The following is a 144,179-nucleotide window of genomic DNA, read 5'->3' as shown; positions in this document are numbered from 1 at the left end:
AGATGGGAGACGTGGAAGGTGTGTGTAGGATATTTACAGAAGAAATATGTGCAGCATGTGATGTGGTGTGTGGAAGGAAGAGAAGATGGAGGGGGGTGCAAGGAACAGCGTGGTGGACTGAAGAGGTGAGACAGGCTGTGGCACAAAAGAAGAAAGCATACAATGAATGGATGAGAAATAGGGGTGTGGAAGAAGTCGAGAGGCGGAAGAGAGAGTTATATGTAGAAAGAAAGAGAGGTGAAAAGATTAGTAAGAGAGAGTAAGAAGAGAGTGGATGAGGAATTTGGAAGGAATTTGAGTGTAAAGTAGAGGGACTGTAAGAAAATGTTCTGGAAAGAGGTGAAAAAAGTAAGACAGGGTGGAAGTGAAGTTAGCAGGGGAGTGAAAGATAAAAATGGTAGATTACTAGTGGAGAAGGGAGAAAAAGTGAGCAGATGGAGAGAACACTTTAAGGAATTGTTGAACATAGAGGATGGAAATAATGCGAGTATAAGTGGCTGAGGAATGGCTGGGAGAAGGAGGGAGGTGAGAAGACAGGAAGAAATCAGTAGGATACAAGTTGTGGAAGCAATGAAGAAAGTTAAATCGGGGAAAGCCCCAGGAATTGATGGAGTGTGTGGTGAAATGCTGAAGCATGGGGGAGAGATAGTAGCAGAATGGATGTGGAAGATGTGCAGATTGGCCTGGGAGGAAGGTAGAGTCCTGGAGGATTGGAAGTCAGGTATAATTATTCCCTTGTACAAAGGAAAAGGGGAAAAAGAAGTGTGTGGTAATCATAGGGGCATTTGTCTTCTTAGTATAATAGGAAAAGTGTATGGTAGGATACTTATTGACAGAGTTAGACAAAGAACAGAGAAATTAGTTGGAGAAGAACAAGGAGGCATTAGGAAGGGAAGAGGTTGTGTAGATCAGATATTCATTCTTAAATCTTTAGTGGAAAAGTTTCTAGAGAAGGGAAAGAAGTGATATGCGGCTTTCATGGATTTGGAGAAAGCATATGACAGGGTGGATAGACAAGGATTGTGGAAAGTGTTAAGAATATATGGAGTAGATGGGAAGTTGTTGTATGCTGTGAAGAGTATGTACGATGGTGCGAAGGCTGCAGTGCGTGTGGATGGTGAACTAAGTGAATTTTTCTCTTTGAAAGTTGGGTTGAAACAGGGATGTGTCATGTCTCCATGGTTTTTCAATCTGTACATGGATGGGGTAATAAAAGAGGTACAAGGTAGGGTAGAGGATGTTGGAGTGACCCTGGTGAGAGAGGATAGTGTTTGGAAATTCCCTGTACTGTTGTTTGCAAATGATACTGTGTTGTTGAGTGAAGAGGAAGGCGAGCTGCAAGGCTTGGTGGATGAGTTTGGGAGAGTGTCTAAAAAACGGAATCTAAAGGTGAATGTAGGGAAGAGTAAAGTGATGGTCTTTGAGAAAGGCGAAGTCAGTGAATGTACAGCGAGGGTGGATGGTGAGGAATTGGAAAATGTGAGTACGTGTAAGTACTTGGGTAGTGTGATGAGTAAGGATGGAGGTTTGGAGGGTGAAGTGCTTGAAAGGGTACAGCAGGGAAGAAAGGTTGCTGGTTCTTTGAAAGCAGTGATAAGAAACAGGGAAGTGAGCATGGAAGGGAAAATGTTTCTACATGACAGTATTGTGATACCAGCTCTAACGTATGGAAGTGAAGCTTGGACGTTGTTGGAAGGACACAAGTCAAGAGTGAGAGCAGTGGAAATGAGTTATCTAAGAGGAGCCTGTAGAGTCACATGGAGAGACAGGCTGACGAATAAGGATATAAAGGAGCGTTGTGGCGTGGATGTGGAGGTGATAGGAAGCGTTATGAGGAACACGCTGAGGTGGTTTGGCCTTGTGAAGAGGACGGAGGGTGAAAGACTGACGAAGAGAGTGTATGTGAGTGAGGTGGAGGGAGGAAGAGAGAGGGGGAGGCCGAGGATGAGATGGAGGGATGGGGTGGAGAGGTATATGAGAGAGGGGGGTGAGTTGGGAGCAGGGCAGTGAAATGGCGGGGGACAGGACGACTTGGAGGCGATTTGTTTGTGGCCACCCCAAACGGGATTGAGGCGTCTGGCAATAGATAGATAGATAGATAGTCTTCTACTCACAAGAATACAGATTGTGGGATGGGAATGTGTACGGTATTTACTTTTGTGAAAAAACTGGAGGGGAGAGAGGGCTGGGGAAGAAAAAACAAGTGAAGTTGTATTAGAGAGGAAGAACAGGATGTGGGGGGAGAGAGAGAAAAAAGAGGGCGAAGGGAAGGGAAATGAGGAGGTAGAGGGAAATAAAGAGGAGGAGGAGAGAGGTAGAAAGGGAAGTAAAGGGGCAGAGTAAGGGAAAGGTGAATAGAAAGGAAGAAGAGGTGTAGGAAAATGCAGAGGAAGAGACAGAAATGGAAGGAAAAAGAAAGAAATGAGTGTGGGAAAAGAGGGGAAAAGAAGATGTAGGATGAGTAAGATAAAAATATGGGGACAGAGGGAGAGGAGAAGTTGGAGTGTGAAAAAGAATTTGTGGAGGGTGAGAGAAAATTGGAGACGGAAGAGAAGGGAGAGCGGATGCAGGAGGACAGAGAAAGAATCTTTATGACAAGTATGAGAATGGTGGGCTATAGGTAAACGTTCCTGTAAGTTGAAAATCAATATATATATATATATATATATATATATATATATATATATATATATATATATAAAGATGGACAGATATATAGATAGGTGTAGATTGATAGATAGGTAGATAGATAGATTCAATAGGGTGGATAGGAAAAACACAGATGACAGCCTGGAGTTTATTGTCTAACGTTTCAACTAGAGGCCTTTATCAAAGAGAATGCTACAGTCGGACTGACGTGAGCTGCATAAGTACCCGCTGGATCAGCTCCTCTTGCTGGTTGTCCCCTTCTCCCATGACCTAACCTGACTTCGCCCTCTCTCCTGATTGTTCTTTCCGTGCTTGGCCTCGCTCAGCACAGAAGGCTGTCACAAAGGTTTGTTGTGCTACCTTTGTTTGCACAAATTTGAGCTGCTTCCATTGCACAGCTTACACATCTATTTAAACCCTTGTGTATTATTTGTGCTTCCTTCCAAATGGGCAAGTGATTTTACTCATCAATGTGAACAACTAAAGATTTTGATGTTCTGTGACACCTTACAACGTTCTCATGTTCGTATAACCTATTAAGGCCCCAGGAGAATTCACCATAATATACTGAAGAACAGATTCTACAAGGTATTGTATAGACCCCAATCTTGTTGATGTTATTCTACTCCTTGTGTCTCATCTTCACGACATCACTTATTTTCTTTCCTGATGCTGTTGGGATGCATATCCCAGTTCCTCTGAAGAATTTCTCCAAACTTGCTGACTCTGCCGAATTTGGGACCACTACTGTATGTATCTTGTCTTTTCCAACTTGCTATTCTTGCATCTGTTCTTTATGTTTATAGCTTTCTTTTTAAACTTCATTAACAACCCCACTGGATAATTTAATACTGTGAATAATTCAAAGGTATATTGAAATTCCTCTTCCAGAAACTCACTGCTGCATATTCTTAATGCCCTAAGAAAAAATCCGATGACAACACCTGACTTTGTTCTCAAACTGTGTGCCAATAGAATATGGATGAAACCATCCTTGTTTGTGGCTTGCAGTATACTGAGAACCTTGCTCCATGTACTTTCCTCCACATCAGTGTATCCAGAAATGGAGAAATGGTAATCTCCCGTTCATTTCCTCTTCCATTGTAAACTGTATGTGAGTACTTACATTATTTAACATTCTCAGTTTATTCTCGGTCATTGTTTTCTCGGGGACCATTATTACCAGGTCATCATCCACATACTCATACCATTCACAGTTCCTGCCAGTAATTCTCTTGTAGCGGTCTTGCTCCATGCTTTCAATGTACAGAAACACCATGACTGCAATGAGGGGTGAGTCCATGACTAGCCCTGTATGTGGCATATACTCCTCCCTGTTGAAAACTAACGAGCTGAACCCTTCATACACGATGAAGTGTTTGTTGTCATTAGGGTATGGCTGCCACAATACATTGACGCTTTTTGTGTCATTAAAGCATAAAAACTTTTGTCAAAGGATAAGTTTTCAGCCAATCGACGTCAATTTTGGAGGCGTCATAGCTTCCCTGCTCCTCATCAAAAGTAATGAGTTGGCAACTGTGGGTCCCGATACCAGCAAGAGAGCGGACAGGTTATTCAGTACCAAATGAGCTGTGAGGGTATTGTGTGGTTCTGTCCCTTTAAATTTCCACTCTTACTCCTGCCCTGACCATGCAACATATTTCACTATACCAGTAGTGCTTGTGTATGGTGCTTGGGCACTGCTGTGATTAGATTTGGTGTTTGCAATAGGAAATTTGGTGTTTGTGAAGCATTCCTGGTCATCCATTGGCCCAACAAAGATTGTGCTACTGTTTCTAATCAACTACACTGCCTCTACCTTGCACCAAATGTGAGTATTCAACTATACAAAATAGTGACAGTGAATCATGTGAATATAGTGTGCATATCTAGTGTACAAAGAGTTGGTGAAATACGTGCAGTAGCTTAGTGGAAGGCAGGAAACCGCCCTACAGTCACAACACCGTGCGGATACACCGTAGTTTTTTGCATTTTTCTCGAAAACTATGAGGCCTAGGATCACAGTTTGGGCTCAAAAGAAAGCTAATGAAATTCTGCATAGGACGGTAAAATAAAAACATAACAGTGGCAAGAAAAGTTTTTCGTTAGAGCTCCCCGAATAAAAAAAATCTGTTGTCTGTCAAAAATGGGTTTTACTTTTTCGCTTATTACTCGAACACCATACCTCGTATCAAAGTGGGACCTCCTCGAAAGCTAATATAATTCCCTTTTCAATCGTGGAATAACATGTAGAGATTGATTAGTAAACATTCTACTTATGATGCTGGGAAGTGAAATGTATGCTCCTGAACATTTATTCACATGGCCCTAATGTACGTATAGTGTACTTTTTTTGTGTATTCTTTTCTTTGCTTAACGTGTAGAACAAACATTGACAAATAGGAATATGTGGGTTTTGTGGCAAAATAAATATGTTTGGGTGGTGAAAATAAGCCGAGAATACACAGTTTGGCCGGGGGGGGAGGGGAGAAAAGCTGACGCATCATATCCTAGAAAACTTATTAACTTATCCGCATGCAAAAGGGTTAATACGCAAAGATACGAGTTTCAGGAAATCACTTTTGGGGACTAGTAGCTCCTCATCACCGACTCCTTCCAATGCTCTGCTGATAGCATGTATGGCTCCTTCCACTGGAACATTGGTAAATAGAGCGTTGACATCGAAGGTCGCTAGTTTCTTTCCTTTCATATCCACGTTTTTCACTCTTTCTATCAAATCTGAAGAATTCTGCAGAGAAATATCACTTGTAGAGCCTAAAGAGAGCAGAAAGTGGTATGGCCAGATGCTTAGTCAGTCAGTGTGGGACACTGTCTATCCCTGATGCTATAGGACGCATGAGTATGCCCTGTTTTTGCACCTTATGTAGTCCTTTCGTTCGTGGTGGGCATGGGGCTTCTTCTAATAGACTGAACAACTTCTTTCTCCTCTCGAATTTTCTTAGTATTTTTCTCACTGCCTTTTCAAATCTGTTTGCCTCACTATTTGCATACCCGTCACTCTTGTTTTCATTTGTCGTTGCATCATTCAGAAAGTCCATCATCTTACCAATGTAGTCTGTCTTATTGTGATCGCTCCTCCACCTTTGTCTGCCGATGTTATCACTATTATTCTATCTTTATGCAAGCTGTCCAGATCTTTTCTGTGCCTTCTTAGGATTGTTTCCGGTCGCTCATTAGACAGTGCACTGAAACAAGTTAATAAAACTTCGTTAAAACCTTTGTGCATTTCAATTTCATCCCTTCTGTAGTTCCTGGTTATGTATTCCACATAGTCCCTGTTGTCTTCATCGATATCGAAGTATAGACCCAATGACAAAACCTCTAATTCCATACATGTCATACGTCAGTCTGAGTGGTTGGTCACCAGATTTGATCTGCCGACCTTATTCCATTCGCTGTTTTTGCATAAGTTTTCTAGTTTATGTTGAAGGCGATATTTCTGCCCGCTTTTTTCCTCTTCGAGTGTACTAATCACGTTGTGGTAGCATCCTCTCTCAATGTCCATTGGTTCATAGTACTTATATGTCAGATTCTCACATGCCTCTTGTAGATATTTCCTTGCAGTAACACTGAATGATTTACCACTAGTCCTAAGCTGCGCATGTGCCGATTTTGGGAGCTCTTGTTCAGCCAAGCACTCCTGCAGAAATCTCCTTCGGTGTAAACAGCTGTTGATCTTCCGTCTCCTGTAGTACTCCTGGTCTACAACACCTGTGTTTCTACTATCCCCTGACAAATGTGAATGTTCCATACTGACAAGTGGATCCTGTAGGGTGGTTGGGGAAAACACAGTTGAGAGGCTGGATTTTGTTCTCTAACGTTTCGAACAGAGGCCATTATCAAAGAGAATGCTACATTCGGACTCACGTGAGCTGCTTAAGTATCTGCTGGATCACCCCCTCCTGCTGGCTGTCCACTTCCCCCATGACCTGACCTGACTTCTCCCTCCCTCCTGATTGCTACGCTTAGCCTCGCCCAGCACAGAAAACTGTCACGATGGTTAGTTTTGCCACCCTTGTTTGCACAAATGTGAGCTGCATTCATTGCCCTCATTACACATCAATTTAAACCCTTCTATATTATTTGTGCCTCGTCCAGCGTTCAATAACATCGCAACATCATCAGGAAAGAAAATAGGTGATGCTGTGAAGATGAGGAACAAGGAGATGAATAACACTGGCAAGAGTGGGGTCTATACAATACCTTGCAGAAACTGTTCTTCTGTATATTATGGCAAATCCTCCCTGACCTTAATAGAAAGTTATATGAACATGAAAACATTAAAAGGTGTCACAGTAAAACAGTTACGTTAATAATGGCCATCCCAGGCCGGATGCATGGGGTGCACTGTTTTAACCACACGCACGCACGCACGCACACACACACACACACACACACACACACACACACACACACACACACACACACACACACACACACACACACACACACACACACACACACACACACACACACACATACTCACTTTTGTTTAACTGTCAACATTATAATACAATAATTTTTGCTGAAGCGTGTTTATAGTTACAGGGGAACATTAAACACGCTATTCCCCTGTATAAAGGAAAATGGCAAAAAGAAGTGTGTGGTAATCATAGGGGCATTTGTCTTCTTGGTGTAATAAGAAAAGTGTATGGTAGGCTACTTATTGACAAAGGTAGGGCAATAACAGAGGAAGTACTTGGAGAAGGACAGGGACGCTTTAGGAAGGGAAGAGGTTGTGTAGATCAGATATTCATTCTTAGATCTTTAGTGGAAAAGTTTCTAGAGAAGGGAAAGAAGTTGTGTATGGTTTTCATGGATTTGGAGGAAACATATGACAGGGTGGATAGACAAGGATTGTGGAAAGTATTAAGAATATATGGAGTAGATGGGAAGTTGTTGAAGGACGTGAGGAGTATGTATGAGGGTGCTAAGGATGCAATGAATGTGGATAGTGAACCAAGTGAATATTTCTGTTTGAAGGTTGGATTGAAACAAGGATTTGTCATGTCTCCATGGTTGTTCAGTCTGTATATGGATGGAGGTAATAAAAGAGATACAAGGTAGGGTAGTGGATGTTGGAGCGGACCTAATGAGTTTTTTTTTTTTTTTTTATGTGCTCGACTCTGGGCATAGGCTTCTCAGCCTGCTCCCAAGGCCCAGTAGTCCTCCTACAATTCGTACACCTCTGCATGTCACCACTTCGGCGCTAACACCCACCGTCCATATTGAATACATGCTAGGGCTGTCTCATACATGACTAGTGTATTGGTATTAGGGGGGGTATTTTTTTTTTTACAAAATGTCGGCTGGTCCTCTGGTAGATCGGTAAAGTCTGCCGTAATGAAATTCAAATTTTTAAACTGTTCCCTGCCCCAGTGGGGATTTGAACCTGGGTCCGGTAGGACCGCAAGCCACCTCTCTACAGATGAGGGCAGTGTTTGGAAACTCCCTGTACTATTGTTTGCAGATGATACTGTGTTGTTAAGTGAAGACGAAGGGGAGCTGCAAGGCTTTATGGATGGATCTGGAAGAGTGTGCAAGAAACGGAATCTAAAGGTGAATGTAGGAAGGAGTAAAGTTGGTGTTCGAGAGAAGTGAAGTCAGTGAATGTACAGTGAGGTTGGATGAGGAAGAAATGGAAAATGTGAGTGCATTTAAGTACTTGGGTAGTGTGATGAGTAAGGGTGGAAGTTTAGAGGGTGAAGTGCTTGAAAGGGTACAACAAGGAAGGAAAGTTGCTGGTTCCTTGAAGGCAGTGATAAGAAACTGGGAAGTGTGCATGGAAGTGAAAAAGCTACTACATGACAGTATTGTGATACCAACTCTAACGTATGGAAGTGAAGCTTGGACCTTGTTGGAGGGACAGAAGTCAAGAATGAGAGCAGTGGAAATTAGTTATTTGAGAGGAGCATGTGGAGTCACATGGGGAGACAGACTAACAAATGAGGGAGTGAAGGAGCTTTGTGATGTGGATGTGGATGTGATAGGAAGCGTTAGGAGAAACACACTGAGGTGGTTTGGCCATGTGGACAGGATGGAGAGTGAGAGACTGACGAGGAAAGTGTATGTGAGTGAGGTGGGGGGGGAGGGAGGGGGAGGGCAAGGATGAGATGGAGTGATGGAGTGGAGAGGTATATGAGAGATGGGGGTGTGAGCTGGGAGCAGGGTAGTGAAAGGGTGGGGTACAGGGCGACATGGAGGCGATTTGTTTGTGATCACCTCTTACGGGATTAAGGCGTCAGGCAATAGACAGATGATATAGTGTTTATAGTTACATTTTATACTTTTTACATATCCCAGTGTTTTATACTTGTGTAATAGTAGTGTGACCAAACGTGTTAAAGTATGAGGTCAGCTTGAGATATTAAGATTCACGGGTGGGAGGGGGGGTAGGAGTGTAGGCGAGAGTTGGGCTCTGGGGTAGAGGCGGGTGGAGCTCTTTTCGTCCCTCTTTCCCCTCTTCCCAGGGTATATAAGGGTAAGGTATATAGTCGTATTTTGGACTGCATTTCTTGCATCCGTGAGACTGTTTACTCTGCCTAAGAGACGCTGTTTGAAATGATGAGGTTATATAGTACCTTTATTCAGCCCTTCCTTACACGACGTCTTTCCCGTGCTGAGTAAAGCACTCTTTAAATGGTAAAACCAGAATAAAACAAGAAGCAGAGCCAAGGCACAGGGAACCCGTCCCCGGCAGTCATTTTAGTGCTGACGTATAAACACAACAGGATAATCAGAGATGTCACATATAAAATTTGGAGTAAATCGAGTGAAAATTGACGATTTTATGTCCATTTGATATATTAGGCCTAACCCACCTGACAGTGACCCCCCTACCGCTAACTAGGGGGTGACCCCCCCTTATGTAATGAGCCATGTTATAGGACGCAGATTTGAAAGATGCACCTTTAGGTTTTAGGTTGATGTCGATATGACGAACTTGAAAGTTATGGTGAAAAAACTTTTTTTTTTTTTTACATTTTTTGGGCCTACGGCCTGGGCCTTAGCCCAGTTTGGCCCAATATTTAACCAAGCTATCAGAATGACATACCCGATCATCTCTGTAACTTTAGTCAAACTCACACCAGTAATATCACGTAAAGTTAATAACAAACAGACAGACAGACAGACGAACCAAGTGAAAACAATACCCGTCCCCACTTCGGAGATAGGCCATCTGACTGGAGAGAGAGAGAGAGAGAGAGAGAGAGAGAGAGAGAGAGAGAGAGAGAGAGAGAGCAGTGATGATATTGACTATGGGCTCTATACATAGCATGAAAGTTTTAGGCTGGTTGTATTAAACTACCCCTTCCCACGAGCAAGCTCTTCGTCGCTCCAGCCGTAGTTTTAAAGTGAAGAGGTTCCTTGTACGGCACGCGAAGAGGTCTCTCGGGGTTAAAAGTACTAGAATATGAAACAGGATCATCACCCGCCTCTTCCCAAACATCTTCGTAACTTTTTTTATACTGCTATAGTACCTTAACATTCACAAAATGCATTTGCAATTTTTTAAAACGTTTGTTTTCATTTCTTTTGTGTGATACTATCTTCATTTATAGATTTTTAGGAGACTGGTGCTACCCGTTTATCAAACTACTGCTACATGCACACAGCCCAGTCGCTGACTTCCACCATTCCCAAGGTACCTGTGTCTCATACAGTGGTGATCTAGGCAACTTCACCACTTATTTCCACGAGCGCTGTACCTAACAGACTTGTACGCCATTCCACTTTTCATTACTGTCTTCAGAAAGGCAAGCACGTGGTATAATTTAAGGCCATGGTTAGATTACTGCCATCGCCACTAAATTCTAGCTGCCGTAATCCTAATCACTTTCTTTTTACGGTAGCCATAACTTAACCTAAATAACCTAACTAATTTCTAAAATAAGTGAAAAAAAAATGACCACTAAATTCTAACAGTTTAAGTTGAACTGTAGCAGAATTAACCTAACCTAACCAAAACTGACGACCTAACCTAACCTATTTCTAACCTAACGTATCCACCAAACAAAACAGCTAAATTCTAGCTGCTGTAATCCTAACCGTGGTTAGAAGTACGGAAGTCGCCGCTAAATTATAACTGCCGTAATCCTAATCACGGCCTTTAATTAGGCCACGTGCTTACCATTCTGAAGACAGTAATGAAAGCGGAATGGTGTACAAGTCTGTTAGATAAGCTGACCTAACCTAACCTATTTCTAACCTAACTGAACCACCAAATAAAACTGCTAAATTCTAGTTGCCGTAATCCTAAACAATATTGGACCCCTTCTCAAGTGTTAAAGTATCAAGTATTAAATCTGTTTCCTACCATTGGACTGATTCGGAGACGTTATTTATCAGATTTAGCATATTATTTTTGCACTGTATCACACGAGACAGTAAAAAAAAAAAAAACGGCAAACTGGCGCTCCTCCGGCGTACCAATCTCACGGTTGCTCTCCCAGAGAGCACACCCGCGCATACCAACCTTTCCGTAGTCTCCTTCTGGGAAGAGGCTGTTCAGTCGGGGTTTAAAGGTACCAAACTGGGAAGAGCCTCTTCACAAAGATGCTTCATGAGAAGAGGAAGAGGTTGTTTAATAATACCAGCCTTAGCATCGAGGACCATGAGCATTCTCGCAGTGTTTTGATCTGAAGTGTGGTGGAACAATCAGCTTATGTCAGTAAAAAGCAAATATAGTTAAATCACACAAAAGCTATCTTTCCTCCTTTCCTCACACTTACCCCCAGGATACATACATACATAATGCATACATCCATTCCACAGGCAAGCATAGACAATACATATGTCTATACCGGTATACATATTCGTATATAAAAACATCCATATATCTGTACAGTTTAATATGTATACAAAAAATGCCAAAAGTACATATGTTATTAATTTTATATATACATACATACATACGCCATTAATAATACTATTCGAACCCAGTACATATTTAAATAAAAATTACAAAATGAATAAATGTCAATGACGCATGGCAGCAGGGAACCAAATATTAACCTTGATGGACAGCAGTCAGTGTATCCCTCTGTCCTACAATTATTTTATGTATGACCTTTACTTCGAACTCTAAATATAATTATGATGACTGACAGTGATATTGAAAACATTATTTGATATTTAGTCAATGGGGGTAAATATAAACAATTTATCTTAACTTTGCTTCATTGATCCTGTTTCAGAGCAAATGGGCAGACTGGATATAACATGGCAATGGGTACATAACAACCTAAAACATGACATATGAATGAAAGTTCTACAACCAGTCAGTGCTGAGATTTTATAGAGTATGTGGATTTTTCTTACCCCAGTGAACGGGGATAATGATAACCGCTCTTGGGGTAAATATCTATCTATCTATCTATCGCCAGACGCCTCAATCCCGTTTGGGGTGGCCACAAACAAATCGCCTCCAAGTCGCCCTGTCCCCCGCCATTTCACTACCCTGCTCCCAACTCACACCCCCCTCTCTCATATACCTCTCCACCCCATCCCTCCATCTCATCCTCGGTCTCCCCCTCCCTCTTCCACCCTCCACCTCGCTCACATACACTCTCTTCGTCAGTCTTTCACCCTCCATCCTCTCCACATGGCCAAACCACCTCAGTGTGTTCCTCACACACACATATATATATATATATATATATATATATATATATATATATATATATATATATATATAACCGCTCTTGGGGTAAATATGTATATATATATATATATATATATATATATATATATATATATATATATATATATATATATATATATATATATATATATATATATATATATAACAAAAACTCCGAAACTAATGGAAATACAGCTTTCAGAAACTCATGAATTTTCCTTGTTTATGAGTACAACACATTTATCCATAACCTATAATTAAAGAAATTACAGCATACATTCTGAATATAGATACATGGTTTCACTTATGAACCAAGTCTTTACCTCCGCCAACGAAGTTGGAGGTTATGTATTCACCTGTGTTTGTGTGTTGCTTGTTTGTTTGTCTACACAATGTCTCCAAAAGTTCTTGATGAATTTCAATAAAATTTTGTGGAAGAGTGGGCCATGGGCCAAAAAAAGAAATGATTAAATTTGGGGGTAGATCCGGATCCGGATCAGGATCCTGCAATTGCACGGGCAGAGGTATGCGCTCTCTGCGTGCCTTCTTGTCTTTTATATATACTGGTATCTCACTTGTTTGGACTGAGCCAAGCAAACTTCACATTCTTCTAATGTTTTGCCTTTTTAGGAGAAGGAAATCCAAATTTAACTACATTTTTGAAGCATTCATGAACTTCTGCTTCTTCAGAAAAATAATTGTATTGCTTTCCATGAAGTTTATCTTCAATGTGAAGCTTTGTTGCACTTCACACTGTTGTTTTGTTGTATTTACTGCCTTGTTGATATTTAGATGCAATAAGACACATTTTTTTTTAACCCCTTTGGGGGGGGTCTGTACCCGGGGTTAAAAAAAAAAAAAAAAAAACATATTTACAGTATACTGGAGTTACAAAAGGAGGCAGGTCCTGTCTCTTGGTTTGGTTCTTAAGGGCAAGTATCACTGATCACCTGAGGGCAGGATGAATTCAGTGCATTCAAAGCACCTGAAATGGCATTACTTAAAGAAAGAATGCTCATAAAAGTTAAATGAGTAGAAGATAAAACAAAAATTCTTCGTTTGATGATAACCTGCCACCAAATCGTTGTTGGGCAAATCTACAGACACATAATATGGAGTACAGGTAGGTCTATCACCACACCAAACACTAGAAATACTAGGCAACATATAAAGATTGGCAGGGCTGTGTTACTTTTTACCCCAGCTTGCCCTATGTTTTTATTTACCCCGGTTGGCTTATTCCTGTAAAAATAGAAAAAAGTTTTCTTTTTTTTTTTAATATTTATCTACCCATCTATCTCTTTATTCATCTCCCTCTCTCTCTCTCTCTCTCTCTCTCTCTCTCTCTCTCTCTCTCTCTCTCTCTCTCTCTCTCTCTCTCTCTCTATCCATCATCCAATCCTACGTTGCCCCATGTGGAGCGTAGGAGCCCGGTGCTAGGCAGTTGGTCCCAACATTTAAGATGAGGGTGACCAGCGTCACTCATCCCTGAGTGGCATTACATGAGTAATCAACCCCAACCACCCCTTGGATATAAACCTTCACTGGCTCAATCCGATTGGAGCGCAGTAATTACCCGCTAAACCACCAGGCGCCAAAATCTTGTTATATGGTTACAACCCAGCTTAGTAAATGGTTTCCTGGTGTACAGCAAACCATTTGGCTTGTCACTCAATGTAGAGTCACCCACAGGCAGAAGAAAGAGGAAAGAATGAAGGAAAGAAAGACAGACGAGGGAGTGTAAGGTTACCCATAGGCAGAAGGACAAGGAAAGAATGAAGAAAAGAAAGACAGAAGAGGATGGAAGGACAGAACGATGGAGGAGAGGAAAGGGAAGATACCCGACAGCAGCACTACATCGAGTGAGTGGATGGTGAGCACCCCCACGTACCCACTATATATATATATATATATATATATATATATATATATATATATATATATATATATATATATATATATATATATTGTTACGGAACAGAGAAAGATAACGTACACTTTAAGTGAGAATACTAAGAGTCACTACTGTCCCGTAAAGTTCCAGGTTCAAGACAAAAGAGTTAGGTAAAATTACAAGTTAAAGTTTAATGCTCAAACTAACAACAAAACATTCAGGACTCATAAGGATAATGTAATGGCAAATAAACAGGTTAAATATATGGTTAACTGCAATAGCCTCTATTAACACGAAGTTAGCAAGAGTAAATTTATCTAAGTCAGCCCTGATAAAATGAGATACCAGATAATACTCAGTGAATGCCAGATAAATTATTACAGATACAAACTATTATCAAAAATGACTGACATAAAGATCCATACATGAATTACAAAAACTTCACTAAGCCTACAAATTAAACTTATGCTATACAGTACAAGAAAAAAATGCAACAGTTATACTCAAATTACACACAGCTGCTAGATGGTTGGAGACTTCTTGAGCACTCACAATAATAATATCTGTACAGGGGAGGACAGAGATGTGAACAAAGTGAGGAGCAGATCTAAGTGGCAATGATGCAGAGACTGAGCTCATTATATAGGGGCCAGGAGAGCTTGATACAACTTGTAATAAGGACGCGCAAATGAAGCCATGGGGACAAAGAGATGACAATCCCGCAAAGTATAACAGAGATGTCGACTTACTCTACTATAACGGTAGAAGGGGGGAACTGAGGCAGAACACGCTCGTGATCAAACATGCAGCAACTGTGCGTTAAAATTACACAAAGGATGATGAAATCATAGGCTATGTAACACCTCCCCACAAAGAAAAAAGAAATTTACAAAGGAAATTTCTTATTACTCTAAAACAATCTTTATATGGCATTACAGACCATCCAAAGGTCTTTCCTAATGTTACAAAAAATGAGATCTCCCTAGCACGTTCAGTCATAGGTACTTGCCAGTATCCCTTTAACAAATCAAACTTACTTATGTACCTAGCCTTTCCGATCTTGTCTATGCAATCTTCCACGCGAGGGAGAGGGTAAGTGTCTGTTTTGGTTATCTGATTAACACGTCTGTAGTCGATGCAAAGCCTCTGTGACCCACCTGGCTTAGGGACTAGAGTGACAGGAGAACTCCACTCGCTCTGACAGGGCTCAATCATCTTGTGGTCCAACAGGTAGCCAAGCTCCTTCTGGATGAGAGGAACTTTCACTGGGTTCACACGGTAAGGAGGCAATTTAATTGGCTTTGCGTCTCCAACATCGACATCATGCATCAACACAGTGGTTCTTCCTGGAGTGGCACGGAACACTTGCGGGTACTCCTGCAGTAATGCCGAAAACTCCTGCCTTTCCCTGGGTGGTAGATGAGAAAGCTTAGTGTGGAGATCATTCATGATATCAGGATTCTTCCCCAAACTATCACTCAGGCTCATGCTGCATGGGAGAACTTCACTTGTAGACTCGGGTAGAACAGCTACAGTGCAGACTGGATTATTTTCGTCCCGCCTGTGATATAACTTTAGCATGTTGATGTGACATAGTTGCTTGCTCTTTCTACGATCTGGTGTGGCGATGACATAGCTGACATCACTGAGTTTCTTCTCCACGAAATAAGGGCCACTAAACTTGGCTTGAAGAGGTTGCCCATGAACTGGTAGCAGAATCAAAACCTGATCTCCTGGCTGAAAGTGGCGTAACCTGGACTTCTTGTCATACCAAGTCTTCATCTTCTCCTGAGCAGCTCCTAAATTCTCTCTCGCCAGCTGTAAAGCAGTGGACAGCCGTTCTTTGAACTTCATCACATACTCCAGCAGGTTGACGTCATCTTCCTCCGACAGCCAGCATTCCTTGAGTAGCTTAAGGGGTCCTCTTACTTCATGGCCAAACAGTAGTTCAAAAGGTGAGAAGCCCAGTGATTCATTTGGAGATTCTCTTGCAGCAAATACAACAAATGGAAGACCTTTATCCCAGTCTTTCTGATGTTCCAAACAGTATTTCTTGAGCATCGATTTGAGTGTTTGATGATATCTCTCCAACGCTCCTTGGGTCTGGGGATGGTAAGCTGAAGACGTGATCTGGGAGATGCCCAACTCTTTCAGAGACTGCTTGAAAACATTTGACATGAAATTACTTCCTCGGTCTGACTGTACCTCCTTGGGCAGACCAAACTTTGTGAAGAACCCTAGCATTTCCTTAACCACGTTCTTTGCTGAGATATTTCTAAGTGGAATGGCTTCAGGATAACGAGTAGCCATATCAATCATGGTCAACACATAAGAAAATCCTGAAGAAGTCTTAGGAAGAGGGCCCACAATATCCACCAACACACGGGTGAAAGGCGCCTCAAAAGGAGGAATGGGAACTAGAGGTGCAACCTTTTCGGTCTGATTACACTTCCCCACAACTTGACAGGTGTGACAAGACTTACAATACCAGGAAACATCCCTGAAGATACCTGGCCAGTAGAAGTGTTTCAAAATGCGTGCCACAGTCTTCCTCACTCCAAGGTGTCCTGCCAAACTGGAATCATGAGCCACTCTAATGATATCCTGCCTACAAACACGAGGGATGACAACTTGATGTACAACCTCCCATTCACAGTCGGCTGATGCTGTTGGGGGTCTCCACTTCCTCATAAGTACTCCTGACTTTACATAATAACAAGTAGAAGCACCGGCTGACTCTTCTTCACTGTAAGCAGAGTTAGCTAGACCTTTCAACTCAGGGTCAGCAACCTGCAACTCAACCAACTCTTGACGAGACAAATTATCAACACTACGGGGTACTGCCTCATCTGGTGAGTGGTCCAAATTAGCAAGAAAAGTGTCAGCTAGGATAACATCATCATCATCATTATCCTCTAAATCACCAGTAACTTTAGACTTAGCCCTAGTGACAGCACATGCAGGGAACACATCAGGGACATCACAGTCCTGGGACACAGCCACTGGCTCACTAGACAACTGAGGAGCTGGACACACTTGACTTCCACCAATATCATTTCCAAGTAAGAAAGTTACACCTGACATTGGGAGTGTCTCAACCAACCCAACCATAACAGAACCATTAACAAAACCAGACTCTAAATTCACTCTGCACAGAGGAACAGAGAAGTAATTATTCCCTACACCTTGTAAGATTACAGTTTCATCAGAGGAATTAAAATTAGAGCCTAGAACACTGGTCAGCATAAGGGATTGGCAAGCACCTGTATCACGATATATTTTAACTGATTTCCTGTCATTACTGTCCAGAGGACTGACAAAACCATCAGACAGGAAATTAACACATGAACTCTTGAGAGTGTCACCCACGTTACTGCTCAAAAGAGGAGCTCCATCATGAGAATTTAAGTTACCCCTCAAAGCAGGTTCAGTTAACTCAGTTAAAGAATTCTGGGAACTCTCAAGAGTGGACACTAGACCAATTGACTGAATATTTAAAGACTCCTTTTTGTTCACATCACGCTGTCTCCTGAAACATCTCTCCGTAGTATGACCAAGCTTACTACAATAAGTACATTTATTTTTCTGAAATCTAGAGGTGAAGCCGGTATTTACTTCCTGAGAAACATCATCCTTATTCTCTTTCCTGTTACCTGTACTCTGAGTAGAGGCAACGTACTTACTCTCAGCTTTCCCTTTTTCTCTAGAATATCTCTTGTGAGTGAGAACATACTCATCAGCTAAAACTGCAGCATCAGACAAATTATCTATCCTTCTCTCATCAAGATATAGGCTTACATCTTTACTAATACACCTTTTGAAGTCCTCCAGCAAAATCATCTGCTTAAATTTGTCAAAATCAGAATCCACATTCTTAGAATTTAACCACTGCTCTAACAGATCTTCTTTGATTTTTGCATACTCAACATGGGATTGCTTATCTTGCTTGTAAGTTGTCCTAAATTTTACTCTATAAGCTTCAGGAACAAGCTCATAGGCCTTAAGAATCAAGCTCTTAACTACATCATAATTATCAGACTGATCCTGAGGCAAAGATGCATAAGTTACTTGAGCTTTACCGGTGAGAACAGTTTGAAGGAGTACTGTCCAATACTCCTTAGGCCAATTAAAACCTGTAACTACCCTCTCAAACAACTGAAAATACTTTGTTAAATCAGATTCATTAAAAGGAGGGACAAGTTTAACATTTTTAGCCACATCAAAATCATCAGAGCTAGATGATCCAGTTCCACCTTGTTTCATGCGATACTCATGGTCTGCCTGAATCCTGGCAAGTTCAACTTGTGCCTGAGCCTGTATCTGTGCCTCCTGAATCCGAACCTGAGATTCCGCCTCCTTAGCCTGAGACTCAGCCTCCTTGGCACGTGCTTGAAATTCAGCCTCCTTAATACGAGCCTGAGACTCCGCCTGCTTAGCATTTGCCTGAAATTCAGCTTCTTTAGCACGAGCCTCCTGCAGAGCTAGCTGTAACTTAGCTAATTCAATCTGCGTTTGCTCATTTGGAGGAGTTACATTAAACAAGCTTTATTAATCATGCCAACAATTTGATCTTTAGAATGATGAGAGTGAACTGCAATTCCCAATTGTTGAGCAACAAGCTTAAGTTCATTCTTTGTTCTGTTTTCTATATCACACACTGTTTGCACATTTGACAAAAAATCTTTGGCTTCATCAAGTGTAGTAATAGTAGCCATCATGAATATATCACAGTCACAAAATATCAAACAATATCCTTATGATAATATCCTGAATATCCTGATATGAGGTCGCCAAATTTATGTTACGGAACAGAGAAAGATAACGTACACTTTAAGTGAGAATACTAAGAGTCACTACTGTCCCGTAAAGTTCCAGGTTCAAAACAAAAGAGTTAGGTAAAATTACAAGTTAAAGTTTAATGCTCAAACTAACAACAAAACATTCAGGACTCATAAGGATAATGTAATGGCAAATAAACAGGTTAAATATATGGTTAACTGCAATAGCCTCTATTAACACGAAGTTAGCAAGAGTAAATTTATCTAAGTCAGCCCTGATAAAATGAGATACCAGATAATACTCAGTGAATGCCAGATAAATTATTACAGATACAAACTATTATCAAAAATGACTGACATAAAGATCCATACATGAATTACAAAAACTTCACTAAGCCTACAAATTAAACTTATGCTATACAGTACAAGAAAAAAATGCAACAGTTATACTCAAATTACACACAGCTGCTAGATGGTTGGAGACTTCTTGAGCACTCACAATAATAATATCTGTACAGGGGAGGACAGAGATGTGAACAAAGTGAGGAGCAGATCTAAGTGGCAATGATGCAGAGACTGAGCTCATTATATAGGGGCCAGGAGAGCTTGATACAACTTGTAATAAGGACGCGCAAATGAAGCCATGGGGACAAAGAGATGACAATCCCGCAAAGTATAACAGAGATGTCGACTTACTCTACTACAACGGTAGAAGGGGGAACTGAGGCAGAACAAGCTCGTTATCAAACATGCAGCAACTGTGCGTTAAAATTACACAAAATATTTTTATATCATAGGCTATGTAACAATATATATATATATATATATATATATATATATATATATATATATATATATATATATATATTATATATATATATATATATATATCTGTGTGTGTGTGTGTGTTTCAGAAATCGCCAAGGTTTTACAGTACTGTTTGTCGCTGGTAAAGATAATGATCAAGGCTTTGCACACAAAACAACAAAGTTGAAATTAATGTTTTAACAAGGACAAGCTAAACGTGTCAGATGATGCACTTCGAAGTCCTCAAAATTTATCAGTTCAGGCTTCAGGGGTTACATGCCCAGTAGAAGAAAAATACAAGAAATGGAAAATCGAATCAGGACTATTGCACTGCCCTTCAGATTTAAAGTGAAAATAATAGCTCCCTATACAGTATTTAAAAACTACAAGCCAGAACTAATTCCATTAAAAAATTTTAAGTTAGATCGTTAACACAGAGAATAAACCAATATCTTTGTACTATTAGCCCTTTCAGTGCAAGGATTTCTTACTCACTACCACGAGACATCTTAATTAATGTTTGGAAGGGCCTTTCACAACGACGGGGTTAATGAAGGCTGTATCTAACCTTCCGACTCGAAAATTCTCTCGTACACTACATACAATATTCTGGAGGTGGCAGGAATATATCATCAAAGGGAATCTCCTGTTCATTGAGTTAAGCAAGTTAGATTCAAAGAGTTAATTGGAATAGATAGTTATAACTGCTTAATAACAAAAACTTACAAAAACAACAACATACTCATTTACAGTACATGCTTAATTTCTTACAAAAAACAACAGACAATACACAGCCCTAATGATACAAAAATACAACGCACACCGGGACTACAATATCAGTACTAACACACACACACACACACACACACACACACCTTGATCAGAAACATAACACTAGCTCTCGTTCGCGAGCAGGGTAAAAAGGATGACTGAATGAATGACTGAAAGTAAAATACAAGTCGGTGCAACAACTTGATCATATGCTGCTGGAGGAATATACAATTATGAAAATACATAAAAACATTAAATCAAATAGAAGAATAAAACCAAGCATAGATAAAAGATTTAAAACTAAAACATACAACTTAAAAATCACAACTAACGAAGGACTCCTGCCTCCTCCACAAAGGAGAGGGTAACCCCCCCCCCACACACACTACACATCCTTCCCAAGTACTGAGGATAGTTAGACCCATCACTGCTCTGATGCTCGGAGAGATACCTGCGCCGCAGTACCCCTAGATTGGGGCACTCCACGAGCAGGTGTCGCACAGTCAAGGGCACCAAACAACCGTTACAGTAAGGAGGGGGAGGGCCCCTCCATTAAAAACGCAGGAGTCAAACGAGTGTGCCCCATCTGGAGGAGTACCAAAGACATCTTCCACCGCCGAGTAAGACCACTGTAGGCTCATTCTCCAATATGAAACCGGACAGTGCGAAGTCTATTGGGCCCTACCGCCTCCCATAACCCCTGCCACATGGAATAATGGCATTCTGGATGTCAGGGAGCATATTGGAATAGGGGGCCGGGAAATGAGGCAAGGATGGGCGAGTAGCAACAGCCTTTGCCAAAGCATCAGCCCATTTCTTACTGTCAATCCTCACATGCCCAGGAACTCAACAGAGCCAGACGTTTTGGCCCCTCTTCTGGAGCAAAACCAACAGTTTCAATATGCCTACCACCAAAGAGTGGCAGGATATAAAAAAAAGGAAGAAATGGCTTGCAGGGCACACATCGAATCACTAAAAATGATAAAAGGTGTGGGAGGGAGAGTAAATATAAGCTTGATAACCACGAGTATCACTGTAATGTCAGCCGTAAAAACTGGAAAATAAAATGTGGGACTTTCGCCTATCTGCAAACCGGGAAAGATAACCAAATCTCATCCTATCATCAGACTTGGACCCATCTGTAAAGACAGGGACCAAGCCACAGTGACTAGCTGCATGGTCCAAGAAATAGGAGCATGCAACCTGAGGGGGAAATGACGTTTTCTTTCCCGGCAGATTGTCACAAACATGGACCTATGGGAGGGACCAAGGAGCTATGCAAGGAAGATGGACCGGGCAGACTGGCATGGCCACCAGGTTGAGGTCCTCCACTGTAGCCCCAACCTTAAACCCAAAGTGATGAGGAAGGCAGGGGTGGGAGGCAAACAAAGGAAATAAAAAATCTGTCACAACTCTAGAGCACACAGAATCAAGGAATCATTGTAGGCGGTGCCAACACTGCACTAGGAAGGACTGGTGACGAAGATGTAGTGGTGGCTGATCTACATCCACCAATAGGCTGGGATTGGGGAAGTGCAGAAAGCACCACTTGCAAGATGCACCCCATTATGGTGGGATGAATCCAAAACAAGTAGACAAGATTCAGTGGCAAGGAGTAGACCTCACAGCCACATTCCAATTCTGAGCGAACTAGATTTCCGTATAGGTGGAGAAGAGTGGTAAAAGCCTTAGGGCACGAAGACACGTTAAGTTGCCTCATGTGGGGAACCCAGGTCAGGTGTGAGTCAAAGGTTAGCCCCCAGATTTGGCATTGTCAACACAACTCAGCCTATGACCATACAAATACAGATCTGGGTCCGAATGCACCCCTCTGATTCGACAAAAATGCATGGTCACACACTTCGTGCTGGAGAAACTACAGTAAATGGCATTTGAACTTCCTCAAACAGATACCCTGTCAAGAGTCAGCTGCAGTGTCGCTCTGTGACAGACATGCAAGATGCTGCAAACCAGAATGCCTAGTCATCAACAAAGAGGGAGTGAGACATCCTCAGGCAGGTGAGAGACAGAATTAATAGCCTTGCCTAAGAGGCTGACACTCAGCACACACTCTTAAGGAACACCATCCCCCTGTAACACAAGAGCAGAGTAAGCAGTGCCAATGCAGACTCTAAAGGTTGGGTGAGGCAGAAAGCCCTGAACATACTATGGCAAACAACCCAGCAAACCTATAGGATGCAACTCTCGCTGGATGCTGAGCCTCCACGTTGTGTCATAAGCCTTTTCCATTAAAAAAAATATATATATATATGAATAAAAAACACAAAGAAGGTGCTGATGTTGAGCAAAAGCTCCGCAAGCAGCTGATTCCAACCAAAGCTGGGACTTGGTGGTAGAGCACGTCTTTTGAAACCCTGACTGTGTTGGAATGATGACCTCTCTGCACAAGATAGTCCAGCAATCTGTCACTGACCATCTTCTCCAACAACTTCCAGAGGCATAAGGTTAGTGCGATCAGGCAGTACTTATAGGGAAATGATAGTCCTTGCCAGGCTTCGCAAAGGGACTGCACAACTGGCACTTTCCGACTAGAGGGCATGACACCTTCATGTCAGACCCTATTGTCCATGGCTGGCAAATACATCATAACCTCCTCATCCAGATGATAAACGACAACATAAGGGATATTGTCCGCACCCGGGGAAGTATCAGTACAGGAGGATAGACCCTACCTCAAGTCCCAAAGGGTGAATGGGACATTTTAATCCTCCCCACCTGCAGAACTGAAATCCAAATACCTGGCCTCTTCCTTCCTACGATGATGGGCAAACTGTGGGGAGTATGTAGTCGTGCAAGGAGCTCCTGCAAAGGCAGAAGCCAACACATTTGCTATCACCCTTTGTTCAGAAATGGGGGTCCCATCCACCTCACGGACCGGAGGAATACTGAGAGAAAACTTCCCCGAGACTTTACATACATTGTACTACACATGAGAGAAAGGAGTGCAAGGGGAAACAGATGACACATATTGTTACCAGGAAGAACTACAAGCCACCAATAAAACTTGATGTCCCTGTTCCCTATCATGTTTAAACTCTGTCTTACGGAATTCCATCCTGTGGCGCCGATAATGACCATGTGCACGTCTATGAGCAACAACAGCCTTTTTGCACTCCTCAGACTACCTTTGAATAGGTCCCTTAGGAAAGTTGCCACTGGTCTTGGAAACTGACTGCAACCACGCCAAGTATAGGCTATAACATTTGTAAAATGCTCCACAGCCTTATCAGTCAACCGGAAAGAAGTAACTGTGCTAGAAATGGACACCAGGTCCAAAAACAATGCCCAATCAGCCCAATGGAGACACCATTTAGGGAGATGAGAAGCAGGAAAAGGAGCCACAGACGACAAGACAATGGGAAAAGATCACTGCCATGATGAGAAGACACCCTCCACATCATGTCCAACAAAATGCTGGGTAAGCTTAATGAATGGTCTGCTGCAGTTGAAACGCCAGTTTGAACATGGAAATGAGTGCACTCCCTAGTGGTCAAAAGACATAGACTTTCACCCTTGATAAAGAAGGCCAACATCTCCTCATGGGGATTAATACCTGAGCCGCCCCAGAGCTGGTGACACCCATTATAATCCAAAAGCAGGAGGATCAGCTCCAGAATCTGGTGGAGAAGGCCCTGAAGGTCGGAAAGCAGAACCAGAAAAGAAGAAGGCAAGTAAATATTGCAGATCACACAGGATTTGCCTAGGCGCACTGCGATCTGGAGGGGAGAGGCAATATCCACCACCTTGAAGGGAACCTATCCATGGGCAATAGTGGCACTCCCTCCACCATGCCTCCGATCTGGTAAAGAGTCAGAATAATAAATACGATGCCCAGGAGGAGTGGGAGGAGTGCCAAAACCAACCATAATTTCCTCCAGACATATACATGTGGGAGATGTCCCAAGGATGAGACAAATCTCTTCCCAACTGGCTTGTAGACCACGAGAATTCCACTGAAGGATAGACATTGGAGCTATGGTGAGGAAGATTAATATTATGACCCAGCATGCTTAGGGATGGCCCGTGAAGCAGCTTTTGATGCAGTAGATTCACGCTCCTTGAAATTAGTATCAAAGGAGGTAGCCGCACAAGAAGAGCTGGGAGGCCCAAGTATAGGTTTCCGCTACATTGTTGGGTTCGAAGTGGAAGAGGGATCCTTTGCTAGTTTTTTCTGCTTGGAAGGTACAGTAAGATGGAAGCACTGATATCCTGCTTCTTCTTCGTCACCCCTCTGACAGTGTGCCACTCACCGTCTTTGGGAGAGGAAGTAGAAGGCAGAGGTGGCTCCGAAGCAGGTGCTTCAGCCTTACCATGCAGAGTAGCAGAGGCAGCTTTTGATGCAGTAGATTCAAGCTCCTTGAAATTAGTACCATTGGAGGTAGCTGCACAAGAAGAGCTGGGTGGCCAACTACAGGCAAATAAAGCCACATCCAGAGGAGGAGTCACCTCCCTCCTGCTAAGGTCTTGTATTGAGGATTCAAGAGGCACAGTGCATCCTCACATCATTGACCCCCCATTCCAAGAGGGACCCGCCCTAAGGACAAGAGGAGGAACTGAGATCGGGGAAGCACTCCCAGATGCAGGAGGCACCACCCCAAAGGAGACATCCCCCAATACAGAAGGCACCTCCTAGAAAAAATACAGCCACTTCCAGGCTGCACCCCCTCAGTGGAACCCCCCAGCTGAGGAGGCCAGGAAGTAAAACCCCGAGAACTAGATGGGGTATTGGGTGGAGTAGACTGTAGCACCAGCTGAACAGGGCAGTACACCCGAGGTTGATGGCAAGCTGGTGATAGGGAGAGCTGGTGCTCCCGTTTCACCAGCCCTCAGGACTTGATCCTGACCATCTCCCTTTGCTGAACATTTTCAGTGCATTCATTTACACAGAGAGTAGGCCATCATGCTCTCATAATACATCTACCTTCTACTGTCTACACCACACTACATGCACATAACATATCACACCTTCTATTCACGTCTTTAGTAATGGCTGCTGCAATCTTACTATCAAATGAGGTGGTACTTCGGATTGCCACCACCGGCAGGGTAGGGTTGGCGGCACAGGGTCCTCCCAGTCGCCATCAAGCAACTGTGTTGGCAGCGACTGTTGCTATTTCCGGGAATGCTCGTTGGCGAAGAAGTGACAGTGTGGCCTTATTCTTTAACAACATCTGCGGCCTTACCACAAATTTAAACTCAGTTCATTTTTTCCTTCAGTCCATATCCCCTTTGGCCCTTTTCCTCACAGAACCACAAATCTCACCCTCTACCGATATATCTCCATTTTGTTTTCCCGGTTACCATCTCCTTACAAACTTGTGTAACAAGGGCGGCACCGGTTCTTATATCAAATCCCAATATGCAGTTGACACTATTTTAAACTTCACTTCATCTAGTTTTGATTACTCATTATATAAACTAAATTGTCAAAACATTACCAAATATATATGTGTAATTTATCGTTCCCCCAATGCTTCTTCGGAACCCAGTGTATTTGATTCCATATCCACTCAGTTGAGTAACCTTAACCTTGCCCTTGGCACCGAAATTACCATTTTGGGTGATTTTAATATACATAATGTTGAATGGTTATTGCATTCTGCCTGGACTGACGACGCTGGTTTAGAGTGTGAGCTGTTTGCGGAATCGTTTAATCTCATCCAGCTGGTAAAGCAACAAACCAGAATACCTGATTATCCTGACCAAAATGCCCATCTCTTGGATTTATTCTTGACAAATAATCCAGATCAATACAGGATAGAGGTACTCTCACCACTTGGATCCTCTGACCACAATCTCATCAAGGCCTCATTAGTTAACCCTCCCACACCTCCCCATTCTGAACCTGTCAGGGTGACCTGATGGCACTTTGATAGGGCAGACTGGGATGGATTTAGAAATTATCTTGCTGATATTCATGGCAGTCTTTCTTCTCTAGTAATCCCAATTCTACCCAGTCCCACATTTGTGACTTAATACTAGCTGATATGGATTTATTCATACCAAGTCAACAGCTCACTAAAAGATCGAACTCTGCAAAATGGTTTGATGGCAACTGTGCCAGAGCAACAGCCCAAAAGTCATTAGCATATAACTCTTACTTAAAATCAAAAACATCTGAATCACTCTCCCAATTTAAAATTGCTAGAAATCATGCAGAAGCTGTATTAAATCTATCTAAATCAAACTTTCTTCAAAAGCAAGCATCAAAACTGCTTAACCACCCTAATGACAATAGAGTATTCTGGTCAACTCTTAATTCTTTCAATAATAACTTTAACAAGTCATCTTCCATTCCCCCATTAAAATCTTCAGATGGCAACATTACAAATGACCCGTGTGGGAAAGCAGATATCTTTGCCAGTACCTTTGCCAGAAACTCTACCATAGACAATACCAGCCAGAACGTCCCAGTACTGGAACTTGGTTCTCCCGAAATTGACCCACTTAAAATACAGACAAGATACGTAAAATCCATCCTAGACAATTTACCTACCAACAAAGCTCCAGGCCCAGATGCAATTCCGCCAATTGTTTTGAGAAAGTGTTCCCCTGAACTTGCCTCTCATAATACCAAATCCATGGAAAGAAGCCAATATCCACCCAATTCCAAAGAAAGGAAGTTCGTGTGACCCCTCCGATTACAGACCAATTGCTGTCACATCTTCTTTTGGTAAGGTATTTGAAACTTTAATTAATAAGCACATTGTTTAACATCTTGAATCCAACAACTTAATTAGTGATAGACAATATGGTTTTCGCTACGAAAGATCCACCATTGACATACTCAGTCTCTTAACTCATACCATCCATCAATCAATTGATCTTTTTGAGAAACTCATGCAGTAGCTCTTGATATCTCTAAAGCTTTCGACAGAGTATGGTACCGTTCCCTGATGTCCAGACTCCCTTGCTATAGACTAACGTCTTTTGTTCCTTTGATTTCTTCATATCTTAGCGATAGGAATATAAGAGTAAAAGTAGATGATGTATATTCCAATTTCCTCTCAATTAACGCTGGCGTGCCGCAGGGATCAGTTCTGGTGCCAACCCTATTTCTGGTTCATATTAATGATCTCTTATCTGTCACCCACAATCCCATTCACTCATATGCAGATGACTCAACACTACATAGTTCACTCACACTCAGACACCCATTTACAAAGTCTAATATCTCTACCTCTCAGCTCAGTACAGCCATCTCCATAAATCAAGATCTATCTACGATCAGTGAATGGGGACAAAACAACCTTGTCTCTTTTAATGCTAGCATAACTAAATATATACAATTTACTAATAGACAGGTATTGCCAGATTCGTACATTACCTTCAGTGCTACTAATATTCCCATCTCCAAAAGTATTGAAATTCTTGGCGTCTCAACAGTGCCCTCAGCTGGACCTCTCATGTCAGATCACTTGATAAAACTGCCTCAAAGAGTCCGTAACTTCTTTGCCGATGAGCAGTTAGCTATAATTTATAAGAGTTATGTGCACTCTCAGCTTGAATATTGCTCACCCTTGTGGAATGGTTGTGGAGAGGTTGCATTAAGACAATTAGACAAAATTCAGAACAAAGCTGTTAGAATCATTAACAACCCTGTCATTACATATAAACTACCTCCCCTGCGTGTAAGAAGGAATGTTGCCTCCCTTGCATTATTTTACAGATATTTTTTTGGCAAATGCTCAGACGAAGTTGCGTCCATGGTGCCACCTCTCCATGCCTTCCCTCGTGCTACACGGGCATCTGGTAACGCTCATGACTGGAATGTCACTCAGCCATATTGCAGAACTTCTGCCTGTCAGAATTCTTTCATTCCCAGAACTGCATCTCTTTGGAATTCGCTTCCCCAGAGTTGTTTCCCTCAAAATTTCAACCCACAGCTGTTCAAGTCTAACTGTTACAGATATTTTATGAACGGAGGACGCAAGAAATCTGGTGTATGGATTTTTTTTTTTTTTTAATCATTTGTTTTTCCTTCCTCCGTTCTGTTATTTAAAAAAAAAAAAAAAATCTGCCAGACAGCTGTAGGCCGAGACAAGGCAGCAGCAAAGGTGACCCCAGTGCGAATGAAACTCTCCCTTACCCTGCATTTGCCTCAGAAAAGGAAATTTTCTCTGTATGGACAGAAACAACCTTATACTCAAACTTGTACACATCACAATCCCTTGAAGAGGCCTTATGTGCCCCACCATAGTTCAAACATTTAGGGGGTTGAGAATAATCCACCGGACCATGAGAAACACCGTAACAGTTTCCACAGACCTCACAAAGACCAGGCACTCCATGCCAGGAAGAACAGCGAACTTGACCAAACCTCTGACAATAATACCACCTTGACTGAGGAATGTAAGATTTGACCTCAAGCTTCCACCACACAGCAGTGACAACATTACGCAAAGTAAGGCAGTTATGCATCAGGATAATGAATGGCTTGGGTGTTGAAACCCCATCAACGTTCTTCATGGTTCTCTGTACTGCCACCACTCTCTGAGGAGCCAGCCTTTCCAGGATGGAAGAATCAGATTAGCAGACTGAGTCGCAAGAATACACAAATCCATGGGACTGATTTCATACCAAGTGACGAGAAACAGACACTGGACAACCGGCAACCACAGAAAGGGATTGGATGTGCAAACTCTCCTCCTCACTCCTAGCCTTCAGCAAAAGAGAACCATCACCCTGCAAGGAGACCTTGTGGGTTAACCCACATGCTGCAACTAAGTCACTCTGAACCCGAAAACAGTTCAGGTTTCGGAAAGAAGCACAATCAGACAGCTAGAGGTACTTCGTTGTCATCATCATCATCAGGATTTTCCACCCTAGGGCAGGATGAAGAGTAGCAACGTCCAGACAGTCTAAGTTTTCCCAGTTCAATGGGCCACACTTCCGTTCACTGTTAATTTAATTCCACGGAATCCTGTCTCCATCAGATAGGCAAAAAAAAAAAAAAAAAAAAAAATCACCATGCTCTGTAGCTTCACATAAACCTATCTGATTCAGCCAATCCGAACGCTGTCACATTAAAAAGGGGTGCCAAATCCCTGGTTATGCGTTTCTCTGCACAAAATTCATCCAGCCAGCTCGGTCTCTTGTCAGTCCCTTAGCCTTACTAACTTATATACCTCTCTTCCTCACACACTCATCCACCATATCCCTCCACCTTCTTCTTGGCCTACCTCGCCTCCTCCCTCCTTCAAATTCTCTCAGATATGCTTTTTTTCACCACTTTCCACATGACCAAACTATCCCAGTACACTTTCCTTAATTGTGGTGTCCACAGACTTACTCACTCTGCATCATTCCATAACGTATCCACTCTCTGTACTCCATATACATTCCTCAGCAGTACCATCTCCACTGATTTAAGGCTACTCTTGACTTTTCATTTTCATGCCACACCATAGTCTCACATCCGTATGTAAAAGTTGGCACTGTACTGTAGTGGAAAGAAATAATAGTGGAGGCAATGTACTGTTATATATTAAAGTTGGACTTCATTCAGCAATAATTCCTAAGCCGTTTATTAATAATGTTGACAGGATTTATCTCCATCTTGAAGTAAACCCGTAGCAAAACAGTGCTTGGGTTTATTTATCTCTGCCAGCACAATCCAGTAACACAGGCAGTGAAATTTACAACCAAATTACAGAAATATGTAGCACCCATAACACTGTAATCTTTGGTTATTTAAATTTACCAGTTGCCAAATGGGAAGAGGCTCTACTGTCACACTCGTGGTTTGACCTTCATACTTACTTACAAGAAAGTTTCTTGCATCAGCTCGTTGAATGCCCAGCATGAGGAGGTAGCATATTAGATCTGGTTTGGGCCACACTGGAAAACGTAGCACTGTAAATAATGTTGTGGTATGCAGAAGAGTTCATTACTACCGACAATTGCATGGTCACATTCAACAAACGAATTCAGTGACGACAATGTCTGGGCTAATTATGAGAAAGTGCCTGACTACAGGGTGCACAGTTTCAAAAAAATAAAGGAAATAATTGGCTAACATCATATATTCCAATCTACAACAGACGGCCTACTATGAATATTAAACTCAAATGCTGGAATACGGATAGCCTATTCAGCTTTGCCTATCAGCTAGAAATCTTGCACACATAAATTATAATGCCACAATATATCAAAATTGTAAAAATCAATGATTGTCTTAAAACAAAAAAATAAAAAATAATAACACAGCAAGGTAAGAAAAACTTTGAAATTCACTTTGGGTGTATTAGTATTTCCAACCCAACAGAATTTTTCAGCTCTATCAGAAACAAGAAGATAATAACACCAGCAGTTGGCTCACTAGTCACACATAACGGAGAGCACACTGAAGATAAAAGAGCGTGGCTAAAATTCTCAACACATTCTTGCCATCCAGATTTACAACTAAAAATACAGATTCCATTCCTGCAGCTTTTGCTATTGTCTTAAGAGTAAAACATAATTAGCGACATTACTGTTTGTGAGAATGATACGATTTGCATTGGTAGACTTAAAGTAAATATAACACCGATGCCAGATAAAATATATCTGGCCATTCTGAAAGTAGCAGTGAACAAAATATCTAAGGCATTTGCTAATCTATTCAAGAAATCATTAAGAAATAGTGAGGTGCCTCATGAATGGAAACTAACTAATTGTAACCTCGATATTTCAATAAATAAAAAGCAACAAATGGCAACCAGAAACTTATCAACTAATAAGTTTAACTTCAGCGGTGTGCAGGTTGTTGGAAATTATTATTTGAGATAAGCTGAAGTACTTGCAGAAGATATGAAATTTCAGAGATAAATAACACGATTTTCGGAAAAATCGCTCTTACCTAACGAATCCCTTGGATATAGTCTATGATACATTCAGTATGTGCGATGTGATCAGATTCGTTGACATTGTATATCTTCATTAAAAAAAAAAAAAAAAAAAAGACAAAGTTTCCCATAAAAGACTACTTCAGAAGTTAATGTGCATGGTTTCATAGGCAGTAAGCTTGGGTGGATCGATAATTGGCTTTCAGAACGTAAGTCAGAGTCGTAATAAATGGTAAGAAATAAGACTGGAAAGATGTCAATGGTGTGCCATATATATATATATATATATATATATATATATATATATATATATATATATATAGAGAGAGAGAGAGAGAGAGAGAGAGAGAGAGAGAGAGCCTCTGTGGTACAGTGGTAAAGTGTGCGTTTTCGTACACTGAAGAACGAGGGTTTGTGCCCCGCCACGGAAATAAACATTGGGAGTGTTCTTCTGGCCACGTACTGCATTGGCGGACACATGGGGTGCTGTGGCTAAACCAGTGTCGCACTCTATAAAGTATGCTTGCACCCAGTTGGCTTGCGTGGGCTGATTACACTAGGTTCACAGACTACACACACATCAAAAGCCACTCCAACACTACAATTACACTTACAAGCACTTCTCACCCTACATACAATCTCTGCTAGACAGCCTAAGCCACTTGGTAGAGATACATTGGCTGTATCGTCCCCACTTCGGTCGGGATAGGCCGGTCCTGCAGTGGACACTCAAACGGCTGATGAGATGAGATGATATATATATATATATATATATATATATATATATATATATATATATATATATATATATATATATATATAGATATATATATATATATATATATATATATATATATATATATATGTGTGTGTGTGTGTGTGTGTGTGTGTGTGTGTGTGTGTGTGTGTGTCCGACTCTGGGCATAGGCTTCACAGCCTGCTCTCAAGGCCCAGTAGTCCTCCTACATACGATACACCTCTCTGCATGTCACCGCTTCGGCGCTAACACCCATCGTCCATACTGAATACATGCCAGGGCTGTTTCATACAGGACTGGTGTATTGGTATAAGCGGCAGTATTTTTACGACATGTCAGCGGGTCTTCTGGTAGATCAGTAAAGTCTGATTTCATGAAATTCAAATCCTTAAGCTGTTCGCTGTCCCTGCGGGGTTTTGAACCTAGGCCCGGTAGGACTGCAGGCCACCTCTCTACCTATTGAGCCACATATATATATATAGATAGATAGATAGATAGATAGATATAGATAGATAGATATATATATATATATATATATCCCATTGCAGCCCAGGGTTCCGAGTATTGGATAGAACTGGGATTTTTCAAATCTTAATAAAGTAGGGAACCCCCTGGGTTGGGACCAATGAGCTTCGCGACTATGAGCCAATGGGCGGAGGGCGGTACGCTTAGTACCCTCCCAGTGGAATGCCTCGCCCAGCACCTCTGGGATCCAATGGGATATATATATATATATATATATATATATATATATATATATATACAGTATATATATATATATATATATATATAGATAGATAGATAGATAGATAGATAGATAGAGAGAGAGAGAGAGAGAGAGAGAGAGAGCTATATATATATATATATATATATATATATATATATATATATATATATATACTGTAGATGAAAGTTTAACATATAAACTATCCATATTTGATGATGATACTGAAGCTGGAAACAGAGCAGACACAACTGTACAAAGGCATGCAATACACAATGACCTTGATCTACTGTTAAGTTCGGCCCAAACCTGGCAGATGGACTTTAATATTTGTAAATGCAAGGTACTAAACATTGGATATATAAATGAAAAATACTGGTTACTCTGTGAACAATATTCAGCTAGATACAGTCAGCCATTAAGAAGACCTAGGAATTATAATAACAAATGATCATAAATTAAACAAACTGTATATAATGAATGTTAAGAAAACTGACAGTCTAATCGGATTCATTGGTAGATCATTCGAATATAAATCAAAGAAAATCATCCTAACCTTGTATAATTCTTTAGTACCCCAACATTCAGAGTATCGTGTCCAGTTCTGGTAGTCTTAATGCAAAAACGACAAACTTGAGAGTGTGCAGTGTAGGGTGACCAAAATGATACACAGACTGAGAAATAAACCATTTGAGGAGTGCTTAGAAACTCTGATTCCCTTCGCCTTAACTAAACGCAGGTTACGAGGATATGTAATTCAAGTCTTTAAAATATTCAAGGGACACGATAACATGGCTATCGATAAATACTTCATAGCTGATCGTTAGAATTATGCTAGAGGCAATGGACATAAAATAATCAGCAAACGATTCCAGTTGCATGAAGCTAAGCATTTCTTCTTTAATGGAGTTGTAAATAAGCGAGACAAATTGCCCTCCAATGTGGTAAATTGCGGTACAACACTAACACTTAAAGGTCACTTGGATAAGTATCTGTCTTCTAATCTCTAGTTTAGTATGTTTACTCCTGAATAATACATTTCTGTCTAAATAAACTTTTTTTCTCTTTTTTTCGAACCCTATGAAAGATCCATGACAGGTTCTCTATGCTACAGTGTGGTCCTTCTCAATGTTTCCTGTCGGCTTTGGCTGGGGGGCATGGTGGGTAATAGGAAGCCTTCCTGTCTTTAACTGAAAGAACAACCTTGTCAGTTTTAACCTCTCTTATACCAAACAGCCACGAAAGGACCAACGTGTCTGTTACATATATATATATATATATATATATATATATATATATATATATATATATATATATATATTGTAATTTACAGACATCTTCACAGCTGAGTTCAGTGACTCAAACAAACTTCGGTATCCTGAAGGTGTTTTGAATGGTACTGACTCCATGGCCCAACATTTAGTTGAACTGATACTTGCTTGTGGTAGCAAATGGGTTCTATGTATCAGAAATGGATCTTCCACACCTGTTCTTTCACAGTAACTCCTACTCCACAGCCACCAGTGGTAAGTAACGAAGAGAGTGTAGTAGCAGTATCACATGAGAACTTCTCTAGCAGTAACACAGCGGTTGACTCATCCTCATCTCTCTCAACTCCCTCAAATAATCTGAATGGTATTTTTCAACCCGAGAAGATGAAAAGGAGTAGTTACAAAACAGTGAACGGTTTTGTTGCTGCATGAATTCACGAATGGCTGTGTTCGTGTTCTAGATGTGGGAAAAGGAGTGGATGCCTTAACCTTACCTGAGACGTGTTGCGTAAATGGTTTACTTATGAGTTATATAGCCTTGTTTGGATAAACGGGATGGTTTGTGTTATCTTTACCTACTAAATGTCACCAATGCTCCACGAAATCTTAAAAGTGGTAAGAAGATTTGCGATTTCCTTGTGTACCCATCGACCGTAAAGGTGTGCCAGGATACACAGTATCACTCTCTGTAGCATCTAAAGATGATGATGACGTTGGTGATGCACTGGTGAATATGGAAATGAAAAGTCTACGGATGCTACTATGAATCTTTCAGCTGACAATACCATTGATGTAGGTGCATTGACGTAGGTGCGGCTATTTCCTTGAGGATAAATCACAATTAGTTGATCTTTTTCAAAGCTACAGAGATGTTGTGGATCTACCTGGTGAACCTATTAGAAAGATGAATCTTGTAAAGCATACCACTGAACTCGTCCCATTATGTTCCAGCTACAAAGACTCCATACAGTGGCTGAAAACATATGAAAACATTGTACAAGATGTCCTGAACAAGATGTCATTGAGCATTCCTCCATGGAGTTATCCGATTTTTCTTATCCTAAAGAAAGGAGGTGGGTTCAGACCCATAGTTAACTACTGTAAAGTAAACTCTGTCACTGTACCCAGTTGATTCCTCTTGCCAGTCTTGACATAATTTCTTTGGTGAGAAGAACGTTGTTCTCACTTTCCTTGACGTACTTAGTGTTTACTGGCAAGTAGTAATGGAAGAGTAGTCTCGCCTAATGTCTGCATTCAGTGCACCTTCTGACCACTGTTTTTTTAAAAGGCTTTGTTTTGGTCTTAGGAAAGTACTGTCTGTGTTTGTAAGGTTTATCCTTTCATTATTTAGTGGTATGAGTGACCATTTTCTTTTTGCATACCTACAGTAGATGGCATCATTGTTGTGTATAAATCAGTTCTCAACATTTCACAACATATCAGTAAGATTTTGATTGTCTGCATAAGAAAACTGAATTTCTTTGACATGTGGTTGATGCAAGGGGAATCCATTTCTCAGATGAGAAAGTTAAAACTGTTGGAAATTTCCAGAAGCCCACTTGTACTGATGATGTAATGAGCTTCCTTGGATTATGCTATCGGCGTTGTATTCAAGGTTATGCACAGATTGTCGCTATTCCCACTACGTTACTTAAGAAAAATGGACCTTTTGTTTTGACCAATGAACAGCATCATACGTTTGAAAACTGAAGACAGCGCTCATTAATGCTCCAGATTTGCCATTTCCAGAAAATATGGAGCCTTATCCTCTTTGTGCAGCCGCATCTCTTGTAGGCCTAGGCGCAGTACTTGTGCAAGCTGATCATGCTAAGAGGGAATGTGTAATATCGTATGCTAGTAGTGCCTTCAGTGCTGCTGAACGTAATTACAGTGGTACTCATTAGGAAGCTTGGGCAGTTGTTTGGTCTCTCAGCAATTTCAGAGACAATCTACAGATACTCATTGCATAACCAAATAGATTATCTTCCACTTTATGACTTATTCAAAAGAAGTAATCTTACAGGGCGTCTAGCACGATGGTAAATTATCAACCAAGACTTCAACTCAACCTTTCAGCTCGTGCCTGATAACTCTAATGTTGTTGCAGATGCTCTTTCACGTCATGTTGCTGCTGTAGTCTCACCATACCAACCAAGTGAAGTTTGCATCTCCCTAACCTCATACAGTATGTTGTCCATAGTTGCCAGAGCACAGATCCTCTGTGGACATGGTTATTTACATCCTTGAATCAGGAGACACCTCAACCCTTACCTACTCTGCCAGTGCCAATAGATGAGCTCGTGTTGGACAATGGTATCTTGTGTCGGAAGACGGCCGATACCAGTAGAGGCATAATAAATTGAGGTGCAGCAACTTGCACCCAATGTTTTCAATCCTGCAGTACCCTACATCATTCACAACGCACCTCATGGATCCCATTCAGGAAAGATCGGCGTCTGAAAAAAGAACGTTTTTCATTCTATTAGCCTACTCTGTGTAGGGCCATCAATGTTAACTGTGATTCCTGTGGTTCCTGTAATCATCATAAAGGATCAACTGGATTATCTCCTCTACTCTTGCAAAAATCGGTTCCATCACATCCGTGGGAAACCATTTTAATTGATCTTCCTAAGTTATCTCATGTGCAGGGCATTTGTTTGCGCTCTTAATCATTTTATGTTACTGTGTTCTCGTGGCTCTTCAAGACAATGCTGCTAAGAGCACTGCATGTGCCTTCATTGATCATAATATTTTCCCATTTCCTACACCATCAATCGTAGTTGCTGATAATGATTCTAAGTTTAATAACATATAAATGACCTCCTATCTGTCACTCACAAACCAATATACTCTTATGTTGATGACTTGGCCCTTCATAGTTCTTTCACATTTAGTACCTCCTTTACACAATTTGATATTATAAATTCCAAAGAAACACAGCAAATTCTTTGAACCAGGACCTTTCAAAATTAATCAATGGGGACAAGCAAATCTGGTCTCATTTAGTGCTCAGAAAACTAATAAATTAATTTCTCCAACAGATAGAATCCCTCAGACTTTCACATAATTTTAAATGATGTCAGTATTCCCGTATCCACTATAATTGATATCCTAGATGTTACTCTAAACCCCAACCTAAGCTGGACAGATTATGTCCCTTGCTAAAAATTCTTCCAAAAAATTGGGACTTATGTACAAAGTTCGTGAGTTCTTCATTGACGAGCCGATGGCAGCAATATACAAAAGTCATGTGCATTCTCAGATCGAATATTGTTCGTCACTGTTGAGTGGATGTGGAGCGGTTGCATTGAGGCAGTTGGACAAAATTCTGAATAAAACCATTAGATTAATCAATAATCCTGCCATTACGCAGGACCTTCCTCCATTATTAGTATGCAGAGATGTTGCTTCTTTAGCATTATCTTATCGATATTTTTAACAAAAGTGCTTTTACGAACTGGCTTCAATTGTGCCTCTCCTTCACATTTTCTCCCGGAATACCCGGGCAGCTGGGAGTGCCCATGAACTCACACTCTCTCCCCCGCAGTGCAGAACCTCTGCTTATCAAAATTCATTTCTCCCCAGAACTACCACTCTCTGGAATTCACTTCCTGGGAGTTGTTTCCCATAAACATTTAATCCACTTCAATTTAAATCCAGTTGTTATAAATATTTTATGAATGGAGGATGCCTTTAGGAACATGGACTCATTTTTTCCCTTTGTTTTCCTGCCTCCATTGATTATTTAAAAAAAAAAAAAAAAAAAAAGTCTTTTTGTTGAAATTTGTAGGGAGTATAATGTCAGTAAATGTAATGTCATTCCAAACCACCCTGCTTCCAGCAATCTTGTCAAAAGACAAAATCGCAAGATGTTAATATGCTTGAGGTACTTAGGTTCTCAGAGCACCTGCTGGGATGAGTGGAGACTACACGTAGCTGCTTTTATCAGCACTCCATTAATAAATCCACAGGCGAAACTTCATTCTTTGTCTTATATGGATTTGATAAATCTCAACCCTATTCACTGCTGCTATGAAAGCCTAGTACACTCTATAACCTGGATGATTACATTATGAAGGTGATATTGTCATATATCCAGACAATACAAAAGTACATAAAGGCTAATCTGGTATTTTCTAAGGTGTGCTACATCACCATCTTGGCGCTGCCTCACCTATAAGTATTATATTGGAGATTTAGTGTTCGCTAATTCGTATGCTGTCACTTCTAAGTTGGATGACTGTTATACAGGCTCATGCCGTGTGTTTTAGTGGAAACAAATATAAGAAAATGGGTCTACACTGGTGATCGTAAGGGAACTCTCACATAAATCGAATAGGAGGAAAGCCAGGAATGTTATGTTCTTCCATAGCCTCTCCTTCTGCTGCAGGACCCCCTACTATTCCTCTTAAATCTCTTTCTTCTTCTATGTTCGCTATCCCCTCATCACTTTCTGTCCGACCAGTTGATGAGTAAAAACAAAAGCTTCGCTCTGCAAATCGACCAGCCGTTTCTTGTGTTTCTTCCTCCACCTATCAGGACCATTTAGCGATCTGGATATTACTCTGGATTCCTTTTATAAGTAAGATGTCGTTGCGAGCATGGACAGACTTGCTGGTTCTATCCATTATTGGTTCATCTCTGGGTGATGGGGATAGAGAGGAGGTCCTCCACCCAGGGGCATTGGAAAAGCTTCGAGGGGAAGTCATGTAAGTGGAGGACGTCATCTCCCTCTGTTATGATCTTCAGAGCTTTATGACAGTCACCCAAGAACTTTGAAAATTTGCTGCTCATTGATCCACCACATGATCCCTACTTGCATCCTTGGTCAACAAATACTTCGAAGGATCTTTCTGGATGCCTCTGTATGAACCACTTCAGTGGAAACTAGTTTGGATGGAAAATTTATTTGTTATTGTAAATACTTCATTGCCCCACAGTGACCCAGTTGGATGATCACATTCACATGTAAAGAGAGGCCCTTTTTATCCCGTTCATAAGGTTCTTGATGGTGTGTTTAGCTTTGCAACATCTAGTGACTTGTCACGAACAATAAGAAACATTTGCGACGTCATTGGAGGCACAGGATGGGCTACTGAATGTTCATCACAGATTTTGGTAATATTGTCACTCACACTCTATGAATGAAATGGGAACAGAATTGTACAAATTTTCTGATAACTTAGTGAAATTGAATGATAAGATTTAATGTTCTCACAGAAATATTGTTTATCTCCCTCCATCTTGCCAAATTGTCTTTGACCCACCAGCCATTAATGTTGAAAGCTGAGGATAGTATTTACCTGTTAGAAGACGCTGTCAGTGATCGTTTTACCCTAAGGGCCTAGACCTTGCCCATATGTCAGATCTTCGTTTCATCTTGGAATAGGCTCCCACTAATAGGCTATCAGTCTTGATTCTAGTTTTTCCTTTCTAAAGCTTAATTGTACTACTGTGTACTACAAGCTTCCTTCCTTTCCACGGTTATCATGGTTCTTATTTCTGTTCGTTCCTCAACACCTTTTATTTCTTCCAACTAACTGGCTAGTTCCATGTTGCCCTTATTGTTAGTCGCATTTTTCTTGTTTAATTATGGTAGGCACTTCTACTCTTCATAATTGACCGATTCCGACTAAACTTCGACACACTGACCAGCCTATGGCCTAGTTGTGTTTGCAAGGTTTTGGTTGCCAGGAAACTACTAGTTGCCTAGCGATGGTCGAAAGCCTGCTTACTTCGTACTTTTACGTTTTGAGCTGTAGCTGCCTCTTTATTGTGCACAGAAAGCTCTGACTTCTTTAGGCGTAATCTTGAGGTCATTCCCTATCGGAAGTGCGCCATCCATCTTTCCCCTCTCTCCTCTCGTTTTCGAGTGGCAACCCTACGAACAGTGGCCTCAGCGACCCTATTAACCAGTACCGGTTTTCAAAAATGCCGCCCTAGTTCCCTAGTGGCTAGATGGAATTGAATGAAAGTTTGCATGCTTATAGATTTTGACTAGTACTACAACTTTCCACTGATGTGCTACTTTGGGCAGGTCAGGGGTGAAACATTATCAAATACGAAAACAGTTAAAATAGCTAAAATCACGATTATGCTCACGTGAAATGCTAAGGCTCTAAAAGTTAAGCCAGGGCCATGATTCTTGGGTGGAATGTTCCACTGGAGCACCTCCATACATAATTGACATTAAGTGTCGAAACTCACTTCCAGTCACTGTCATTGCCACCTAGAAGCTGTACCTCTGGAGGGAAATTTTGCGAATTTCAAGTTCCCTAGCTCCACAGTGCATGGATGGAATTGAATGAAACTTTGTATGCTTATAGATGTTAATGAGTACTACAAGCGTCCTTCGTGCATGCATGACCTGTATCCGCTAGGTCAGGGATCAAAGGTCATCAAGTTCAGAAAATATGAAAAGTGCTAACAATACAACCTTGCTCATGTGAAATGATAAGACTCCCTGTGCGAATGCTGTAGTTTGTAACATTGCAATCAAGACTATTTCTTTTGCATGTTCCTTAACAGCTATTTCAAACATACCCGTTTTCCATATTCACTTGTACAATACTTCTATTTTTGTACACTATCATTTGTTTTTGTTACCTGCCCAAACATCCCTGAATAGCGGGCTCAAAGCCTCTGCTCTGTACAGAGCTACAGACTATTCTTCCATCAAATCAACTTCTCTCTCTACATACCCAACACGCCAACACTATGCCATTCAGTCTCATATCTTTGAAATCTTTGAGCCCATAAATACCTCTTCCATTTTCCCCACTGATGACATACAGTACATATAACCTTTTCTCAGCTGAACATGATTTATTACCTAAGAAATTCTGACCTTTTAGAGTGTGTCACTTCCTTCATCGCTCTTTCTTGATTCTTCATATTGTGTCTCCTCCAATTGCATTCACCCTAGTAGATTCCTGAGCATAGCGGTTACTGTTCATTGCTTTGTTAAAGGTATGGAAACAAGACTCCACGAAATTAGGGATGAGAAGTAACAAATAAAACTAGAACTTTGTAACTGTCCTACAGACAGTCACTAGACTCGACCTACTGTTTCTTACAGTGACCTTCACCCCATTGGGGATATATTAAATCTTTTTTCTATCAGCAATGGCCCATGTCAAGACACATAACCTGGGCCCTTCAGATTCCTTTTGCAGTCTCCAGTTCTCCTGTAGTCGCCGTGATATCATGAGGCAGGAAAAATAATAACTAGAACTCCGTTAGTGTCCCTTGGTGTCACTTGTCTCCACTTACGGTTTCTTACAATAACCTTGACCCGATTTGGGAGATTTGGAATATTTTATTCAAACGAAGTACTCTTAGGAATCAGTAAGCCAAGGTTCATTTTCAGTATAATTGTTCATGTCCCATTGAATTCTCCAGTAGACAAGACCACCTTATTTTGTTCATAACATAATACTGACATGACTCTGACATGCCTTTCCACTGTGCATAAAGGATTTTGATTTTTTTATCAGCAATGGCCCAAGCCAGGACACATAACCTGGGCCCGTTGGACTCCACACACAGACTCCGGTTCTATTGGAATCATTGTGAGACTCTGAGGCTGAAATAATAATAATACCACCAAGAACAATAGCCTTCACCTATGTAATAGGTGGACACTAGTCATACCAGTGAAAACAATGGTCTCCACTTACGTAGTTCATGGAGAATAATAATACCAGTGAAACCTATAGTCTCCACCTATGTAGCAGGTGCAGACTGATAATAAAACGAAATAAGCTCTTTGGAATCGGTCCACCAAGTTTTATCTACTGTCCATCAGACATTCACTAGTCTCATGCTACTGTTTCATACAATGACCTTGACTCCATTGGGGAGATTATTTTTTTCTATCAGTAATGGCACATGCTAGGATACATCAGATTCCTTGCACAGTTTCTGTTTTTTTCTGAGATTGTTGCAAGACTCTGAGGCAGGAATAAGAATAATACCAGCGAAAACAATAGTCTTCACCTATGTGGTAGGTGGAAACTAACTGGGAAAATCAGTGAAATTTGATAAATATGTAACTCTGTCTATCTATCTATCGCCAGATGCCTCAGTCTCGCAAGGGGAGGCCGCAAATAAATTGCCTCCATGTCACCATGTTCCCCGTCATTTCACTGTTCTCTTCCCAGTTCACATGCCCCTCTCTCATATACCTCACCATTCCATCCCTCCATCTAATCCTCGGCCCTCCATATTCCATATTCTCCCCCCCCCCTCCACTTCACTCACATAAACTCTCCTCGTTTGTCTCCCACTCTGCATCCTCTCCACATGACCAGAACCACCTCACTGTGTTTCTCCTAATGCTCTCTGTCACATACACATCCACACCACAATGCTCCTTCTCTTCCTCATTTATCAGTCTTTCTCTCCATATACCTCCACATGCTCCTCTCAGATAATTCTTTTACGCTGCTGTTACTCCTGACTTGTGTCCTTCTGGCATGCTCCAAGCTTCACTTTCATATTTTATAGTTGGTATCACAATACTATCATGCGGAGACCTTTTTACTTCCATGTTCTCTTTGCTGTTTCTTATCATTGCTTTCAAAGAACCAGCCACCTTTCTTCTTTGTCGTACGCTCTCAAGCACGTCATCCTCCAAACTTCCAACTTTACTCATCACACTACCCACGCAGTTAAATGCACTCACATTTTCAATTTTCTCACCATCCAGCCTCACTATACATTCAGTGACTTCAGATCTCTCGAAGACCATAACTTTACTCCTCCCTACATTCACCTTTAGATTCTGTTTCTTACACACTCTCCCAAACTCATCCACCAAGCCTTCCAGTTCCCCTTCGCCTTCACTTAACAATATAGTATGCTGTAATCTGGAAACAACAATACAGGAAGTTTCCAAACGCTGCCCTATCTCATTAGGGCCCCTTCAACATCCATTGTTCTACTTTGTATCTCTTTTACAATCCCATCCATATACTGTACAGACAGAAAAACCTTGGAGACATGTCACATCCCTTTTTCAACCCATCATTCAGATAGAAAATTTCACTCAGTTCACTATACACATGCACTGCAGCCTGAGCACCTTCATACAGGCTCTTCACGGCATTCAACAACTTCCCATTTACTCCGTAAATCTTAGTATTTTCCTTATTCCTTGGATATCTACCCTGTCATATGCTTTCTCCAAATCCATGAAGGCAACATACAGCTTCTTTCCCTTCTCTAGAAATTTTTTCGACCTAAGGTCGAAGATCTGATCTACACAACCTTTTCCCTTCCTAGAATCTCCTTTTTCTTCTTCAGCTAATTCCTCTGTAATTTCCCTAACTTTGTCAATAAGTATCCTGAAATAAAATATTACACTGAGAAGGCAAATGCTCCTATGAGCATTTCACACTGTGCAGGGAAATAATTATACCTGACTTCCAGTTCTCCGTGACTGTACCTTCCTCCCAGGCCAATCTGTAAGTCTTCAATATCCATTCTACTGCTATCTCTCCACCATGTTTCATCATTTCACCACACACTTCATCCATTCATGGGGCTCTTCCCATTTTGTCTTTCTTCATTGCTTCCATTACTTTCATCCTACTGATCTCTTCCTCCCTTCTCACCATCCTCCTTCTCCTAACCATTCCCTAGTCTCTTATACTCGTATTCCATTCATTCTCTGTGTTTAACGGATCCCTAAAGAGTTCTCTCGATCTGCACATTTTTTTTTCCTTCACTGTCAGTCTCTCATTTTTATCCTTCACTTCTCCACTGACTTATTAATCACCCTGTCTAACTCTCTTTTCCTCCTTCGAGAACATTTTCTTTCAATCCTTCCACTTTACATTAAAATTCTTTCCAAATTCCTCATCCACTCTCTTCTGATGTCAGGACTCCATATTATAATAATACAACTCATAGCATGATAGACAGATAGATAGATAGATAGAAGCATCAGCCAAGGTGTAGGAATAGGAAGTGTGTCAGCGAGAATCGACCAAAGGAAATGAGTTCAGCAACATTTAATCAACAGTATGCCAGTAGGCACCGGAAGCAGTACATACACACAGGCATACAGGGTTCTAGATTCTTCCAACGACATTGTAGCCCACGTGACACGAGCCCTGCTAAACAAGAATTCAGGGATTAGAGATCAGAAAGGGGCTAGCCATAGAAGTGAAAGGTCGTGGAGGGAGGAAATAAGAAGAAGGGTCCAACGAGACTTAGCAAATTACGTTCCTGTGTAATACATACACTGCTCAGCTTAGACTTTTCTTGAAGATAATAAATCAAGATCAACTTCCTGTATTCATCTTTAACTTCTCCTGCCTTCGACTAGCACAATAACTAAAACCAAATCTCAAGATTAACATATTGCAAGACCAAAGATTCACACTTACTCTCTCTCTAATCTTTTCACCTCTCACTTCCTCTCTACATATAACTCTTCCATCTCTCAACTTCCTCCTTGCCACTTCCTCCCATCCACTAACTGTATGCTTTCTTCTTTTGCGCCGTAGCTTGCCTCACCTCTTCATTCCACCATGCTGTTCCTTGCACCCCCTTTCGTTCTCTTTTCACCCCACACACCACCTCACATTCTGTGCAGATTTCTTCTGCGAAAATTTTGTACACACCTTCCACCTCACCCATCTGCTCCAAATCATATTTACCCAATCACTCCTCCACTTCTCTCTCATATTCTGCGTGTTTTCCATCCTCTTGCAACCTTCTCCCATCATTGTATGGACTACATCCTCCTGATTTTCCCATCTTTTATTCCTCCATTACACTTGAACCTCGTCTTTCACCACCACCAAGTGATGGTCAGAAAGTCCACTCTCCCATCCTATGTATGCTCTTGCATCCATAACATACCTTCTCATTCTGCCATCCACACACAGATAATCAGTCATTGCCTTCCGTTCATTCAGTTCACCACCCACCTTTCTCATCACTCGCCACGTATACCTGTGGATCATTTTGTGCTTAAAGAAGGTTTTGGCTATCACCAACTCCCTCACCTCACAAATGCCCACTTGTGCACTACCATTCTGATCCACTTCTGCAGGCACACCCCACTCACCAACTACTGCATCCACCTTCACGTTCCCTACTTTTCCATTCATATCTCCAATCCATAACACTTCCTCATTCCTCTCAAACTTTTCTATGCACGCTTCCACATTTGCACAGAAGTCTTCTTTCACTTTACTTGCACGATCTTGCGTTGGTGCATACGTACACACAACTGCCCATGCTTGAATTCCCACTTCACTCTTCCCAACGCAATCCTTGAACCAAATGATCCAAACTCTCATATTCTCCTTCCATCTCCTGCACAGAACACTACTTTCATTCTCATCTACTCCAGTGCATATACCCCATCCATTGGGGAAAGCGGTGATGGTTTGCACAGTGCATTTCCCAAGAAACAAATGGGACCTAGGGCCGCGAGATGTTGCGTGAAAGTTCAGTCATTTGTTTCCTTTGACCACACGGAACCTCCAAGCTACAAACGCCTCACTTTTCAATGCATATCAGATTTTATGCTTTTCTGCACCTACGATGTAAAAATTTGAGGGTATTTGATAAGCTCTAACTCCATGAATATGTCAAGCAGCAAATTATGCATTATTATGGTGAATCTGTGTTCCATGTAGAAGATATTGCTATAAAAAACGAATGGCAAACTCTTTCGTGCAAAATCTGAGGGTACCATCAATTAATTATATAGAATCGGGATGATTTGGGCAGTTGAGGAGAGGGTTGGTTCCTCAGTGTCCGAAAACTCCCCGACTACAATATGCTTTAAAAAAATCTTAAGTCAGTAGGTCATTCAGAAATAGGGAAACAAATAGCTAAAACCAAAGATTATGTTTCTTTTGTAATCTGTAATGAGACATGAAAAGTGAGAAGTGGTCAATATTCCAGAGAGAGAGAGAGAGAGATGAGGCCAGTCATGCATCGTTTTAAGCAAAGTACTAGGTAAGTCAGTTATCCAAAATTTTGAATTGAATTTCAATTTAAACAATGTATTTGTTTTGGAACAATTATGAAGGTATAAATTTGGATGTAGGAGTCAAATTTTGCGTCTGTGTGTGAAAGAGAAAGGAGGCCAATTATGCATCATTTCAAAGTAAAAAGTACGAAGCTAAGTCATTTATCCAAAGTTCTGGTGAAGCTTATTTCAGTTTTAAAATAGGCCTTATAATATTTTTGACAAAAATGAAGAGGTTCATTTGGATTCTGAAGTAAAAATTTTGTACTTAAGGAAAATAAAATGTCTTTGAATTGATAAATTTTTGTTTTTAACCACTCCAACTGACGTAGCTTTGATAATGTGCCAAGTAATACATGTACCTGAACAATCTCAGCCTTCTGTCCGATCCATTACTGTACTACTGGCAGGGATGGTTTGGACGATTTAGAAAGCTGTGTTTCCCTATAGCTTAAAACTGAAAAGAGCTACGGGTCTGATATTATCAGAGTGAAGAACCAATTGATGAGGCAACATTATAACAAACCGGTATAACAAGATTGCAGTACTGTTTAAACCTGAATTTTTAGAAATATTCTTTATAAAGGTGTCCGAACCATCACCGCCCTCCCCCACTCCCACTCTCTCACACTCTTACCTCTTCATTTAGTCGGAGTTAACACCTCCGTGGCCATGCTTCCAGTATTTGCTGGGACCCACTGGCCCGTCCAGGGGCCGACTTTTCACGTTTCGAAAATCATTTTTTTCCCCTTGCCAAACTGAAGAGGAGCGTCAGACGCACCTGGAAGTGCAATTTTGAGCTTCCTAGACCCATCCTGGGCCGTGCAATGGTGAATGGAAATTTATGCTGATGATATCAGCAACACCTAGGTGTTGCCGTGACTCAACATCGCACAGTGTGTGTGTGTGTGTGTGTGTGTGTGTGTGTGTGTGTGTGTGTGTGTGTGTGTGTGTGTGTGTGTGTCCCCCAAAACCATTTTAATTGTGCTGAAATAGTGTGAAATGACTAAATAAGTTATTGCGAGGTATTTCAGTACATACTACAAGAGAGTTCAGTATATTTTTTTCTGTTTATCGTTTCTATGGAGGTATCGACTTATTTTTGCAGTCTTGGTGGTGGACTTTGTTGCAAAAGGTAGGCGTGAGATTCTATTTTTCGACCTAAACAAGATAAATGTCATCCCTTGAGTGTAGCCTACAAGCGGGGTAGTGAAAGTTAAAATGCGAGACTACCTGTGATTCGCACCTCGCATGAGCAGAGTAGTGGGAAGGGAAGGGGGGAATTTCCAACCACGAAAACATCATGTGAACACGGAAAACATTCCTATAATGCTTGTGCAAGGCAAATAACACGTACAAAATCCAAGCAAGTACAACAGACCTGAGTAGTTAGGTAAAGATACCCCCAAAAGGTATTTTTCTCATAATTTCACTTTTTTTTTTTTTATGCATGTATGTAGTTATAATCGTAAACAGGAAGGTTGTGTGTCTCACAGGGGAGGGGAAGGATGATATTTTCTGCCTGGGTAGAGATAATGGGGTTGTGTGCTTAGACTAACTTCCCACTGTCAAATGACGATAATGACAGAGTTTACCACACTCAGTTGTGGCAAAAACATTGGGGTGTGCTGCGCCTGTAAATTTCTCTAGTTACAGCAATCAGCATAGATTTTCACTATTTCTCTAGCAAATACAGGAGTAACATAGGAGGATAACAGCACTACGAAAGAACTGTTGGCGGACAGAAAAGACTGAAGGAAAAAACCAACAAATACTAACACCTTAGGCACATTGTAAGCCGTGGACCCTGTCTTCCCTTCCTTTGGAAGTCAGAAGAACACTCTGATAAGAAGTCTTTGTCTGGGTAACACACTCTATTTTCTTGACTTACTTTTCTTTACTTATACAAACATTTACTCCTATCTTACACTATTGCGATGCCTTAGTTATACAAATTTAATCACTGCCGTAAACCAAGTTATGTACAGAGTCACTTTTATACTATTATGGTATTATTTACATTTTCTTTTTTTTTTGGGGGGGGTCACTCCGTATATTGCAAGAGAATGGTACTCAGGGAAGCAGGGAGGGCAGAGAAGCACCTTGCATGAGTGGCACTGCCAGATGGTGATCTTTGTCTCTCCTTGTCTCCTCTAAGTTGTCGCACACACATGGCATCACACCTGTGCATTAATGCCCACTCTCGTCGGCCCTCGTCCTTCAGTGGATGATGGCATCTTTTCTTGGTAGTGGTGTGCGATACAATCCCCTTTAGCTACGAACCGCACTTGTATGTCCTATGTCACTGACGACTGGTGACCATACTCCAGCAAGATCTCCAACACAATCATACACGAACTTCTGTATGGAGATCGTCTTCCTGGTTTTCTGGCAGTAGTAGCATTGCGCATTCAAAACGCAGACATCAACCAAGAGGGAAAAGTTTCTTGTACCACTTTACAAAACGACGAATGCACTCCACACTACCAATCTGCATGTCGCTTTTATCAACCAAGCGCACGTTACCTTTGTAGTCTGTCATTGCATTTGACTTTCGAATACGCTCGCCTTTCACATGATCTTTCTTCCCTGTGTTGACGAGTGCACCTGTGTGCACAGTTGATAGCATGTGCACATCACTATTGTCTCACCATCACAGGGCAAGGAGATCAGTGCATCATTGCAACTGAACTGTGCCTCTCCCTTTCTCTGCACTGAAGCGTGGCCTGCCACGCCGGTTCGTACTGACTGTGCCACACATGCCAGTGCCTCTTGAAAGCAGATGCACTGCTAACTCTGGAAAGGTGTACTAATTATCTGTGTGGAGTATATGTCCTCTACCCATATAATCATCCACCATGTTCTTCACTCCTGCGCCAGAAAATCCAAGACAATCATTATAGGGATTTCAGTCGTTGCCCCAGTGTATAATGTCATATCTAGGACAACACCCATATCACAATCATACAGGACGAATATCTTGATGCCAAAACAATGACATTTCGAGGAGATGAACAGCCTGAAAGAAATACGGCCGTGGAACAACATCTGTGACTCGTCAATCACACGCTTTTGAAAAGCCCCAATATAGCATTTGAGTATACCTTTGAGGTACTCCAAAACTGCCCTGATCTTGTGCAAACTGTCTGTTGGGGTCGAGATAGTGTTATCAGAGAAATGAAGGAACCGGTACGTGCTTCAAGCCATGTGCTTGCTGAATGCATTCACCCGTGTCAAAACATTGGTTGTCCAGTAATCAACAAACGCATGCTTCTTCACCAAGGGCATCAACATCGTCAGTGCCATGAACACGTACAAGCTAGGCACTGTCACGTCAGTCTAATGCCCTGTCCTGTAGGTCTCCTCCTGTGCCTGGTCTACAGTAATCTCGTGAAAAAACGGTTGGTCTCCATCGCAATCATTGTCATCAGTTGTTCATTGTAAAACATGAAGAATAAGCTAAGCACTGAACTGGATGCCGTCAATCCTGTTATTTCCCGAACACCTGAGTTAGTGTTGTCGAAGGTGAAGCTGTGTGGTCTGAAGTCTGTCGTCTCTGTCCATGTGTAGGCTGCTCAAGAAGGTGACACCTACAGTCCCAACTGCTGCCTGGACTGCCTTAGCAACCCCCCACTTTGTTTGGCAGATTTACATACCTTACGTGTACACCAAGGGGCTGACTGAATTCCTGGCTCGGATGATGATGTCTCTGGTGCATGATGCGGTGGCACAACATCACTCGATGGTAAGCGGGCACGTCAGATGGAGGGAATTGGCGAGAGGACACGTGAGGTGGAGGGAAATGGTGAGAGGACACGTGAGGTGGAGGGAAATGGTTAGAGGGCACATTAGGTGCAGAGAAGTGGTGAGAGGACAGGTGAGTTGGAGGGAAGTGGTGAGAGGGCACATGTGGTGGAAGGAAGTTGTGAGAGGGCACGTGAGATGGAGGGAAGTGGTAAGAGGGCACATGAGGTGGAGGGGCGTGGTGGTGAGGGAGGAGCGGGCGCAGGGGTACGAGCTTGGTGCTCTGGCAGTAGTGGCACATTTTCCTCAAATGCTCTCCTTTCCTCCTCCTCCTCTCCTGCGAAAATAGTTGTTTTGCCACCATCCTCTTCTTTTTAGGTGGTGGGACAACACTTCGATGATGCTTAGGTGGAGCATCCTCCCTGCTCTCAGAAGAATCGTCGTGATCATCCCAATTGTCGAGTGGTGTTCTATACCACTTGTCTCTCTTCTCGTCACTAAGCTCATTGGTGCTATTTGCACGCTCCTCCTCAGATCCAGTCCTGTTGGAGTCAATCTCCCCACACCTGGGGAACAGTTCCGACATGATTTCAGTTCTGGCCAGGCACCTACGCACGCACAAAGGACAGCGGTGCGAGGGGATGGTGGAATGGCCACGAGTGATAATCGGACATCCACTCATTATGGTAGCAAGCGATGAACTAACGGATGGGGTGTATAGGAGTGTAGTGTAGGCAAGTCTCAAGACGTCCAAGACATTCGTTCACGTCCCAAAAATTATCGCAGTTTTACAACTTGCACTGCATCAACACCGGCAGCCATGCTAAAAAAAAAAACGTCATTCGATGCCGGCGGCCACAGAAGGATTAATCCACATACGTCCACTTTTGCACCGTCAGGCACCTGGACAATCTCTCTGTCTCTCCTGCACCTCATTATTTGCACCCCTTACATTCCATGTTGCAATCTGTATCATGTCCTTTGTCTGGTCCTTGGTCATCACCTGTAAGTCCGTCCTGATTTGATGCTTCTTGTTCGTGTTTTTAGTTAGTTGTTTTCTCGGGAGGATCACTAACCCTCCGCCAACACATCTGTTGACACGTAGGGAACATGTGTTTGTTGTTTATAAGGTTGCCACCCACCATGTTAAATGATTTCTGGGTTTACAGGAAATCATTTGGTTTGTCACTTAATTCAGAGTTACCTGAAATAGAGTGCCTCTACACTGAGTGAGTGGATGATGGGCACTCCCGTCGAAGTGACGTGAAAAATGAGCAGCCTGAGTCTGAAAACGAGGAGGTTTAAGTGGGAACATGACAATCCACCGCCTACAATTGCACCACTGTCATCTCCACCTCTACCATGTTGTTTTCTGTGCCATGTTGTTTTCTGTGCAGATGTGAAATTACACGAGTTGTTCCTTTCTGTGGACATTCATTGCAGTTACATCAAATGGCGCATTAAAAATCGACAAAGTTTAGAATGTTTGTTACGTTTCATAATTAGCTGGAGAAAGTTCATTGCATTTGAGCGTTTTCTGTACCTTGTTAACTAGTTTTGAGATCTTACTCGTTCAAGAAAACATTGAAAATCCTGCGTAGCTAGTTGTTATACAGTATATATATATATATATATATATATATATATATATATATATATATATATATATATATATATATATATATATATATTTATGTAACTGTGTTATTTATCACTATTATACATAAATATTTTTAATCAGTCATACAACCATCATATAAACATATTTGTATACTCACTAGTCATTGCTGTCACCGAGTTTTTAATTATATAATTTAAGACCATCGTATTATTAACCTGCCTTGTCCAGACCGATTTTCCATCCCCCCCCCATCCCGGCAGATTTTGGAAAAATTTATTTTTTGCTCAAACCTCCGCTTTTTGTGAGAAACATTGGAAAATGCCCCCCAAACTGCTCACCTGAGCTTAGAAGTACATACAAACTTACTATTCTTATAGTGGTCACCTACTGTTCATACTATCACAGTTATTTTTCTTTTCCACTTAGATGTTCAATAGTATTTTAGTATGTTAATTGTCTTTTAATTATCTCTTCTTCTGCAACATGTTGGGACACATCTTGTCCACTTGGGGGAGATTTGTTACATATATAAGTGTATACCTTATGACCTATAATTAGTTGTAAAGCTGTTGTATGATGCAGTTGCAAGAATGTGCAGCATAGCTGCTGGGAGCCTGTTCTGACCAGAGCAAAGTATTTGCAACCTCAGCAAAACGTTATTATCACAAGCATCATCACGTGCACACCCCTCAGAATCTCCCTCAGAGAGCGACATAGAAACAAGATGACAGACTCGCAGGGTTTACTACATACTGTACCAACATTCTCCAAATAATTGTGAAGTCATAGAGCAGGGTTCTTTCAACCACAGTTCCTGTGTTTGTCTGCCATCACTCAACTCCTACTACACACTTACGCCTGTCGCAGAGCTGAAACAAATGATAGTGGTTCTGTTCTGATGTGACAGAAGGGAGGGAGGGCAATATTGTAATGGTTGCGATGGTACAAGAATGGAGAGGGCAATGGTAATAGTAATCAAGGTGTGAGCGAGGGGAGGGAGGACAATAGTAGTGGTGATGATGTGAGAGACTGGAAGGAGAGCAATGGCAGTGGTCGTGTGAGAGAGGGGAGGAATGGAATGGTCGTGGTTGTAATGGTGTGAGAGAGGGATGGATGGGAAATGGTAGTGATGATTCTTGTGTGAGAGAGAAGAGGTAGGGCAGTGGTGCTGTTAGTGATGGTGTTGATGATGAGAGAAAGAGGAATGAGAGCAATGGTCGTGGTGGTGATGGTGAGAGAGAAAGGAAGGGAGGACAATGGTTGTAGTGGAGTGGTATGAGAGGAAAGGGCGGGCAATGTTAGTGGTGGTGATGGTGTGAGGGAAGGGAGGGAGGGCAATGGTAGAGGTGGTGTGGTGTGAGAGAGGTGAAGGAGGGCAATGGTAGTGGTGATGATGATGTGAGAAAGGGAAGGGAGAGAGAATCAACCTGGTGGTCGTCGAAGGGGGAAGAAAGGAAGGAAGGACGTGATGCAGGTGAGGGAGGAGTGCTGTTTGAGTGAAGGGGGGAGCCAGAGAGGGATAAGTTAGGAGGGAAGAGAGTTGCGAGGATGACAGAGCAAAGTTTTCTTAACAGAAGGGTATAGATAAATGAAAGAGAGAGAGAGAGAGAGAGAGAGAGAGAGAGAGAGTAAACGTATTCCCAGGGAACGTTTGAGGTATAATCCTTGCCTCACCTCCTGTTTGTCTATTTATCTATACATCTGTCTGTTTGTGTGTGTGTGTCTGTCTGTCTATATATTTTACACGCTATTTCATTCCTACTTCTTTCCGCTTATCACTTCCATACGGTTCCCTCTTTTCATTCACATTCCTATATCTGATTCTCTTTTCTCGTTCTCCTTTCTTTTTCTTTTCCCTCTCCACTTCAATTCCCCCTCCTCCTTTCCACTTTTCTCCTCGTCCTCGCTTTCTTCTTTTCCTTCCCCTACCTGTTTCTCTCCTCCTCCTCTCCTTCCTCTCGGTTTCTCTGCTTCTTTTTCCTTTCACTTCCTCCCTCCTCTTTCTCCCGTCCCCTTCCCTCGTCCCTCCTTGCCTCTCCTCCCTCACTATCCTTCCGTCCTTGTATCTCCTCCTTTCTTTCCTCCTTTTCCTCTCTCTCCTTTTTGTTTCTCCTTCGTTTCTCTCTCCTTTCTTCTCATCTCATCTCCCTTCCTTCCCTCCTTTTATTTTTTTTGTCACATTTTCATTTCCTACCTCTCTCCTTCCCGAATTTAATCCCCTCTTTTGTCTCGCCTTCCATTTCTCTTTTTTGTTTCCCTCATCAGCACCTTTCTTTATATAATTTTCTTCTTGCTTTCCTTCTCCTTCAGTTTCTTATTTTCCTTTCTTACCCCTCCCCCTCATTAATTTTATCGTCCTTACTCTTCTCTTCTGTTTGTACTCCTTCATTCTTAGTGCGCGTCCACAAGCGTCAACGAACATGTGTTGACAGTACAGATGGCATCAGGCTCTGATACATGTATGCAGAGGTATTTGGACAAATATATGCAAACATGAGTCAGTGCAGATTTCGAACTTTCTGACAGCAGAGGTGATGTGATATGAGTGTCCATACGAGGCAGGTGATACTTCATCATGATTTTGCCAACATGATCTGGACACTTCTGTTCCGAGCATGTTTACTGCTTGTTCGTTATTGTGTTGTTTACATGTTGTCAGCACTTGTTCTGAAACACGTGTGAACTCACCCTTACCTTAATTTCTCTTCACTCCTTCCCCTTTTCCCTCTTGTCATCCAGCACGTTTCTTTCTCATTTCGTTTCTCTTCCACCCTTCGTCCTTCTTATTTCTCTGTGTTCCTGCTTCAGCACTCCGTCCTCCTTATTCTCTTCTTCCTTTTCTCATCCCCCTTTCCTCTTTTATTTCTTTTCGTTAATCCTTCTCCTCTTTCTCCTCCCAACCACCTCTCTTTTCTCTCCTTCCTTTTCTCCTCCATCCTTCCTCCCTTCTCTTCGTTCCTCTTTCCCTCTTCCTACCTTCTCACACCCACCCCATCAGAGCGGTCACAATTTCTTTCACGAATGGTGCTTGAGGCTGGAAATGGATTTACTTGTGTAAGAATTGGAGTTACAATGGAAATGGCCAAGATAGGGGAGAGGGTGGGGGTGAGGGAGGAGATGGGGATAGGGAGGGGAGGTCAGTGGGAGAGGAGGGAGGGGAGGAGGGATAGCGGGGAAGAGGAGAGGGGCTAGAAACTCTCTGGCCTCGACGAAATTCAGTGGGCCAGGAATGGTTTGGGAATGTGTTGCCGAAGCTTTTATGTTTTGACCAGTGTTGTGTTATTTGTTTAAATGGAGCTTTCCTGTGTTGGAGTTTGGTTGTTTTTTTATGTTCGAGGTCTGTCCTTATGACATGTGTTGTGGCTTTTTACAGTTTTATGAAGAAGTTTTCTTGTGTTGGAGCTTCGAAGTGTTAGTTTATGTTCGAGTTATGTTCTGTTAGAACTATTCTTTTATTGTTATGCTGAAAATTTGCCAAGGCTTAGTTCTGTTATGCTGGAGCCCCGATATTTTGTGTTGGAACTCACTGATGGTGGAGTTCTCTGATAGTGTACTGAAGTTCTGTTGTGTTAAAGCTGTTTATTGCACTGATACTGTTTAATAAAGTTCATAGGATGGAGTTAGGTTCAAGCCATGTTACAATGGGGCTAAGTTATACAGGAACTATAAAGTTTGTCTACTACACTATACTGGAACTGTGTTATGTTGTAGCTCTGTTCGTTTGATATATTTTACCTTCGTTTGGGGTTCTATACTTTTGTTCTTATAGTAATAAAGGTGAATGGAATAAGAGGTGGTTTATCTCATGACAAAATGACAGTAATAAAAAATTTTCTGCTTTTAATGTTGGTGTCCTTTTTTTTTTTTTTTTTTTTTTGCTATCATGCCTCGTTACTTCAAAAATAAGGCGAAATCCTGTACAGCAGTCTGATGCCGGATCAGCGCCCCCTCCTATCTCTCGTCCTCCCACCAAAACCTTTTTAACACCCTTCAGTCTGATGACGTAGTTTAATTATAATCTTGCTGACTCTAAATAATATTTAATTTGGGGGAGATCTTTCGAAATGATGATGTTAGATATAGCTTTCGTTTACCCTTTCATTACACGAGGTCTCCCAGACTGAAAAGAATTCTCTGGAGCTAGCAACAGTTAAGTAAAAAAAATGCGTCACCGGCTTCCAGGCGTTAAGACATCCACTGTTCCCTCACGTGGTTGGTTGGATCGATCGACACAGACAGGCAGGCAGGCAGACAGACAGACAAACAGAAAAGGATAGGTATATATATATATATATATATATATATATATATATATATATATATATATATATATATATATATATAGATAGATAGATAGATAGATAGATAGATAGATAGATAGATATAGATATAGATATATATATATATAAGTAAAGAAATAGGCAGACAGACAGATAGACAAAGAGATATATATATATATATATATATATATATATATATATATATCTTTATATATATATATATATATATATATATATATAGAGAGAGAGAGAGAGAGAGAGAGAGAGAGAGAGAGAGAGAGAGAGAGAGAGAGATTAGATAGATAGGACAGATGGGACAGATGGATGGAACTATGGATAGATGGATGGATGGATGGATGAACAGATGGATGAATGGATGTGTGGATGGATAGATGGATGGATGGAGATATGGATGGATGGGTGGATGGATGGAAATATGGATGGATGGATAGATGGACGGATGGATGGATAGTTGGATGGATAGATGGAGGAATAGGTTGATTGATCAACGGATGGGTAGACGGACACTTGAACGGATCGATCGACTGAAGTTTCGGAGAAGGATGAATGGAAAGACAGATGACACCATGTATACATATAGTTGGAAAAATAGACAGCTGTGGACAAGATGGAAGAATTGGTGAGTGTTGGGAGGAAGGCAGAGGCAGAAAAGTAAGAGTCATGGGGAATAACAAAGAGGGAAGTAGAGGATAGGAATAAGGAGTGATGGGGAATAATTAACAGAGAGGAGGGTAGAGCATCGTTAAGATGTTATGGGAAGTAACTAACAAAGGGAGCGATGTAGAAACTGGGTAGAATCAGTAATGGGCTATAACTAACAGGAGGGAGGTAGAGAATAGGGAGAGTGATGTGGAATAACAAACAGAAGGACTGAGGTAGAGAATGGGGAGAACGAGTTATGGGGAATAAAGAGTTACATGGGTAGACTGGTTAGGTTAGAACTTAAAATAGATTAGTTACACAGGTTAGTTCCTTCAGTCTGATAAAACGTACAATCTATTTTAATCTGTGTACTATCAGATGATTTTATTGATCTTAAAAGTAAGCGAATAATGCCAACATCATGTAACCCCACAAGTTTCATGAATATCTCTTAAAATGAAAGATTGTCGTGAGATACAAAAAATAAACAAAATCGTTCTTCGATGGATGAAGATACGTGTGCGTCTAACATCAATTCACTAAGATCAAGGGCGTCAGTTATATGTTAATCTTGCTGCCCCACACAATTATATTTGTGTTAGGGTACACTTTTGTAGTAAAGGTGTCAGTGAAACCTATATATAACCCCTACAATGAAAAGTATCTGTTAGACTGAATGGCATCGTCATGAAAAGGCAGCCAGAATGATATGTAGAAGCAACCATAGTGCTGAACAGATTAACCACGTCATTCCAACAACCTACTTGATATTTATCTTACTGTATCTTCTCTTCATTAAATTTAGCACCGTGAGTCCTCTTGAAGTGGAGGTGTTTGAAACAGTTTCTATAAACCTTGGCAATACAAAAAAATCTTTCTTAAGCTTAGTAGAATCTTCTGCAAGTAAGAAAAATAAAAAAAAAACTTTGGATGAATAGGTTAGATGTTTACTTACTATAGTAGGACTCGCCTACGTTTGCGGCTGTGTTGTAGCCCGCACCTGTGTACAGTGTTGCCACGTTTTCTATACCGTTATCTCTCTCTCTCTCTCTCTCTCCTGGCGGGAAATGTGAGCCACCCTGAGTACTTTTGATTCTTTTATAAGTTATTTATAATTGTGCTTTCATTTGTTAATTTGGTTTTGTTATATTTAGTGATGCCGACAATGCATTCAATGCATGCCCCTCTCCTGCCTCTCTCTCTCTCTCTCTCTCTCTCTCTCTCTCTCTCTCTCGCTCTCTCGCCGACTGGGTGTGGAAGTGTTGCCGCTCGCGAGTGAATAATTTTTTTTTTTTTTACTTCGGTATTGGCATATGCCTACTATTTTGTCCTACATATTAGCTTATGATTATAAATGTGATTATTCCTCGTCCTTAAAATTATGGTAAAAGCCGGTAAATGTGAGCATTTTTCCCTAGCAACACCTGTACAAGCTATGCTTGGGTATACGAAGGTACTTTACCGTAGGCCAGACTGGTAAGTGTTGCCACTCGGAAGAATTACATGAATTATTTCTTTTACTTTGGATATTGGCATATTTCTTCTTTTTTCAGGCTCATTATCTTATATCCATAACTGTGATATTATTACCAACCCTAAAACTACGCTAAAAACCATTAAAAGTGACTACAATTTCTTTTAGCAACACTGTACAATATGTATGCCATGTTTCTGTGTTACTGTATAAATATTTTATGCATAATAAGATTACTGTTGATTCATCCATCAAAATACACAAGTGTAAGTTTTATTCATCTGAATTTATCGAATTTGTGATGCCTTGTACATAAATAGCTTCCGTTTCACATCGCAAGTTGGGGAAACATGGCACAATTGTACACAGTTGCGAGCCACACCACAGCCGCAAACGTGCGCGAGTCCTACTATAGTGACAGAGTTTTTTGCCACGATGTTGCTTCTTGTAAATTATTAGTATTTTATCCATGACATGACATCTGTATTTATACTTTACTCTTCTTTTTATTCTAACAATGTTAATTAATGTTTTAACTAGTGTAATCAAATACAGCGTTCTTTAAAACATCAACTACCAGGTCTCTCTTCTAAGTAATACAAAGTCTCCTGAATTTGAAAGAATATAATACGTTATAGGACTGAAAATTTTACCGTACATCGACTCTAACCAGACGACGTCACTTGTATTTTATTCTTGCTATCACTTGTATTTTATTCTCCCTACAACAAACGACTTTATTAAACACAGAAAATCTTTATCTGTGATGAAGGTAATGAAAAACCAGTAACCAATTACATAAAAATTATATCAAATTAGAAAGGATTATGAAGCTTCCTTCTAAGATATTCACATAATACCACTGACAATGTATACCTACGTATATCGTCTTCCTGCGAGATGTATGCAGAACCCATCAGTGATGAGAAAATGTTCCTTCTAATGCCACAGTGAATTTCATTATAATTCCATATTATATTGATCATTACATACATGACCCACTGACAGGTAGGACACTTCTAAGTAGATTTTATAGATGTTAATCACAATTGAGAATATTTTTTCTTTATATACTGTACTTTATATATGAAATGATCTAGAAAGAAAAATTAATGCAAACTACTATGAAAATAAGATGTTAATCTGAAAAGAGGTGCGGAAATGTAGAAGTGAAAGCAGAAAGAAATGTGATGGTGTGAAGGATGTAGGTGGTTGATTATTAACCAATGGGGATGAAGTAAGGACCAGATGGAAAGAATATTTTGAAAGCCTGATGAATGGGAATAGGGAGAGCAGAGCAGCTGTAAACATGACTGGTTCTGGGGATGTGCAGAGAAGGAATGCAGTGCCAGGAAACGTGACACTCGCACAGGTGAAGAGTGCTGTGAAGCGGCTGAAAAATGGGAAAGCAGCTGGGGTTGATGAGGTGTATGCAGAGATGATTACAGGTAAGTGTAGTGGAGAGAGTGGAAAGAAGTGCTTGTTGGAGATATGTACGAAGGCATGGATGAGTGAAACTGTGCCAGCAGAGTGGAAAAAGGCTGTGATTGTACTGTACAAAAATAAAGGTGAGCGATGTGAGTGCAAGAATTATTGTGGCATAAGTTTATTGAGTGTGGTAGGTAAGGTATATGGAAGACTTATTATAAAGAAATAAGTGAGATATCAGAAGTCCTAGTGAGTGATGAACAGGGTGGCTTTAGTAGTGGCAGAGGATGTGTGGATTACATATATGCAGCGAGACAGATCGCAGAGAAGGCTTGTGAGAAGGACCATAAGGTGTATATGGCATTCATGGATCTGGAAAAAGCATATAACAAAGTAGACAGAGAATGATTGCGGAAAGTTTTGCGCATGTATGGTGTAGATGGTAAGCTGCTAGGTGCCGTCAAGAGTTTTAATAATGGTAGTGAAGAATGTATAAGGGTTAATGGGCACCAAAGTGAATAGTTCACGATCGGTGCGGGCGTGCAACAAGGTTGTGTGACGTCCCCATGGTTGTTTAATATATACTGTACATGGATGGGGTGATGAGAGAAGTAAAAACACGAGTAATGGAGAAGGGGATGGCGTTGGTAATGAATGGTGATGGATGGAATAACTCAGATTTGTTGTATGCTGATGATGCAGTACTGCTGGCAAATACCGGACAAGAACTTGGTAGGCTAGTGCAGAGTTTTGCTGATGTCTGTGAGCGTTGTGCCTTGAGAGTAAATGTAGAGAAGAGTAAAGTGATGGTTATTGAGAGAGAAGGAGACTCCCAGTGCAATGTTACAGTGAATGAAGAGAGACTGGCACTGGTGAGAGAGTTCAAATACCTGGGTACAGTGATAGAAAAGAGAGGAAAATGTGCAAAAGAAGTGGAAAGTAAAGTGACACAAGGAAGGAAAGTAGCTGGTGCAATGAACGCCTTGATAACAAACAGAGGCTTGAGTGTTGCAGCTGCACGAGGCTTACATGAGGGAGTGTTAGTGCCAACTTTAACATATGGGTGTGAGGCTCCAGTGTGGCATGAAAATGAAAAGTCCAAAGTAAGAGCAGTAGAGATGGGACTGCTGAGGAATGTATGTGGAGTACAGAGGGTGGATAGGATACGAAATAATGTGATTCATGAAAGATGCGGAGTAAGGAAGTTGGTGGACACGGGAATCGAAGAGAGTATACTGAGATAGTATGGTCATGTGGAGATATGGTTTGCAATAGAGTGCTGAAAAGAGTATTTCTGAGCGTATTTGAAGGAAGGAGGAGGCGAGGTAGGCCAAGGAGAAGATGGAGAGATATGGTGGATGAGTGTGTGAGGAAGAGAGGTTTGGGAGTCGGTGAGAAACTGACATGAGATCGAGCTGACTGGATGAATGTTGTGACTAGAGCATGATCAGAGATTTGGCACCTCTTTTCAACGTGGCAGCGTCCGGATTGACTCTATCGGATACATTAAAATAAAGCAACAGAACGTGGTGAATGTTTTTGACGTATCCGATAGAGCCAGGATTCCGGGGGTTTGAATGATGAGTGAATGGAAGCGTGGCCCATTGGATTGGGCTAATTTGGGCTGTCTGGACACTGCTACTCTTAGCTCAGCCCTACGGTGGGAGAGCAGGTCCGGATGATGATTATGATATATATATATATATATATATATATATATATATATATATATATATATATATATATATATATATATATATATATATCTGACGTAGATGGGAATGGAAGTGCTTTGGTGGACATCTTTGCTTGTAAGGGGTTGGCAATAGCCAACACCTACTTTCGGCATAAGATGATCCACCGGTATACATGGAGAGTAATGAGGAGGATGGATGGTGAACTTGTTGAACGAAAGGCAATGATAGACTACGTGTGTGTGGATGAGCGAATGAGAAGACAAGTGTTGGATGCAAGAGTGTGGAGAGGGTGGGGGAATGGAGTCTCGGACCATCACTTAGTGATGGCCAAGGTAGAGCTGCAAAGAAAGTGGTTGAGGAGACGAAGGGGAAGACAGGAGGAAGTAACTCTTGTGAGAAGAGTGGAGAAATTGCAAGATAGTGAGAAAATGACAGAGTATAAGAGCATAGTGGAAGAAAGACTGGGAAGGTATGAACTGGAGCAGATGGAAGGGGTGGAAGACGTATGTAAGATATTCAAGGAAGAGATAGGCACAGCGTGTGAGGCGGTTTGTGGAGTGAGGAGGAGATGCAAGGGTATGCAAGGGACAGCATGGTGGAATGATGAGGTGAAACGAGCTGTGGAACAAAAGAAGAAGGCATATAGTGAATGGTTAGCAAGTAGAGGTAGGGGAGAAGATGAGAGAGAGAAGAGAGAGGTATAAGTGAGCAGGAGAAGGGAGGTTAAGAGACTGGTGAAGGAGAGTAAAAAGAAAGTGGATGAGGAGTTTGGAGGAATCTGAGTGTGAAATGGAGGGAGAGTAAGAAATTTTGGAAGGAGGTAAAGAAGGTAAGGCAGTGTGAAAGGGGAAATAGTAGGGGAGTGAAAGATAGGAATAATAGATTGTTGGTGGAGAAGAGAGAGAAACTGAGGAGATGGAAGGAGCACTTTGAGGATTTGTTGAATGTGGAGAGTGAGAGCAGTGCGAGTATAAGCGGTTGGGGAATGGCTGGGAGAAGAAGAGATGAGAGGAGAGAGGAAGAGATCAGTAGGGCGGAAGTAGTGGAAGCGATGAAGAATATTAGTTGGGAAAGGCCCCAGGAATTGATGGAGTGTGTGGTGAAATGCTTAGGTATGGGGGTGAGATTGTTGTGGAGTGGATATGGAAGTTGTGTAGATTGGCTTGGGAAGAGGGAAGGGTTCCAGAGGACTGGAAATCAGGTATAATTGTTCCTTTATACAAAGGAAAAGGAGAGAGAGAAGTATGTGGTAACCATAGGGGTATTTGCCTACTTAGTGTGACTGGTAAAATATAAGGTAGAATACTCATTGATAGGGTTAGGCATATGACAGAGGAGCTAGTTGGAGAAGAACAAGGGGGATTTAGGAAGGGAAAAGGGTGTGTAGATCAGATATTTGTTCTAAGATGTTTAGTGGAGAAGTATCTAGAGAAGGGAAGGAAAGTGTATGCTGCCTTCATGGACTTGGAGAAAGCTTATGACAGAATAGAAAGGCAAGGCATGTGGAAGGTATTAAGAATATATGGAGTGGAGGGGAAATTGTTGAGTGCTGTGAAGAGTATGTACGAGGGAGCTAGGGTTACGGTGCGAGTGGATGGTGAGCTGAGTGAGTTCTTTGATCTCAATGTGGGACTGAAACAGGGTTGTGTGATGTCTCCATGGCTGTTTAATATATACATGGATGGGGTTGTAAAGGAGGTGCAGGGTAGGGCAGTGGATGTGGGGGTGGCTCTAATGAATGAGTGTGAGATTTGGAAGCTTCCGGTGTTGCTGTTTGCTGATGATACAGTACTGTTGAGTGAAGATGAATGGGAGTTGCAAGGTTTGGTGAATGAATTTGGGACAGTGTGTAGGAGGAGGAATCTGAAAGTTAATGTAAACAAAAGTAAAATTATGGTGTTTGAGAGGAATGAAGTCACAGAGTGTGCAGTGAGGTTGGATGGTGAGGATATGGAGAATGTGAGTGCATTCAAGTACTTGGGTAGTGTGATGAGTAAGGATGGAACTTTGGGAGATGAAGTGCGTGAAAGGGTACAGCAGGGAAGGAAGGTTGTTGGTACACTGAAAACAGTGATGAGAAATAGGGAGGTGAGTATGGAAGTTAAGAAGTCACTGCATGATAGTATTGTGATCCCTACCCTGACGTATGGAAGCGAGGCATGGACCTTGCAAGAGGGGAACAAGTCAAGAGTGAGAGCAGTGGAAATGAGTTACTTGAGAGGAGCATGTGGAGTGACGTGGAGGGACAGGTTGACGAATGAAGAAGTGAAGGAACGCTGTGGGGTGGATGTGGATATGGTTGAGAAGATTAGGAGAAATACACTGAGGTGGTTTGGACATGTGAAGAGAATGGAGAATGAAAGACTGACTAAGAGGGTGTATGTAGGTGAGGTGGAGGGAGGGAGAGGGAGAGGTAGACCGAGGATGAGGTGGAGGGATGGAGTTGAGATGTATATGAGGGAGGGGGGGGTGAGTTGGGGGAAGGGTAGTCAAATGGTGGGTGACAGAGCGACTTGGAGGCGTTTTGTCTGCGGCCACCCTTTGCGGGATTAGGGCGTCGAGCTATATATATATATATATATATATATATATATATATATATATATATATATATATATATATATGTAATTCACCGGGTCGGTCAGGATCACTTGATGGTCGTGATCGTCAGCTTTTACCCTCCCGGAAGGGAGCTGAGAGCTCATATAGTCCGATCTAAGGGCAAGGCTGTGACCTTCACACACCCACACACCCGTCCCCTTGCTCGAGGGGGACAGTAACCACTCACTACTTCAGTGAAACTTTTCGCAACCTGAGCGAGGCGCGAACTCCCGTCTACTAGATGGCAAGCGAGAACGTTACCACTGCGCCAGCGAGCGGTGTGTGTGTGTGTGTGTGTGTGTGTGTGTGTGTGTGTGTGTGTGTGTGTGTGTGTGTGTGTGTGTATTAATTTATATATAATTTCATGTTTGTAATCAGTCTTATTTGGGTTGTGAAGTGTTTAGCTGTATGACAGAAAGTAAAAATATGCAATGTTATTCACCACTTCTGTTCAAGGAGTTAATGAATATGACCCCAAAGGCTCTTTCAGTGTCAGGATGCTAAGAACATTTTCATACCGGTATTATTTGCATCAGCAATAATGCCTTATGAGGGAGCATCTCGGAGTTTCCAAAACAGTTCATTAAAATGTATTGTGTCGAGGTGTAGCCTATTCTTTACTGTGTATCCCAAATTCATCAGTTAAGATTTTTGAAGGAAGATTTAGAATTATCCAGACAGTGATAACCTAACCAAACCAGGTTACTGTGATCTAACACCTTAGCCTAACTTACCATAACGCTAGCGTAAACAAAATTTAGTTTCACCTGGTCTAATATGTATATACTGTACCATAAACTGACAGTGTATCCTAAGTTAACCATTTCCGACTGGAACTAACTTTTGACTGATGCACTCTCTGATTCACTCTTTTCGGCTTGTGTATGATTTCTGTAAAGATGTAAACGGACTATATTATTTTTGGTGAAATATTTCATAATAAAAAAAAAAAAAAACTTTCATTGGTTAATATTGTATAATCTCTTGTCTCCAACAGTACTTTTTACAAAAAGCTTTCATTCCGCTGAAGGTAATTAAGGTTTACTAACTCAGTCACCCAAGTCAGGTGCGTACGGTTTTAATGGCAAGTTACTGCTTTTGAACATGATTATGATCCATAAATCCTTGGTAAGCACAAAGAACACTAATCTATTTCTTTGTGTGTTTGTCTAAACCAAAAACATCCGGCAATGCTTTAATGAGGTTTGGTAACTTCTTACACCAAGCAGCCATTTCTTCTTCGGAGAATTTGGGTTAGGACATGAGAATGACCATTGGCTTTCTAGCCTTCGTCCCAAACCATACATCCACTCACCTGGGAACAAACAGCGCCTCTATGAACAACACCTGAAATAATCACTACCAACTGTTACGAATATCATACTTAAACACCCGTTGCTTACTAACACGATGATCCCAAATATAAAGCCTTTTCATTTCTATCCAAACAATCCAGAAATATGGATGACTGTACACAACGTTCAGAGTGACTATTTTTTCCAGTAAAACTCGCCATCACACCCCAGCTGATCACTCAGCACCAGTAAGTTTAGCGGTAATGTACAGGACATGTCGATACAGGTAACAATTCCCTCTCTCGACACTACACTTTCCCTCGCCATGCCTCAGGACTCAGTGATTAAAAAAAGACGAAGAAAACGAGACAACATCCTCCTTCTTTTGCTGATGCCTCCCTGAAGCGAACGAAACTATGCCCCCCCCCCCACCAAAAAAAAAGGGTGAAGTGAACTTTCTTGTCTTGTTGTTCAGTTATTTTCCCACATGATGAACTGTATATTGTAAGGCTACGAGTTATGATATCACTTTTACACATTTGAATAATAGTTCATGCGATACTTTTTGATTTAGTACGAAATAAATTAAGCGTATTTAACATTCAATTACGTGTCTGTTGTTTACGTTATTACAGTAATTTATCCCACATCCATATACTTTATAGCAGTACGTAAAGTTCATCAAAAGAAATTTACATAGAGATCTGCTTAACACACACACACACACACACACACACACACACACATAGCTGAATACTAGTTCACTCACCAGCTGTTTCTCAAATTAATTTTAAAAAAAATCAGTTCATAAGCAGTTACCAAAGCCTTTTGCACTGAACGTTAGCTAACGCAAGATAAATTTACTTGCAGACAGGAAGCGTCCAGAAATTTAACTAGTAAAAAAACCAGTGTGATTAGCACTGCCTTCCCAACAGCACGTCATTATTTTTTTTTTCAGATCACCCCATTAGGAAAAACTGATCCCTAACATGGGCACTATGGTTGTACAGGGATTTACCCTCCCAGACAAGTAAATAGTGAAAGGCAGGGAGGAAGGGAGGACGGAAAATATTGGGGAAGAAGAATACTGAGAGATGTAAGGGAAAAATATAGCAAAGAGTTGCAAGTTTTTTTTTTTTTGTCCATCTATTACGGGGGCCGAAGCCCCTGGTCATAACGCAATATATCTCACCTCATCAGCCGTTTGAGTGTCCACTGCAGCAACAGCCTATTTCTACCGAAGTGAGGACGATACAGCCAATGTATCTATACCAAGTGGCTTAGGCTGTCTGGTAGAGATTGTATGTAGGGTGAGAAGTGCTTGTAGGTGTAATTGTAGTGATGTAGTGGCTTTGGATGTGTGTGTAGTCTGTGGGCCAAGTGTAATCGGCCCGCTCAAACCGACTGGGTGCAAGCCTGCTTTATAGTATGCGACACTGGTTCAACCACAACACCCCTGATGTCCGCCAAGTAGTACGTGGCCAGAAGAACGCTCCCAAAGTTTATTACCCTGGCGGGGCGCGAACCCTCGTTCTTCAGTGTAGGAAAACGCACACTTTACCACTGTACCACAGAGGCTCCAAGGCAATATTATATATATATATATATATATATATATATATATATATATATATATATATATATATATATATATATATATATATATATATATATATATATATATATATATATATATATATATATGCACTTTTTATACTTTTTCACTTAATCATATAAATCTTTTATTGCTTTTTATATTTTCATATTTCTATATTTTCTTCTTTTCATAATACAGAACATTCTGTTACAGAAAAAAAATGGAAACCTAATCTAATATCATAAAACTAACAAACCTAACAGACAAATCGCTAACCTATACTAAAGCCTAAAGATACAAACAGATAAACCAACGCTAATTGGAAAAATACTTCCTCCAAGAGAACACCATCGACTGCACATATGTAATGCCTTTCTACATTGCACACCTGTACTCATCATCTGCTGACTGTCGGCAGAGGCACATGGATTAATGTAAGGGACCTCTCTATATGAAAGAGAACCAGAGAGTCCAGAACTGTTCCATATGTCAACTTCTGTCCCTAATTAATGCATTCAAATATTTACATGAGGTGAAATACCTCGTTCAACAGAACACCATCGACTGAAAATGCCCAATACTTTTCTATATTGTGCACTTGCATTCATCAACTGTTGACTGTCAGGCGAGGCATGGCTTAATGCAGGGGACATCAAATATAAGAAATAAATCAGTCAGAAGCAGGAACTATTTCAAATATGCCAACTGTCAATCCCAGTTAAAACGTACAATATATACATATTCACAGTCAATAAAAACCATAACCATTCAGTAAAAAAACATATCACTCTTCTCAATCTGGTTTCCCTCAAGAAAGCCATCAAGTTATAAGTCATTACCCTATCCCAATCACCCAGGGTGGTGGAAAGGGTGAAGGAGACGTCTGCTCGGTCGCAGTAAATTATAACTGAAGCACGTTCCCAAATAAATCGCCGACAGCGCAGGATGATACGACTGATAGGTAACACCGCACTACAGATGTAACAATGCGGGGGAAATCGTCTTTCGATATAAGGTTTCAAATGAGTTACAAGTGTGGAATTTAATCTCAAGGCCGCCAACACTCTTTCTTCCAGGCGACTGGGATGGTTGGCAGTATCCCAGTTGCCCAGGTACTGCTTGCAAGGTGCAGTATATAGTCTGATCCACTGACCTTGCCTCAGAAGTATTATTGATTTCTTTCCATGTGAGAGATTCGACCGTTGATCATAAGGAACGTCCTAAATCTCCTTGAGTTCCACAGCCGGCTTTGCAAATAAGTCAGCCTGCTCATTGTCATAGATACAACAATGACCAGACACCCAAATAACGTGATGGACTAGTCTCACGAATGCAATTTACAGTATTAACGATCTCATTAGAATCCGTAGTGCAAGAAGCAGTTGCCTCAAGGGCTGACTTTGAATTTGAAAATACGACAAATGAGTTATGTGTAGAAGTTAGAGCATAGTCTATCTCTTTATCAATAGCAAAAAGTTCGGAGGTAAACACAAATGTAAGTGTCGGCTATTGAAAACTGAGGGCACGTTCAGTTGACCACACACTAGCATCCACACATTCACTGGTCTTGAAGCCATCGGTGTACAATTGCTTGGACCCCAAATGACGTACAATGATGTTATGGAACAAGTAGTGGACCTCCGCCTCTGACGCCATGGTCCTCGATTCTGGGAACCATTTGATATCAACAACAAAATTGGGTCGCTCCCAAGGTGCTATATTTTCAAGTACCAAATTGTCAAAGGCACTGAGATTCACACCAAGCTCCTGAGTCAGTTAAGTGGAGGCAAATGGCAAGTGGCGGACGAACTCCCCCCCCCACCTGCACAAGATGGTAGTATTGATGCAGTGGGGTGCAGACCAAATAACCCACATCACATTTTTGAAAAGTTCTTATCCCATAGGGCAGCAGCAAATGGTCACGGAGAGTATGAAGGGGAGGTACATTCGCCTCCACTTCCATTCGAGCAACACGTGTACACTTAGGCTCTGAGACACATTTGCAAACATTTATTCTGTAACATATCCAGCCTCCTCAATGTGGCGTCAGATGCCGACCCATACACCTGTAAGCCATAGTCCAGCCATGATCTAATAAGGGACTTATACACCATTAATGAAGATTTCCTGCCGGCTCCATAAGTGGTACCAGCTGGGTACTTATAAACATTTAATAGTTTATCACAATGCTCCCAGAGCAGCTGTGTGAGGGATTTTGCTGGAAGGCTGCTGGGCACACCACTCTCTGTCTGTCGGCTCATAGTCACAAAACTCATATGTTCCTACCTGGGGGTTCCCTTCTTTATTATATTTTGAAAACGCACGAGGTGCAAAGAGGTTAAAGAAACTGATAGATAAGTCGGTGTTTAACCCCTTAATTCCCAGAGCTGCTGTGCTAGGGACTTTGCACTTCTCTCTACCTGTTGGCTCATAGTCGCGAAGCTCATAGGCCCCTACCTGGGGGTTCCCTTCTTTATTAGTTTTTGAAAAAGCCCAGTTCTGTCCCATATTGAGGACACGGGGTGCAAAGAGGTTAACATGAATTTTAAAATTCAACTGACCATTATATGGAAGACCAAAAACTTTACAGAATTTTGAAAAGGTACCGCTTGATTATACAAAGTCAAATGCAAATCAGGGACGTTACGAGTCGTAAAAACTACAGCAGCATACTTGGGAAAGGAAAACATAAATCCCCACTGCAACACCCACTCGTGGACAGAATCAACGGCTGCTTGAATGCGACCAGCTGAAAATTATGTATTACAAGAAGAGTGCCATATTGCACAATCATCAACACTGACTGAGTATATAAGATTCCTCTGGATGGGAGCTGATGACAGAATATCATTCAGTAAAATACTAAACAAACTGGGACTAAGCATACTTCCCTGAGGCACCCTGTTTTCTTGGATAAATATATCCGATGTTACATTACGGGGCAATATGACAAAGTTCTGTCCCTTAAGAAACTGGAATTAAAGTAGGCAAATTACCTCTTAAACCATAGACATAGAGCCTAATTAGTATACTGTGTCGCCATGACACATCATAGGCATTATGGATATCCAAGTACACTCCTGTCATGAATTCTTTACTGGCAAATGCTTCCAATGCTCCAAATTCATTAAAAGATCTAGTGAACCGCTGTACAGAATTTGTGGAAGCAATGTTGTCAATCATTTAACAAATTCTTCAAATCTAAACAAAAAGAAGCTTGTTATTAACCATTTATTCCATGACCTTACACAGACAAAAAGTCAACACAACAAGACTAAATGAAGTGGGATTCATAAGACGACCAGTCTCTTTGGCTATCGGTATGACGTGTGCAAAGTGACATGAGTTTGGGAACGTTTGGGACACATAAAGCTCACTGTACAATATTGTTATGTCCCCCGTCCCACACTGCCACAGGCTCGAACAGCAGTAGATCAGTATAGGAAGGATGTTGCCCAGTGAGTTGTTCTTCCTAGAGGCAGCCTTTCTGAGTACAACAACACAGCAACACAGGCACTGTAAATAAACACTGACTTCTTAAGATCGTTGTCTTTATTTTCCAAAAAATTACACTCAGTCCTTGCCAACTTCACTATTTTCACAAGTCCCGAAGATATGCAAACTTCACTAACTGCACTGACACTTATTGCTTGCCAACAACACTTCACTATTTTCAGAAGTGCCTGATATACAAACTTCACTAACTGCACTGACACTTAACTACATGCAAACTGAACTGAAAACTGGCTGAATCTGACCGAGTCTCCTCCATATCTTATATAAGCTTCCTTTATTCAAAAGTGATCCACTACTTGTCCACCGTTCTTGTGCATTCTCGAGGGAGCAACGGTGGTTACAACAGTTACCAACTCAGAGACATCCAGAACATGCCAGAGTTCTCTTACATTTCATTAAAATATCAATTTTTTAGCATACAAACTTAAATGAAATGAAATAATTTAACAATCGCATAAATAAAATGTAACAGAGAAAAAAGACCACAAAAAAATAATGTACAACTTACAAAATAACTACACTCACAAGAGCAGGCCAACTGGCAACTCTGACACGTATGGTAATAACATACGAGAATCGTCGGAAATTCTCTAGCACAATCTAACAGTCAAATCCTTTCCCGCACTACCAGCTCCCTAGTCTTTTGTCATCCCGACAAAACTAAACAGTGTTTATGGACATAATCCTTCAACTTATCAGGTCTTCTTCCATAGCACTTCTGACGACATTCCTGCTCCTGCACACAGTCCACTCCTCCTGCAATGTCTTGATTCTCTTCCTGATGCACTTGTTCTTTTGAGAGACTGTCACCATCCTCTTGCATTTCAGCTCCTTGATCCTACTGAATATCCTCGGCTGTGGAAAAGCACGATTCCTCGGAGACGTCCCAGCTGTACTGTCATGGCCCTTGGTACTGCCACAGACAATTCATGTGTACCACCTTTGGGCAAGAATTCCTGCCATCCCCAATCCGATAAGTTATGTCTGATAGGCGGTCCAGCACAGTGTAAGACCCGTCCCACAGGCTCTGCAGCTTCGGTGACTGTCCCTTCTTCCGCTGAGGATTGTATAACCAAACTTTGCTACCTATCATGAAGCTCACCTAGCTTGCCTTGGCATCATACATGCACTTCAACACCTCTCTTGAAAACATAAAGGTTCCTCGTACTTGATGATGTACCTCCGCCAGCCTTTCCTGAAGATGCTTCACACAGCTGGAGGTGTCTGTAGGCAGCTCTTCACTAGGTGGTCTTCCCACCTGGCCCAACATCAGCTTTGCAGGTGAGGCACGCAGACCAACACGCTATCAGTAACGGAGGTAATTTCTGGTCCCATTCCATTTGTCCCTCTATCAGTACTTGGCCAGTTCTTGTCCCAGGGTCCAATTGAATTTCTCCACCATCCCATCAGACTGTGGCCTTAGTGGGGTCGTCCTGGTCTTCTTGATCCCCAATAACTTGCAGCACTCACAGAACACACCAGACTCGAACTTTCTACCCTGGTCTGAATGTAGCTCTTGTGGCAACCGAAAACCACAGAAAAACTGGTCAACCAACACCTGAGTAACAGTCGCAGCCTCTTGATCAGGGATGGCAGAGGCTTCTGGCCATAGCCACTTTGTGAAGTAGTCCATGATGACACATATATACCGGTTTCCTCCTTCAGTGAGTGTCAGAGGTCCAGCACTGTTCACTGTGACTCTTTCCATTGGTGCACCCACTGGTACAACTGAAGAAGGGCACAACCACGTTTCTTGGGTCCCTTCCTGGCACAGCGTACATCACAGGGCCGAAACCACTCTTCAACATCCTGATGCATGCCAGTCCAGTAGAACCTCTGTCGCAGCCAGCTTAGAGTTTTCTTCACTCTCAGGTGCCCACTAGTGATCTGGTGATGGGGCTCATCCGTGATCTTAGACCTCATCTTCTTCAGAACTACCAGTTGCCAATACTTGCTGAGGCCATTGGGTATATCCCACTGTCACTCCAGTAGTCAGTTGTTCAAACAAAGAAGGACCCACTGATTCCAGTAGGTCATAGTCGCAGGGCTGAATCTGGAAACCTCTTCACAAGATGGTCACACTGTACTCCTCTGCAGCCACTCTTGTGCTGGTTGTAAGTCTGCATCCTCCATCTGCATCCTCTTAAAGTCTTTTTCAGCTGACTCTAGCCCTGTCACAACAGTACAGTGGCATTTTTTGCTAAAATTCACGTTCATACTACACTGCTTGCCATCTGTTCTTCCGTCTTCTCACACACTATCAATTAAGGTTCTCTTGTATTTCCTCAGAGGTGGGGCTTCTTTGGAAAAACTGGTTTGTTGTTGCCTCTTGTTACCAGCCTTTACTAATTCACAGTCATCCTTCTCGTCTTCTGCAGCCTTCCTCTTGCCGTCTTTCTCATTTGGACAATCATAGCTGAAGCGTCCTACCTCACCACACGTCCAACAACCATTAGTTGCAATCGTGGGTTTCCTTACATTGTTCCGTGCTTGCTCCTTCTTCCATTTGCAACAATCCAGTTTCTTGTGTCCTGACTCTCGCAGAGCCAGTAACCTCTTCTGATCTTCTCTTGTTCTCTCTTCCACTTGTTGCTGTCCATTTTCCGATGTCCTGGCTTCTCACAATACCAGCAACTTCCTCTGATCTTCTCTTCCCTTTTCCACTTATAGCAGTCCTCTTTCCTTTGTCCTGGCTTTTCACAGTACCAGCAATTTCCTTCAAATTTTTCTACTTCACATACCTGCCCCTTTCTTGCCTTGAATCCTGCTCTACAATCTGCGTGAAAAGTGAATGTACTGGACCTGACATAGGACTCAAATTCTAGAGGCCTGGCTAGTGCTTCCTGCATGCTTCTGGGTTATGCCTGCTTCACACGCACTTTCAGCTCTGCACTATCAAGAGCATCAATGAACTGGTCCCTCAGAAGAACAGTCAAGAGGATAGGTGTTGCTCCAGGGCACGCCTTGTATGCCATACTATGCAGGTCATGAACCAGCTGCTGTAGGGATTCACCTCGAGCCCGTACACTGGTCCAGAATCGTGCTCCCATATCTGTGCTCCAGCACTTCTACTAGGGACTAATAACTGTTCCTCTCTTTCACTGACATCTGGCCCAGAATTTCCATTGCAGCACCCTTAAGCTTGCTACTAGCCTTAAAACATCTGCACTCTGATTATTCAACCCTGTAATGCTACCTTTAGGTGCTTGGGATCCATCAAAATCCACCATACACTGACCATTCTTCTGATATGCTCCCTGTACACTAGCCTAAGGCTCAACAATCCAATAATTCTCTGCAACCTCAATTTTCTCACTAATTATCTTCACATGGTCGACTGCATGCTTCAACCGGTTATCTATGTGCTGTGTGCACTCCATCACAATTCCCTCACTAATTGTCTTCAACTGGTTGTCTACATGCTGTTTGCATTCCGCCACATTTTTGCTTACCTCATACTTCTGCTGCTGTAGCTCAGCGTATACTTTCTCCTTCAACTGTTGCTGCTCTTCCTTCATTTTCCCCATGAAAACATCAAGCTGTCCATCCTCAGGTGTAATTCCCTCTGTTGATCCTGTAATGTCTCTTGAAGCTGTTTGTATCATTCTCTTTGTTCTTTTTGTGCCTGTAATTGTTCCTTGAGTTCATTCTTCCCTTCATTTTGTGCTTGTAGTTGCATCATCATTGCAGCCAGCAATGCCTCCTCTTGTCTTGCATGGCCTCGTGTCTATACACCTTCTACCTCCATGTTGAAGGTTAGACTCACAGCAGCACTTAATGATCCACACTCCTGACACCATTGTTATGTCCCCCATCCCACACTGCCAAAGGTTCCAACAGCAGTAGATCAGTATAGGAAAGACGTTGTTCAGTGAGTTGTTCTTCCCAGAGGCAGCTTTTCAGTGTACAACAACACAGCAACACAATTGTTGTAAATAAACACTAGCTTCTTAAGTTCATTGTCTTTATTATCCATATAATTACCTTTAATGCTTGCCAACTTCACTATTTTCACAAGTACTGAAGACATGCAAACTTCACTAACTGCACTGACACTTAATGCTTGCCAGCAACACCTCACTGTTTCACGAGTACCAAAGATATATAAACTTTATTAACTGCACTGATACTTAAGTACACTCAGACTGAACTGAAAATTGACTGAAACGGCTTTAGTCTCCTTCCCATCCTTATACAAGCTTCCTATATTCGAGAGCGATCCACTACTCCACGGTTCTCGTGCATTCTCGAGAGAGCAACGGTTACAATAATAGTCAACTCAGAGACATCCAAAAGAAGTCAGAGTTGTCGTACATTACATTACACTGTAAATTATGTTGCATACAAACTTAAACTGAAATTCATAATTTAACAGTCACATGAGTAAAATGTTATCGAGAAATAAGAGCACAATAATTAATGTACAACTTACAAAATAACTACGCTCACAATAGCAGGCCAACTGCCAACTCTGACACGTACATTAAAAATATATGAGAATCGTCAGGAATTCCCCAGCACAATCTAACTGGCAAATCCAGCTTCTCAACAATACTAACAGCTTAATCATGTTGTCCTGATTAAGATATTGCATCATTCCGTACATGATAGTATCTGGTCCAGGAGTGGTGTCTTTTACAATTTTAAGGGCAAGAAGCAGTGCATCTTTCATAAACTCTTTGTCGTACAGCGAGTCTATGTCTGCTGTGGGAAAGTCTAATATTTGTAACTCAGCCATACATTTACGTTGCTGAAAACGCTGGTCTTAATTAGCTGAGCTACTGACATGAGAAAAACTCCTGTCGTGGATGTTAGCCAAGTGTACGGGATCTTCATGGATGTTATTATTTGCCTGCAGAGTGGTCACAGGGATGGTGGGGTGTTCATTATTTAGTATTTTGATAGTGGACCAAACATTAATAAGTTGGATAAAACAATTTATTGTGGAAATAAAAGACCACCAGGAGTCACGTTTCACCCTTCTAATGATTCTCCTTGCCTCAGCCCGTGCCTGCTTGTATGCGACAATGTTTTCTTCAGTAGGTTGACTATAAAAAATTCTATATCTCATATTGCATTTCCTTCATGCTTGTCGGCAATCTGGCGTCCACCATTGTGCTTTATGCTTAGCATGAACTGTAGAAGCCTTGGGAATAGCAGCATCAGACATGCGTAACATGGAGCTGGTTAAATTTTCGACCTTATCTATGGTCTTCCTAGGTATATCAAAATCAGCAACTCTTGAGAAGGATTCCCAATCTGCTTTCTTATAGTTCAGCACTGGAGGTGGAAGGTCCGAAATAATGTTGCATGTATAAGAAAGACAGATGGGTGAATGATCACTTCCCAAGGAATCTTCATAAGGGTCCAATGAGAAATCTTGATGTATACATGGGGAGGCCAGAGATAAGTTAATAGCCAAAAAGGTAACAGTACGAGTCGCTCTACCATCGTTCAGAAGACGCAGGTTGGACCATAGTATTAGGTCAGCTAATTGCTCTCCACAACCATCGATCCTCAGTCTACCCCCACTGATGATGATGGGTGTTAGAATCACCCGAAACTAACTTATTCCAAGGAAGATGTTCAAAAAGTGAATTTAAAGCATCGCTATCAATGGGGCCCCATGGTGGACAGTAGATAGAGCAAATTAACAGATATGTGTTATGAAATTTTACTCTGCACGTGACAGCTTCCATAGCAGAATTTAGAACCACTTCTGTTTGTGGGTGTGATTTGTGTATGTATAGGGCAACCCCATAACTGCCATGTCTTCTATATGAGTGGTAGTGTTTGGACTGTGGAGGATCAGGTTGATCCACCAAGCGTGTCTGCTGTAAACAAATAGTGTTTGGTGTGTGTAGATAGCAAGATTTCTATATTTTGTAATTTGTTCCCAAGAGTCCAACAATTCCACTGTAACACATTGAATGCGACAGTCTGAGATTTATGAGGTGGACAAGTGTGCTTAGTTTTTTTTTTTCTTATGTTGCCCGCCACCAGACGAGCAACTACCTGGGAACCTATCCCGGTGGTTGCTGATGGAAACCTCCATACGATCATCATCAGTAACTAGGCACCCAGACTCTCCTGAGGAAGAGCTAATTCCCCTCTCCCTCGCTGGAGCAGGAGCAGGTAAGACATGGGGACATGACCTAGAGGAAAGAGGGGTGAGATTTGCCTTCACAGATTTGTGAGTCTTCTGTTTCTGCTTCGTAGTAATAACAGTAACTTTAGAACAAGAAGTAGCAGCTGAGACATTAGTAAGAGAGCTGGGTTTCGCAGGTGGAACAGACGTAGTAGAACTACAAGTGGAAAGATTGTTGGATATACAGTAGGGTCAGTTTGTGTTTCCACTGTGCACATCACGGGATGGGACACAACCGCCAATGCATAGGAGACATTTGTCTTGGAAGTCGTGTGAAACTCCTCCACCTTCCTACCATTGCAATAAGATATGCCCTCCGTTGCCTTCAATTTGCAGACCTCCTCCTCCTTTCACTTAGAACAATCCCTTGAGGAAGTGGGGTGAGCATCTTTGCTGTGAATGCAACATTCTGTTAGAGATGTACAGTGGTCAGCAGAATGATCCACAGCCGGGCACCTTTTACATTAAGTCAGTAGCCTGACAGGTCTTTTCATGATGCTCATTGATTTGACGTTTTGAGCAACGAATGGGGTTTGGGATGTAGGGTCAGAATTTAACAATTTCATAGCCAACCTTGACAGTAGAGGGGAGAGAAACTTTGCCAAAAGTCAAGATAACAGATGCAGTCTTAATCCCCGTGTCCTATGAGAACCTGGTAATGAAATGAGCATCTATTACAGCGAGATCATGCACAATATCGTCCTCCTCCATAATCATGAGATCCCTGCAGGTTTTAACATCCTTGCAGGAATTCATGGAATGCGAGATTTTCAGCTCGGCATCGTAACAATGTAACTTGTGCAGTTTAAGGAAATCCTTGACCTGGGCTGAATTGATTGTCTTTGCTGGAAGGTCCCCACTAGCAGTTTTCCACTTGTTCCGCCTCACCAGCACAGCAATCAATCACCTTCTTGATGATGAAAGGATTGAGCCTGGACAGGGGAGTAGAACCAATCGCATGAATTAGAACAAAGGATGCATTATTTACATTTATGTCTAGTGTGGTTCGAGTTTGAGACCGGTCAGTCTGAGGCCATTCAGTCCAACGATCCGTTGATTCGTCAGGACCACCTTCCCCCCTAAAAGGGGAGGGGGAGGCAGCAGTAGGGTCCACCATAGTAACTACCTCCCCCTCTCGGGGGAAGTGGGAAGAAAGAGAAAGACAAGCAAAGGACAAATTACCAGTGGTAAAACACCTGAATCTGAAATTACCCTCTCAAACCACTGTCGTAAGGCCGGGTCTGTGTCAATTCACACCTCAGAGCGATCAGTATGGGGAGGACTCCAGAGGTAAGTATGCAAAGGCATTTTCGTTATAAAGGTACAGGCACTTTCAGTAACAAACTATCAGGGCGGGGAGTAAAGTGAGAAAGCTATCCTAATCGCCACCAGAAGGGTGGAAAAAAAAAATAATGCCAGTGGGGTAGCCCTAAAAGCTAGAGGAGATTTCAGGACACACGTCCGCTCTCTCCACAACCATCGATAAAAGTCATAGGAAGTAGAGAAGTATGAATTTGAACACTAAAAACTGCAGTACATAAAATGGCTACAAGACGTAAACAAAAAGGAACAGAGATTTTGCCAGTCCATTTATCCGTTCATCATCCAATCCTTTTTTATCTTTTACCTTATTCTGTTTTATTTTTATCTTTTCCTATCAGGAGTTTAGTGGTCCGGGGCTAGGCTACTATGTTAAGACTAAGGTTTCACATTTTTGGGTTTTCTCAATATCCTGGGATTTCAGGGCAATACCAGTGTTTTCCCGGGATCCCGGGATTTCAAGGTTCATGTGGGTAGCTCTTCAGGTAGCTACCTACTTACCGGCCTTGGGAGAGTCTTAAAGGAAATTGCTTTAATATGCACAAACTTATTTTTTCAATTTAAACTTGCATTTTTGTACACCTATTTAATTTATTATTTAAATATATATATTGTAAATTAATAAAAAGCTAACTATAATTATTCAGTATTAGAAACTGAAAACTTTTTTTTTACAAAAGTATATATATATATATTTTTTTTTGCAGTGTTTTCTTACTAGTGACTGTTGTTGGAAGGAGACAAATCAAGAGTGAGAGCAGTGGAAATGAGTTATTTGAGAGGAGCATGTTGAGTTGCATGAATAGACTGGCAAAAAAGTAAGTCAAGAAGCGTTGTGGTGTGGATGTGGATGTGACAGAAAGCATTAGAAATACACTGAGAGGGTCTGACCATATGGAGAGGATGGAGAGCAAGGGACTAACGAGGAAAGTGTATGTGGATGAGGTGGAGGGTAGGAGAGGGAAGGGGTGACGAGGATGAGAAGAAGGGATGGAGTGGAGAGGTATATGAGAGAGGTAAGTATGAGCTGGGGACAGGGTAGAGAAATGGCATGGGACAGGGTGACATGGAGGTCATTTGTTGCCACCCCATATGGGATTGTGGCGTCCGGCTTTAGGTTGATAGAGTATGTTGTTAAAAGTGGCATAATATGCAATGTGCCTGGACTGAAGTGTATTACTGTCCTATGTTTCTGAGGATATTATAGCACTACAGTAGGGCTATTCCGCTATTTTATTACTGTATATCCGGTATCAAAAGTCCTATAACCTTTTCTACCTCCCTCACCAAGGACATACAAAATAACTGTGGTGGGCCTGCAGCAAACGATGCTTATAATACTCATATGACCCTAGATGATGTCCTCAGTGTCGTTTACTGCAGATCCACCAGACTTATCTACAAATTGAATGCGGATAAATTAAGAGGAAGTGACAGGACTTTTGTGATGACGACTGCACGGTACTCAGAACAAAATAATCGCAACAGAACAAAATGAAATTTAATTTCAGAAACTGTACATTACTGTATCAAAGGTTTTGCTTCTTGCAACGCACACACCATAATCATCAGTAAGTGTTAATCACAGTGTACTGATATTCATAACTAAACATACATACTGTATTGTAGTTACATCTTCATAATTAAACATTTGCATTTAGCACCACAGTACAGAGCTAATCCATACATTTATTTTTGTACAGTACTGTATGTGGGGGGGGAGGGATACAACAACAAAGCAAACAAAATTTTAATTTAGTAACTTAATATTTCATTTTCTTTAAATAAAATGGCAACATTTTTTACAATATATGTGTCTATCTATCTATATATTTATTTATCCATCTATTTGTATCTATCTATATGCCTATGTCTATCTATCTCTATCTATCTGCCTATCTATCTCTCTACCTACTAGCAGGGGTACTCAGCATTGCTGGGTCAAAAAGGCAAACACTGTAATCCTTTTTGTTCTAGTTCAATCTTTCTTTCTATTCCAGGAAGACCATGTACACTCGGCAAGAGTTCCGACTAGACCACCTGGTTGCGGGATTTGGCTAACGTGCCAACAACGCATGCTCGTGTGTGTGTGTGTGTGTGTGTGTGTGTGTGCGTGCCTGACAATTTTTCGAATTGCAAAGCTTCATCCTCCGAATTGTATTAAGTAGCCATTTTATTAAGTTTTGATATAGGCTAATAAATATTATGTGATTGTTTGGGATAATGGGCTGTGCACTATACTATTTATAAAGTCTGAGTTATATAAAGTAATTCTCTTGCCTTGTGGCGTGAACCACGATATACGTTGAGTTGTGATTCAGAAACAGAGGGCAAGTTCACCACAAATGGCATGATGTAGGGGGAAGGGGGGAGTATGGGTGTGTGTCACACGTTCACGGGATACCAGAGTGATATTGTGAAGAAAACCTTGAAGTTGCCAGTTTTTTTTTTCCATTTTACTCTTAAATAGTATTTACATATATACAATTCCAAAAGCTTCACGACACCATAGGCCGATATCTAGGCCAAATGTCATATTATACTTCAAAAATTACCAAAAGTCACAGCCGTAAAGCCGCACCACATAGTTCTACAACAGCCGGCATAAAAGCCACTCGGTAAATCTCCAATAAATTCCAGCACCAAGCCACACAGTCAGACCAGATAAATCTTGGCACAAGCACAATATCTTGGCACAAACAGTATCTTGGCAGAAGGAACCATCAGAGTAAGCTTCCAGGTGGAGAGGTTAAGTCCCAGTCTTTCCATATGGTACTTCCGACCCTTTGCTCAGCCGGTCTGAGCCACGCGAAGCACCAGACACTCTGCTCTGCTCCAGACTGAGACCTTTCGCCAACTCCCTGTCTCTCACCTCACACCTCTCTACATCACCTCTGCTAAGCATTGTGGGTAATAAATAAAACAGACATAACACTAAATAATAATATTTCCCAAACCATAAGAAATAACTAGATCTCATTATGTGATCAGTAAACACTCAAACATTTGTTAACAATAACTTATAGTTAATTAACTCTACTTGGGGGAGGCGGTGGCTCAATCGGTAGAGAGGTGGCCTGCAGTCCTTACGGACCCAGGTTCGAATCCCGGCTGGGGCAGGGAACAGTTTAAGGATTTGAATTTCATTAAATCAGGCTTTACTGATCTACCAGAAGACCCGCCGACATGTCGTAAAAATACCCCCACTAATACCAATACACCAGTCCTGTATGAGACAGCCCTAGCATGTATTCAATATGGACGGTGGGTGTTAGCGCCGAAGTGGTGACATGTAGAGGTGTATGGTATGTAGGAGGACTGCTGGGCCTTGATAGCAGGCTGTGAAGCCTATGCCCAGAGTCGGACACATAAAAAAAAAAAAAAAAAAAAAAACGTGATTCTTTACCCATTCTTGAATAAAAACACGGATCAGAGTCTGAATGAGGTATAACGAAATGAACCATAAACCTTTAATCTTACGATAATGACAAGCCAGAACTCAGTCCTACTTACTAGGTCGTAGGTAACATGACAAATTCCTCCACTAAACCATACAACGCTGTTGTAGGGCTAAGCTTACATACGACTTAGGAAGCCGCACAGAACATTTTCCTCTCCTTTAATCACCCTAAATGTAAACGCATAGTTTTGCAAGAACAAAACCCATCTTAATAATCTCGAGTTTTCAGGCTTCCTCTTCTGTAAGTACTCTAGTGATGCATGATCTGTACACAAAACAAATTCCTTGGCATAAAGGTATCTATCGAACTTATTGATGGCAAACACTATTGCCAGGCATTCTCTCTCACTAACCGAATACCTAGTCTCTCTTGGCTGCAGCTTACGACTGGCAAAGGCAACAGGCAACAGTCCATCCTAAAATTCTTGTAACAAAGCTGCTCCAATGGCATATGCTGAAGCATCTGTTTGAACAACAAAAGGTAAATTAAAGTCCGGTGATCTTAATATTGGTTTGGACGTTATTCTGGCCTTTAGTTCCTTGAACGCCCTCTCGTGATCCTCCCCTCATTTGAGCTTGTTTGGCTGTTTTTTCTGCAAAAGATTAGTCAGTACAGCTGTTATTGAGGAATAATTAGGGATAAATTTTTGGTACCAACCAACCAACCTCAAGAATGATCTTAAATGTTTCTTAGTAGTTGGGGAAGGATAATCAAGAATGCGTTGAACAGTGTAATCCTGAGGCATAATCTTCCCATAGCCTATTGTATAACCCAAGAAGGATACTGTCTCATATCCCAGTAAACACTTGGAGGGTCTGATGGTGAGACCAGCTTCCCTTATTCTAGTAAACAGCCTGCGTATCATGGAAACATGTTCATCCCAATTTACAGTGTGACCCAAGACATCATCTACATAATTATCTACCTCTCTTTCTCCACATAATAGTTTCCTCATCATTCTGTTATATGTTGCTGGCGAGTTAACTGGGCCGAAAAGTGATTGGGTAAAGATATAGCATCCACTGGGAGTTGTGAGAGCAGTAAATTTCTTAGTCTTCTTCCATTGGGATCTGCCAAAATCCACGGCTGAAGTCTACTTTGGAGAAATATCTCTTACCAGTTAGCTTTTCAAGAATATCTTCAGGCTGATTCATAGGTTCACAATCTTGTTTTCTTGTTGAGTTTTTTGTAATTAACACAAAATCTATATGAACCATCATGCTTGTTAACTAGAACTACTGGAGCATTATAATCAGAATTAGATCGTTCTATGATTCCCTGGCTTAACATTGTCTGTACCTCCTCCTCCACAGCTGTGCGGGTAGTGAAGGTAATGGGTAAGGCTTTTCTCTAACGAGTTCTTCATCAGTTAGGTGAATAGAATGCATCAGTAAGTGGGTTAACACTGGTTTGTCAGTAAAGATATCTGAAAATTCTTTTACCAACTCCCTCAGTTGTTTTTGCTGGGTGGAAGGTAGATCTGGACTGATACTCACATCACTCTAGGTTTCCTTACCTTCTACCTCTGGCAACCATTGCAGTTGTCCTTCACAGTCATCTTCACTGGGAATGACAGACAGCAACTACTTCGTCTCGAACTTCATAATGCTTAAGTAGGTTCACATGAAATACTTTGGTTTTACCATCTCCAAGCATCACCCTATAATAATATTCATTGATGACCAACGATTTCAAAAGGTCCTTTCCAGCTCAGGAGTAACTTATTAGAGCCTGTTGGCAGAAGAACTATAGTCTGTTCTATATAAACTGGCGGAAAGAAATCTGTATTTTCCTTCCCAAGTCTGTGTCAAATGTAGAACGCAGGTGACCTTTGAAGGATTATCCCCCTCTTTCCTCAAGCCCCTCCCATCTCCTTCCTCTCCTGAGTGTGTGTGTGTGTGTGTGTGTGTGTGTGTGTGTGTGTGTGTGTGTGTGCGTTCTTGTGCGCGCGTGCGTGTAGGTGTAGGTGCATGTGTGTGTCTATTATCTGTGGAGAACCTTCTTCTGTGCTATCCTTGTGTTATTCTCATAGATTAGTCTTATTTAAAAAACTATCTAAGACAGGTTTCAAAATTTCCCATTCATCACACACACACACACACACACACACACACACACACACACACACACACACACACACACACACACACACACACACACACACACACACACACACACACACACACACACACACACACACACACACACACACACACACACACACACACACACACACACACACACACACACACACACACACACACACACACACACACACACACACACACACACACACACACACACACACACACACACACACACACACACACACACACACACACACACACACACACACACACACACACACACACACACACACACACACACACACACACACACACACACACACACACACACACACACACACACACACACACACACACACACACACACACACACACACACACACACACACACACACACACACACACACACACACACACACACACACACACACACACACACACACACACACACACACACACACACACACACACACACACACACACACACACACACACACACACACACACACACACACACACACACACACACGTACGTGTCCCACGCAGGCGCATATAAAGTATATTCTCTATCGACAATTCTTATAAAAATATGTGGAACATGCTGGGACTCTTGGGTGAGTATAGCTTGAGATGAATGGTAACAAAGAAGAGGAAGGAGGGAGTGCATGAATGGAGCACCTGCTGACCCATACTGGTTCAGGTGTGCGTTTGGCCTCAGGTCAAGATGGGTGGAGCTTTTGCCCTGAGGTCACATGCAGCATTTCCTGGAACGCCCTTGCTGATGCTGAGAAGAAATAGGTTCCCTTATTCTATTATGGGATGCGGCCGAAGGTGGACGGATATTCATTTTCGCATTTGTTGCTTTTACTTCAAAGGTATGTGATTTATTCTGTTGATGCTATTATTGTGTGACTGATGCTATTATTAATTGGAATTATAGTGTGGATGCTATTGTTCCTGTGGCACTGTGGTTTTGTGTTGATTTGTGGCTTGGTGTATTGTGGCATGGGGAATGGTGGCTTGGTGTGAAGCCGTGGCTTGGTATGTTGTGTGGAGTGGTGGCTTAGTGTGTTGTGGTGTAGAGTGGAGTTGAGGCTTAGTGTGTTGTGGTGTAGAGTGGAGTTGAGGCTTGGTGTGTTGTGGTGTGGTGGCTTGGTGTGTTGTGGTGTAGAGTGGAGTGGTGGTTTGGTGTGTTGTGGTGTACAGTGGAGTGGTGGTTTGGTGTGTTGTGGTGTACAGTGGAGTGGTGACATGGTGTGGTAGCTTGGTGTGATGTGGTGTGGTGGCTTGGTGTGATGTGGTGTGGTGGCTTGGTGTGTTGTGGTGTGTTGTGTTGTGGTGGCTTGGTGTGTTGTGGTGTGTTGTGTTGTGGTGGCTTGGTGTGTTGTGTTGTGGTGGCTTGGTGTGTTGTGGTGTGTTGTGTTGTGGTGGCTTGGTGTGTTGTGGTGTGTTGTGTTGTGGTGGCTTGGTGTGTTGTGGTGTGTTGTGTTGTGGTGGCTTGGTGTGTTGTGGTGTGTTGTGTTGTGGTGGCTTGGTGTGTTGTGGTATGGTGCGGAGGCTTGGTGTGTTGTGGTGTGGTGTGGTGTGGTGTGGTGGCTTGGTGTGTTGTGGTGTGGTTTGGAGTGGTGGCTTGGTGTGTTGTGGTGTGGTTTGGAGTGGTGGCTTGGTGTGTTGTGGTGTGGTTTGGAGTGGTGGCTTGGTGTGTTGTGGTGTGGTTTGGAGTGGTGGCTTGGTGTGTTGTGGTGTGGTTTGGAGTGGTGGTTTGGTGTGTTGTGGTGTACAGTGGAGTGGTGACATGGTGTGTTGTGGTGTGGTTTGGAGTGGTGGCTTGGTGTGTTGTGGTGTGGTTTGGAGTGGTGGCTTGGTGTGTTGTGGTGTGGTTTGGAGTGGTGGCTTGGTGTGTTGTGGTGTGGTTTGGAGTGGTGGCTTGGTGTGTTGTGGTGTGGTTTGGAGTGGTGGCTTGGTGTGTTGTGGTGTGGTTTGGAGTGGTGGCTTGGTGTGTTGTGGTGTGGTTTGGAGTGGTGGCTTGGTGTGTTGTGGTGTGGTTTGGAGTGGTGGCTTGGTGTGTTGTGGTGTGGTTTGGAGTGGTGGCTTGGTGTGTTGTGGTGTGGTTTGGAGTGGTGGCTTGGTGTGTTGTGGTGTGGTTTGGAGTGGTGGCTTGGTGTGTTGTGTTATATGTATAATTTATCTGTATATATATGATAATGAAATACATACGCATGTATGTACTTAATTTTTTTTTTCATGCTATATCATGAATTTTACGTTCATCAGAAGAATTCAAAATATAGTGTGAAAGCAGTGATAAAGCTAACATTTTTTTTTTTTTTTTCAGTTACAGCCTTAGTTCCGTACAGTGATGGCAGAAAATCTTCAGAGTGGGGGTTGCAGGCAGCAATTTTCCACCCAGACAAAACTTGTGGCGCTACGTGTGCACGAATACCTTCGGAAGTTTCACACGTCACTAAATGAAACTGAATTGGAACAGGAAACAGCGGCGACTACTGGAATATCGGTGCGCTCTCTGCAGCGTTTCAAGAGAGAGGCGAAAGAAGGTCGCGTTTCTTCACCCCCGTTGAAAAGAAAGAAGATATCTCCAGTGCTGGATAGTGTGGACATGTTTGATGAGGCCTTTATACGTAGGGTAATATCGTCTTTTTTCGAAAGAGGGGAGATTCCAACTTTAGAAAGCATTTTGGAAAAGGTAAAGGAGGCGCCAATAAATTTTAAAGGAGAAAAGACAACCCTTTACAGACTGATGAAAAAGATGGGCTTCCGTTTCAAGAAGACTGACAGTGGACGACAACTCCTTATGGAGAGGCAAGATATTGTTGTGGCACGGTGCAAATACTTAAAAATAATTAAGGAGAACAGAGAATCCAGTAACCCGCGACCAGAGATATACATAGATGAAACATGGGTAAACCAAACGGGAACAAGGGAGATTATCATACTTCTATGAACCATGAAAATTACCCCCCTGTGGCGGGGGGGACACAATCTGGCCGCACTATGGGGTGGTACTACTACTCTACGGCCAGGTTGTATTAGGAAGAATACTGCCACCGTATTCCCTGCGTGTCGTAAAAGGCGACTAAAAGGGGCGGGGTGAGGGGACTAGGGACCCCCTCCTCTGTTTTTTAGTTCCTAAAAAGAGACAGGCCAGAGAAAGGGATGGGGGATGGAGTTATCCCCGTACCCTGAAGATTGGGTCTATGAATGTGCGTGGATGTAGTACGATTGAGGCTAAAAGGGAGGAAATTGGGAGAATGTTTGTGAGAAGAAAGTTGGATGTGTTAGCTTTGAGTGAAACGAAGATGAAAGGGAAGGGGGAATCTATGTTTGGAAGTGTGAATGGAAGATTGTCAGGTGTTGATAGAGGAAGGGCAAGAGAAGGTGTGGCCTTGTTAGTGAGTCCGGAAGTATAGCAATGTGTGATCGAATGGAAGGAGGTGTCATCGAGACTGATGTGGGTGAAAGCGAAATTTGAACGTGAGTTGTGGGTGTTTGTGAGTGCATATGGGCCTGGTAGTGAAAGGGATGAACCAGAGAGGGAGTCTTTCTGGAATGATGTTGATGAGTGTCTGCAGAGTTTTGGAGCGAATGTGAATGTGGTAATGATGGGAGATCTGAATGCTAGAGTGGGAAATGTAGCAGTTGAAGGCGTAGTTGGTATGCATGGTGTGCCTGGAAGAAATGAAAATGGGGAACAAATGATAGCGATGTGTGTTGAGCGAGAGATGGTGATTGGGAATACGCTGTTTGAGAAGAAAGATATTTATAAGTATACATGGGTGAGACAGGAGGGTGGAAGGGTTGTTGATAGAGCTTTGATGGACTATGTTGTTGTGTCTAGGAATGTAATAGGAAGATTGTTGGATGTGAGAGTTCTGAGAGGGGAGGGTGGAGGTATGTCTGACCATTACCTGGTGGAGGGAAAGTTGAGAGTAGGTAAGAGATGGGTGAGAGCTAGGAGGGTTAGATGTGGCAGGGAGGTTTTGAAAGTGAGTGAGTTGGATAAAAGAGAGAAAAAGATAGAGTATCAGGAGAAATTGAAAGATGAGTGGAACGCAGTGAAAGATCGGGAAAATGGCAGCGTGGAGGAGGAATGGCAGTTGTTTAAGAGTGCTGTGGTGGGGCATGAAGAAAAGGTGTGTGGTGTGAGATGTGTGGGTGGTGGTGTAAGAAAAGGAAGTGAATGATGGTGCGAGGAAGTAAGTATGGCTGTGGCTGAGAAGAGACGTGCATATGAAGTGTGGCTGCAGAGGAAGGATGAGATGTCATATGAAAGGTATAAGGAAAAGAGGAATAGAGCGAGAAGGGCTGTGCGTGATGCTAAAGTGGCAGCAGATGAGAGGTGGGGTAGGCGGCTGACAGAGAATTTTCAACAGAATAAGAAAATGTTTTGGAAGGAGGTGAAAAGGGTGCAAAAGGGAGAGTCTGGGAAGGAAGAACGAGTAAAATCAGAGGATGGAAGGATGTTAATTGAAATGGATGCAGTAAGGAAGAGATGGGCAGAGTATTTTGAAAGATTGTTAAATGTAGAGGAGGAAAGGGTGGCTGAGATTGTGGCGGATGGAAGGGTGCAAGGAATAAATGTGTTGGGAGAGTTAAATGATTCTTTGATCACGAAGGAGGAAGTGGAGAAGGCAGTAAAGGAGATGAAAACAGGGAAAGCTGCAGGTATGGATGGGTGTGCTGTGGAATGCCTGAAGGGTGGTGGAGTGACTCTTGTTGACTGGTTAGTAAGATTGTTGAATGTGTGCTTTGAGAAAGGTATGGTGCCAATTGACTGGGCAAGTGCTTGTGTGGTCCCGTTGTATAAAGGCAAGGGTGATAAGTATGAATGTACTAGCTTTAGGGGTATAAGTCTGTTGAGTGTTGTAGGTAAGGTGTATGGTAGAGTGTTAATTATGAGAGTTAGAGAGGGTACAGAGGGAGTGATTGGTGATGAGCAGTGTGGCTTTAGGAGAGGGAGGTGATGCGTTGATCAGGTGTTTGCTGTGAGACAAGTGTGTGAAAAGTATTTAGCGAAAGGCAAGGATGTGTTTTGGGCATTTATGGATTTAGAGAAAGCGTATGATAGAATTGATAGGGAGGCTTTGTGGACTGTTTTAAGATTGTATGGACTTGATGGTAGGTTACTAAGAGGGGTGAAAAGTTTTTATGTAAATAGTAGAGCGTGTGTAAGAGTGGGAAATGCTGTGAGTGATTGGTTTCCCGTGAGAGTGGGGCTGCGACAGGGATGTGTGATGTTGCCTTGGTTGTTTAATATTTACATGGATGGTGTTGTAAGGGAGGTGAATGCAAGCGTTTTAGGCGGAGGTCTGAGTCTGGTGAATGTTGATGGTGGAGAGTGGAATCTGAAGCAGCTGCTGTTTGCAGATGATACTGCACTGGTGACTGATTCAGAGGAGAGATTGAGACAGTTGGTAGAGGAGTTTGGAAGGGTGTGTGAAAGGAGGAAATTGAAAGTAAATGAGAATAAGAGTAAAGTGATGAAGTGTACGAGGTTGATAGATGGTAGGGGGATGAATATATTTTTGAATGTTGAGTTGCTTGAAGAGGTAGATTGTTTTAAATATCTAGGGTCACATGTTGCTGTGGATGGAAGAATAGATGCAGAAGTGAAGTTTAGAATAAATGAAGTAGGAAAGGTGCTGGGAAGAATGAAAAAAGTGTTTAAATGTCGTTCACTTAGAATGGATGTAAAGAGAAGGCTGTATGAGGGTGTTGTGGTACCGACTGCGTTATATGGGGCTGAAACATGGAATATGGGTGTAGCAGAGAGGAAAAGTTTGAATGTAATGGAGATGAGGTGTCTGAGGAGTATGTGTGGAGTGACGCGTATGGATCGGGTGCGAAATGATGAAGTGCAAAGGAGAACTGGAGTTGTTCGGGAGATGGCTGGTAGAGTTGAGCAGAGAGTGTTGCGATGGTTTGGGCAATGGAGAGAATGGATAATGAGCGATTGGTGAAAAAGATAACTAGATCTGATGTGAGAGGTGTAAGGCTGAGAGGAAGACCACGAATAGGATGGATGGACAGTGTGAAGAGAGCGCTGGATGAGAGAGGGATGTCTGTTGAGCAAGGAAGAGTGGCTGTGCGTGACAGAAATAAATGGAGAGAAATTGTGAATGAATAAGTGATGGCGCAGCCCTGAGGGGATATTCTCTCACATTTGGTCTGATCAGCTAGTCAGGTCAGGTGCGGGTAAGGGGATGGGTCTGTTATGATGTGGCAGGGGTAAACCAGTTCTGCTGTCGGGCCCTGCTGCGGATGTCACTGATTGCATTGCGCAGTTGACCCTTGTGCGGTGTGGTGCGGTGAGGATCTGTCCGTTCTCCCCTTTGGGGCTAAGATGCGAATGAATGTGTTTGAATGGATGAGTAAATGGGGAGTGTGTCGTCCTGTCTCGGCTACCTCTCTTTCCTTGGGGGAAGCAGCCTAGGTATATAGATAGAGATAGATAGATGAAAATTTCCGGGCATGGTTCGAGAACCACTTGCTTCCCAACATCCCGCCCAGGTCACTTATAATAATGGACAACGCATCATACCATTGCAAAATCAGAAATAAAGCACCAACACAGAGCTCACGAAAACAAGAAATTATAAAGTGGCTTCTTGATAACAACCTCCCTCATAAACCTCTGCACACTAAGGCTGAGCTGCTACACCAAGTGAAAAAAAACAAAGACAAGCAATTGTTTGAAATTGATGAAATCGCCAATAATCCTGGTCACCAGGTGCTGCGGCTTCCTCCCTATCATTGCCAGCTCAACCCCATAGAGCTGATTTGGGCTCAGGAGAAGGATAAAGTGAGGAAGAGAAACTCAAATTCCTCTAAAAAATTAAGAGTGATCGAAGAGCTGACGAGAAATGCGATAGAAAAAATAACAGCAGAAAACTGGCAGAAATGTGTGGCACATACAAAAAAAAAAAAAAAAGAATAATTTATGAGAAATGACATTGCTGTAAACCACATGGTAGAAAATTTTGTTATCAATATATCGAACGAGTCCAGCAGCGATGAAGATGAATAAACAAGTGTTGTGTGAGGTGTCCTGTGTATACTTATTGTAAATATGAGTTGTAAATATAAATATAAGCCATATACATGCATTGTTTAATATTATACAAGAGAGAGAGAGAGAGAGAGAGAGAGAGAGAGAGAGAGAGAGAGAGAGAGTGAGAGAGAGAGAGAGAGAGAGAGAGAGAGAGAGAGAGAGAGAGAGAGAGAGAGAGAGAGAGAGAGAGAGAGAGAGAGAGAGAGTGAGAGTGAGAGAGAGAGAGAGAGAGAGAGAGAGAGAGAGAAGGAGAGAGAGAGAGAGAGAGAAGGAGAGAGAGAGAGAGAGAGAGAGAGAGAGAGAGAGAGAGAGAGAGAGAGAGAGAGAGAGAGAGAGAGAGAGAGAGAGAGAGAGAGAGAGAGAGAGAGAGAGAGAAGGAGAGAGAGAGAGAAGGAGAGAGAGAGAAGGAGAGAGAGAGAGAGAGAGAGAGAGAGAAGGAGAGAGAGAGAGAGAGAGAGAGAGAGAGAGAGAGAGAGAGAGAGAGAGAGAGAGAGAGAGAGAGAGAGAGAGAGAGAGAGAGAGAGAGAGAGAGAGAGAGAGAGAGAGAGAGAGAGAGAGAGAGAGAGAGAGAGAGAGAGAGAGAGAGAGAGAGAGAGAGAGAGAGAGAGAGGGAGAGAGGGAGGGAGGGGGAGGGGGAGGGAGGGAAGGAAGGAGGAAAACAACGAGAGAGGATGGGGAGGGAGAGAGAAACATTCCCTTTTCCTATTCATCACACACACACACACACACACACACACACACACACACACACACACGAGAGAGAGAGAGAGAGAGGGAGGGAGGGGGGAAGGGAGGGAGGGAAGGAAGGAGGAAAGAACAAGGAGAGAGGGTGGGGAGGGAGAGAAACATTCCCATTTCCTATTCATCACACACACACACACACACACACACACACACACACACACACACACACACACACGAGAAGGGAGAGAGAGAGAGGGTAATGAGTATTTCACCATTTTTTTATATAAAACTCTATCTTGATAAAAGTTATTTTCAGGAAATCATATGACTGATATTTTAATACTTATAAGGGTTCGCCATTTCGCGATGAATTGGCGATTTTCTTAGGTTTGCCAATCAGGATAGAACTCGTAATAATGCCTTCAAATACACAAATTCATGTTTGGATTGGATGTAGGATTAATTAATATTAGGTCAAAAAATAAAATATGATTGCTATATTTGAATATCAGACAATAAACAGTTCGATCTCTCTCTCTCTCTCTCTCTCTCTCTCTCTCTCTCTCTCTCTCTCTCTCTCTCTCTCTCTCTCTCTCTCTCAGGAGAGGAAGGAGAAAGGTAGGGCTGGAGAAAGAGCCAGGTGAGGTCACTTTAATCCCTTTGTACTGGCACCTGTGTTCGACTAGGACTTGAGCGTAGCTTCTTCCGCCACTTTTTGTGGAACAGACTATAGTACCTTATCACCTACACTCATATACCTACGTCAGGCTCTTTTATCAGAGTGATGTTTATATAACTCTCCTGCTTTACTGAGATTATCATGAACCATCTTACAGGTGTCTTCTAGTTTGTTTCTAAGATCAGTTACATATTGGTAGGTGTTAAATACCTGTCCCTTATCTCCTTTGCCAACCCACACATCTCTAGGCAAACTTAAAGGACCCTTAACAGAGCGACCATAAAGGAGCTCAAATGGTGCAAAACCTGTACTTGACTGGGGAACCTCTCTGTGAACAAAAATAAAGCAGCTGGTAGGCAGCGATCCCAGTCAGTGGGACACTCCTGGCACATCTTTTTGATCATTAGTTTAAGGGTACCATTAAATATGTCATTCAGACCATTAGGCATTGGGTGATAAGGCGTTGTAAATGACTGCCTTACACTGATAAGTCTGCAAATCTCTCGAGAATATTTCTAGTAGAGCATCTGCTATTATTTCCGTGGTAATATCTGGTAATGCCACTGCCTCTGGCCATCTTGTAGCATAGTCCACTACTGTTAACCCGTGGCGTCCTGTCGACGTTCATTAACGTCCTCACGTTTTGTCACTGCCAATCCCACCGACATACTTTCACACGCTGCAATTGCAAGGTCCATAATTTGCACAATTTTCAAAATTCGTGCAAGATTTTCGATTTGCCCACCCACCCAAGCCTCCCCTACCTGCCACCAGGCAGGCAGCCTCCCAGACCCCGCATGACCCGCGCGCACCCTTGTCTCGGTCACTCACCTGTTAGCAGTGACCCAGGTCAGACATGGCGCGTAAAGGTCTCTCTGAGGAAGAGATACAATCCACCCTGGATGCCTTCACTAGAGATAGTGATTCTCCACTTGATGACGATGTGGAGGATCGTGATTATGTGCAGCCTGAGGAGGAAATAACCAGCAGTGATGAGGAGGTCCCTTCGCCGTGGAAAAAGCGGTATGTTACGTATCTTAAGACGAGGGAAGGCCAGCCTGCACCCAAAACACCTGCATGGACCTCTCTCCATCCCCTAGAGAGATTCTGATGAGGACGAGGACAAGGACGAGGATAAGGACAAGGACGGCGGCTTAGGCGTGATGTTGCCTCGTGATTGGGGAAGGAGAAAATTTCACCTCGAGGATCAGAAGGTGGGGCGAGAAGGCAAATCAGGTATGGTCCTTGTGTATTGTCTGGGGAAGGCGAAAGTGGTGTGGCGGGAGTGCGGGGTGAAAGGGAAAGTGGTGTGGCGGGAGTGCGGGGTGAAAGGGAAAGTGGTGCGGCGGGAGTGAGCGGTGAAATGGAAAGTGGTGTGAGGGAGGCAGCATGAGCACGTGGTATACGTGGGCATAGGGGAGACGAGGTGGAGCCGCTCCCCAGCACGTCTTTTGCCCCACAATATTCCCTCACTTCCTCCCCACAGCCCCAGGATGTGGGGAAAGGAAGGAAAGGGAAGGGAAAGGGTAAAGGAAAAGGGAGAGGGAAGAGAAGTGCGAGTGATGAAGGGCGCCGCTCTTCACCTTCCCCACCACCCTCACCTCCCGACCCTGACGAAGGCGATGATTGGGACGAGGCTGGAGACGGTAGTGTGTCGTGAAACTGGGAGGATGGGAGTAATTTTACTCCCATCATTTACCCTTTCACTGAGGAGTGGCGGTCTGGTTGCATGGCTCGAGGTGTGCATGCGGGCTCCACTAGGGTGGATTTCTTCCATCTGTTCTTTGAGGCGGCGTTTGTGGGCCGCATAGTGGAGCAGACAAACCTCTTTTCAAGAAGCCAGCGCCGTGAAAGTGAACGTCTGGGTACAACCAGCAGGCACTCCCAGAAATATGACTCTCCTGTAATCATTTCTGAGATGTTCTTATGTTTTGCCCTGGTTCTCTTGATGGGTGTTGTCAGGAAAATTCAAATACCGGCATACTGGACCACTGACCCAATGACCATCACACCTTTCTTTGGAAAGGTCATGAGTCGTAATAGATTTCAGCAGATTCTCGGCCGCCTCCACTTTTTTGATGCAGAAGATCCAGTTAATGCAAATAACACTGATAAAATGAGGTGAATTACGCTTGTTTTTGATCACCTATGGGAAATGTTCCGCTCCTCACTTTATCCTTACAGAGACCTCTTCATAGACGAGAGTCTTGTGTTGTGGAGAGGCAATATTTCCTTTCGCCAGTACATACCCAGCAAGAGACACCGTTTCGGGTTCAAGATCTTTATTATGTGTGACTGTAAGACTTGTTATGTGCAAGACATAGTCTTGTACGCGGGCACACAGACAGACATAACATAAGATCGTAGTCTTGGACTCTCAGGGGCCGTGGTGAAGACAATGATAGAGGAGTACCTTCATCTTGGTCATGTGTTGTACCTGGACAACTGGTACACTAGCCCTCTTCTCCCTCGGTTCGTCCACCAACATGACACCAGAGGTTGTGGTACAGTAAAGAGAAACCGTCGCCATATGGTCAAGATAGGGAGAAAACTTGACAAGAACGAGGTGGTTTTCTTCCAGGCAAATAACATCCTTGCCATCCTGTGGAACCACAACAGGGAAGTTTGCCTCCTGTCGACTGTACACAGCCCCCTGATGCACCGCACAGACTCCGTTGATCACCGTAGCGAGAGGAGGCGGCACGTCTGGAAACCTGAGTCGGTACTTGACTATAATCTCAACATAAGGCAAGTGGATCAGTCGGACTCCATGATTTCCAGTGTGGACTGTGCCAGGACCACGATGAAGTGGTACAAAAAGCTCTTTTTTCCACTTGCTCGACATCACGGTCCTCAATGCACACTACCTCCATGCCATGACAACGGGAATCTCAGGGACCTTTGAGGAATTTGTGAGGGAGCTGTCACGTGAAATTATCGCCAGGTACGCACGGGACAGGCCCACACACCGCACACGCACCCCCATGGCTGCCCAGACTTCCCTACGCCTCGCAGGACGCCACTACCCAAGCAAAATCCCTTCCCAACCAAACCGTCATAAACCCCAGCGCCACTGCCATGTATGCAAGCACTAGACAGTAAGACCAGCCACTCAGAGAAAAGACACAAGGTACGAAGGGAGGGAGAAACCTGTACTGTACACAGGAAAAATCATCTGGTAAATTACCAATATGCTGGGAATCGAACCAGGGACTCTCAGATGAGAGCCAGGCAGCATACCACTACACCACGACCAGGTAAAAATTAACTCACGTTGTCACAATCTTGTAACCAACGTCCCTCCGCACACACTGTGGGCATCAAGAGGATGAGCTAACTCCCTGGCACTCGGGCAAGTAGATGCTTTTAATCTATCCCAAGCACTTACGGCAAGTCAGAATGAAGGGAGAAACCTGTACTGTACACAGGAAAAATCATCTGGTAAATTACCAATATGCTGGGAATCGAACCAGGGACTCTCAGATGAGAGCCAGGCAGCATACCACTACACCACGACCAGGTAAAAGTTAACTCACGTTGTCACAATCTTGTAACCAACGTCCCTCCGCCCCCACTGTGGGCATCAAGAGGATGAGCTAACCCCCTGGCACTCGGGCAAGTAGATGCTTTTAATCTATCCCAAGCACTTACGGCAAGTCAGAATGAAGGGAGAAACCTGTATTGTACACAGGAAAAATCATCTGGTAAATTACCAATATGATGCCCACAGTGGGGGCGGAGGGACGTTGGTTACAAGATTGTGACAACGTGAGTTACCTTTTACCAGGTCGTGGTGTAGTGGTATGCTGCCTGGCTCTCATCTGAGAGTTCCTGGTTCGATTCCCAGCATATTGGTAATTTACCAGATGATTTTTCCTGTGTACAGTACAGGTTTCTCCCTTCATTCTGACTTGCCGTAAGTGCTTGGGATAGATTAAAAGCATCTACTTGCCCGAGTGCCAGGGGGTTAGCTCATCCTCTTGATGCCCACAGTGGGGGCGGAGGGACGTTGGTTACAAGATTGTGACAACGTGAGTTAACTTTCACCTGGTAGTGGTGTAGTGGTATGCTGCCTGGCTCTCATCTGAGAGTCCCTGGTTCGATTCCCAGCATATTGGTAATTTACCAGATGATTTTTCCTGTGTACAGTACAGGTTTCTCCCTTCATTCTGACTTGCCGTAAGTGCTTGGGATAGATTAAAAGCATCTACTTGCCCGAGTGCCAGGGGGTTAGCTCATCCTCTTGATGCCCACAGTGGGGGCGGAGGGACGTTGGTTACAAGATTGTGACAACGTGAGTTAACTTTTACCTGGTCGTGGTGTAGTGGTATGCTGCCTGGCTCTCATCTGAGAGTCCCTGGTTCGATTCCCAGCATATTGGTAATTTACCAGACAGAACACAAGGTACGAGTGTGCAGAGTGCAATGTTGCGTTGTGCCTTCAGCCCTGTTTCAAAGAGTATCATAACTTCCTACACTACTGAAACTGTGTGGGATGGCGATATGACGCTCAGTATAATGGTAAGGCCAGTCAGTATGTGATAAGTTTTATATGAAGTTGAAACGTGGGTAATATTTGTGGTAAAATATTATATAAGTTGAGAAATAGTTTAAGTTGAAAGAAGTGATATCAAAACAACACCCACTGTGTAAATCTGCGAAAATATGACGCTCAGTATAACAGTCTGGTCTGTAAATATGTGATAGCAATGATATAAAGTGGAAACGGGTGTAATGTTAGCAGGAAAGTAATGTATAAGTTGAAAAACAGTGCAATTTGTAACAATTGATATCACGAGTACACCCACTGTTTAAATCTGCGAAAATATTACGCTCAGTAGAGCAGTCGAGTCTGTAAATATGTGATAGCAATGATATAAAGTGGAAAAGGGTGTAATGTTAGTGAGAAAGTAATTTATAAATTGAATAATAGTGTAAGCTGAAACAAATGATATCGCGATAACACTCACTGTGTATATATGCGATAATATGACGCTCAGTAGATTAGTCAGGTCTCCAATTATGTGATAACAATGATATAAAGTGGAAACATGTGTAATGTTAGTGGAGAAGTATTATATAAGTAGAAAAATAGGTTCTAAGTTGAAATAATAGTCATAGCGACTTCACCCGCTGTGTTATTATGCGCTATTATTACGCTAAATATTATCGTAAGGCCTGAAACTATCTCAAAACGGTTCTCTAAAGTGGAAAAGTGTATAATGTTATTAGGAAAGTATTATGTAGGTTGAAAAACACAATGCGAGTTGAAACAACAGTCACAGCGAGTTCACTCGGCTCGTAAATAAGCGCTAACATTACGTTAAATGTTATCTAAAGGCCTGTTCTATAAAATGGAAAATGGTATAATGTTACTGGAGATGTATTATGTAAGTAGAAAAAATGATATGTATGATGAATCAGCAATGTTAGCGATTCATCAGTGAACAGTTTGGCTGATTTCGCTCAGTTCGCCCGATGGAACAATGCTTACTTCACCTCTATTTTTGTATAAAATCCAATTTATTCTTGTATCACATGTTTTTTTGTTTGTAATAAATACATATCTACTTACTTTTATTGGTTTCCCAGACTTATAATACCATAGAAAACGTGAGAGCCACAGACCACCTCCGCAGAACACGGTACCAGGTGTAACGAAGGTATACCTGTTTAGCCACTTATGGACCCCGGTGAACACTTTCTTGGTGATTGACCATTGTTTCTGAACAAAAGTGAAAGTTTGAGCAAAAAAAATTTTGGTCCAAAAATGGTCGGGAATGGGGGGTACCAGTGGTGAAAAAGTGGTCGGGACGGGGCGGGTTAAAATGTACTTGTTTCCCCTAGCAGATGCTGGAGTGATGGGCCCTACCAGGCCAATAGCAATCTTCTGGAAGGGAAAACTCATGAGTGGCATTTTGCCCAAAGGAACTTTAGTTATCCTCCCCTTAGGAATAGTTCTCTGGCAAATATCACAGCTCCGCACCACCTTTCTACATGAACAGTAATGCCTGGCCAATAAAAGCATGACAGAATTCTATCTTCAGTTTTCTTGACATCAACATGACCCCCAAGTAGACATTCATGTGCTAACCTCAATATCTTTACCCTCCTCTCCTTTGGAACCAATAACTGCTTTACCTCCTTACCATTTCTGTTACATGTCCTATACCATAAACCACCTCTTTCAGTATGGAATAGACACCAGTGATGGACTTCTGACATCACTGCAGTAGATGCTGGAGACTTTGGTTGGCCTCCTGCTCCACACCAGGACAGGATCTTGTTGCTTAATGTCCGTTGACTGAACCTTTAATGGGCGCACCTTATTCCCTCTCTTCTTCAGTTGTTGGCGGGTAAATGTTGCTCCTCCAAAGTCGACAGCTGTGACCTCCAGCTTCGCAAATGGGTCTTTATTCTGCTGGATGGAGTCTTCCACGCCTACTCGCTCCTCTGAAGCCGATGGGTTTTCATTCCCACTCGATTTGCCATGGCCTAAAATGTTGTCAAGAGAAAGAGATCCTGGCATGTTGCCAACAATTAGATCACAAACGGCATTAGTCACACAAGTTGTCTCGACCTCACCAGTGTAGTAGAGAGTCTGGATCAAAATTCGCGGAACAGGACAAATCCGAGCAGTACGATCGATAAGAACGCACTTCTTGTTGCTTCCGGTCATCTGCTCAGGTTTCACGAATTTTTTTTTTACCACGACACCAGTACACCCAGTGTCTCTAAGCACCTCTACTTCTTGATCCTCGACGAGTCCTCGAACAACCTTTAAGCCTTCCCCAAGCGAGCTTGATCCAACAATTAGAGGAAACTTTTCGTCTGAAGGTAGAGTGACAGATGTGGGTTGGTGATCTACTGCTCTTGCTTTGTCTTCCTTTCCTCCTTCATCTTGAGTCTTCTGTGGCATCTTCGGAATTCTCCTGTACTGTCTGCAGTCTTTTGCAATGTGTCCAGTATGTGAATACAAGAAGCAACGTCATTGACTCTTTATATAAGGCTTGATTAACTTTACTTGCAAAGGGTTCTCCAGTGTACTAGCAGTTCCTTCTTGTTTTGCCTTGTTCTGCTTTGCCTGTCGCCACATTGGACCAAAATGAGCAGTCAAGTACTGCTCAGTAAAGCTTATCATCTCCTCTAGTGCCTTGGGAGTACGATCTTTCAAGAACACACTCAGATCGTAATTGGACTTCCGCAAGAACTGTTCCCTTAATACAAAATCACGTAACTTGTAAGTCTTCTCAATCTCAGACATTTCAATCCATCTTTCGAAATACCTTGTCATACGAGCGGAAAATTTACTAACCGTTTCCCATTTTTCAGAGAAAGTGTCATGAAATATCTGGCGATATCCTTCTTTTGTTAACATGTACCTCTGTAGGATAGCTTTGTTCACTTTGTCAGTCTTCGGCACAATCAGGTGATAAACATACATATGCTTGCAGTGCCTTTCCTGTTAGCAATGAACTCAAGTTGGTAGCCCATACCTTCTTTTCCCACTTATGTCTCTCAAATTTTTCCATATATGCATCAATGTCGTCAGTATTTTCATTGAACTTAGGGAGCTTAATCTTAAATATACTATGAACTTCTGTAGGATTAATTGTTCCTTGCTGATGGATATTTAATCGCTTAGCATTTTCAAATTCTGTTTCCTTTTCTTTTAAGGCTAACTGAGCTTGTAACTTTGAGTTTTCATCTTCTCACTTTGCCTTTTAATCCTCCCGAGCTTCGGCTCTTCTTTGTCTTTCAGCCTGGAACAACTCCTTTACAAAATCCCGTAATTCCACCCCTTCGTAACCAAGTTTTTCTCCCAGCTCCGCATACTGATTCATTAAATCATATTCGCTCATGATGATTAAGTAAAAGAGCGGTGAACACTTAGGTTGTTAGCTAGAATACTGGCAAATAGATAAGATTCTCAACATAAGCTCTGGCACTGAATCCCGGGTCTGGGCACCATTTTTGTCACATGTTCACGGGATACCAGAGTCATATGGTGAAGAAAACCTTGAAGTTGGCAGCTTTTTTTTACCATTTTACTCCTAAATAGTATTTACAATATACAATTCCAAAAGCTTCACAACACCATAGGCCGATATATATGCCAAAGGTCATATTACCAAAAGTCACAGTCGTAATGCCGCACCACATAGTTCCACAACAGCCAGCATAAAAGCCACTCGGATGTGGGGAAAGGAAGGAAAGGGAAGGGAAAGCGTAAAGGAAAAGGAAGAGGGAAGAGAAGTGTGAGTGATGAAGGACGCTGCTCTCCACCTCCCCAACCTTCCCCACCACCCTCACCTCCCGACCCTGACGAAGGCGACGATGGGGACGAGGCTGGAGACGGTAGTGTGTCGTGAAACTGGGAAGATGGGAGTAATTTTACTCCCATCATTCACCCTTTCACTGAAAGTGGCGGTCTGGTTGCACGGCTCGAGGTGTGCATGCGGGCTCCACTAGGGTGGATTTCTTCCACCTGTTCTTTGGGAAGGCGTTTGTGGGCCGCGTAGTGGAGCAGACAAACCTCTTTTCAAGAAGCCAGCACCGTGAAAGTGAACGTCTGGGAACAAGCAACAGGCACTCCCAGCAATATGACTATCCTGTAACCATTTCTGAGATGCTCTTATTTTTTGCCATGGTTCTCTTGATGGGTGTTGTCAGGAAAATTCAAATACCGGAAAACTGGACCACTGACCCAATGACCATCACACCTTTCTTTGGAAAGGTCATGAGTCGTAATAGATTTCAGCAGATTCTCGGCCGCCTCCACTTTTTTGATACAGAAGATCCAGCTAATGCTAATAACACTGATAAAATGAGGAGAATTAGGCTTGTTTTTGATCACCTACGGGAAAAGTTCTGCTCCTCATTTTATCCTTACAGAGACCTCATCATAGACGAGAGTCTTGTGTTGTGGAGAGGCAATATTTCCTTTCGCCAGTACATACGCAGCAAGAGACACAGTTTCGGGTTCAAGATCTTTGTTATGTGGGACTGTAAGACTGGTTATGTGCAAGACAGTCTTGTACACGGGCGCACAGACAGATATAACAGAAGATCGTAGTATTGGACTCTCAGGGGCCGTGGTGAAGACAATGATAGAGGAGTACCTTCATCGTGGTCATGTGTTGTACCTGGACAACTGGTACACTAGCCCTCTTCTCGCTCGGTTCCTCCACCAACACGACACCGGAGTCTGTGGTACAGTAAAGAGAAACCGTCACCATATGGTCAAGATAGGGAGGAAACTTGACAAGAACGAGGTGGTTTTCTTCCAGGCAAATAACATCCTTGCCACCCTGTGGAACCACAACAGGGAAGTTTGCCTCCTGTCGACTGTACACAGCCCCCTGATGCACCGCATAGACTCCGTTGATCACCGTAGCAAGAGGAGGCGGCACGTCTGGAAACCTGAGTCGGTACTTGACTATAATCTCAACATGAGGCAAGTGGATCAGTCAGACTCCATGATTTCCAGTGTGGACTGTGCCAGGACCACAATGAAGTGGTACAAAAAGCTCTTTTTCCACTTGCTCGACATCACGGTCCTCAACGCACACTACCTCCACGCCATGACAACGGGAATCTCTGAGACCTTTGAGGGGTTTGTGAGGGAGTTGTCACGTGAAATTATCGCCAGGTACTCACAGGACAGGCCCACACACTGCACATGCACCCCCATGGCTGCCCAGACTCCCCTATGCCTCGCAGGACGCCACTACCCAAGCAAAATCCCTTCCCAACCAAACTGTCGTAAACCCCACCGCCGCTGCCATGTATGCAAGCACTCGACAGTAAGACCAGCCACTCAGAGAAAAGACACAAGGTACGAGTGTGCAGAGTGCAATGTTGCGTTGTGCCTTCAGCTCTGTTTCAAAGAGTATCACAACTTCCTACACTACTGAAACTGTGTAGGATGGCAATATGACGCTCAGTATAATGGTAAGGCCAGTCAGTATGTGATAAGTTTTATATAAAGTTGAAACGTGGGTAATATTTGTGGTAAAATATTATATAAGTTGAGAAATAGTGTAAGTTGAAAGAAGTGATATCAAAACTACACCCACTGTGTAAATCTGCGAAAATATGACGCTCAGTATAACAGTCTGGTCTGTAAATATGTGATAGCAATGATATAAAGTGGAAACGGGTGTAATGTTAGCAGGAAAGTAATGTATAAGTTGAAAAATAGTGCAAGTTGTAACAACTGATATCACGAGTACAACCACTGTGTAAATCTGCGAAAATATTACGCTCAGTATAACAGTCGGGTCTGTAAATATGTGATAGCAATGATATAATGTGGAAAAGGGTGTAATGTTAGTGGGAAAGTAATTTATAAATTGAATAATAGTGTAAGCTGAAACAAATGATATCGCAATAACACTCACTGTGTAAATATGCGATAATATGATGCTCAGTAGATTAGTAAGGTCTCCAATTATGTGATAGCAATGATATAAAGTGGAAACATGTGTAATGTTAGTGGAGAAGTATTATATAAGTAGAAAAATAGGTTGTAAGTTGAAATAATAGTCATAGCGACTTCACCCGCTGTGTTATTATGCGCTATTATTAAGCTAATTATTATCGTAAGGCCTGAAACTATCTCAAAACGGTTCTCTAAAGTGGAAAAGTGTATAATGTTATTGGGAAAGTATTGTGTAGGTTGAAAAACACAATGCGAGTTGAAACAACAGTCACAGCAAGTTCACTCACTACGTAAATATGCACTAACATTACGTTAACTGTTATTGAAAGGCCTGTGAATACGTAAAAACAGTTCTATAAAATGGAAAATGGTATAATGTTATTGGACATGTATTATGTAAGTAGAAAAAATGATATGTATGATGAATCAGCAATGTTAGCGATTCATCAGTGAACAGTTTGGCCGATTTCGCTCGGTTCGCCCAATGGAACAATGCTTACTTCACCTCTATTTTTGTATAAAATCCAATTTATTCTTGTATCACATGTTTTTTTGTTTGTAATAAATACATATCTACTTACTTTTATTGGTTTCCCAGACTTATAATACCATAGAAAACGTGAGAGCCACAGACCACCTCCGCAGAACACGGTACCAGGTGTAACGAAGGTATACCTGTTTAGCCACTTATGGACCCCGGTGAACACTTTCTTGGTGATTGACCATTGTTTCTGAACAAAAGTGAAAGTTTGAGCCAAAAAAAATTTGGTCCAAAAATGGTCGGGATTGGGGGGTACCAGTGGTGAAAAAGTGGTCGGGACGGGGTGGGTTAAAATGTACTTGTTTCCCCTAGCAGATGCTGGAGTGATGGGCCCTACCAGGTCAATAGCAATCTTCTGGAACGGAAAACTCATGAGTGGCATTTTGCCCAAAGGAACTTTAGCTATCCTCCCCTTAGGAATAGTTCTCTGGCAAATATCACAGCTCCTGCACCATCTTTCTACATCAACAGTAATGCCTGGCCAATAAAAGCATGACAGAATTCTATCTTCAGTTTTCTTGACATCAAGATGACCCCCAAGTAGACATTCATGTGCTAACCTCAATATCTTTACCCTCCTCTCCTTTGGAACCAATAACTGCTTTACCTCCTTACCATTTCTGTTACATGTCCTATACCATAAACCACCTCTTTCAGTATGGAATAGACACCAGTGATGGACTTCTAACATCACTTCAGTAGATGCTGGAGACTTTGGTTGGCCTCCTGCTCCACACCAGTGACAGGATCTTGTTGCTTGTTGTCCGTTGACTGAACCTTTAATGGGCGCACCTCATTCCCTGTCTTCTTCAGTTATTGGCGGGTAAATGTTGCTTCCCCCAAGTTGACAGCTGTGACCTCCAGCTTCGCAATGGGTCTTTATTCTGCTGGATGGAGTCTTCCACGCCTAGTCGCTCCTCTGAAGCCAATGGTTTTTCATTCCCACTCGATTTGCCATGGCCTAAAATGTTGTCATGAGAAAGAGCTCCTGGCATGTTGCCAACAATCAGATCACAAACGGCATTAGTCACACAAGTTGTCTCGACCTCACCAGTGTAGTAGAGAGTCTGGATCAAAATTCGCGGAACAGGACAAATCCGAGCAGTACGATCGATGAGGACGCACTTCTTGTTGCTTCCGGTCATCTGCTCAGGTTTCACGAATTTTTTCTTTACCACGACACCAGTACACCCAATGTCTCTAAGCACCTCTACTTCTTGATCCTCGACGAGTCCTCGAACAACCTTTAAGCCTTCCCCAAGCGAGCTTGATCCAACAATTAGAGGAAACTTTTCGTCTGAAGGTAGAGTGACAGATGTGGGTTGGTGATCTACACATGCTCCTGCTTTGTCTTCCTTTCCTCCTTCATCTTGAGTCTTCTGTGGCATCTTCGGAATTCTCCTGTACTGTCTGCAGTCTTTTGCAATGTGTCCAGTATGTGAATACAAGAAGCAACGTCATTGACTCTTTATATAAGGCTTGATTAACTTTACTTGCAAAGGGTTCTCCAGTGTACTAGCAGTTCCTTCTTGTTTTGCCTTGTTCTGCTTTGCCTGTCGCCACATTGGACCAAAATGAGCAGTCAAGTACTGCTCAGTAAAGCTTATCATCTCCTCTAGTGCCTTGGGAGTACGATCTTTCAAGAACACACTCAGATCGTAATTGGACTTCCGCAAGAACTGTTCCCTTAATACAAAATCACGTAACTTGTAAGTCTTCTCAATCTCAGACATTTCAATCCATCTTTCGAAATACCTTGTCATACGAGCGGAAAATTTACTCACCGTTTCCCATTTTTCTGTGAAAGTGTCATGAAATTTCTGGCGATATCCTTCCTCTGTTAACATGTACCTCTGTAGGATAGCTTTGTTCAATTTGTCATAGTCTTCGGCACAATCAGGTGATAAACATACATATGCTTGCAGTGCCTTTCCTGTTAGCAATGAACTCAAGTTGGTAGCCCATACCTTCTTTTCCCACTTATGAGTCTGAGCATGTCTCTCAAATCTTTCCATATATGCATCAATGTCGTCAGTATTTTCATTGAACTTAGGGAGCTTAATCTTAAATATACTATGAACTTCTGTAGGATTAATTGTTCCTTGCTGATGTATATTTAATCGCTTAGCATTATCAATTTCTGTTTCCTTTTCTTTTAAGGCTAACTGAGCTTGTAACTTTGAGTTTTCATCTTCTCACTTTGCCTTTTAATCCTCCCGAGCTTCGGCTCTTCTTTGTCTTTCAGCCTGGAACAACTCCTTTACAAAATCCCGTAATTCCACCCCTTCGTAACCAGGCTTTTCTCCCAGCTCCGCATACTGATTCATTAAATCATATTCGCTCATGGTGATTAAGTAAAAGAGCGGCGAACACTTAGGTTGTTAGCTAGAATACTGGCAAATAGATAAGTTTCTCAACACAAGCTCTGGCACTGAATCCCGGGTCTGGGCACCATTTTTGTCACATGTTCACGGGATACCAGAGTCATATGGTGAAGAAAACCTTGAAGTTGCCAGTTTTTTTTTTCCATTTTACTCAAATAGTATTTACATATATACAATTCCAAAAGCATCACAACACCATAGGCCGATATCTAGGCCAAAGGTCATATTACCAAAAGTCACAGCCGTAAAGCCGCACCACATAGTTCCACAACAGCCGGCATAAAAGCCACTGGGTAAATCTCTAATAAATTCCAGCACCAAGCCACACAGTCAGACCAGATAAATCTTGGCACAAGCACAATATCTTGGCACAAACAGTATCTTGGCAGAAGGAACCATCAGAGTAAGCTTCCAGGTGGAGAGGTTTAGTCCCAGTCTTTCCATATGGTACTTCCGACCCTTTGCTCAGCCGGTCTGTGCCACGCGAAGCACCAGACACTCTGCTCTGCTCCAGACTGAGACCTTTCGCCAACTCCCTGTCTCTCACCTCACACCTCTCTACATCACCTCTGCTAAGCATTGTGGGTAATACATAAAACAGACATAACACTAAATAATAATATTTCCCAAACCATAAGAAATAACAAGATCTCATTATGTGATCAGTAAACACTCAAACATTTGTTAACAATAACTTATAGTTAATTAACTCTACTTGATTCTTTACCCATTCTTGAATAAAAACACGGATCCGAGTCTGAATGAGCTATAACGAAATGAACCATAAACCATTAATCTTACGATAATGACAAGACAGAACTCAGTGCTACTTCCTTGGTCGTAGGTAACATGACAATGTGAGCAGCTAACAGTTATACATTCTTAGTCATCACAGTATTGTTATTAAGGTATCAATGATATCCTGTATCCTAAATAATAATAAACCTATTTAATTTTATTATCTATATATTGACCCGATTACACACTTTAAATTACACCAAGAATAGGATACCCCCTTCCTCGTTAACGGAAAACATGCGCCTGCTCCACCACCTCAACTCTCTCTCTCTCTTTCCAAGTGGCTATCAGTACACACACACATTATCATTTTTTGCTAATGAGTAATAACGTTGCATTTAATATTTTTACCTAAAATTTAACACAGTGTCAAAAAACAAGTGCAATACATAACCACCTCTCATTACGGATTACTTTAACCAATAAGCAATACTTATTTGCATAGTCTATGTTTCAGTAATAGTCATGAGGTAGCCATACCCCCACAGTGATATTTTCTTTAATATTAAAGGTAATCATGTGTTCAGTCACGGATACCAGTTAGAGGGGAGGTGGCCACTGACACCCCCAGTCCTCATAGCTACGCTGGTGAGTTGTAGTGTCACTGCAGAGGTTCCTTTTTCTCCAGTTATGTCAGTAATTAAAGTTAAAATACTAATGAACAGCCATTTCTTATGAAAAATAGGAACAGCCTATATGGAACTCTCAAAATACATTATGGAGCATGTTGTGGGAGCTTCGCAACTCTCACGCACCAGTCAGTCTTGGTCCGTTTGTTTCAGTATTGCCAGCCTGACAGTGTGTAGTATTAATGAAAATGCTATTGATGTTAGTTCTATATGCTTATTTCCATTTGGAACAACATAATTCAAAGCAGAATTTCATTCAGTACACAGAATGCCAAATACAGTGTGTGTGTGTGGGGGGGGGGCAATACGTGTGGTGGGGGTGGGGGGAGTACCGTGAGTATGAAATGTCATAATGGTAGTACGAGTATTTGTGTGTGCATACGTGGCCAAGGACGTCCAAGACTGATATGTAATCTTCGCCTTTAACACTTGATGACACACGCCCCAGTATTTATTAACTGTAGGTTCTATTCATAAGTTTGTAGCATGTTACATTATTATATTATATATCATTATGTTTGGGGGGTGAAACCTGAAACGTCACATAAAAACAAACACTGAAATATTTAAAAAAAAAAAAAAATGCATTGTGTGTAGCAAAATACACGAATAACAATAGTTCAGGAAGAAATATTACCGTATTATAACATTCATTTAAATACATTGTAGGTGCAGCGTTTCTTAAGCTTAGATTATCGGATTTCCTTCGATCAGTATATTACGTTATATTGTAGCTTTGAGTTAAGTGGTATGTTATATATTGTATTATAAGTGATGTCATGGTGGACGTTCACTTAAAACTACATCGAACAGACAGCAAGTGCAGTTGTTAGTAGTTTACCGGTATTTGTTAGTGATAGCACACTGACCAACTTATTCCCGCGTATTTTTAAAAAATCTGTATCACGATTGGAAAACAGCACCTTAGGCACGTCAGCAGATTGCAAGATGTCTAGCGAGTTGGCAAAATGTCTAGAGTTGTTATTGTGCCTATCAAGAAAGCATCATATATTAATGGAAAAAACCTGCTATTGTAACAGGGAAGTTGCGTTAAGAAAAATGCACATAAATGTCACCTAATTCCTGTATAAGTGCTCCGTAATAATAATCATGTCAGTGAGCAAAATATACAAGATAGCGTCGTATCAGTTATATTGTCAGATAGTTATAGTAAGTTATTAACCCCTCCGTGGCCAAAGGCCCGGAATTTTCCGTGCACGCCAGGCCGACGCCAGGGCCATTTTTTGAAGTTTCGAAAATTGATTTTTTTTTTTTTTTTTTTTTTTTTTTTTGCCATATTGAAAAGAAAGTTCAGATGCACCTAACAGTGCAAATCCCAGCTTCCTAGCCGCATTTTATTGCTTGCAGTGGAGCGCAGAAGTTGCAGAAATATCGGCAACCGATATGCCGCCCAGGGAAATGCAGGAACGCAACTGGGCAGGTGTTGGTTTTTTTTTTTTTACCTCCCAAAACAATACGAATGGTGCTGAAATGTTGTGCATATATGAGATACGATGATATCAATTGATCTCAATACATAATCTGTTAGGAATGGCTGGAAAAAAAATTGTTATGAATACTTTTTCACCTTTTTGATATGAAATATGTTTATGGTAGTTTCGAGTTATTTTTTACGTTATCGTTGTTCCCATGCTCGGAAAAGGGAGCAAAAGATTTGAATTTTCGGTCCTGAATGAGAAAACTGCACGTCCTCCAAAGTTAGACTCTGCCACAGGAGAATAAAGTGGAGGATCAGATCCGATTAGCAATGTGGAGGTTGAGTCGCAACTTCCAGCTCCCGCACCACGAGCATGGCTAAAAATAGAATCGTAATGCAGTTTCAGAAGTCTAATTATAACGAATACAGATACAAAGCAGAAATAAATAAGTTTACAGACGAGGGAAAACGTATTTTTTCCGTAATAACATGTTCATCTTTATCATTTTATATTCATCTTTATCACTTTACCTTGTTATTTTCGCAATATATATTGCTGTCTCGTAAACAGGGTGGTTGTATGTGTTTTGCAAGGGAGGAAAAAGATTGTATTTTCTGTCTGGGTCGAGATAATGGGTGTAACTATGTGTTTTTAAGCATGGCCACGCGCGAAAAAGTCGTACATCCACTCGTCAGGACAGCAGGTGGTGAATTGACAGATGATAATTATGTGAGGGGGTGAAGTCAAGGCCAGTCTCACTTCCCAAAGGTTTTCACAGTTTCCTACAAGTTGCACTGCATCAAATGATCCAAACCATTACAACAAACCTGAGCAAATAGGTAAAGACACCAAGACAAAAATGTATTTTTCACTTATTATCATGTCTTTTTTTTTGGTGCCTGTATTACTTCATAATCGTAAGCAGGTGGTTGTGTGTGTTTTGGAAGAAAGGACAAAGATGATATGTTCTGCCTGGGTCGAGATAATGGGTGTAGTTGTGCTTGTTTAGGCATGTTTAGGAGCGAAAAAATCGAAAATCCACTCATCACAGCAGCAGGCTTAGAACTGCTTCATGAGGTGTATGGGAGTGTAGCGTAGGTCAGTGTGAAGACCTTCAGAACGTTCGTTCACTTCCCAAAAATTTTATCAGTTTTTTATAGGCCGCACTCAAACGACGCCTGCGGCCGTTGATTGGCTAATCGCCATTCGACACTGGCGGCCACGAAGGGGTTAAAGTTACTGTTAGATTGTTATACTGCTTGGAATAATATCCATTATAATCAGAGGATAATAATAATAATAAAAAAAGATTTGTGTGGAACTCATTCATTAGTAGGAGGTCAAACCACCCTCCTTCTCGATCACCTCCCGCAGTCTGTTTGGCATAGAGGCGACATGGTTCCATATGAGCTGCTGCTGGTTTCTGAACAGCTCCCACTAGGCATGGATGTGGACCAGTAGTTCATCTGGTGTCCGTTCACTCTCAGGCTCCCAACAGTTAACCATATTCCCCCATACATTTTGATGGAGTTCATATCTGCTCCCTTACTGAGCTAGTTAAGCAGCTGCAAGTCCTCTCGACCTCTAAACCATTCCGAGACTCTTCTCGTCGTGTGGATGGGGCAGCGGTCCTGAACAAAAATTATAGGGTCAGGAGGAAACGGATAGTTCCGCTCCTGAACTGGGGGGAGTGAAAAATCCAGAAGAATTTCAATGCATTTTTCAACAGTGAAACTCCTTTCTATCCTGGTGGCGTCACCCATTCCGTGGATGCTCAACCATCCCCAGACATTGACGGTGACGTGTCCACTTCTAGCCTCCTCGTAGATGTTCCTACAGTTGTAACTACATGTGAATAGAATATTAACAACTCGCTCATATAGTTTTATGTCTAATATCTTTGACGCTTCGGGAAAAGCCGCCGTTTTTTATGTTATTGTTCGTTATGCGCTATTTGTATACTTTATTGGGAATGCAAGGCTTAAATAAACAGTGATGCAAGTGTTCGTAATATGAGTTCATCCAGACGTATTGTTACTATGAATATCAATTAATCTCTAAATGGTAAGTTATATAGAGAAGTGTCAGGCATACGATCAACACAGCTCTATACTCTGGCATTTATGTACCTATCGCTCTTCCACACTCTACAATCAGTTTTTCCTTAACCTGTCTGTTTACCGTAATTCTTACAATTCCCCACCATATTAATGTTAAGAGTAGGTGAGAGATGGGTGAGAGCTAGGAGGGTTAGGTGTGGCAGGGAGGTTTTGAAAGTGAGTGAGTTGGATAAAAGAGAGAAAAAGGTAGAGTATCAGGAGAAATTGAAAGATGAGTGGAACGCAGTGAAAGATTGGGAAAATGGCAGCGTGGTGGAGGAATGGCAGTTGTTTAAGAGTGCTGTGGTGGGGCATGCAGAAGAGGTGTGTGGTGTGAGACGTGTGGGTGGTGGTGTAAGAAGAGGAAGTGAATGGTGGTGCGAGGAAGTAAGTATGGCTGTGGCTGAGAAGAGACGTGCATATGAAGTGTGGCTGCAGAGGAAGGATGAGATGTCATATGAAAGGTATAAGGAAAAGAGGAATAGAGCGAGAAGGGCTGTGCATGATGCTAAAGTGGCAGCAGATGAGAGGTGGGGTAGGCGGCTGACAGAGAATTTTCAACAGAATAAGAAAATGTTTTGGAAGGAGGTGAAAAGGGTGCGAAAGGGAGAGTCTGGGAAGGAAGAACGAGTAAAAGCAGAGGATGGAAGGATGTTAATTGAGATGGATGCAGTAAGGAAGAGATGGGCAGAGTATTTTGAAAGATTGTTAACCCGCCCCGTCCCGACGACGTATGGGTACGTCACCACGATTTGCATTTGCCAGTCCCGGCGACGTACCAGTACGTCGTGCAATTGCAAGGTACCTAATTTGCACAATTTTCAATTTTCGCACGTGATTTTTCGTATGTATACACGGGACACCTTCCTCTATTCCTGTACAAGATACCAAGCAGGGACAATGCCTTACACTGCATAACCTCCCCCCTCCCCCCCTCACGCCATTGTCTTGGCAAAGGACCTGTTACCAGTGACCTGGCTAGTAAAGTTATTCAGGGCCAGAGTGATTCCCCAATCGATGACAATGTGGAGGACAATGTTTACATAGCATTAGAAGAAGAAACAGCCAGAAATAATGATCAGGTAGTGTGGCAAAAATAGGTCAGGTATGGTGATTAGTTAGTGAGTGAAACAATGCTTATAATGCCTTTATTACTGCTTGAAAACCAATATACTGTCATACTACATATACATTCGTACCAAGTAAATAAATAAATACCATTTATGAGTGGATAAAATAGTTACCCTCCCATAGAACTCGTTTTCTTTGGTGCCAGCATGTTAGAAAACCCACTCAGGTAAGGAGGAACTCCTACCTGGATTGGGCACTTTAAACCTCAGGTGAGCGATTTCTCTATGAATTTTCGATGTTTCTCACCAAAAGCGAAGGTTTTAGCCAAAAAAAAAAAATCGAAAATACCTCGGGACTGGGGGATGTCGGAGGTGCGGAAAACCTCGGGACGTGACGGGTTAAATGTAGAGGAGGAATGGGTGGCTGAGATTGTGGCGGATGGAAGGGTGCAAGGAATAAATGTGTTGGGAGAGTTAAATGATTCTTTGATCACGAAGGAGGAAGTGGAGAAGGCAGTAAAGGAGATGAAAAGAGGGAAAGCTGCAGGTATGGATGGGTGTGCTGTGGAATGCCTGAAGGGTGGTGGAGTGACTATTGTTGACTGGTTAGTAAGATTGTTGAATGTGTGCTCTGAGAAAGGTATGGTGCCAATTGACTGGGCAAGTGCTTGTGTGGTCCCGTTGTATAAAGGCAAGGGTGATAAGTATGAATGTACTAGCTTTAGGGGTATAAGTCTGTTGAGTGTTGTAGGTAAGGTGTATGGTAGAGTGTTAACTATGAGAGTTAGAGAGGGTACAGAGGGAGTGATTGGTGATGAGCAGTGTGGCTTTAGGAGAGGGAGGGGATGCATTGATCAGGTGTTTGCTGTGAGACAAGTGTGTGAAAAGTATTTAGCGAAAGGCAAGGATGTGTTTTGGGCATTTATGGATTTAGAGAAAGCATATGATAGAATTGATAGGGAGGCTTTGTGGACTGTTTTAAGATTGTATGGACTTGATGGTAGGTTACTAAAAGGGGTGAAAAGTTTTTATGTAAATAGTAGAGCGTGTGTAAGAGTGGGAAATGCTGTGAGTGATTGGTTTCCCATGAGAGTGGGGCTGCGACAGGGATGTGTGATGTCGCCTTGGTTGTTTAATATTTACATGGATGGTGTTGTAAGGGAGGTGAATGCAAGAGTTTTAGGTGGTCTGAGTCTGGTAAATGTTGATGGTGGACAGTGGAATCTGAAGCAGTTGCTGTTTGCAGATAATACTGCACTGATGACTGATTCAGAGGAGAGATTGAGACAGTTGGTAGAGGAGTTTGGAAGGGTGTGTGAAAGGAGGAAATTGAAAGTAAATGAGAATAAGAGTAAAGTGATGAAGTGTATGAGGTTGATAGATGGTAGGGGGATGAATATAGTTTTGAATGGTGAGTTGCTTGAGGAGGTAGATTGTTTTAAATATCTAGGGTCACATGTTGCTGTGGATGGAAGAATAGATGCAGAAGTGAAGTTTAGAATAAATGAAGTAGGAAAGGTGCTGGGAGGAATGAAAAAAGTGTTTAAATGTCGTTCACTTAGAATGGATGTGAAGAGAAGGCTGTATGAGAGTGTTGTGGTACCGACTGCATTATATGGGGCTGAAACATGGAATATGGGTGTTGCAGAGAGGAAAAGTTTGAATGTAATGGAGATGAGGTGTCTGAGGAGTATGTGTGGAGTGACGCGTATGGATCGGGTGCAAAATGATGAAGTGCGAAGGAGAACTGGAGTTGTTCGGGAGATGGCTGGTAGAGTTGAGCAGAGGGTGTTGCGATGGTTTGGGCATATGGAGAGAATGGATAATGAGCGATTGGTGAAAAAGATAACTAGATCTGATGTGAGAGGTGTAAGGCTGAGAGGAAGACCACGAATAGGATGGATGGACAGTGTGAAGAGGGCGCTGGATGCGAGAGGGATGTCTGTTGAGCAAGGAAGAGTGGCTGTGCGTGACAGAAATAAATGGAGAGAAATTGTGAATGAATGAGTGATGACGCAGCCCTGAGGGGATATTCTCCCGCATTTGGTCTGATCAGCTAGTCAGGTCAGGTGCGGGTAAGGGGATGGGTCTGTTATGATATGGCAGGGGTAAACCAGTTCTGCTGTCGGGCCCTGCTGCGGATGTCACTGATTGCATTGCGCACTTGACCCTTGTGCGGTGTGGTTCGGTGAGGATCTGTCCGTTCTCCCCTTTGGGGCTAAGATGCGAATGAATGTGTTTGAATGGATGAGTAAATGGGGAGTGTGTCGTCCTGTCTCGGCTACCTCCCTTTCCTTGGGGGAAGCAGCCTAGGTATATAGATAGAGATTCTGTGTGTGTGTGTGTGTGTGTGTGTGTGTGTGTGTGTGTGTGTATCTTTATGTTCTCACTTTTACCTGATAATCATACACCCATATAACATTATTCATCAAGAAACTTCATTCTGGCTAGGTTATATTCAACAAATCCACGTTGGCTATCGTGTCATTTACTCATATCCGTTCCAAGTGACCCAACATTATAATAAATAAAACAAAGATTCTGGGTGTGGTCATCCGGGAGGGTCATGCAGTAATCATATATTATTTTCAGTGATCATTTTCAACCTACTGTGCGACATAGGGTATTGGTTTTATACTTGACCACTTTCATTTTATAAGAACTTACATTGGCCAGCAAAGGACAGCTGGATTTATAACCACACCAATAAATACATGAACTTTGCAAACTACTAAAAACTTAACTTGCTGCCTTTTTGAAGTAGTTTATGTGAACATCCACTGTATAAGCCTTCATGACATAGTTAACAATATATAACGGATGTAGCGCATAAATCTATGCTATAGTATAACTTTATAAACTGATCGCAGGGAATTCGGTAAGCTACAGTAACATTAAAAACAGATGTTCCTACAGTGTAATTTTGTAATAAACATTAAAATAACATTATTTTCTCCTGGAAGATATAGTTATTCATGTAATATGAATTCCATATTACAGTTTTTATATGGTGTTTCAGGTTCCACCCTCAAAACATGATCATATACAATATAATTATGTAACATGCTACAGCATTATAAAAACAACCTAAATAAATACTGAGGCGTGTGTCATCAAGTGTTAAATGCGAATATTACATATCAGTCTTGGACGTCCTTAACCCCTTAACCGCGGGGCGTCACATTCGTGACGCTCAGGCACAATGGATCATACCGCGGGGCGTCACTTTTGTGATTCTGTGTTATTTTGAATTATCCCGGGCTTTCAAGTGGTGGCTTGTATCATCTATCAGTACTGCCAATGTCCAACACTAGTCAGTACTCAAATCTCATCTGTATTCCCATCCATTGTTGACATTTTAGCGATTTTCCCCCCTTCCTGACTCCCCTCCCTAACTGCCCTCCATTACCCTGTCCTCTCACCTCCCAGGCCGCGCTGCGCTAAGCAAATTACCCCGGATTTTTCCATAGATTTCATCCATTGAACTAAGCCCTATGCCCTATACTTATACAAAATAATATATACCAAAAAAAAATAAGGTAAGTGATAGTGTTATACACCAGGAATTGGCTAATTATCACCTGACAACACCTCACATGCATTCATTTGCTACATTACCACGGTAATTTCCCCTTTGAATTATGCCTTGTAATCTATGTCTGTAATAAAAATATATATCAGAAAGGAAGGGAGAAGCCTAAGTGACATTTACATTTACCTGGAACTACCTATTTCTTTATGTATTGCCGAGAATTTCTACCAATAATTTATTAGCATGTAAGTTAGCAGCTGTCAGCCTCAGTGTCATTGTCAACCCTTGCCTTCTCAGATAAGCCGCGGCATTTAGTTCCTTGTCCTCCGCTGTGGTCAAACCATGTCGCACTCACGCCCCGCCATTTCTGCCGCTTCTGCGCCCATTGCAAAGGGCCCCGTGACCTCTACACCCATAAAAAGTCGTGAAGGAAGCAGGAAAGGACTTAGTGACTCTGCAGTGGCACGTGAACTAGCAGAATTGTCCATGGTGATGATGGATAGTGATTTTGACGATTCGGATGAATCGTGTGATGAGCCGGGTGAGGTAATCGTGCCAGAAAGTGCTAGTACGAGTGCTTCAGTGTCGGAAGTTATCCCTAGCTCCAAGGGAAAGGAGCCGTTAGTGCAGCAAGGGAAGGAATTTGGGAAGGGGGTGAAAAGGCGGCGTGTTAGCCCCAGAACAATGGCCCCGCGTGACCCAGCCCGCCATGAGTCCCGAGTTGATTCACCTCCCCATTCCCCAAGCCCCACTTCACTCATTTCTTCCTCTTCGTCTGCTGAGTTATCTCCGGAGTCTTCGTCGTCGGAGTCACCACCAGCATGAACAGTGAAGGCAGGCCGTAGAGGAAGAGGTAAATCCCGGACTAGTAAAAGTAGAGTTGGTAGTAGAGTAAGGGCTGCTAGTGCTGTACGGCAACCCAGGGTCAGTGCGAGTGACCTTGAACAGGGTAAATCTGCCTCACAGCCACCCAGCACCACCACCCACCCTACACCGCCACGACAGGGAATCCTGGACGCCTTCGCATGGACGGAAGGGTCCGATTTTGTGCCAGAACATTTAGTTTTTGATGAGAGCTCCTCAGGAGTACAGCCTGCCTTCACTCTTGACGATAATGCTGAGTGTGTGGACTACCTTTTGGCCTTCCTAGATGACGAAATCATGCAGCTCATATGTGATGAGACCAACAGGTATGAATCACAACGTGCTGCAAGTGGTACAGGTGCAGCCAAGATGCAACAGTGGTCCATGCTGGGAGTGCAGGAGCTGTATGTGTTCTTTGCCCTCATGCTTCTCATGCCACACTCCAAGAAGCATGAGTTGGAAGAATGCTGGTCCATGGACCCCTTACTACCCTCACCCACCTTCAATAAGTACATGGCCAGAGATCGCTTCCGGAACATCATGGGAAACCTGCACTTTGCCAACAACGATGTACCTTCCCAAACCGACCCACACTGGAAGATCCAGGAGATTCTGAGCAGAATGAAGGATAAGTTTATGTCATTCTTCCACCCCTTTCAGAAGGTTGTCATTGACGAATCCTTGGTTTTGTTCAGAGGACGTCTTCGGTTTGTACAGTACATTCCAAGCAAACGCCATTGCTTTGGAATTAAGTTCTTTGTACTGTGCGACTGTAAGACGGGGTACATCCTTGACGTCGTCATTTATTCAGCCAGCACTGTCGATCTGGATAAAACACACCCCCTTGGCTTCTTAGGCTGTGTAGTGAAAGTGCTCCTTGAAAAGTATTTTGGTGGGAATCATGTGCTGTATACAAACAACTATTATACAGCACCGAAACTTGCCAAATACCTTTCAGAGCACGGCATTGGCTCCTGCAGCACTGTCAAAAGTAATCGTGCCCACTTCCCTAAATTCACAGAGGCAGGAACCTCGCAGCGAGGAGACATGCACCTACGCAAGTCTGAGAAGATGCTGGCAATACGGTGGCATGACAAGAGGGTCGTGCACATGCTCACCACCGTACATAAAGGGGAAATGACAGACAGTGGGAAGGTCGACCGTAGGACAGGCGAACCTGTGATGAAACCTGATGCTGTGTTGGACTACAATATCAACATGCGGCTGGTGGACAAGTCCGACATTATGATTGGTGAGATCGACTGCCTCAGGAAGAATACTAGGTGGTACAGGAAAGTTTTTCTGCATCTCATTGATATGACGATGCTGAACGCCTTCATCCTGTACAAGATGAAGGTCAAGCCACCCAAGTCCTTCTCCGTGAGGTTGTTCGCCAGGACTTGTGTCCAGCAGCTGCTGGAAAGATATGGTAGGGTGACAGCAGCAACTCCAAGGTGCCATCCAGTAACACTTCGCGACCGACTTGAGCAGAGGGCGTATATGGATCGGCACAGACTGGAGCTAATGCCTGCCACAGGTAAAAGGAAGGCTGCGATCCGCAGGTGTCAGGTGTGTGCACATACCACCTTCAGCACACCTGAGCACAAACGCACCTCTTGGCAGTGCGCTGAGTGCCAGGTTCCCCTCTGTGTTACCTGCTTCTTTGATTACCACAGCTAGAAGCAGTTCTAACAGTGCAAGTGGGAAAGGAGAGTAATGTGGAAATAATGTGTAAATAGCAAGTGAAAGCAATGGATGTTCAGTACATATGACTGAACAGTGTATTATAGTTTTATCTTACTGAAAGTGACAGTGACTAACATAGTGTAAGTGAAATAGAAGGGTAAATATTGAAAATACAATAGAAAATGTAAATAGTAATGTAAGTAATTAGTAATATAAGAATATGAGTACAAATACTTTATGTTATAACAGTGAAAGTGAATCCGTGGCTCTCTACGTATTTTACTGAATGAAAAATTGAATGACTTCAGTGACAATAAACTAATGCTACTGAAGGAAACTTATGGAGAAAAACTCCAGATATATATAAGTGTGATATAGTAATAGAAATATAAAGTGTGAGGGGTTATATGAATAATAAATGACAGAGTACCAAGAGCGAACTAGCACAAGTGCGACGGTCAGACACGTTCGTAATTTTCATTGCTTTCACAGTGTTTTTTTTTTTTTTGGAGTATGGATCCCAAACTACCTGAAAATCATAGAGTAGTGTTTATAGTGTTAATATCTGGCTGTGGTAATCATATTACGGGTTGTCGGGAAGTGTAAAGTGGAGACTTCGTTACCCAACTTCAGAGGTCTCCACAAGTCCTACGGTAACCGACGAAGGCTCAACAAACATTCCAGGAGAAAGCTGAATGTATGTGCCAGAATCATATATAATTTTATTACTCCAGGACTAATAACTGATTTTTGGCAAATATTTTTTGAGTGTCTGTCGGAGCCCGAAAAACCCCGCGGGACACGCAATACATTGGTAAATATGCCCGCGGTGTAGGGGTTAATGCCGTTAATTCATAAATAATTATTACGGTATATATGATCCCAATACCCACATATAGTGGCACATGTATTTTTTTGCTTCTTGGAAACTTCTAAATTGCAGACTGATTGAAGAAATGTCGGCTCCTGTCAATAAACACAGATTATTATATTATGGTGGAGAAACCATAAGAATATGGTCATATCAATGATACAAGGACTAGTACGCATCAGATCACCTGTCAGTTCTTTGCCCCGCCCACTAGTGCAGAGGCTGTGTTCGAATGCGTGGCTCGTGTGTGGTCATAACACTGCTCGCCACGCGTCCCTGGTCAGAGATTAGTAATCATGAACGTACATCATCAGAATATGAAACGGCAGATTTTAAATTTACCAAAGACTTATCCAAACATTGTTTAAAGGATTTTGAGTGTTTACTCAGTTTTAATTTCACTAATAAGAAGTTTACATTGGCAATTTTTATACAGGCAGGTAGACTGAAGGTATTTACTGTAACTTTTAAAGTCAAGAATGTCGGGGTTAGGTCATGATTCTGGCAGATGTTGAGAAACTGAAGATCCTGATCAGCTTTACCTAACTTGTGGTCCAGGCACTGACTATGTCTGTTGACTTGAAGAACTCGTTCTCCATGAATTTCTGATGACAGTAACGATACTTTCATGCAGTGGGAAGTGAAATAATATATATATATATATATATATATATATATATATATATATATATATATATATATATATATATATATATATATATATATATAAGAAAAACTCTCTTGTGAACAGACCCATAAGTCCATGTTGCCACTGTGCCTGCCCGTTGGAAGGCGACACGCCTATGTTAAACGGGCCTAACTCCTTCAGTCCGGTGACATATTTTTAATGCATTTAGCTCTGTTGTCACCAGACAATATTACCCTGCATAGGGATTATGTATATATATATATATATATATATATATATATATATATATATATATATATATATATATATATATATATATATATATATTATGTACATTTTGGGGAAAAAAGAAAAGATTCCAAAAACTTAATGCTTACAAGTATCTATGGGTCATCAGTTTCACTGGGGATACTATTTACAGTTCCCCCACATTCGTGATTTCTCTTTCCTTGTCTTATGGATCGTAATTCTTTCCATCATCGGGTAAGACGAGAGAGAGAGAGAGAGAGAGAGAGAGAGAGAGAGAGAGAGAGAGAGAGAGAGAGAGAGAGAGAGAGAGCATTTTGATACTATATTTCCCAAAATATGTTGATAATAAAAGATCGATCTATCTATCAATATCCAGATGCGTTAATCCCTGGGGTAGGGGAGGGGGGGATGTCCAAGAACGAATTGTTTCCATATAGCTATATCCTTCATCATCAGGCTTCCCTCCTTCAAACTCACAGCACTATTCACATGCCATTCCACCCTGTAGAGCTGAATGAAATTGTGTTGAAATCGCAAAAATGAAAGAGAACCACTGATTATGTGCCACATCAGCAAACTAGTCGACGAGGAGCAATTACCTCAAAAAATATAAATCCGGAATATATCGATTCGTGGAGATATTGAGACATAAATACATGGTTAGGATGTTTTTAATTAACAGAATGTGGGTGTGTGGGGGTGTGTAAGAGAGTTTAGCAGTGTCGTAGAGGAGGTGGATGGATGATACACTCTATGCGACTTACTTTTGCTCCTACAGAAAACGTATGTAGGAGTGTGGTTGTGGAGGAATATGAGTGGGTGGCTGTGTGAAATTGCGGGTGGGTGAGAGAGTCGTACAGCGATGTGAAGGAGATGGACGGGGCACAGGAAAATCTGAGGAGCTGGATAGATGCTACGATTTACGTCTGCACAACGGCGTTTTAAACAATATATTCCTGCTTCTACCAGACATTATATGTATACACATTGGTATGTACAAGTATGCGATTAAGTTTACAGGACACTGTGTATTAACGGTAGAGAGATATTTACTATCTGGATGTTACGTTTCTGAATCTGGAAGCATCAGTGCTACGAGATCTTGTAACAACATAACAGAACGAATACCAGTTATATAGGTTAAGACCGGCAAAGGATGCCACAGACGCAAGTAAATATAGTGTATGTACCCCGTACTTAATATCCACATTCATAGGCTTCAGGTTTCTAGTAATTTGATATAATTATGATTTTTATCTTCGAGTAGACTGAACTCTTGATTGGTAGCATACCATAGAGTCTAGGTAACTAAAAAAATATTGAATGAAGCTTCTGAATTGAAAGATAATGCTTGAAACTTGCAACCTGACTATAAACACCGAACCGAAAGGGACACTGGACTGTGCTTTCATAGCAGGAAGGGGCTCTCCGTGATGTCTATACAAAATTTGCCTCTAGTCAAGCATCAGTGAACCCTCCTGATAAGATCATCACAGAAGAGGGACGGCTGCTCCTGCCATTTATTTGAGACATTCATAGGCAATAACAAGCGGCCATCACCCCAGCAGCCACCACCAAAATACCTCGTACAGTACATAATTAGTATACTCAGTGTCAACTTGTCCGCAAACCCACACCCTCTCAGTCACCATGTGAGACTCATGGAAGACCAGTGGGAAATTAACGAACCAAAATTAACGCAGTGAGTGACACAAAACACGATGTTATAAACATGATAATCAATTGGAGGTGACAATTAGATGGGAAACTATGGACAAACTGATTGTTGTGCAGAACAATAACACCGCAGCATCACAAAGCCACTACCAATGCACGCCGCACCTCTTAACGGCTCCTGCTGTTGTCAAAATAGATGAAGATTTCACTTCAGAAAAAGAATCAGATCTTTGATTAAAATGGATTATGTGGCAAAACCAAGCGATACATTTAGTTCCTGATGAATTTGTCTTCTATCTTTCGAAGAAAAGTGTTATGATGCTAGGAATTAAAACACTAATTAAAATTACCTGATTACCAGTCATATATAACAGCTACAGCTACGACAGTGAGGACAAAAATATAGTAATTGTTTTATCTTTGTGTCCCATTTAACAAAGGCTTCGAAACACAAGTCACAAGGCAGGATAATTCAAATTCAGTTTTCGTTCATGTCACTAAAGCAAGAAGATTGCTTGCACCTCAAGTAGTGGGCGATGGCAGCGTCATATCCCAACGTCACTTCTGAAAGGAAGAGTTTCCAGTACATTACTCCCACCTCTATCTGCAGCCTTTTCTAACCTACAGGTAAGGAAGATAGGCTGGAAGGGCTATGTATTTACTTTGTATGGACATGACGATGTTGATGATGATAATGATGATGGTCATGAGGAAGGCAAGTGCCAGAGCTTCTAGAGCTGTTGCGTGGCAAGTACTATCTGTATAGAGTGGTTGATTAAGAATCTTAGAGTGCAGTGCAGAATTTTTGTCAAGTAAATGAGGCATTGTGCAAGTTCGGAGGAAAGAGGACAAGTTTTTGTTTTTTTTAGGTAATGGGTCTGCTTTGGTAATTATGTTTATGACTGTTCAGCCTGCTCATTAATCGACTGATGAAGGAAGTTACTCTATAAGAATAAGTGCAAGATTGCCTGTCTGAAGAGATGAATCATTAAAGAGAAACTGAGAAGTTATGTGGGTGTTGTTTGCAGATGATTCAGCAGTTGGTGTCTGAGATTGGAAGAGATTGCAAAAGAAGGAAATTGAGAGTGAAAGTGATGGTAAGAATGTTGAAGAGAAAGGTAACAAATCACCGCGAAATAGGAGGAAAACTTACTAGGGACGCTCTGGAGGAACTGGTATCATTTGTTATAATTATGGGAGTTTACATCACAGCAGGTGGAACTCATGGACCTGAAGTAAGCCATAATATGGAAGGAGGAGCAAATGTATTATGGGTGTTGATAATCATGTTGACATACTCATCACTGCCTGTTCAGGTGAAGTGAAGTATACATTAAAGTACGATGGCGACAACTGTGCTGAACAGATTCAAGGCAAAAAATCCTAAATACTGACGATCGGAAAAGTATAAAATGGTAGATACGAAATATTTAGGGTAGATATGCTCGGTGAGATTATTAATTGAGAAATTGCACATTAATTAGAGGTGTGGTTGTACATGCATTATGACAGAAGGAGCTGACCGAATGACGTATTCAACACAGTATTCCCGATATTACTAGGCAATTTGTTCAACGAATTTTATTACAACTACATTATGGAAGTCAATAATTACGGTTAAATTCAGTTGCCTAAAAAAACAAAATAAATTAAATAATACGCCTTGATGATGATGATGACGATGATGACGATGATGATAGTGCAATTAAGGGATTAAAGAGGAATACCCAAACATAGAGAGCGGATGATGAGTGACTAATAAGCAGCATAAAGAGAGGGAGGGATAGTCAGTGGGCGGCCAAGTGAAAAGCTGGTGTGAAAATTATTTGAATGACAGATGCTGAGAATATGGAACATAACAAACTGTAATGAATGGATATATGGAACAATGACTCACTGCCAGTGACTTAAGACAGGCCGAAAGCAGTGTGATTTGGCATAAGTCACAGCAGGGCGGGGGATGCCTCTAGTTTGCTTTGTGTACAAATTGCTGTATATAGGGCATAATTCAGAGAAAATTAGGTCACTGAGATTACGTACACCTGCTTCCAGCTGCCGTCCCGTTAAAGTGACAAGGAGTTAATCTCTCTCTCTCTCTCTCTCTCTCTCTCTCTCTCTCCCCATCTATCTATTATATATATATACTGTATATATACTGTATATATATATATATATATATATATATATATATATATATATATATATATATATATATATATATATATATATTTATGTGTCCGACTCTGGGCATAGGCTTCACAGCCTGTTCTCAAGGCCCAGTAGTCCTCCTACATGCCATACACCTCTCTACATGTCACCACTTCGGCGCTAACACCCACATTCCAAATGGAAAACATGCTAGTGCTGTCTCATACAGGACTGGTGTATTGGTATTAGCGGGGGTATTTTTACGACCTGTCGGCGGGTCTTCTGGTAGATCAGTAAAGTCTGATTTCATGAAATTCAAATCCTGAAACTGTTCCCTGCCCCAGCGGGGATTTGAACCTGGGTCCGGTAGGACTGCAGGCCACCTCTCTACCGATTGAGCCACACACACACACACACACACACACACACACTATATCTATCTATCTATCTATCTATCTATATATATATATATATATATTTTTTTTATTTACTCAGTTACATATATTTATATTTATAGACCGGGTCATAAGATCCAAAAACAATTTTAATCCAGTTTTCTTTTTACAATAGAGGGGAAACCTTGCTGCTACATAAGGCCTAGAGAACTATATCGGCATCATGTCAGTAAGGGGTGGCACTGGGACACTTTATTATACAGCCCTTAGCCAGCACACTGTGACCGTGCACTACCCAGAACTCACCACGAGGAGGTGGCTGCAAATGGAGTTCCACACCTAACCCATCCCATCCACCCTTCCATTATACTGGGCCAGATTTACTCTGCTTTGGAATCCTTCTTTGATTCGAACGTTGGCATTATTTTTCTTGATTTGAGTATGTTTCTTATATACCCATCTCTGTTTCTGTAACCATAAACTTTTGCAGATGGTTCAGTCACCAGCTTTACTGGGCGTTCAACGGACTGAGTATGGCAAGGATACTTTGGACACAGCTTTTCCACAGGTTCAGGACTTTCAGCCAAACCATGTAGTTCAACACCAGTCAAATTCTTGAGGAGTGGTGGTTCTGTAATATCCACCACATCCCAGCTGATCATTTAAGTGTAATGATCTGCCCCAAAATTTATCTCTGGTACTTTGAATTGTCTTCTTTCTTGTCTCGGGTTTTTTCTTGCTGCTACAATTTTCTTCACAGCATCCCTTCTGATGTCAATATCATCATCAAATGCCATGCTCAAAAGCATGTTTTCCGGATGGAATTGGAAAGCATTTGTTTGAATAGCCTGGGTAGCAGCCTTATATGCTCCTAAGCATTCATCTTTCATAGATTTGGTCATGGTAACAGCTTTGAATAGATGTTTTGGGCCATTGACACAAGGAGGATATTTCTTAATCTCAAACCAGGTCGGAATGTATACAGTCATCAAATACTTGGTTAATGTTTTCAGTGGTTTGGAATGAAGAGGTACTGAGCAATCCAGTCTCAAAATTCTTGCACATGTTTGCTGTCAGCCATCTTCATTGTGCTAATGGACCTGGCTGAACTGAAGAGAATGATGCAGGAAACTTTCCAGATGACACTGCATACCATACAGTCAGGATATATTTTTGATCCATACTTAAATTTAGCTCTGAATAGATCTCATGAAACTTCTTCGCATCATCTACTGGGATTGGTTCAAACTTTACCACAGGGAGGTTACTAACTGTTCCTTCTATCTTCTTCGCAATCTTTCCTGTGAATGCTGTGGGCCATGAGGTTTCCCATCCAAATGTTTAAATATATGCCGAAATGGAAGCTCATTGAAGTGTAAGAAACATATAAGCCACCGCAAAGGACGGTTAAGAAATTCTTCAATCAATTTTATTGCTCCGCTCTTTGTCCCTGTGTTAACAGGTGTATCATCAAACCCTATTGCAACAAGCATCTCAGTCTTCAGCCCACATTTCATCAAGCACTCAGAATTAGCAGCTGCTGTTCCCCCATCAGGAGTTACGTGGTCAAAGTACTCAGAACCTGGCTCTTTAACTAATGAAATGTGTTCCTAAATTTGCTTACTTGGTGATTGGACAGACAACCATTTTCATCTTTTACATCTTCCAATATTAATGTTTTGTCTTTCCATCAAAATACAGTGGTTATGTCTTCCTTTTCTACAAGCTAATGTCTTTGCCTGTTTTCTGGCACGTCTTACTTTTGACTTGTTTATATCTAAATTCTTGTTTTCGGGTGAAACAAGTCCAGCACCCACCAGAGCAGAAGTGGCAAGTGAAGCGATACCTCTCACTCACAGCAATTCGATCAGCTTCTCTTGCAACCAGTTCAGAATTGATTCGCATTCGTGATATCTTAATTTTTTTTCCTCTTTTTTTTTTTTTTTCTACACTCAAACAATGTGTTTCATCTGCACCATCATCTTCCGAACTATCATCAGTATCACTTATTTCCTCCATCCCACTTTCACCTTTCTGACAAACAGAATCGCAGGTTTTCACTTGGTAGTTCTCGGCATCCCTTTTTCTTTTTGCTGTTTGAAGCTGGATTTTTGTTTCATTTTTATTCACTTTTCCAAAGTACATCTGTCTATTTCCTCTTTGATCTGAAAGGAACTGTCTTTCACTTACAGGCACCTTTCTTTTCTTTGAACACTTACTCTCTACGAAGGATTTACATTTGCAACAGAGATATCATATAGCTCCTTCTGCATTTGAGTTTTATAGTTTTCAAGTTGTTTGTTGCAGCAGTCTTTCCCTTTGTTTTTCACTAGGGTCTTGTACCTAGAATGGTTGTCCAAAATCAGCTGTGTATTTCTTGTTAGGTGAACACAAGGAACTGAAGTTTTTTCCCAAAGACACTGAAGTTCTGATCCAAGATCCTTCCCTATTTCCTTCCCTAACACTTTTGATATTTCTGTTTCAGCGAAAAAGTAAGTGTCCTTCCAGATCCCACTTCGTTGGAAGTTGCTTGTCACCAATAGTTATTAAAGTGCCAAAAATATAATGAGTTAAGGGAGACCGAGCAATGTGAGGCATATTTGTAGTTCTGCAAGATATTTAGCTATTAAACATTAACACCTGAAAATTAAAAAAAAAAAAAAAAAGTGAGCAAAGAATAGATTACTAAAAAAAAGAAGAAAAAAAAAAAGAAATACAAGGCCTGACCTATAACACTCCTACGACGGCATTGATGTACCAGATTCAGCTGATGACGAGATATTGACGTGGCAGGCGCCACCTCTATATGAACATAGATTACACCAGAATTTTACAATTTAAAATTCACAAGTTGGATTTTTCAACCCAGTCTAATATATATATATATATATATATATATAGATAGATAGATAGATAGATAGATAGATTAGGATAATCCAAAGAAACATGGTAAAAAAATGAAGTTAGTCTAATCATTCCAACACAAGCCTAATTTTTGTCCACTGTAATCAGCTTATTCGTATCTGAGCTTGAATGGTGGATATTTAGAGGTCGCTCCGTACCGGGCATTTTGTGTTTCATTCCAGAAGTGATTACAGCATTGCCTTGTTTGAGATCTGCACATGGATACTGACTCCTTTGAAAACTAAACTCTCAGTTATCGACACCAAGACTCGCCCGTGATGTACTTCTGTTCGTCCTGTTCAGCCACATGGAAACGGTAGAACCTTGACAACCAGATACAAGTTGGCCTGTGAAGCAGTTGTCTTTGAATGGGAGTGCGCCGGAATTCATTCCCAGCGGATAGATGCGTGTGCCAGGAAACTGCCAATGCTTCACGAGGTGAATTTGGCCTTCAGGAAGCACAGAACTCAATAGTGAAAATGTGTCATACCGACCATCGAATTTATGTCTCTTCCCAAGACTTAATCCAATCATACTGTGGCCACCAATGCATCCATGGCCTTGTGTAAGCATATTTGGCTTTTCTCCAATCATCTGGTTTTCCTTGCCTCTTTCAGTGACTGAGTGACTAGAGACAAAAGAAAAGATGGTGCAGAATCTACAGTGTTCCCAGTTACTCATCCTTCCTCAACATCTAAATATCGTGGATGATGTGGGAGACCTAAAACTTTGAACTTTGTGAGAAAAAGAACCACTTCCTTTTTTTATGTCTTGATGTAAGGAGAAAAGGCAAAATCTTAAATCTTCCTGGTAAAATCTACCAGGCAGTAGATGGACGAATATGGTTTCAACGAACTTCCGGATCAGGCCTCTCGGATGAAAGCAATTCGAGTAAACGCCACGATAAAACGGGATATCAGTCTGATCCAAAAATACACTCTAACAATGGATGAAGAGCAGAAACAGCTCCTTCTCCAACTGATGGTAAATCACAGAAAGAAGCTCCCCACTCCATTAAAGGCGACTGTAATGTAATAATGTTTTCAGGTGCTATGTATTACCTCTAATTTATAAGTAAAACATGGGACAACCCCTAAATACTGTTTTTTAGGGAGAAAGTTTCTGTGTTCTTCTCACTTACATACAGAGGAATAAAAGTATTCTTGAGTAGGAGAGAATTGTAATTATTTGGTCTTGGACAACTCATATCTATATCTACATCTATATCAGTATAGACAGATAGAACAATATATAGACAGACACGCAGAAATGTAAAGACAAAGTATCGGTATATATGCCAGTCTCACTCGACTCTGCAAATTGTCCCCGTGGAAGGCAAAGAAAAGACATTACTGATGCAAATCGCTTTAAGCTGTTCCCTCTCTTTGGTGCAGCTGCTGTAGTGGTAACACTGACACAAGAGAGAGAGAGAGAGAGAGAGAGAGAGAGAGTAACATGGTTGGAGTGAGTGAAAGAAGGAACACTAAGACCTAGGTCAGGTGTTCTTTGTTTACTGTTTAGATTCCCTCAGGGCGTATCGAAATGGGTTCAAGGGAATGTCCAGAGAGGCATCCTGAAAAAATAAACAGGATATCCATTTCTCGTGTATGGTAATATTACACAAACAGCAATTTCGGTATGAGGTGTTTTGTTGAAAACAAAACTAAACAAGTTCCTAGAATAAAGCAGTTAGTTCATAGCCATTCTCATTTCTCTTTTCGCTTACAAAAACTTGAAAGTGAAAGGAGTTATATTACAGACGTGGTATCAGGTTGACTTGGAGATGAAACTGGGGTTTAAGAACCACTAGCCTTGGTAGAAAATACATACGGCATAATGAGGGAGAAAGAGGAATGGGAAGAAACGCGAAAAAAAAGTCTCTCTCTCTCTCTCTCTCTCTCTCTCTCAAGAACTTGCCTCCTTCTCTACCTCTTTCTAACCCACAGCAGAGAGTTACGGTGGAGTTTCAGCCCAGGTGTTTGTGTTCTCGCAGTATCTGTTTCATCTTTGTAACATTATGGTTTATCCACAGCAAAGTTTTTGAGCCACGGATTTTCTGTTTTTTTTTTCCTTGATTTTTTGTTAACCTCCTGAACCTTATATTATGGGTGTGTATGGTAATATTTTTTTTCTGTATATCATCAAAATGTGTCACTTCCCTGACTCTGGATTTTGGGCCCTTTAACAGTGAGTGAAGAATATGAATCATTTATCTAGGCAGACCTTTCCAAGGTCTTCTAACAGGATTTTTCTTGATATATGGACTGTAGGTGTCCCATCATTAAGTAAGAAAAGAAATCTGGTTTATGATGATGATGATGATGATGATGGTAGTGATGGTGATGGTGATATTTCATTTGGCTTGTTACCTGTTTTTTCTTTTAATTTTTCATTTATTTTTTACCTAAATGGCTTTGTGGTACTGATATGTATACTTATTTCTTCAGTATATTTTTTTTTGGGGGGGGGTTGTTTTGTTTCCTGTTTTTTTTTTTTTTTCATTTTCTACGTTATTTTCGGCTGTCTAGCGCCAGGTAGATTGAAGATTTAAAGTAATCTGGGCCATATGAGAGATAATATGTAGTCTTCTCAGGTTCTGCAAAGAGTATCTTCTTTTGTGGAAACTTTCTGTTTCCCTCATTTTTTTTGGGGGGGGTTAATTTTCCCTTTCTCTTTCACATTTCATTTGTTTTTCACTGGCCTAGATGTTAACATCTTTGTCTTGAGTATTTTTCTTGCTCCATAAGCCCAGATCTTGATTTTTTAAACTCCTATGGAAGTTTTCACGGTCAACATTTTTTTTTCTTTTACAGATTCATATTTTGCCCATTTTAACCAACCATACACGAAAAGAATAAACATGTATCTTTAACTCCTTAACTGCGGGGCGTCACTTTCGTGATGCTTGGGAGCAAGGGATCATACCGCGGGGCGTCACTTTTGTGATGCTTGGGAGCAAGGGATCATACCGCGGGGCGTCACTTTTGTGATTCTGTGTTATTTTCAATTCACCTGGACTTTCAAGTGGTGGCTTGTATCATCTATCAGTACTGCCTATGTCCAACACTAGTCAGCACTCCTAATCTCATCTGTACTCCCATCCATTGTTGACAATTTAGCCATTTCTCCCCATTCTTGACTCCCCTCCCTACCTCCCCTCCATTACCCTATCCTCTCTCCTGCCCGGCCGTGCTACACTAAGTAAATATTCCCTGGAATTTTTCACTGAGTTCATCCATTGAAATAAGCCCTATGCCCTATTCTTATACCAAATAATATATACAAGAAAGAAATAAGGTAAGTGAGAGTGCCATACACCTAGAATTGGCTAATTATCACCTGACAACACCTCACATGCACTCGTTCACTAATTTTCACTGTTTATTTCCCCTTGAAATATGCTGTATTATCTATTTTCGTAATAAAAATATATATAAGAAAGGAAGGGAGAAGCCTAAGTGATATTTACATTCACCTGGAACTACCTAATTATTGTAGGCCAACACACTGTATTCTACGCTAAGTAAATCTTCCCTGGAATTTTCCACTGATTTCATCCATTGAAATAAGCCCTATGCCCTATTCTTATACCAAATAATATATACAAAAAAGAAATAAGGTAAGTGATAGTGCCATACACCTGGAATTGGCTAATTATCACCTGACTACACCTCACGTGCACTCAATCGCTAATTTTCGCTGTTTATTTCCCCTTGAAATATGCCGTATAATCTATTTTCGTAATAAATATACATATAAGGAGGGAAGGGAGAAGCCCAAGTGATATTTACATTCACCTGGAACTAAATAATTTTTTATGTATTGTCTTGGTTTCCTGCCAATCATTTCATTGCTACATATTAGCAGGTCTCACAAGGCTAAAGTTGGTAGTATTGCACTCACCCAAGCCAGGCGGCAGGAGGCCACCACTATCAGTTCACTGTCGTCTTTCAAAGTGAAGGTACGTCTGTTTGCTCCTGCTAACTACCGCCGTTTTTCAGCCCCATGCAAAGGGCCCTGTGACCTTTACCCCCTACTAAACCTCGTTTGGAAAGAGGTAAAGGGCTGACAATTGATAAAAGAGTGACTACAATCTTTCTATTGAGTAAAACAGTGCAAGTGGAATTGTAAATAATGTGTAAACAGCAAGTGAAAGCAATGAATGTACATATACGTGAACAGTGGAAAATAGTTTTATAAGTTACTTCAAATGACAGTGCATAACACAGTGTAAATAAAATAGAAATGTAAATAACGTAAATAAAATAGAGAACGTAAATAGAAATGTAAATGTGTAGTATTATAAGAATACGAGTATATACCCTAGGAGTAATGAAAGTGAAAGTTTCACTCTAGCATGTATGAATACTATGAGTTATGAGAGTGAAGGTGAAAGTGACATTCACTCTCAACGCTAGTATACTGGACGAGAAAGTGAATGCTACGTATTTTACTGAAAGAAATTGAATGCCTACAGTGACAATAAACTACTATTACTGAAGGAAACTTATGGATAAAGACTGTAGATATATATAAGTGTTATATAGTAATAGAAATATAAACTATGAGTGTTCATATGAATAATAAATGACAGAATACCAGCGGCGAACTAGCGCAAGTGGGAAGGTCACACGCCCTCGTAATTTTCATTGCTTACACAGTGTTTTTTTTTTGGAGTATGGATTCCAAACTATTTGAGAATCATAGAATAGTGTTTCTAGTGATAATATCAGGCTGTGGTAATCATAGTACGGGTTGTCGGGAAGTGTAAAGTGGAGACTTTGTTACCCAACTTCAGAGGTCTCCACAAGTCCTATGGTACCCGACGAAGGCTCAACAAACACCCCAGGAGAAAGCTGAAGGTATGTGCCATATTCATATATGATTTTAATATTCTAGGACTAATAACTGATTTTTGGCAAATATTTTTAGAGAGTCTATCGAAGCGCGAATATGCCCGCAGGAGCCGCAAGAAAAAGCAAAACAAGCCCGCGGTGTAAGGGTTAAGTAGCTCACAAAACGGTTATATAATAACCAAGTAGAAGCTTATTCATTTCCTTGTGCCAAATAAGAAAAACAGAATTACAGTTATTAAGAATCAAAGAAAGAAATGTATATCGCATGAATAAAAATTATTTCTGTTGAGACACTGTGACAGATGTATATGAGTGGTGTAGAGAAACACGAGTCTGAGACAGAAGTTTATTCCTGACTAGTTTCGCACAGAGGCCTCTGTGCGAAACTAGTCAGGAATAAATTGTCTTAGACTCGTGTCTCTCTACACCACTCGTAAAAAAACGGTTTTGTTAAATACAATGACAGCCAAAAATGATACAGTGTGGTCCAAATATATTCCTGAGTCTAGTTTAATGATATTTGTTAACAGTAACTGCTCAGTGACGGAGAATGATACAACTGATAAAAAATACTAAGAAAAAGAAAGAAATGAATAGGCCATTTAATATATAAGATTGTGCCCCATACTTCATACCAGAAAACGCATCAGGGGAGAGAGAGAGAGAGAGAGAGAGAGAGAGAGAGAGAGAGAGAGAGAGAGAGAGAGAGAGAGAGAGAGAGAGAGATGCTTGCTAGTGACTTAGAAAAAACAATGAGAGAGAGAGAGAGAAAGAGAGAGAGAGAGAGAGAGAGAGAGAGAGAGAGAGAGAGAGAGAGAGAGAGATGCAGACTTGTGACTAAGAAGAAATAATTGTTAGCAATCTTGCTAATGAAGTCAGACAGATGCGTCCCATCAGTGAGGGCCGCCTGTCTGGCCAGGTAATAAGAGGGATCAGTCCAGTGATTATGGTGATATGGTAATTAGCTGCCAGTAACGAGGTTCAAATTATCGTGTAGTGTTTGTAGTAAAGCATTTTGTAGCTGGAATGATCGGTATGTAAATCAAGATTACCTTTATTATAATTATTTTACATCAACTTGAATGCTAGAGAGGGACGCCTTCATGTACTGGTACTGATATAACCAGGCGGTGGACCTGCCAGCTTATACTGACGTCCCATTTCATTCCTTTTCGATCCAGTCCGATAAAAGGATAGTGAACTGCAGGAGAAAGTCAGCTTTAGCCGACGGCCCACTGGATTTTTGTTCAGATGGGGATAGGGTTCCAAAAACAACAGCAAAAACAACAAAATAAACAACAACTAGTAGTAGTAGTAGTAGTAGTAGTAGTAGTAGTAGTAGTAGTAATAGTAGTAGTAATAGTAGTAGTAGTAGTAGTAGTAGTAGTAGTAGTAGTAGTAGTAGTAGTAGCGGTTGCAGCAGTAGAAGTAGTTGTAGTAATTGTAGTATTAATAGTAGTGACAGTAGTAGTATCTTGACTTAGATTTTAGTTCTTTTTCACTATTTCCAAAAATTCAGTGGCAGAGTATGTCAATAAAGCTTCTCTAAATATTATCCATAGCGATACTTCATGACTAGAATCATATTCTGTGTAATTTCTTGGTATAGCTTACCAGCTGAGAGAGAGAGAGAGAATGTTACTGGGTTAATTTGTTGACCTCATAAAAATGAATGACTGATAATTCCTGTTAAGAGGCTATAAGAAATCAATAACAGATGAAAAGTTGATAGAGTGTGATGTGTGTGTGTGTGTGTGTGTGTGTGTGTGTGTGTGTGTGTGTGATGAATGTATGACTGTTGCCTGACATGCGTGTGCGAGTTCTTGAGTTCACTTGACTGTTTGTTTGTACTCTGGTCGAAACTGCCTTTGGTCTTTGTATTTACTAGATTTATTTATCCATGCAACAATCTCTGGTAGTTTCATCCCTGTCTTACTGCCTTGTGATATATCAGTCACACTGTTTCTGTTGCAATGCAGCTTCACTTTGTGTGCAAAATCTAGTAAGCACATTCCTGGATTATATGTACTGGTTTTGCGATTTTAACACTCAGGAAATTTACATAATGCTGCTATACACCTAATGATGTCAGCAACATGAATTGGTGACAATTTGTCATCAGCTTCAATCTAATCTGATGTTTTTATGCTAGCTAACAGACATCTCTTAATGGTGGAAGCATTTGCCATAATTTCACCCAAATCTGAGTTGGACTGTGTTTGACCCAGTAAGTTTACAACTTTATGTAATTCTGGGTCTATACCGATTAAAAATTTCTTGCCTCCAGAGAGTCTCCTGAGGAATTCTGAACCTCTGTAGTTCTATGACTGACGATCGTCATTTTGCAAGTTTACGTTATAGAGTCCTATGACTGATGAGTGTAGAAGGTCTGTCAAAAACCGCCGAGCACTAAGCCAACCTTTTTTATGACGTAAATGGTTCCTACCCAATCAGAACGAGGGGATGAGGTGGTGGGAAGGAAGATCCCACTCTCTCACCAGGTCTGTGGGGGTACCCCCTCCCTACCCACTTCTCCACCTCCCTCTGTCTGATTGGATACAGCCTGCTCTGTCCCCTCCCACCCAAACTACCCACCTACTGTATATCACATGTTCTTCGTATGGGGGTGTCCCATGCCATCCGATCCGTCCATCTCCGAGCCCCCTCTTCCTCCACCTCCCTCCATCCCACTCTACATTGAATGATGTGGCAATTTCCCTGCTGTGATCGGTTTGCGTGTCCGTCATAATACCCCCCACACCACCTCACCTGCTCTGAGGGTGTGTCTCACCTCCCCTCACCCCCACCAGAGACCTCACCTTCACCTTCCTCCCTCCCTATCTTTTGTCCCAAATATGACATGGTAATTTCCCTGCTATGACAAACCTGCATCTGTCTACTCTCAGCAATTTTTTTTTTTACTTTCATGCTGCTTCCTGCACCTAGTTTTATCAATAGAAACATATTTTACGATTATTTCATTGATTCTGATAAGGTTCTGTGACAATATTTTGGTTTTTGCCCAATTATTCGATTTTTTCTTCACTCACGCTGATCCTTGCACATACACTCACCAATAGAAACATATTTTACATTGACTTCATTGATTTTGGTAAGGTTTTCCAAAGAAAATTAGGTTTTTGCTTTTTTTTTTTCATTTTCTCTTACCATCAGTGGGGACTTTTATAATCTTTGAGAGGCTGTTTTATGGTAACCATTAGGCCTAGGGGACTGAGACTGGCATTTTCAGGCCCGTAAATTCAAGTTCTTCAAATCTGTCAGAAAAAGTTTTACCTAGGTAAAAGTTGAATAATCGGCCCCACATTACATTTGGGGTGAAACATAGCACCATGAAAATGCGATCTTTAGGGGTAAAGCTCATCTTATGTTTGAGCTATCAAAATCTTTTCTAACTTCAGCAAATTGCCAGCTGGGTAATGTTCCTGATTTTTCCTCGCTGAAGAAATTGCATTTTTTTCCCTTCTCATCTGTAATGTTTCTGCTAACATTATGTTGCTGACATTCATCTATCACTGTCTGGATATCTATTTTGTCTTTCTGAGTACCTGAATATTTTGTGAGAATGTGAACTCATGGTATACAAAGACAAGTACCGGATTAGTAAAGAAGTTTTGTGGAGGATGTGATGTGCTGTTATTGGCACTGCCCATTTTCACTGGAATTACCTTGCAATTGTCATTTGAAGGTAATTCATATGTTTTTCTGATCTATGTACTCTCCGATTCAGGCCATCTTGTATATAAGCTCGGATAATGGTTCTAAAATCCTCACTGTTTATGTCTGACCACTCTAACCAATCATCATTATTCATTTCAGAGTAAATTTCATCTGTTTGTTGTTGTTTATCTTTTCTTTCTGGTGAATGTTGGTTTTCTGCTTGTTCTTGTATCTCTGATTGTGTTGGATTATTTGTGTCTTCGAGCTAGTTTTCTTATTCTAGTAACTGTGTAGAGCTATTAGGTATAGCTAATGCTAATTCTTCTGGCACTAAGTTTGGCCTTTTATTTTTTTAGCACAATGATATTACTCACTCGATCACATTTTACCTTTTGTGTGATTGCCCACTAAATTATAATTATAAGATAATTACTATAATTCAGTGTAAAGTGTACATTGTTACTGTGTAGATATGGGACTTATATGACTGGGATATATATATATATATATATATATATATATATATATATATATATATATATATATATATATATATATATATATATGAAGCCACAGTGGTAAAGTGAGCGTTTTCGTACACTGAAGAACGAGGGTTCGCGACCCGCCAGGGTAATAAGCTTTGGGAGCGTTCTTCTGGCCACGTACTGCACTGGCAGACACAAGGGGCGCTGTGGTTGAACCAGTGTCGCATACTATAAAGTATGCTTGCACCCAGTCGGCTTGTATGGGCCGATTACACTTGGTTCACAGATTACACACACATCCAAAGCCACTCCAGCACAACAGTTACATTTACAAGCACTTCTCACCCTACATACAATCTCTACTTGACAGCCTAAGCCACTTGGTAGAGATACATTGGCTGTATCATCCCCACTTCGGTAGGGATAGGCCGGTCCTGCAGTGGACACTTAAATGGCTGATGATTATATATATATATATATATATATATATATATATATATATATATATATATATATATATATATATATATATATATATAATGTATATATATATATATATATATATATATATATATATATATATATATATATATATATATATATATATATATATATATATATATATATATATATATATATATATATATATATATATATAATGTATGTATGTTTGGGTGCTCCAACTTAGTGCATCAAAATAATCGAAGTGGTCATGTACATTCTCCACAAGCATGGTTTTTGTCCACATGAACTGGCAAAGCTATTGGCGAAATTTCAGCATGATTTAATAATATTTAGTGGTCACCCAAATATGAATATTGTGATAATCATGAGCTAACAGAGCCCTGCATATACATGTTACTTGCATTTTACTTCCCAGTAGAAGATTTTAGGTGATGTTACAGACTCTTGTGGTTTTAACTTAATGACTTCATCACGAATACGATCATCATCTGAAAAATAGTTTTTTGATCGAAAGTATAACCTTAAATTTGACCGTATTTAGTGATTTTGCAGACTCTGATGTGATTTCCGCCCGGAAGCAATACTCAAACCTCTGTCTCTTTTTTCGGTCATATAGCTGGAATTAGAACAAATCCTGGTGTGTGGCTTTTAGGGCAGCCAACTGGAAACCTGCCAAGACATTGATTATCTACATGGTTGGACGCACTCCTTCTAGTACAGCACCACCATGGTGATCAGGCACAAACAATACCAACGAGTTTGAATCTGACTTGTCAGGCGGCTATGGAGGTCTGGGACAGGACTCTAATCCCGACTCAGTGGATTGATGTTTGTGTCCGGAAACTTTCAAAGTTTTTCGATCACTCCCTCGCACTAAAGATACATAGGACCAGGAAAAGTGATCGCGAAAAATGAACCGAGATATCAATTGTAACAGCGCCAGCTGCAAGGATCAATCACCTCAACAATTTTTGCTGAGTCTTCATCATCCTCTTCGGAAGATGAAGATGAATTTAAACCTGTTGGTAGCACTCATTCTCGAAATGATGCTCCTCACTCAAAACGTTTTAAAAAGTATGACACCATTAATATTTTCAAATCGTCAGAAGTTATCAGAGCATTGGATCGAACAAATGTTTCAGACAGGAATGCAACTCCAGGGCCCATGCATCATGCCAGGTGGATGGCAAAAAGCATTTACTCGCTAAAAGTATACCTCTTTCGGCAAAAATTCAAGCTAACAGCAATTGAGGAACGCAAAGTAACCCACATGGCTCTGTTTGTCAGCTTGATTAACATGAAGTTCTGGCATGAAGCACCAAAGGGTAGGCCTATACATGCTGCTGTCAACGACATCGAGTTGCTGAACCTACTGGACAATCACCCCATACAAGAAGTTGGTTAGCAGGGTATGAGAACTTTAAGCTGATGCCTGTCATACCTGTCAGAGCACCTCACTGTGTTAGCCTTCATTGATGACAGGATTGATTGCAGTACTAAGAAATGGATGGTTCAAAACCTCCAGTGCCCTCAAAGTGATGCATGTCTGAGAAGAATAAAAAAAAACAGCTACAAGTATCCAACCTGACCTGGTGTCATAGGTCACAAAGAGGACATTCACTTTTTTTTGATGCCTTGAAGGTTGGTGGGCAAGAAGAGGCACATCAGTTCCATCAGAAAGACCCAAAGGAATGGCACGGAGATGCTCACTACAGAGATCTTGAAAGATGTGCACAAAAGGTTGTCAGTGACGTAGCGGAGCGTGGTATCGCTCTGATCGAGAGTTACAATACCACCTTGACCCGAAATGAGGACTAGAAACAGTATCCCCTGCAACTCGTGGCTAATCACCGAAAGCAGTTGCCCACAGCTTCCAAGAAAACACTGATGAGTGGAATATAACCCAAATGATGAAAGAACTTCATGGTCACATTTAGATATGTATTTTGTTTTGAAAGTTGCAATAGATGTTATGTGCGTTAAGAAATCACTGACAGTTTTCTGGACCAAAGTAACTGAATGTAGGAATAGTGCCAAGTTGGGCGACCTCTGATTTTTCATACAATAGCACCAGATTTTGCAGAAAAGCCATACAGACTGTAAGACATGAAAACAACCTTGTGGAGAAATATTTGGAGAAAATAATATTTTTGGAACACCATATATACTGTATATAAATAAATAAATAAATATATATATATATATATATATATATAGCCCGACGCCCTAATCTTGCAAAGGGTGGCCGCAGACAAAACGCCTCCAAGTCGCTCTGTCACCCACCATTTGACTACCCTCCTCCCAACTTACTCCCCCCTCCCTCATATACCTCTCAACTCCATCCCTCCAACTCATCCTTGGTCTACCCCTCCCTCTCCCTCCCTCCACCTCACCTACATACACCCTCTTGGTCAGTCGATCATTCTCCATTCTCTCCACATGCCCAAACCACCTCAGTGTGTTTCTCCTAATCTTCTCAACAACATCCACATCCACCCCACAACGTTCCTTCACTTCTTCATTTGTCAACCTGTCCCTCCATGTCACTCCACATGCTCCTCTCAAGTAACTCATTTCCACTGCTCTCACTCTTGACTTGTTCCCCTCTTGCAAGGTCCATGCCTCGCTTCCATATATCAGGGTAGGGATCACAATACTATCATGCAGTGACTTCTTAACTTCCATACTCATCTCCCTATTTATCATCACTGTTTTCAGTGAACCAACAACCTTCCTTCCCTGCTGTACCCTTTCATGCACTTCATCCCACAAAGTTCCATCCTTACTCATCACACTACCCAAGTACTTGAATGCACTCACATTCTCCATACCCTCACCATCCAACCTCACTGTACATTCTGTGACTTCATTCCTCTCAAACACCATAACTTTACTTCTGTTTACATTAACTTTCAGATTCCTCCTCCTAAACAGTCCCAAATTCATTCACCAAACCTTGCAACTCCTATTCATCTTCACTCAACAATACTGTATCATCAGCAAACAGCAACACTGGAATCTTCCAAATCTCACCCTCATTCATTAGAGCCACCCCCACATCCACTGCCCTACCTTGCACCTCCTTTACAACCCCATCCATGTATATATTAACCCGCCTCGTCCTGTTGACATATCGGTACTTTGCAGCATTTTGCATTTGCCAGTCCCGGTGACATACTGGTACGTTGTGCAATTGCAAGGCCCCTAATTTGCACAATTTTCAATTTTCGCGTGTGATTTTTTGTACGTATACACAGAACACCTTCCTCTATTCCTCTACAAGATGCCAAGCAGGGACAATGCCCTACACCACATAACCTCCCCCCTCCCCCCCTCACGCCATTGTCTCGGCAATTCACCTGTTACCAGTGACCTGGCCAGTAAAGATATTCAGGGCCAGAGTGATTCCCCAATTGATGACAATGTGGAGGACAAAGTTTACATAGCATTAGAAGAAGAAACAGTCAGAAATAATGATCAGGTAATGTGGCAAAAGAAGGTCAGGTATGGTGATGAGTTAGTGAGTGAAACAATGCTTATAATGCCTATATTACTGCTTGAAAACCAATATACTCTCATACTACATATAAATTTGTACCAAGTAAATAAATAAATACCGTTTATGAGTTGTGTGAAATAGTTACCCTCCCATAGAACTCGTTTTCTTTGGTGGCAGACTGTTCGAAAACCCAGTCAGGTAAGGAGGTACTCCTACCTGGATCGAGTATTTTAAACCTCAGGTAAGCGATTTCTTTATGAATTTTCGATGTTTCTCACCAAAAGTGGAGGTTTTAGCAAAAAAAAAAAAAAAAATCGAAAATACCTCGGGATTGGGGGATGTCGGAGGTGCGGAAAACCTCGGGATGTGACGGGTTAAACAGCCATGGAGACATCACACAACCCTGTTTCAGTCCTACATTGAGATCAAAGAACTCACTCAGCTCACCATCCACTCGCACCGTTGCCCTACCTCCTTCGTACATACTCTTCACAGCACTCAACAATTTCCCCTCCACTCCATATATTCTTAATACCTTCCACATACCTTGCCTATCAATTCTGTCATAAGCTTTCTCCAAGTCCATGAAGGCAGCATACACTTTCTTTCCCTTCTCTAGATACTTCTTCACTAGACATTGTAGAACAAATATCTGATCTACACACCCTTTTCCCTTCCTAAATCCCCCATGTTCTTCTCCAACTAGCTCCTCTGTCATATGCCTAACTCTATCAATGAGTATTCTACCATATATTTTACCAGTCACACTAAGAAGGCAAATGCCCCTATGGTTGCCACATACTTCTCTCTCCCCTTTTCCTTTGTATAAAAGAACAATTATACCTGATTTCCAGTCCTCTGGAACCCTTCCCTCTTCCCAAGCCAATCTACACAATTTCCATATCCACTCCACAACAATCTCACCCCCATACCTCAGTATTTCACCACACACTCCGTCAATTCCTGGGGCCTTTCCCAACTTGATCTTCTTCACTGCTTCCACTACTTCCGTCCTACTGATCTCTTCCTCCCTCCTCTCATCTCTTCTTCTCCCAGTCATTCCCCAACCACTTATACTCGCACTGCTCTCACTTTCTACATTCAACAAATCCTCAAAGTGTTCCTTCCATTTCTTAAATTTCTCTCTCTTCTCCACCAACAATCTACCGGTATTATTCATATCTTTCACTCCCCTACTATTTCCTCTTTCACACTGCCTTACTTTCTTTACCTCCTTCCAAAACAATTTCTTACTCTCCCTCCATTTCACACTCAGATTCCTCCCAAACTCTTCACACACTTTCTTCTTAATCTCCTTCACCAGTCTCTTCACCTCCCTTCTCCTGCTTACATATACCTCTCTCTTCTCTCTTTCATCTCTCCTACCTCTGCTTGCTAACCATTCACTATATCCCTTCTTCTTTTGTTCCACAGCTCTTTTCACCTCATCATTCCACCATGCTGTTCCTTGCACACCCTTGCATCTCCTCCTCACTCCACAAACCACCTCACACACAGCGCCTATCTCTTCCGTGAATATCTTACATACATCTTCCACCCCTTCCATCTGCTCCAGCTCATACCTTCCCAATCTTTCTTCCACTATGCTCTTATACTCTACCATTTTCTCACTCTCTTGCAATTTCTCCACTCTTGTCATAACAGCTGTTTCCTCCTGTCTTCCCCTTCGTCTCCTCAACCATTTTCTTTGCAGCTTTACCTTGGCCATCACTAAGTGATGGTTAGAGACTCCATTCCCCCACCCTCTCCACACTCTTGCATCTAACACTTGTCTTCTCATTCGCTCATCCACACACACATAGTCTATCATTGCCTTTTGTTCAACAAGCTCACCATCCATCCTCCTCATTACTCTCCATGTATACTGGTGGATCATCTTATGGCGAAAGTAGGTGTTGGCTATTGCCAACCCCTTACCAGCACAGATGTCCACCAAAGCACTACCATTCCCATCTACTTCAGCTGGCACACCCCACTGACCAACCACTCCATCCACTCGTACTGTACATTCCCAACTTTGCCATTCATGTCTCCAATAAAAAACACCTCACGCCTCTCAGATTTGTCCATACATGCTTCTACTCTCGCCCAAAACTCATCTTTCACTCTTGCCACTCGGTCCTCTGTCGGAGCATACACACATACAATTGCCCACGCTTGTATATCTACTTTCATCCTCACCCATATAATCCTTGCACTCACTGTTCCATACTCTCTTATATTCTCCTTCCACTTCTTTCTTATCATCAGACATACTCCCTCTCCTGCCCTCTCATTCTCATTAACTCCCGCATATATAACTAAACAATATTCCCATTCTCTCACCTTTCACCTTTCCATTTAGTTTCAGTCAATCCACATATATCCACTCCTGCATCCTCAAGCACCTGAACAATCTCTCTCTCTTTCACCTCATCATTCACTCCTCTCACATTCCAAGTTCCCACCCTACGAAAGTCCTTTGTCCGTTCCTTAGTCGTCAACGTATGGTCCTTCCTGGTCCGAGGCGCTATATTCGCTTGTGTAGTTAGTTCTTTTTACGGGGTGGGGCACTAACCCACCATCAACCTTTTAGTCACCTCATACAACAAGCAGGGATACTGGGGAAGTATATATATGTATATATATATATATATATACAGAGAAAGAGAGAGAGAGAGAGAGAGAGCTTCTGTGGTACAGTGGTAGAGGGTGCGTTTCGTACACGGGTGAACTAGGGTTAGCGCCCTACCAGGGTAAAAAACTTTGGGAGTGTTCACCTGGCCACATACTGCATTAGCGGACACAAGGGGTGCTGTGGTTGAACCAGTGTCACATAATATAAAGTATGCTTGCACCCAGTCGGCTTGCACGGGACGATTACACTTGGTTCACAGATTACACACACATCCAAAGCCACTCTAACACTACAATTACACTTACAAGCACTTGTCACCCTAAATACAATCTATACCAGATGGACTAAGCCACTTGGTAGAGATACATTGGCTGTATCATCCCAACTTCGGTCGAGATAGACCAATCCTGCGGTAGTTACTCAAGCGGCTGATTTTGATATATATATATATATATATATATATATATATATATATATATATATATATATATATATATATATATATATATATATATATATATATATATATATATATATATATATATATATATATATATATATATATATATATATATATATATATATATTATCACCGTCATCATCATCCGGACCTCCTTTCCCACCCTGGGGCAAGGTGAGGATTAGCAACCTCCAAACAGCCCAAGTTTGTCCAGTCCAATGGGCCACGTTTCCATTCACTCATCATTCAAGCCCCCGGAATCCTGGCTCTAACTGATGTGCCAAAAACTTTCACCACATTTTGTAGCTTCACATAAACATATCTGATGGAGTCAGTCTTGAAGCTGTCGCATTAACCCACCCCATCTCGGCAGATTTTCAACCAATGACCTCCCCCAATCCCGGCAGATGTTCGATTTTTTTTTTTTTTTTTTTTTTTTTGCTGAAACCTGCGCTTTTTATGAGAAACATCGGTAATTGATAGGGAAATTGCTCACCTGAGCTTTAAAATGCCGATACAGGTAATCATATCCTTACCTGGGCTGTGTTTTCTATGGGGGTCTGGCTCCAGAGAAAACGTGTACTTTGGGAGGGGTAACTATTCCAAAGCACTCATAATAGGTAATTATTCATTTATTTGGTATGAATTTATATGTAGTACAAGTGTATATTGGTTTTCACACAGTAATATAGGCGATATAAGTGTTGTTTCACTTACGAAACACATCAACATACTGCACCTTTTTTGGTGACAATACCTGATCATCATTTCTGTTTCTTCCTCTAACTCCACGTAAACTTTGTCCTCCACATTGTCATCGATTGGGGAATCACTCTGGCCTTGAATTTCGTACTGTGGTGTGACATGTCTTTACTGGGCAGGTCACTGGTAACAGGTGAGTTGCCGAGACAATGACGGGTGGGGGAGGGGGGAAGGTATATTTGTGTGTGTATATATATATATATATAGATAGATAGATAGATATAGATATAGATAGATATATAGAAAAGAGCTGCATTTTTTTTTTTTTTTAGTTAAATCGCACCCAAATCATGGGCCAGAGACCCCCAGAGCCATATATATTCTGAAGCAAGTTGACCCAAGGATTGTTTTAGGGGGGTCAAATTTCGGATCTGGTTCATTTGAGGTCACTGGTACAGTTTTCGTTTTTTTTTTTTGGCCCGGACAACACTGTGTACTTCTGCAGCCCAGTTTTTGGCATGGAAACCCACATGACGTCCAGTACTGATACAGGCTATGTGAAGTTGACCACCAAGGAAATTTGAGGTTACTGGTCAGAGGTCACTTGATTTCACCAGTAATTCATGTTTGGACAACTGGACTCAGCTGCCCAATTTTTGGCATGGAGACTCGAATGACGTCCAGTTCGGATATAGGCTATGTGAGGTTGACCTCTGAGTTCATATGAGGCCACCGGTAATAGTAAACACTTGCGCGCAAATACTGTGCGTTAGTCAGCAAAAACTGAAATACAAAGTTCGTGGACCTCTTATAATCCTTCTCCTAAAACATTAAAAAGGTACATGGTATTTCTGGAAAAGAAAGATCGAACAAGAGGCGGTGCCAAGGCACATCTAACCTGTCCCCATCAGTTATTTTGTTGTTGACGAATAAACACAACAGAATATTTAGTCAAAGATGTCACATATCAGACTTGGAGTAAATCGGGTGAAAATTTACGATTAAATGACCATTTGAAATTTTAGGCCTAACCCATCTGACATTGACCCTTCTACCTCCAACAGGGGGTGGCCCCCGTTGATGTAATCAGGCATGTTATAGGATGCAGACTTGAAGGATGCACCTTCAGGTTTTGGTTTCACGTCGATATGACAAATTTTGTAGGAGTTATAGCGAAAAAAAAAAAAAAAAATCTTTTGGGCATACACCCTGTAATTTTAGTCAAAATTGCACCAGTACTTTGGGTGTAAAGTTGTTAACACTCAGACAGACAGAAGGAATGACAGACAGATAGATAAACAAACAAACAAATAGACGAGCCGAGTGAAAACAATGCCCGTCCCCATAGCCCTACCTGGGCGGGGACGGGCAACTAGAACAAATAGGATTGGAGTGATCACCTTTTTGGGTCGGGGAATGCTGGGTACCCCATCTATATATATATATATATATATATATATATATATATATATATATATATATATATATATATATATA

Source organism: Coenobita brevimanus, chromosome 88 (assembly GCF_032717465.1).
Source record: "Coenobita brevimanus isolate Jiangsu-jjx chromosome 88, ASM3271746v2, whole genome shotgun sequence".
NCBI lineage: Eukaryota > Metazoa > Arthropoda > Malacostraca > Decapoda > Coenobitidae > Coenobita > Coenobita brevimanus.
The sequence above is the reverse complement of the archived record's forward strand: the minus strand, read 5'-3'. Positions refer to the sequence as shown.